This window comes from Mercenaria mercenaria, chromosome 1, assembly GCF_021730395.1.
Source record: "Mercenaria mercenaria strain notata chromosome 1, MADL_Memer_1, whole genome shotgun sequence".
Classification (NCBI taxonomy): Eukaryota; Metazoa; Mollusca; class Bivalvia; order Venerida; family Veneridae; genus Mercenaria; species Mercenaria mercenaria.
Window position 1 is genome coordinate 120821501 of NC_069361.1, and position 144179 is coordinate 120965679.

Here is a 144179-nt window from a genome sequence, read left to right on the forward strand (position 1 = left end):
CCAGTTTTGTGTCATCCTGAAATGCGTTGTTCGGCTGAAACTTATAGTTCCCGGAAAAGTTCTAAAATGGTTTATTTTGGGGATTTTTGTTTTATTTATGTATTCAACACAATGTGCAATATTTCCAGTTTTTGAAAATGATAGAAATTGAACTTTATTTTAGAAAAGGTTTCGATCTTTCAATAATATTTTGCCAGCGGATGCTTACACATTTTAAGTGAAACGCCTTTCTTGTCCAAAGGTGGTGTGTAAAGCGAAAAACTATCATTACACATTGCGTTTATTCTTTAAATGTAAAGGATCGGTAACAGATTAAGGAGATCGGGCAGTGCTAAACTATACTAAATGGATATCTCTAACCATGAATAAGGAGGCATATATATTTCAGTAAGGAAATCTGAGGTAAAAGAACAATTATATATTTAATTCCTTGAAATAAACATGGCGGCGAAATATTTTAGAAAAACTGTGCACGTGTTTTGCGCATTAGAATGTTTAACGACATTTTCTTGAAAAAGTAACGCTCATGTGCACTATTTTGGCATTTCTTTGATTTGAAAATAAATATTTTATAGCAATTTAGGTTGCATACGATACCGAAATTTTGCACCAAAAATGTTCACCCTTTTTCTTCCAAAGCAATGTGGAGATAGGGTTCAGCGTAGCGTTCATGCTTGCAAGTTAACCTACAGATATATCTTTTCAACTTTTATCATATATTTTTTGTGTCCTTGCATTTCGAAAGCTGTTTCGAGGATTCTGATTTTTCACATGAATTTCTAATTTCAATTTGCGGAAGTACCTTAAACATTCGAAGATGCATGTGTGATAAGGACTGTATATAATAACATTTATGATAATGTGTAGTGATCAGTATTAATGGATCGCGATAATTTTATTTTAACGATACTTGGTAAAATCCAAAAACAGGTAAAGCAGGTATATTATCCGATAAATGGTGTTAATTTGTATAATGTAGTATTCTTAACTCTAAATACGATGTGGTATATCATAATAGACTTGTAGTCTAGTGGATAGTGTTTCGGTCTTCTGTTCTTTTTATGTTTGTATGGTGTATGTTCGAGCCCTTCTTTGTGATTTTTACTTATTCATTTTTTGCAGATATTTTTATATCGTCTTTTGTATTTATTTTTCTTTCATTTTTCATTTTTTATTTATTTGTTTAAGTTTATTTTTCATGTCATGACAAATATGTATACAGAAGTTCATTAAAAAGCACTGTCGGTATCTGAGTAGTCATCCTGCTCGCTAGCAGTGTCTGTAGCCACTGGCCTCAATATGAGATCCTCTGCAAAATGTCAGTAAGTACTCAGTATATGTTACCTGTATTCCTTCTCCAGGTAGAAACATGATAGATAAAAAAAATGTACCTCGTCATGTATTCGAACCAGCACCGTAAGCTTACAAATCATACGTGTTAACCACTAGACCACGACGCTTCTTACATTGGTTTTGCGAAATAAGATATTTGTCATATAATATGTCTACCTGATTCCCGATTTCATCGTTATGGGTTAATCCGGTATTGGTAAATAAAGGCCACAGTTATCGCGTTTTGTTAATAGTTAAACATTCGCAGATGCATTTGTGATTAGAACTGTATATAATGACATTGGGCGGGTGTTAATGGAATTTGAACAGTTTAGTTAAACACTTGAACTTTACCTTACAAATGGATTTCATTTCCATAAGTTGAACTTGTGAGTATTACTAAGTAAGCAGTTGTAGCTTATTTATAATCTGTCTTTGTTTATTGAATCATTTGATCAAATATATTTTGAATTGTGACACATCTTAAGATCATTAAATTTATTAATATCTTTGGTATTGTTGTTTCTTAGTAGTAGTTTTAAGCCAGGAGTTAATTACGTGCATTCTTATCTATTTATTATAAGAATACTTAAAATTATTTCACACAAACATTTATTTAACTAAGAATAATAAAGAAAACACATTTAGATGAGCGATTCTACCTAAATATGATCAGCAGACAATGAATAATAAATACCATCACTCTGTCAAAATTTCGGGAACCAAAATCGACAGCTGTCCTAGTGGCACAGATCAGAACTTGGTCGAATGCCTGCTTACTTTTAATAGAAATACAATGGCAGATGCCGGTAAACGCATTGCATGAATGGATAGTTACAGCTCCAGAACAACTAAACCAGGAGAAAAAGGGCTTTTATATAAGTTGGCACCAACAAACTAATGGGTTTGAAAAAAGGCTCATATGTTTGCTTCAATGACACGGTTCGTCGCGTGCAAGAACCAGATTGGTAACTTAAAGGTCAAGGTGTTACTTTGAGGTCAAAGGTCAAAACTCGGTGCTGTTTTGCAGTCCGGGCTGTAACTCAGCCATGCATTGAGAGATTCTTAAATACTTTGGCATAAATGTTTGCCTCGATAAGATGATGTGTCATGTGCAACAACCAGATTGGTAGCTTAAAGGTCAATGTCATACTTAGAGGTCAAAGGTCAAACCTTGGTGCAGTTTTCCTTGTCCGGGCTGTAACTCAGCGATGGATTGAGGGTTTCTTAAATACCTTGGTACAATTGTTGCCTCAATGAGACAGTCTGTCAGGCGTAAGTACTTGAAAGGTCAAGGTCACACTTAGGGGTCAAAGGTCAAAAGTTAATGCAGTTTCTCTTGTCTGGGCTGTAACTTAGCCATGGGTGGAGATGCTCTTAAATAACTTGGCAGAAATGTTTGCCGCAATCAGTTTTTAAATAGTATCATAAATGTTAGTCCTTTTGACAGCTGGCTGGCTCGACATGTTGCCCATGGGCATCTAGTCTATATATGTTATTGCCAGTGTAAAATATTTTATGTACTGAAAGCAGGAAAGTAACACTTCTAACGGATGTTTAAGCAGTTTTCTTTATACGTTATTGCCAGTGTAAAATATTTCTTACAGCAATTGTATAAGTTGCCTGTATAATTATGTTACTAACAGCAGTAGAATGATAACAATTTTGTCAGTGTACTATATATATTATCACCAGCATTAAAATGTTGCTTCTAATCGCAGTTTTTAAGTGTCCTATATATTATGTTACTGTCAGCAGACTAACTTTCAGAGTTTTCCAGGGATAGCTACCATGCTGCCCCCTCTTACACCGTCAACCTCTACGACGGCTTACTAGTCCCTCCCTTAAGACAATGCCCCGTGGAGCCTTCCAATGTGGTGTTGTAAGGCTTAATGGCCACCCGAGGTATTTCAGTCTTTCAGACATAATTGCTAACACAATGGTGATTAGCGGAAAGAAAAAATATCTCTGAATAGCAAATTTATTTTTCTGCTTGATTTTGTGTAGATATTTTAAACACAATATGTCGTGTCATTATCATGTCCCAGTACCTGAAGAAAGTAACCCTTTTGGCCCGTACTATCGCAAACTCCGACACAGTGTTACTTCCCCTTTAAGGTACAGTAGACACTGCCATCACGTATAAATTGGGGCTGAAATTCAGCCGAGTTACATAATTTCTTATTATTTATTGTACAAAGTTTGTATCCCAATAGTTGATAATTAGATATTATATATTTTGCTTGTCGAACGAGCAAAAAGGAGCAGTTATACTGAAAATACTTCTTTTTCTGGTGTTGAGACGCGCACCCGGTAAAATGTAAATAATGAAATTATTTGACAGTATTTTGAGTACAGTCACAGACAGTCGGAGGTCAAGCTCACCTCCCCTCTCCGCTCTTACGGAATACCAGCCTATATTTTTAGTCTTTTTAAACATACTGTGCACATATCTCAAACCTAGAATATGTTTTTGTTACAAATTCAGCATGTTTTAAAAATTACCATTTACTATCAATGCAAAAAAGTACTACTTCAATGTTTGGGATAAGGGCTCGACTAAAAAAATTGCTGATATTTGACACGTGCGGAAAGGGGAGGGGCTTGACCGCCGGGTGTCTGTGAGTACAGTCAGAGCATTGACGAATCGCATACTGCAATATATAGATACATTGAAACTTTCACTATATGCATGAATGTCAGATTTGACTATAGATTATGGCAATCATTTGATTTACCAGGCGTTGCCAAGCTTGTCGCCATTTTAGGATCACATAGTTTTAACACATCGCGTGATTTTTTGAAATGCTTTGTCAGGGATGTATCTGGTATCTGCGTCTTGTTTCTTTTATAATAACCTCTTCTTGTAGCATAAAAGATGCAATCTAATCCATAGTATGTTTTGCTGTATCAGTTACCAACCCCAAACGCACTGCCCCCTAAAATGTACGTACTCTCTCCTCCCCTTGTTTACTCCTCTTTTCAAAGTCAGTGTCGATTCAATTTTTGTCCATAACCGTGAATGTATAAGAATCGCATGTAACTTACAAGTGCGATTGTTTGTTTTTAGGAATCATATTAATGATTTTGGTAAGTATCAGTCGGTATGTTTTTATCTAATTTCTTGAAGAATTTATATAAACATTTTGAAAGCTTGTCACTATGTTCGTACTCATCCGTACCCGAAATGTGTTCGTACTCGTAACAACTCGAATGTAATGATATTATTCTTGAAATTGTGTTCCTGTTTACCAAATGTTTAAAAAAATTAAAAAAAGTTGGTAATGTCATTTATTTAATTACGAGAGATAAACAAAAATCGTTAAAAAAAAAACTTCCAGTACATGCTTTTGGTAGTGTTGTTTATTTCTGAGCCCTGGTTATGGATATTTAAAACATGTTTACCGTTTCCAAGAACAACAGAATGGTAATTAGAAAATGTACCGGAATCGTAAAGTCATCACATGTGAAAACATTTAGTCATCGTGTAATGATTTTTATGCAAGAATAGTGACAATATACACGTTTGTTTTGTGTATCAACGTCTGCAGAAGCCCTTGGGATATGTTTGTGACCAGTCTCGGTCACAAACACTCCCGCGCGCTTCTGCAGACGTTAATACACAAAAACGTGTATTATCCCTGCATTGGTACCACAACATCTCAGGCTAGTTGTAAGTGTTTTACATATTTTGTGCAAAATAAACTTATTTACAAGAATATAAAATTAACCGACAAGATTTGGAAAAAAAATTAGTTGGGAGCTATATATGCAGATATTGTTTTAGGCGTTTGTTCTTTCTTGAACACCCGGGAGAAATCGAGCATGACTTTACCTTGTGCTAAATGACGTATGTTCATGAATTTATTTGATAGCTATTTGCAGCAGTAGGGTATGTTTTTCGCAGAACATGCTAAATAACGATTTTGTACAAGAAATAAATAAATTACCTACAGCAAATTAACATATATGTTTCATTTCTTCTACTCTACAAGTTAAAATTTATGTTAGAATGTGAATCACTAACGATTATGTTATGTATCGATTATGTTTTCAGAAGTGACTGAGTTGGACATAATATCAGACTGAAAAGAAATGAAAGTGATAATTACGTTTCGAGTTGGACAAGTTAAGTGTGTCTGAAAACATAATTTATTTTCTAGTGAAAATGTAATGCATGTTACATTCCACTTTTTAAAATCGGCAATATACGAGTGTCTGAGAAGTTGTGTCTATTTGTAGTAAAAATGTTTCACCCAATTTCTTAAAATCGACCATAATACAGCATCAGTTATGTAATAGAGATCTATTAAAGTTACAAGGATGTTACATTTGATGTTACAAGGACGTTAATTATATTACGAATGTCTGAAAATATAGGTTTAGTTCTAATGAAAATGTTACGCCTGTTACCGGTACCTCCAATTTCTTAAAATTAGCCAAAAAAAAACACCGTCATCAGCAGTGTTATATAAATGTTACATGGATGTTACTTGGGTTACGAGTGTCTCAAATGAAGTGTCTAGTTACGCATGCAGGTCCAGGTCCAGAAAAAATTGTTTGGGGCACCAGTTTAGAACGCGAGGCACATAGCGCCAAGTGGGTGTAGGTAAGGGAGGGGGCGTCCCTTTGTGTTGGGGGTCTCCCCCTGGAAAATATTTTAAATATAGGCCTCAGGTGCACTTTTAGGTCCACAGTTTGAGGTACAGGAGGGGAAACTTCCCGCTGGGCCCGGCCCTGCATCCGGCCTGCGCATGTTACACTCAGATATCTGAAAATCGGCCATATCACGGCTTAAGTACTGTAGTAAACAATAGAATATACGATATATATTTATGTTACGTGATGTAACATTGTGTGACTTAATGTTATACTTGTAACAAATACTATTAGTAAGTATGTCACCAGATTAGGCAAAGTTTGTGTTCTACATTAAGGCCACATAGAGCCCCACAATCTATGCTGTAAGGCTTAATGGCCATCCCCACCAAACCCCTCGTCCCGGGCTCCTTCCTAACAAGAGTTTTCATGCATTGGCGGTCACCCGTGCCTAAAGGAGGACGGCACAACGGCAACCCGGTCTGACCCCAAAATCGAGGGCTGAGGTAGAGCTGTGCGTTGAATCTGCATGGATTGATTTGCGTTCCCGTATTGACTGACTTTCGACACCTCATGTTAAGTTTAGTCCCTGTTGTCTCCAAGGAGCTAGGAAATTTGATTAATAGTATTCTCTTTTACACAACAATTACTTGTTCCTGGAATTCCTTCACACAACTTTTTTTGAGTCCGAATTTGCCGTTAGGTACCTTGCAATGGTGACTGTTGGATATACACCAATTACCGTATGTCAGTAACAATATGAAACTGATATAACAGTATGTATTAACTGTTTGCAGCAGTAGCAGTTTACTGCAATTACCTGACATAACGGCTGTATTAATTCCTGGCAGTAATAGCAGTTAACTGCAAATAATTGATGTAACTGCTAGCAGTAGTAGCAGTCAACTGCTGTAACTGAATATTGAATGTAGATCGGAGTTTAAATGTTCAATGTAGTTCTAAAATACTTTCTTATGTCCAATGTCGTTCTGTGTCCAAATGTCCAGTGCCGTTCTTATTTAGAATGTCCAGTGCCGTTCTTATTTAGAATGTCCAATGTCGTTCTGAAATCGAATGTCCAATGTCGTTCTTCTTTCGAATCTCCAATGTCGTTCTTCTTTCGAATGTCCAATGTCGTTCTAGGTTCGAATGTCAAATGTCGTTCTGGGTCCGAATGTCCAATGTTGTTCTGGATTCGAATGTCCAATGTTGTTCTTGATTCGAATGTCCAATGTTGTTCTTGTTTCAAATGTCCAATGTCGTTCTTGTTTCGAATGTCCAATGTCGTTCTGGGTTTGAATGTCCAATGTTGTTCTTGTTTCAAATGTCCAATGTCGTTCTGGGTTGCAATGTCCAATGTTGTTCTTGTTTCGAATGTCCAATGTCGTTCTGGGTTTGAATGTCCAATGTCGTTCTTTATCAATAAGATGTACAGCGGAATCGATAATGTCACGCGTGGTTGCTTCTGAGCTTCTTATACGTTTTATACATTTCTTGGGTTCAATGAGCTCCTCCTCACTGCATCCTCCTATCTTCCTCTCGCCCTCCTCTTGCCCGAGTGGGTACTTATGGTGGCGCCATCAGTTCCCTGAAACGACATAACACGTACAAAGAGTCGGTGGTTTCATCTTCAGTCCCTTTAACCGGATGTGACACGATCAGAAGGACCCGCAGACTTTCAAGAACCGGTACCAAGTATCGAATTTCCAATGTCGTTTTGGATTCGAATATCCAATGTCATTCTAGATTCGAATGCCCAATTTCGTTCTGGGTTTGAATGTTCAATGTCGTTCTGGTTTCCAATGTCCACTGTCATTCTAGGTTCGAATGTCCAATGTCGTTCTGAAATCGAATGTCCAATGTTGTTCTGGTTTTGAATGTCCAATGTTGTCTGAAATCGAATGTCCAATGTCGTTTTGGGTTCGAATGTCCAATGTCGTTCTGAAATCGAATGTCCAATGTCGAATGTTTAACTTCTCGCCAACTTCATGCTTTAAATGTCCAATGTCGTTCTCTTATTCAATGTTCAATGTCGAATGTCGAACTTCTCGCCAACTTCACACATTGGTTTATTACTGGACCGAGATGATTTTGTGCAAAATGTGAATATGGACTCTTAACCCACTTCTACATCAAGAATTTCAGTGACTGAGTCTGATAAGTAGGGATTATAGGAATGGTCTGCGTCCGTCCGTCCTTCCGTCCTTCCGTCCGTAACACTTTCGTGTCCGCTCCATATCTCCTAAACAGCTTGAAGGATTTTCATCAAACTTGGATCAAATGATCACCTCATCAAGACGATGTGCAGAACCCATGAGTCAGCCTTGTCGGTTCAAGGTCAAGGTCAGAACTCAAGGTCAAATGTTTGAGCCTGCCATTTTGTGTCCGCTCTATATCTCCTAAACCCCTTGAAGGAATTTTATAAAACTTGGGTCAAATGATCACCTCATCAAGTCGATGTGCAGAACCCATGAATCAGCCATGCCAGCTCAAGGTCAAAGTCAAAACTCAGGGTCAAAGGTTTGAACCTTCCATTTTATGTCCGCTCTATATCTCTTAAACCCCTTGAAGGAATTTTATAAAACTTGGGTCAAATGATCACCTCGTCAAGACGATGTGCAGAACCCAGAGTCAGTCATGCTGGCTCAAGGTCAAGGTCACAACTTAGGGTCAAAGGATTGAGCCTGCCATTTTGTGTCCGCTCTATATCTCCTAAACCCCTTGAAGGATTTTCATCAAACTTGGGTCAAACGATCACCTCATCAAGGCAATGTGCAGAACTTAAGAGTCAGCCATGTCGGCTCAAGGTCAAGGTCACAACTGAAGGTCAAAGGTTTGAGCCTTCCATTTCGTGTCCGCTCTATATCTCCTAAACCCCTTGAAGGAATTTTATAAAACTTGGGTCAAATGATTACCTTGTCAGAACGATGTGCAGAAATTATGAGTCAACCATGCCAGCTCAAGGTCAAGGTCACAACTAAGGGTCGAAGGTTTGAGCCTTCCATTTGGTGTCCACTCTGTATCTCCTAAACCCCTTGAAGGAATTTCATCAAACTTGGGTCAAATGATCACCTCATCAAGAACGCATGAGTCAGCCATGTCAACTCAAAGTCAAGGTCACAACTGAAGGTCAAAGGTTTCAGCTCTGTATCTCCTAAACCCCTTGAAGGATTTTCATGAAACTTGGGTCAAATGATCACCTCATCAAGACGTTGTGCAGAATTCATGAGTCAGCCATGTCAGTTCAAGGTCAAGGTCACAGCTAAAATCAAAGGTTTACCCTTTCACTATCCATAGCAGTGGCGGGGGATTTAGCTGTCTTTCAGACTGCCTTGTTAATAATTCTTTTGTCACAGAGTCTTTGAAAATGTCAATAAATCATAAATAAACACTTTCCGATGTTCACAGAAATATTAATTCAATGACTGTAGGATTTTGATAAAAAATCAGTACTTTGCTTCCCCTGAAAAGTAAATCCGTTAGTGCAACAAGGTGACGAAATATTGATTCTACGGAAGCGTGAAAGGGCCAACAGACGCTTATGCAGTTTATTACGTTACGGCCGCGAAAAATATATATTAAGGCATCGGCTAAAGGTCATCTGGAAGTAACTAACGAGGCTTCTGACTGGTTGAAAATATATATGGTATTCCGCGGAGTATATTTACAATGTAAAATTATCTCCTATTGGTGTAAAATATGTTGGATGTGTTTCAAAAATATCTTATTTTATAGATTTAAACCCTAATACATGAATACTGGCTAAAAGTATATGGAATGGCGCAATTTGTGTGAGAAATGCATGTTTTATCAGTAGAGTATTTTCATGAAAAATGAAAAACAAACACTGCAAGACTATGTGTAACCGAGTACAAAGAGAAAAAAGTGCCCAAAAGTGACGGTTCACATGTACATTTCTTGCAGTGTTTCGATAGGTCTTGGATAGTTCTTTCATCCTGAGTGGGTGGCATCAAAAGTTAAGATGTTAGGAAAGGCCTATGACTGGAAACATTACAATGTGGACCTATGGAAATTGGGATAGTTTCATATGACCTAAACTAGTCATATGTCTCACAGTAAAATGGTCTATAGCCAGGCGTCACGCGGAGGCCACCTCGTCTAAATTTATGTGCGTGGACTTCAGTTATTTCTTTTTTGCCTATGGGGAGTCAATTTTCAACGCTTTGCAACGATTTGAAAATGCATGGGCTTTAGCAATACATATAAGATTTTCATCTACCAATAACTTTGAATAAATACGAACCTAACAGGGGCCCGTAATGGAGCAAGGGTAAATGGAGATTTTTGGAACTTCGTCAAATCGTTCAAAAGTTCCTATTTGATGTTGTCTTAAAGTGTTACTATATGCCTCGGATGTTAGATGTTTCCGTATAGAACAGCTACAGACTTAGACATTTCAGAAGTACTGTCAAAATGAATTTCTTGTAATAAATGTTGATTCTACAGAGGCATGAAAGGGCCATCATACACTAATACGTTTTTGTAGCATGGAAAGGATATGACAACAATACAGGTTTTACAAGGAAGGGGACTCAATAATGATTGAAATAAACATGGGACTTTCTTCACAATCGAGCTAAAATAATTAAGTACAATTTAACATCTTAGAAAATGATGAAAAGACACACACAAGCAACTCCATTCGATGTGTAACACATCATATTCCAGGTACGGCAAAGTTGTAATTTTGGACAAAAGTTAGACTAACAGACGGACGCACTGACGGACGTACGCATATTCCGCTGCATGTATATGTCATGGCCTAACTATTGGACTGAAGGTTAACGAGGTGGGCGGTTGACAGCTGGCAATTTCCTCAAAAGATAATAGGTAAGGGTAGATTTCTCGAAATCACAGAGCACCACAAACACAGCCTCATAGCCACACATTTGCTATGTAGGCCCAAAACGAAAAGAAGCTGTAATGGTAAAATATTACAGACGTGTTTCTCCAAAAATCCAACAAGTACATTTAAATTTTATGCAAAATATATATAGAGGGGGAGGAAGGGGTAGGGGGTAGAAAGGGGTGGGGAGGGGTTGAATCGGAAAGAAGAACAATGATGAATATACAAAGGAATGCTACGTTCCTTAATCACAGTTAAACTACAACGTAAACCACAGCAGCGCAGACATTCATGTACCAAAGATAAACTAACATCCTCCCACACACAACTAAATAACATAGATAAACAGACAAGTAAGATATAACAACACAGGGCACCGCCCAACGCGCGCACATGTAACTAAGAAAAAACGACAATCGGGTACTGCCTTAGGATTTCGACAGCCAAAATTAAGGTGGGCACGAAAACTTATTAATAGTAAAGGGGCGGGGGGATGTGGGGGGTGGGGGAGATGCAAAAACAAAGGAACGCAATCGCAAGGGGAAAGGATTTGGGCGATAGTGGGTATAGTTGAAAATAGGGGCACCCCCTTGGAATGGTCAGTAGCCTATAAAAAAGGAAATTGTGGGTTTTAAACGCGTTTAGGGTATGCAAACATCCAACTTACCCAATTTTAACAAGTTAGACAACACATTGTAAATAAAATCCCCGCTGAGAAAGGTTATAACATTAGCGAAAAAAAACAGATTATTTTAAGTAAAACATAAAATTAAGGTAAATCTAAGGTATAATTACACCAATGTACTCGACAACTTATCTGAAGTCAGAGCACCAAGAGCCTAACTTTAAGGGCATGACCAAGAAAGCTGCAAGACAAATTCCACTCCCTCTGTCCGTTTTATGTAGGATTTACGAGAAAACCATCATTGAGTTTTACACTTTATTAGTTATTGCACCATCCAAGTAACACTTTATAGCGGACTGACAAATATATCATAACTTGTCATAATTATTATCTCATTTTATGTCGAATCAAGTCATCAATTTAAACTTGTCAATCCGGAAGGCGAAAAGACGACGTTTGACGGGGCTACGTTATTCATTCATTTTTTTTTGTAAATGATTAGGTCGTTTAAACTTGTAAATTTACACGTTTGTAGAAGAGACAGGAATGATGAACCACTTAAACAAATTAGGTAGCCCAGCTTTAATTGGTGTCTTGATAATGTTGACGATACTATACATTCACTTATGAAATAGAAAACGTGGAAACTCCGCCATGAAATGAAAATGTTGAAAGATCTGTTCGATTGAACTTGTTCGTGGACGGTGGTGTAAATGCATATTGCCGTATACGCCTAAACCCACAGAACTCCACATTTGCACATATTACAAGCAAAATATATGATATTAAACTACTGTAAAAACAACAAAATTTAATAATACCTAATGTAAATATATATATGTGCATTCTGATATTGCGCTTTACGTTTTTAATTCATTTGACGTTACGTTGTCAGTTTTACGTTTATATTTAACAAATCAAATAATCAAGGCCTCGACAAACCACAGAAAGGCCTTGAATGTTTTTATTCTTACATGTCCATCAAAATGTTTTGATAAGAATTATGTTGGGCCTCATTTATCTGAGTAATAAAAAATCTGTCATCATACGGCAATTTGACGTCATATTTGACGTCATAATGCTCTCTTAAAAGCCGCATAAAACACAGAGCTTGAATATCTTCTTTTCTTGTATCATAGCTCGGTGTTTTTTCTTAACAAATTTGGTGCAGATAATTCGTATACTCTTGAGTACAGGGTGCGGTAACTAAAAGTGTGCAGATATTTAATACCCGCACGCTAGTTACCGCACTGTTAGATAGGAAAGTATGCCAGAGTGTCTGGAACAGTAGACAGCAAGGTGTATTTTATTGATTTTCTGCTCTAGCATTGGTTTATTTTACCTGGGCTTTACACATTTGTAAAGCAAGGATTTTAAGTACTCACTGAACTACTGTATATGGCAATGTGGACCGCCTAAAACTTCCATATATGGATGGCTATGATACAAAACAGAAAGAACATTAAAACTCACGGGTAAACGATTTATACTCGGGGGCTACGCCCCCTCGTACAAATCGTTTACCCTTTAGTTTCAATGCTCTTTCTATTACTTATTCGGCAATCGAATCGAGTCATGTTAGAATTGTATGTACATGATCCTGATTAATGCGTTAGTTGAAATGTTGATGCGATAAATTACTTCAGACATGATTTTTATACGTGATTTTGTTGAAATATCTATCACAAACACCAGTATATCCGCAGATCTTTCTATAGGTCTACGGGGGTGTACATTTTTTGTTTAAGTTGGGTTTACTGTCATATCGACACTTAGTTGAAACACCGAGCTAGATGGCTTTCTCATATGAAGAATACTACGCCCCAAGCGAAGCTTGAACCGAAATCGACGAGGGTAAGTCATTTGAAGTCAGCAACCTTAATTACTCAGCCCGCGAAGCACTCGGTGGTTACGTTCAATCTACAATGATACACAGTGCAGTTCGGTGAAAAGCGGCGGCTTATTGCCCCAAGCTAAATAAAGGGATTGCACTAAACAAAAATAGAAAATAACATAGGCAGAAAAAAAATAAACAAACTTGAAAAAAGGGGATCTTAGGTTATGGAGCGTGCATACCACAGAAACTGCCATATAGCCAAGGGGTGTATAATTAATACCCAGAACCACGAAATCGGGTGTATTGGAATCTAAGCGGAGATGTTCAACTTCCAAGTACCCATTGTTTTGCTGCGGAAAGACCTTGTTTTGTATCACAACCTGAATAACTGCGAAACTTCAGACCCATTTAAATTGTTGGAGGCCAATGGATACAAATGTGTTCTAGCACCACCTCTCGGAATTCTTCCGGAGATCAAGAAAGGAACACAATAAGCTTTGTGAGTTATGTCTATAACATTTCTATCACACGGATTGCGCCCTCGTAATATAATTCCTTCACATCTTAACTCCAGACAATGATTTTAGGCAACGACAAGTCACAAAATGTTAAATATTATTTCTTAATTAACACTGCCACGTTAAAAGTTACGCCAAAGTAATAACTAGGTACTAACATCTGTCAAACATAACTGAAAATTCTTCTTTCGATGTAGTAGCATACTAGTTTTCCCATTCCTCTGTTTTAAAGTTTAAAAGAAACAGACATTCACCAAGTATAATTTGTTTGATACGGGCACTGCACTAATTAGACCTCATACGAACTTACAGTATAATATTATGAGTAATTGACTCTACCGCGTAAAGTATGAGTGGAGTCGTTGTGTGGAGTGGTGGAGCGGAGTCTGAAGTCATTATTGGAATGGAGTCATTAGAATAGTGTCTGTAGTGGAGTCTATTTTGGAGTCAATTTTGGAGTGGAGTCAAGTTTGGAGTGGAGTCAATTTTAGAGTGGAGTCACTATTGTGGAGTCTCAGTACTGGAGTCACATAACAGTAGTCTCTTAATGAAACGGTCTCTTTTTTCATACTTCGATCGATAAAATGGGTCATAAGACAAATGGTCTCTAAATACAAGTGCCATGCATGAAGGGATTACGTAAAAACTTGGCATAGCTGTCCGCCATAATTAGACCACAAGACCCAGGTCCCTACCTCCAAGGTTAAGGTCACACTTAATGGTCAAGGGTGAAAAAATGTATGTTTTTTTTTTGCTTCTGGGCCATAACTTCTTCGTGCATAAAGGGTTCTAAAATAACATGACACAAATCATGAGACGATCACAACACCTAAGTCCCTAGCTCCACAACGGTACCCCAACTGCACCCATCCCCCATTTTTTAAACAAAATGTTTGAAAAAACATTGACTCCAAAATTGACTCCACTCAAGAGACTACACTCCAAAATTTACTTCAGACTCTACTCCAACACTCCACTCCATGACTCCACTCCATATTTTACACTCTAAATATCAATGAATAGGATGAACATAATTTACTAAATGATATCCTATAATCGATTTCGTGATATCACAAAATAGATTTATTTTTATTTCCTAAATTCTAGTTAATGATATCTTACATTAATTTTGTATTATCCAAAATCATTTATGAATATTATGAAATAGAACAAAAGATATCATTTAATTGACTGAGGAAATAAAAACAATAACACTAATTTTAAGATAATAGCCAATAATCGAATTATACATATTGATAAATTAATGCTTTTGAAAATCGGGTTGTGTTGCCAGCATGTTATCTGAGTACTGATTTTATTCGGTTTTGTCGGTGGGTGGATTCCCAAGGTGACCTTCCTGGCATCATATCAATCACTAGCAGGAACCTGGATTGAACAACGAACCTTTCCTAAGCAAGCTGGGTGGCTACCTTCCATGAAGGAATTTTGCACTCGAGCGAGGTTTTGAACCAACTGCGGTTCGGGGCAAGTGATTAGGAACCTTACCAACTCGGCCAAAGAAGCCCCCACATGGGGGACGGGCAAAAGACATTTTAGTTAAACTTTTTACTTTAGTTATTGTTTACAGCTTATTTAAGAAACGTTCCCTTTTAATTTCTTGAAAAGATGTTCAATCCAATTGTATACTAAAGTATAGTTTTGTTAAGAAAAAGAAATGTTGATTACTTATCAGCAGTAAATTGGTCTAATTGATATATCTTAATCTTAGCAGGTGGGTTTGTCTCATATTTCAGCAAAGTTTATCAGTGTCTATAAAACATTAAACAGCATTCAGAATACGGCACGGATTGTGTTTTCGCATACCAATGTTTGGATGCATATTTCTCCATCAATACAACGCGATCATTGGATATATCATGTGGACACAATTTTTTGTGTCTTTGAAAAGTATTATATAGATAGAAGTGTGTGTAACGACGGTCTTAGTATTGCTATTCGGAGAAATTTACATTTTATTAACTATCGAAGTTGATAGGATTGACGAAGAAATGTACCCTAGCTGGTTAAGAGTCGTATAAACAATTCAGGTAAGTGGTTTATCATTGTCTCTATACTGTTTTATTTTTAACATCCCTCCCCAGTGGCCCCACCACCGAAGAAGGAGGGGTTTATTGTTTTGCTGATGTTGGTCGGCCGGTCTGTCAGTCGGTCGGTCCGTAGACCAACCGGTTTCCGGATTATAACTCTGGAACGCTTAGGCTTAGGATCATGAAAGTTGATGAGAAGGTTGGCCATGAGCAGAAAATGACCCCATTTGATTTTTAGATCAGTAGGTCAAAGGTCAAGGTCACAGTGAAGCGGAACAGTTAAACAGTTTCCGTACGATGACTTGAGAACGCCTGGACCTAAGGTCACAAAACTTTATAGGGAGGTCGATCATGACCAGCAGATGATCCCTATAGATTTTGAGGATCAAAATCCCATTAACACAGAACAGCAGAATGTTTTTGCCAAATAACCAGAGAACGCATGGTCTAAGATCTCATTTGATACGAAGGTCACTAATGACTGGCAAATGACCCAAATTTCAGTATGTCAATCGTCCAGGGCACAGTGTGGAAATAGTTTCTATTCCCTGTGCAGTTACTGAATGCATAAATGGGGTATTTCGTGTTCTATAAGCTCTTGTTATAATCAAAACTCTGGTTTGTAATATGTTATGTCATTGATTTAGGAAGAAGAAAAAAGTGACTATTTCAGTATGGGGTTTCGTTTAAGGATTACACATTGATTCCGTAAGGCTGTCGGCACTTTTGTCATTGACAATTAAAAATGTGAATACACGCTAAGGGCAAAGTAGTGGCGATTTAAAAAGTAAGTATACATATCTAAAATAACTTAGTATTGACAACAATATATGGACTGCTGCCTAACTGTAACCCTACTTACATGATTGCATAAAGCAACGCTTAATTAAAGTCAAATATTAATTGTGGTATAATTTTATAAAGCTTTCAAATTGTGGTATTTTCTGTCCCTAGTACATTCATATGGTCGAAGTTGATGGTTCACCGTCCGATAGTGCAGCTCACTAAACATCTTCCACGTTTGGAAGTTTCAAAAAGTTCCGTGTTGTTAACTATTTACCTGAAAGCTATTTATGCATTTCTTTTCACACAAATTTGACCTTTGACCTCTGATATTAGCTTTACCCTTTGCGGTTTTGGGGTTACAATTTCACTGCTGACTTTGCTAGACATACAAACATTAAAATGAATTAACTTCAGCGACTAATAATGTGAAGACATATTGAACAGGTTACAAAAAAGTAAAGGTAACAGTTTTGACATTTTCGCACGGAAATGAACTTTTACCTTAAATTATCAGGGCTAACCTTGACTTTTTGCAATAATATTTGTATTTTTTATTTTTGCTAATATATAGACATTATATAGATAAAGATGAGTGTCTTAAGATAACAAACTATTTTCTAAGAATAAAAATAAATTTCAAATATGCCAAATTTTGTGATTTTCAAATGAATTAGACCTTTGACCTTGAATATCAAGTTTGCCTTTTTTTCCATTTTGATGAATTCCTTATTGCTGTAATTTTTTGACATATTTACTGACAATCCAATTGTTACTGTAATTAAACAGTGAAAAAACTGGCAGACGTAAACTTTACCCTACCCCCTAATATTTTACAAGTGAATTTTACCTCCCCTATCACAAATATAAGCGAACGAAATATAGATAGGCACGGCTTTGACACTTAAGAAATGGGTTTTCATGGAGGATATGAAATATTGTTTCCAAAAATGTATAAACTTCTTTTGGTCTCAATTGTTGCAATAAAAGTTCGTGAGCTCTCTGACCATATCTTTTACAATGATACCCTATGTGTATATTTTCATTGAACGGGCTCTAATTGGTGGTTGAGATAAAAATGTCATTAAAATATAAACGGTCTGATCGATATGAATATATTTAAGCATAGTTGCATTGTGGGAAGAAAACACGAATGTAGAAACTAATAATTGTCTTAGGGAATGATTTGTGATAAACAAAAAAAAAAAAAGAAAAACAAAAGAAGAAAAAAACGAAAAGGAAAACAACTACAAAAAACAAAACATGGGGGCCTACAGATATATGAAGGAGATATACAATTCACAGTCATTGAATCCATTGTTAATAAACACACACTAATGATAACCGTGTGGTATTCTGTCGCCATACAGATTAAATTTTATAAAACTACACCTGCAGGTAGTTTTAATGTTACATTATTTTTTATGTATCCACTTTACCTTCAAATACTACACATTCTAATACACATTGTGTGGGCACAAACTGGATTAAAAATACAACTCTAAACACATTTAAAACCCAAGTCTGAATAAAGTAATAGTGTATTTGTTAAATTATTGCAAACATGTGTATTGTTTTCATTGATAAAGCATTAATGCACTGATTAATGTGATATTTTATGCATGCTGCGCCATTGTATACACAGTTGTACGGTATTAGTACGGCATACAGTTGTTTAGCTTTATGTTGCAAGGGTTGTCGCCCTTTTGCTTCTCTCCTCCATTTGTAATCTTAAAGAGTTGATTTACGTTTCTCTGCCAATAAACGTTGATTTGCATCGTTACCGTTGTTCCTTGTTAACTGGCGTGGTGGCAGCGCTTAAACAAACCCACGTTCTTCCCCTACACACCGAGGACGAGCGAGTTCATGGACATTTGAACAATAAACCAGTGCACAAAACAACTTGCTACAACAAAGGCAGTGACGAGGCAGTTTTTCTTTGACTGTTCAACGCAGATTGACTGCTATGGCTGGTGTAAGGGCGCCGAAACTCATTTTCCTTCTGCACATTATGCTTGATTTTGATCTTATATGGTAAATCTCATTATTTCATTTAGTACATTTGTTTGTATGTGTGGAGATTATTGGTTGATTTCAAATTTTCATTGTGAAATCTTGGTAGGATCACAGCATTTTTTTTTTTTTTGGAAAATGTGTTTTTCTGTTATTATGTTGGAGATCTGGGTTGTAGAGAACAGGGTGGGGGTCCATTATTCATAAGGGGTCAAAGTCACACGCCGATTGCCTGTGGGTAGGATAGTAGATTGTTTCTTAACAGGGATCACAGCTAGGTCAGTGTGTATTTCAACATGTAACTCAATAAACCTCTAGGGTCTAGGCTACCTATCTGGCAAAGCTAATGCCGATTCTTTGTATAAAAGGGTTCTGACTGATTGGAGATTTTTGAGGTGGAGAAGTCGCAAATATGTCAGAGGAACAGGGTTCTCGGGAACGCTTAATTCTGCGTATTTGTACGCATATTTTTTGGAAAAGGACGCCAATATATTCCAAGCGCGATTCCATGGGACGCGTAAAAAATTTGCCGAGTGCGTAGCTTCCCCGATACACTAACTTGTCAAATTTTCTCGCCTGTCGATCAAAGGTGGAGTTTGCAGTGGCTGCTTTGCGCTCTCAACCAATCAGCGATCGCTGTTTTCCAATAACTGCCAGTCGATTAAGGTAGTATTGCTTACGCAATAAAACTAATCAACACGCGACAAACATGCTTTTGATTATGTGCTAAGTGTGTAAACCAATTTATTTTCATAACACGCGGCTGACTTAGGCTTCTTTGTATTTGCCGCAAATTTAGATAATTAGATTAAATGAGGATTAAATTATGACTTAAAATATCGGTGTTTGCAGGACATTAACTGGACTGAATTGTGATGTTATTCGCAGCTATCCTTGAATTAATGTGACAATAATTGTTTCGCTTTGTTTCCACAATGGATGCGAGACAACATATATTTCAAATGCCGACATCGTTCGGTCATTTAAAGTATTATTGTGGAATAAGAACGATTCAAATAAATGCAAAATTTGGATATTCAATTTCTGGTGTAATTATGTCACAGTTAACATTGGAAAAACTCGGCATTAAACGCAAATGTGTAGAATCGTGTTCAAATATTGAAAATGAAAGTGAAACTGTATGTGACTCAAACCAAAAGAAATCAAAAAGGATTAGGACTGTATGGAATGATTCATGGTTCAGGTCATTTCCGTGGATTGAAAAAGTGAATGAAAATGACAATGTTAAAGCTATGTGTTCTTGGTGTAAACTGTCAAAAAGGACAAATTCAATGGCAACAAACGGTTCACCTAATTTGCAAAGTTCAACATTCAGTAGGCATGAAAATACCAAAGATCATCTTCTCGCTGCTGAGGCTCACCAGGCAAAGAAAAAGAACACCACGGTAAAGCAGGTTGTTGAGACAATTGCCATACGTGAAAATGAACTTGAGTGTGATGCTTCCAAAGAAGCCCAGGTGAATACAATGTACTACATAGCCAAAGAAGGCCAGCCACTGAACCAGTACAACAAAGTTCTGAAGCTTCAGGTATGTTACTTTAACTGTTTTCTTTTCTCGTTGTTAGACCATCACGATATTAAAACAAATAGTAACGTGTTTGACTGAATGGCAATCAGTGCAGATCTTGATCAGACTGCAATGTTTTTACGACATACACATTATCAAATGAATTGCGATTTTGTTACCTTGAAGATGTGACAGTCAAAATAAAATGTGTTGTTCATGAGACGCTTTATACTGAAATGTAATTTGTCTACTTTTGGCAAAAATTATTTAGTTGTTTCTTGCTATCTTGCAATAGGACCTCTAAGACCGATGTGATAAGGCCTAAAAAAAGGTTTGTTTCTGGTAACATGCTGTATTTTATAGCTGTCAAACAATTTATTAACATTGGCCATAACTGTATTTTAAAATGCCATCCTTTATTTTCAGGTAAAAAACAAGTGTCGTGATCTTCAAGACCCAACCAAACTGTACACTGGTGAAGATTCAAAGACAGAATTGTTAGATGCAATCAATGCCACACTGGAAGAGAAGATTGATCAAAATATTGCGCAGTCAGAATTCATTGGTTTGATTATTGATGAAAGCACAGACATTACAGTGTTTAAGAAGTTAAATGTCTATGTTAAATGTGTAGATAGTGCTAACAAATCAGTGATCTTCTTCCTTGATTGTATAAATGTGCCAGATGGCAAGGCCGATACCATTGTTTGTGAAATAGTAAAGTTGTTTGAGAAAAAGAAAATTCCCATGTCCAAACTGATAACTTTAGCCAGTGACGGTGCTTCAGTTATGACAGGTCGTAAAAATGGTGTAGGTGTCAAACTGAAAGAGTATTCTCCACAATTGATACAGATTCACTGTGTTGCGCACAAATTAGCCCTTGCAGCTGGTCAGGCCTGTAGAGATATTCCTTTACTTAATGACTACCAACATACACTTAAACTGATTTACAGATATTTCAGCAACTCCGCAGTAAGGTACAATGAACTACGCGCCATGTCTGACATTATGGAAGATGAAAACATTGAGTTTCTGACACTTAAAGAACCAGCCAGTTTTCGTTGGTTGTCACTTGAGGGGGCAGTTCGCGCCATATTAGATTGTTACCCTGCCTTGTACAATACTCTTGAACATGATGCTGCAAAAGGGAATCCTGACGCAAAAGGCCTGTTAACAAAATTGAAAAATGTGACCTTTGTCCTTGTGTCTGGCTTTCTAAAAGATGTTCTTTATGTGGTATGCAAGCTGTCCAGAGTTTTTCAGAGAGACTTAATTGATGTGGAGACAGTCACCTTGATGATTGAGTCAACAATAATGAAACTTAAACAGTTAAAGAATGTGAATGGTTCTGAGTTAGAGAAGGTATACAGCAGTATTCAGGATGATGTGTATCGTGGTGCCAAATTGACCGACAGAGAGCAGCTGAGGATGCAATTTCAGAACTCCTCTTCTCAGTACTTGGAACAGTTAATCGAAAACATAGAAACCAGGTTTGATAAACAATCAATGAAAAGTCTGCAGCTTCTGAATGTTGTGTTTCGCCCAGCTGGCATACCAAAGAATGTTACTGACCTAGAAAGTCATGGTGAGTCAGAATTAAGGGAACTTTGTGAACTGTATGGTGGTGAATCTGGTGTTATTGATTCTGACAGAGCAGTAGCTGACTACTTCCAGTTGAAAATTATTTTGAAATCGCTGAACATGTCCCTGTCTGATGCTTGTACCCACCTTCTAGGAAACTACAGAGATGTATTTCCAGACTTTGTCCGACTTGCCACTGTGTTACTGGTTTCTCCAATTACTTCTGTTGCCTGTGAACGGGGTTTCAGTGTTCACAACAAAGTAAAAACCAAGGGACGTGCCAGGCTGAAGCATGACACTGTTACTAAATTAATGAGAGTTATTGAAGAGGGTCCAGCGATCGAGGTGTTTGACCCTAAGCCCGCTGTAGTCAAGTTTTGTGAAATGAAAAATAGGAGAAAATAAGTTTGAAATGGAATTGTCAGTGCAAAGTGTATATATGTCTAAAATGTGAAAATCAACAAGAACTGGGCCTTTAAAAACATGTTGCGATCATGTAGTTATGTCATTTTACCATAAATGCTGTTACTTAAATGAAATCGTCATGTTATTGATTGTGATAATGAGTGTTTTCTTTCACTTGCATAAGATACTTTGTTTAGAACTGTTCTTTTACATTTACCATGAAAACAGTCATATAAATGGAATTGTCATGTCATTGATTATGATAAAAGTGTTTTTTTTTTTCACTTGCATAAGATACTTTGTTTAGAACTGTTCGTTTACATTTACCATGAAAGCGGTCATATAAATGGAATAATGTCATGTCATTGATTATGATAAAAAGTGTTTTTTTTTTCACTTGCATAAGATACTTTGTTTAGAACTGTTCTTTTACATTTACCATGAAAACAGTCATATAAATGGAATAATGTCATGTCATTGATTATGATAATGTTTTCTTTCACTTGCATAAGATATATAAATGGCATTGTCATGTCATTGATTATGATAATAAGTGTTTTCTTTCACTTGCATAAGATACTTTGTTTAGAACTGTTCTTTTACATTTACCATGAAAACAGTCATATAAATGGAACTGTCATGTCACTGATTATGATAATAAGTGTTTTCTTTCACTTGAATAAAATACTTTGTTTTGAACTGTTCTTTTACTTTTACTTTAAATACAGTCACATAAATGAGCATACTCAGCATAGTGATGGGCAAGGAATCTGGCTTTAATCTACCATATCTATTTAATACCATGCCCAATAGTAAGTTTTATAAACTACAGCCTTGACAAACGGTAGGGTTTTATAAGGCTATGCCTTTATCTAGCGACAGGCAAAAATATGGGACTCCATTTTTTCATACTTGGACTCCAACTTTTTCCAGGAAGGGAGTCCTCGAATCCTACTTTGAAAATCCTACCAAGAACCCTGGAGGAAGAAGATCTTATCATTTCGAAACAGCTGCCGTACATGAATTAACTGTAGATAAAAATGTAATTGGAGTGTTTGTTTGTACATAGATCTACAAATTTGTTATTAAAAGAAATGCCAAAGAATTGTACTTACAACTGACATCAATTTCTTTCAGTTTTTTTTTAAACTGGTACAGTGGTTGTAGATGGCCAGGACCATTTGAAGGCTTTAAGTATTTACTTTTTATTAAATGTAGGCAACATGATCCAGTTATCATTTTTGTACTACATTATCAGTAGTTTGGATGAATTAGCTTTTATTAAACAATGATAACCGATAAACATTTTTTTCTACTGTAATGTATAAGAAACTTATATTTTACCATTTAAATGGACTCTATATTGGATGACGGTGTGAAGAAATCTTAATTATGTTTTTTTGTCCAGATGATTGCCTCCATCGTTCTTTCTTATTTTAATATGTGTATATACAAATTGCCAAACAGATCAATGACATTGCTTTGCAGGCTATAAAACTGACTGTAAGAAAACTGATATGTTAATACCTTCATGAGTTATTCTTCCGTTACTATGTTTTATTACAACATTTTTTATTTCAAGTTGGATAATTTTGAAAATATATTTCCATTTGAGTTTAGAAATAAAGAAATTGAACGTTTTTGTACATCAGTCTATTGTTTTATCAGTACTGTACTGTATGGGCAATATACATACACTACAGTCCATCACTGATCTCAACATAGCCTTTAGAATAATTTATTTTAATTAAACAGGTAAAGACAAGTGTATGACAAAGCAAAAGCAATATCAATACGCTCTCCTCATCTGACAAAAATGCATAGACATTTTTTTCTTTTGTTTTCGATCGCAACCTTACTAGAACGTCACCGGGCATTCAGTTATAAGTGATTTATTTCAATTGACAAAACATGAATTTTCACTTTAACAAATTTTGACCCTAACGCTTGAACTATAGACCGGTCAAAATCTACGGCCAAGTGTATCTTATTTATCAACTCGAAATTTCGAATTTACGGCTTAATGCGCTGTGAAAAGCTATAGTACTATTACAATTTTTCAATACAATCATTTGACATCTCTTATACTTCTATAATTCCTTATATACAAAGCTTGTTTACTAGATTTATATTTATGTTAAAATAAATCTGTCTTGAATGGGCAAATTTATAAAGTGCATCAAGTGAAAATTTGACATGTATTAAGCACGTCTTTTGATATATGTGTATCTGTTTCAAGTGTATTAATATTGCATTTATAATCAGATAAGATAAGGCAGGTTTTCGTTTAATCAATGAGATATATATTTTTTTAGTGTTTGTTAGTTATGCATTATTTCAGGATAATATCTGTTACTCAATCAGTAGGAAGCGCTCAAATATTGTATAAAATCAGGGCCGTGAATTTGTAATGTCGGTATATTGAATAGCCGTTTGAATCATAATCACATCTTTGGACAAATGCTAATAAGAAATATTTACATTTATTTACATATTCATAATACATTCTAAAAAAGAGTTACAAGAGATTGTATTGAGCCATATAAAACTGTATTATTCTCATAATATCCGTGGGCCCGGTCTTAAGGAACCAGACCAAATAAATTACAAGGCAGCAAGACAGCTATTAGGTTTACTGTAAGTCTTATGAATATATATGAATGAACATTTCTTGAAAACCGTGGGATATTATTTGGTAATTTTGGTATATAAGGTATTATAATAGTGGCTTAGATATTAGACTTTATTAACTATTCACGAAGTTCTAAAAATCTCCATATATGCTTGCTCCGTTACGGACTCCAGGCAGTGACTCCAATGTGATTTGTGTTTATTCCGAGTTCAATCTTTCTCGTAGATGAAAAGCTGACATGTCATGCTAAAGCCAATGTATTTTTCAGTATATCATTCGAAATTTCTGAAAATTGACTTCCAATTAATATAAAAAGTAGAAGAAGTTTAAACGGACTGACCCCAGCGCGTGTCACCTTACTATTGATCAATGCAAATGCGACTTTCATTTTCAAGTTAAGCGTGTTTACTTTCATTTTCTAAAAACTTTCGGGAAAAGCTAGTGGATGTATGACGTCATTTTCTTTGTTGTCAGAAACAAACGTATGCCTGGCAAGATTGCATAAAAATGCGCTGGCTGTTTTAAAGACATGCTCTTATTTCGCGAATTTGTTTTAATAATTCTAGAATAAACGCAGTACTCTAAAAATAGCAATGCCAATGCTTTCTATTCTAAACATGAATTATTTTTCTGGTTTGCTTTGCTTATTTGACTTATAAAACGTACTAAATTATTATATTATCTTTAGCAGATTTTTCTCAAAATTAATTTGTTTCAATTTGTTTTCACGCTAAGCAAATACATGTTTCATTTACGTTTGAACACAATAGCCAAATTGATGTACCGTATATTTCATTTGAATTTATGACTGTAATTCAATTCCTTTTTTTTATTTTGATAGAACGTGTTGTTTACAAGCGACAAGTTACCATATTTTTGTGGATTGATTCGGCATTAACTTCAGCTAAAGTGTTTTACCATCTTTACGGCTTTAATATAAATATTACGTTTACTACTATTTTCTCTCATGATGTACAAAAATGTATAATCAAAATAAGTGCAATAATAGTCTTAATGTCTCAAATAGTCGCAGTTTTATTTACTGCCTATTCTTCTATTTGTTATTTGCGATAGTTAATTTTGTACTAGACTGGCTCCGGTCCCTATATTTGTTCTGTCATATTTCTCATATATAAGTTTTCTTCATTTACCCTGGAAGTAACTCCAGCATTGACATTTTTAATTGCCCCTTGCTCCGAACAGTATGATTTAGCCATCAGATAAAATGTGCTATTTTAGAGGCTTAAATTAACTTTAAAAGTGTTTATAAAAATAACTATTCAGCCAGAAAGCCAGCTTAATTCTGTACATGTGTGTTATCTGAGTTCCCTCTGTGTATAAAACTCTGTAGCCATAATATCAATCTTCACTGGTCGTTTGTTTCCCATCACACTAGTTTAATCAATGAGTTGACAGCTATATGATAAAGAAAGATTATAGCTCAAGAAAAGCAGTTTCATTTCCTGTCAGATTTTGTTACAGACTTTTTTGTGAACATTTAAACATACGGAAACTCTGTAGAGTACTTTCCTTTATATGATATACAGTAAAATCTGCTTAAGCAGTCACCTCTAAATTATAACAGCCAACCTGTCTTAAGCAGCCTGTGTCTCATTTCCCAAAACGGTCATTCATTCTATAAATTGCATGCATTAAGCAGCCACCTGCTGTAAACAACCACTTTTTTTCACTCCCTTGGCTAGCTGCTTAAGACAGGTTTTCCTATATTACCCTTTGTTGCATATACTTGTGTTACTAATTTATTTTATTATCAATTTTAAAGTAATCCCGTAACAACTGCGACATAAATAACATTTGAGCCGCGCCATGAGAAAAGCAACATAATGCATTTGCGGCCAGCATGGATCCAGACATCCGCGCAGTGCTGTTCGCTAACGGTTTCTCTAAACGCAATAGGCTTTGAAGGTGATCAGCATGTATACTTGACCAGATTGCGCGGATACGCACGCTCGTCTGGATTTATGTTGGTTTTCTCATGGTGCTGCTCATTTGAATTTGATTTGAAGAAGAAATGTTATTGTTTTGTTAAGTGCAATTCCTTTTCTGTTATAAAATACCTACCGGTAAAGTTGTCTATTTAAAATATTGAAACATTCGTTTCATTACTTTGATGTCAAAATGATACAAACATAAATACTTCTCTGATTTTCAATCTCTGTGAAATGCATTTAAAATTGAAGAAAAAATGCTTTTGATGTATGTTTATCAAGTATGTTTATCAACTACCAGTGGTAATTCCTTGGCAGACATTAATTTGTTTGCTGTATGTGTGTTTTTCACATCAGACATGTTGTTTTAATTGTCCAACTATTACTTGTGTATATTGTAACAGGAAGCTTTTGTGTAACATGTGATGCCAGCAAATAGATAATATTTATGTCAGCTTCCGCGACAGGAAACCATTGAACCATCCGTTTTATTGTAACAAATCCAATATCAGTTAGAAATATGTACTAATGTACTTCTATCTACTACTTTGCTTGAATTTATGGTTTACCGGTATTGTTTGTTCTCACTTATGATTTATTGTTAAAATATCTTCTTTGCTCTAAGCAAAACCTAGTATTCTTCCAACATATAATGCTCGCTCTACTTCTTTGTCACAATAACAGGGTACTTACCTCGCATATTCATTTGAGACAGGGAGTTTTTATGTTGTTGACAGTCTGTTGTGTGTATTATTTATATCAGTTCTGGGGTGAAACTATAGAAATTTTACCGAGTAGAATCTTGGTCTAGGGATATTGGCAAGAATTTTCTGTCTTGTTATGTGTCTTTAAAACATTTAGATGAATTTCGAGAAAGTACTGTTAGGAGTCTTACATTGATAGTTTTGGGATTTTCCGACATTCGGGGACAGAATTAGTTGAGAAAGCATGTATATTCAGAAGACAAAAGAAGACAGAAGAAGGCTACACGACGACAATTACTGATGATATTTATTGTTGAAAATTTTGTGTTGCTTCTTTAATAAATCTCTGACAAGTTTATGCGTGTTTTTATTATTATATAAAAAATTTGTTTATCATTCAGTTTGATATTTTCTTAGTATTTTCTCGACTTGTACTCTATCAGTACTTATGCCCCATGTGCAAAACTGGAAAAAGTGCATTGAAGGATGATGATACATTTACATTTTAGGTATAAATAGCCCTTCTCCCTCAACCTAAAAAGAATTCACATCACCGATGTCTTTCCACGTACATGTTGATCGAGGCAACTGAAAAGTTTGGGCACGAATAATGTAGCACTTATAGTTCATATTTTTGCTACTTGAACATTTTGGCACTTTCTCTTCACAGTTTCTTGTTATGTAAATGCCAAATAAGAAGTGCTATGGCTGAGAAATAAACCAACAATGCCTAGTTTATCTTTGGCCTACGATGTGTCTGCAGAACCCGTAGACTGCCCGTATCCTCCTTTCTGTGTGACTGCGGAGGCAGTGGGGGCGGGGGAGGGGGTTGGGGGTATGGATGTGCGATTTTCATACGGGCTACGCAGCCTCAACGACTTTGTTTAGCAAAAAGTTATACATATTTGAACAAATTGAAAGCACGTAGACCGTAGACATGTCGTAGGTGGCATTGCACAATCTCCGCACAGGCATCGTTAGGAAGTCATGCGCTGATCGTGCAGCCAACGCACGATATTCCGTGGACAAAGTGCCTGAAAGAAATCGTACAGAGATTGTAGACACCTGAGACCTTCGCACGGCACTCGCAGAGCTGCCACAAGGTTCCTGCTTGCTGCAGTACTGTACCGAATGAAATCGCATGGATATTGAGCAATCATCGCGCGGCCTACAGCGGCCGCATCATTTCCGTGCGGCAGCCTTTATATGGCATAACATTTTTCAGATTATACATATTGGTCATCTCCAGCACGTAAGAGTTCCGTTGGAAGCCTGCGGTGACTGCAAGAAAACTGCACTGAAATTGCAAAAAAAAAAAAAAATGAAAAAAATGAAAAAAATATGGCACGATGCCCGTATTTAATGTGAACACATACACCTTAGCTCGTAGCCACCTACGATGCCTAATTTATCGCATGACGCCAGGGTCAAATGTGAATTAAGTGAAAGCTAGATATATTAATACCATTGTATATACAAATATTTGGTAGTTTCCGTCGATTTTATCCACTTTCAATTGTCTGTGAGGACGTCCACAAGTCTTAATCCAGCGAAGATACTTCTCAAAACTTTACTTAGGTTTTGGAAAAGGAATAATCTAGGCATTCTGGGAAGCGACTATCGGACTTGCAAAGTCCCCACTGACACCTTTTTACCATTTCTAATAAGTTTTACTTGTATATATAATCATTTTCAAAACGAATTTATCAGTTATTTTTATCAATGTCGAGATCGCAATGTCGGAGGTTAATATTTACATTAACACCGTCTGGAGATGTGCGTCGAATCAAGCACATTGATTGGTTGATCCCTTATCGATTTATTGGTTTGATTGACAGCCGGCGTCTGGTCAATTGTGCAATATCTTCATCCACCACTGGAGTTATTAAGCACTCCAGTGACAGCTCCAGTTTCCTCAGATGTGCCCAGTTTCACTCTCCAGCACCGAAATAGTCGGGCACACTGTCTCCTGTGACAGCTCTAGTTCCATATTGGCAGTATCCCCACTTGTGTCAAATACACAAAAGACCAAATAGTGGAAACAATTTCCAATGAAATTTCTATCACTTCCGACAAGTTTGAATGTGGATTATATCATGAATTGGCCATAAATTCAAATAAAGCTTACATGTATCAAAAGGAGATTAATTTCCTCATTGTTATATGTAAAAATTATTAAATAATATCCAAAATTACTATTTTTTAGCTCACCTGTCACAAAGTGACAAGGTGAGCTTTTGTGATCGCGTGGCGTCCGTCGTCCGTCCGTCCGTGCGTTCGTGCGTGCGTAAACTTTTGCTTGTGACCACTCTAGAGGTCACATTTTTCATGGGATCTTTATGAAAGTTGGTCAGAATGTTCATCTTGATGATATCTAGGTTAAGTTCGAAACTGGGTCACGTGCGGTCAAAAACTAGGTCAGTAGGTCTAAAAATAGAAAAACATTGTGACCTCTCTAGAGGCCATATTTTTCATGAGATCTTCATGAAAATTGGTCAGAATGTTCACCTTGATGATATCTAGGACAAGTTCGAAACTGGGTCACGTGGGGTCAAAAACTAGGTCAGTAGGTCTAAAAATAGAAAAACATTGTGACCTCTCTAGAGGCCATATTTCTCAATGGATCTTCATGAAAAATGGTGAGAATGTTCACCAAGATGATATCTAGGTCAGGTTTGAAACTGGGTTACGTGTGGTCAAAAACTAGGTCAGTAGGTCAAAAAATAGAAAAACCTTGTGACGTCTCTAGAGGCCATGTTTCTCAATGGATCTTCATGAAAAATGATCAGAATGTTCCTCTTGATGATATCTAGGTCAAGTTCGGTTAGGGTTAGGGTTAGGGTTAGGGTTAGGGTTAGGGTTTAGGGTTAGGGTTAGGGTTAGGGTTAGGGTTAGGGTTAGGGTTAGGGTTTAGGGTTAGGGTTAGGGTTAGGGTTAGGGTTAGGGTTAGGGTTAGGGTTAGGGTTAGGGTTAGGGTTTAGGGTTTAGGGACAGGATAATACCATACATAGGCCGCTATACGAAGGCCTTTTCCTTATATGTAGGCCTTGTAATTAAATTCTTATACATAGGCCATATACTCCGCTACAAAAGGCTACAACGCGGGCCCGAACAAAGGCCGAAGGCCTCTGTCGTGTCGGCGCCCTCCAGTACATGTAAAGGCCTTCAAATACCTAGAGAATTTGTTGGGTTAGGGTTAGAACTTGGACAAAGGCTTTAAGGCTAGGGCAAAAATGCTGCTATATGAAGGCTCTTTAGTTAAAGCTGGGACAAAGGCCTTTTGTCTAGGACGGCTAGAACTGCTAGAACTGCGAATTGCTTATATACAAAGGCCTTTTAACTTAGGCTGAGCATAACTTAAAAAGTGTCGAATTGTTTCTATACAAAGGCCTTTTAATTTAGGCTTAGCTTTCAGTGAAACTTTTCTAAGTGTCGAATTGCTTATTATAAAGGCCTTTTAACTTTGGGTTGCTTTTCAGTGAAATTTTTCAAAGTGTCGAATAGTTTATATACAAAGGCCTTTAAACTTAGGCTTAGCATAGGGTTAGGGTTAGGGTTAGGGTTAGGGTTAGGGTTAGGGTTTAGGGTTAGGGTTAGGGTTAGGGTTAGGGTTAGGGTTAGGGTTAGGGTTAGGGTTAGGGTTAGGGTTAGGGTTAGGGTTAGGGTTAGGGTTAGGGTTAGGGTTAGGGTTAGGGTTAGGGTTAGGGTTAGGGTTAGGGTTAGGGTTAGGGTTAGGGTTAGGGTTAGGGTTAGGGTTAGGGGTAGGGTTAGGGTTAGGGTTAGGGTTAGGGTTAGGTTAGGTTAGGGTTAGGGTTAGGGTTAGGGTTAGGGTTAGGGTTAGGGTTAGGGGTTTGGGTTAGGGTTAGGGTTAGGGTTAGGGTTAGGGTTAGGGTTAGGGTTAGGGTTAGGTTAGGGTTAGGGTTAGGGGTTTGGGTTAGGGTTAGGGTTTAGGGTTAGGGTTAGGGTTAGGGGTTTGGGGTTTGGGTTAGGGTTTAGGGTTAGGGGTTTGGGTTAGGTTAGGGTTAGGGTTAGGTTGGGGTTTGGGGGTTTGGGTTAGGGTTAGGGTTAGGGTTTAGGGTTAGGGTTAGGTTAGGGTTAGGGTTAGGGTTAGGGTTTGGGGTTTGGGTTTTGGGTTAGGGTTTAGGGTTAGGGTTAGGGTTTGGTTTAGGTAGGGTTAGGGTTAGGGTTAGGGTTAGGGTTGGGGTTGGGGTTAGGGTTAGGGTTAGGGTTAGGGTTAGGGTTAGGGTTAGGGTTAGGGTTAGGGTTAGGGTTTAGGGTTAGGGGTTTGGGGTTTGGGTTTTGGGTTAGGGTTAGGTTTGGTTAGGGTTAGGTAGGGTTAGGATAATACTATATATAGGCCGCTATACGAAGGCCTTTTCCTTATACGAAGGCCTTGTAGTTAAATTCTTATACATAGGCTATATACTCCCCCTACCAAGGCTACAACGGTGGGTCGACAAAGGCCCCTAAGGCCTCTGTCGTCTCGTCGCCCACCAGTCACATGTAAAGGCCTTCAAAAACCCCAGAGAATTTCTTGGGTTAGGGGTTAGAACTTGGACAAAGGCTTTTAAGGCAGGGGAAAAATCTGCTATAAAGAAGGCTTTTAGTTTAAAATTGGACAAAGGCCCCTTTTTTTTAGGGCGGGTAAAGCTGAGCCAATGGTCAAACAAGAGCTGTCACTAATGGTGACAAATGCCCCCGCAGCACCCTGACCTTTGACCTGGTGACCCCAAAGTCAATAGGGGTTGTGTACTCAATAAGTACTATCAGCATGTGAAGTCTGAAGGTCCTTGGTGCATTGGTTTGTGAGTAAAGTGCCTTCATGCAAAAAGTTAACATTGGCCCCTGTGACCTTGACCTTTGACCTGGTGACCCAAAAGTCAATAGGGGTGGTGTACTCAATAGGTACTATCAGCATGTGAAGTTTGAAGGTCCTGGGTGCAGTGGTTCGCGACTAAAGTGCCTTCATGCAAAAAGTTAACATTGGCCCCTGTGACCTTGACCTTTGACCTGGTGATCCCAAAATCAGTAGGGGTCATGTACTCAATAAGTACTATCAGCATGTGAAGTTTGAAGGTCCTGGGTGCTTGGGTTCGCGAGTAAAGTGCCTTCATGCAAAAAGTTAACATTTGGCCCCTGTGACCTTGACCTTTGACCAGGTGACCCCAAAGTCAGTAGGGGTTGTGTATTCAATAAGTACTATCAGCATGTAAAGTTTGAAGGTCCTGGGTGCAGTGGTTAATGAGTAAAGCGCCTTCATGCAAAAAGTTAACGTTGTGACGAACGAACTAACTAACGAACGAACGGATGGACATCTGAAAACTAATATGCCTCCCTTCGGGGGCATAAAAAAAAAAAATGCTCAGAAACAGTCAATTCTTGGGTAACAAGAGCACCGCCTTGCGGGTGCTGACGCTCATCTGATTTTTTTTGTGTAATAGAAATATTGTCCTACCCATGATTTTCTAAGTCTAAAAAGGGCCATCATTCTTGCAAAAAGCAGGATAGAGTTATGTTTCTTGATGTACAGTGTCCACTTATGATGGTGAAAAACTGTTGCAAGTTTTAAAGCAATAGTTTGATAGTTTATGAGAAAAGTTGACTTAAACATAATACTCAACCAAGAAAATGATTTTCTAAGTCCAAAAGGGGCAATAATTATTGCAAAAAGCAGGATGGAGTTATGATGCTTGCTGTACAGGGTCAGCTTAGGATGGTGAACAAGTGTTGCAAGTTTCAAAGCAATAGCTTTGATAGTTTAAGAGAAAAAGTTGACCTAAACATAAAACTTAACCAAGAAATCTGATATTTTCTAAGTCCAAAAGTGGCCATAAAACTTGCAAAAAGCAGGACGGAGTTATGTTTCTTGCTATACAGGGTCAACTTATGATGGTGAACAAGTGTTGCAAGTTTTAAAGCAATAGCTATGATAGTTTAGGATAAAAGCTGACCTAAACATAAAACTTAACCAAGAAAACTGATTTTCTAAGTCCAAAAGGGGCAATAAATCTTGCAAAAAGCAAGATGGAGTTATGTTTCTTGATGTACAGGGTCTGCTTATGATGGTGAACAAGTATTCCAAGTTTCAAAGCAATAGCTTTGATAGTTTAGGAGAAAAGTTGACCTAAACATAAAACTTAACCAAGAAATCTGATATTTTCTAAGTACAAAAGGGGCCATAAATCTTGCAAAAAGCAAGATGGAGTTATGTTTCTTGATGTACAGGGTCAGCTTATGATGGTGAACAAGTATTCCAAGTTTCAAAGCAATAGCTTTGATAGTTTAGGAGAAAAGCTGACCTAAACATAAAACTTAACCAGGCAACGCCGACGCAGACGCCGACGCCGACAACCGCTCAAGTGATGACAATAACTCATCATTTTTTTTCAAAAAATCAGATGAGCTAAAAATGAAAACCCCTTTGAACAATAAGTGGTACTGCCAAATTTGGATGATGGACCAGTCTGTTACAGAAATTTAGCATGATGGTAAAGATTGTATGTTTAAAATTCACTTCTGCTGAAGACCTTTGTGATGATGTAAAACATATACATGTGGAAACAGCAGAGACTGTCATTGACAGGGATGAAACTGCTTTTTAAAGTGAAGAGGAAGAGAATGTTAATTATGTATCGGAGATCACAACATAAAAACCTCACAACTTATGACCAGTCAAAGAGCAAATATGACCATCGAATAATGCATGCATGGGTCTTCTTTTGTTGATACATTGAAACTTTATTTCTTAACTAACAAATAGTAGAACGTGCTTTCAAAGGCCAAATCAAACATAAAATACTCATAACATGAAGAAACAAACAAGTTAATCTGTACCTGCCTGAGGCTAAGTCAATATAAATCTTTATCAAATATTTTCATACAAAATTATTAAGCTCAGGATTATTTATAAACACTTCAGAAGATACAAAATGCATGCGCTGTATTAAATATTTCATGTTTTATATATATATATATATATATATATATATATATATATATATATATATATATATATATATAACCCTGCTTTCCTCATTAGGCAGACAGTAGGTTTAAAAGCAGCATTCGGCAGACTTTATATATATATTGCATTTATTGACATTTTGACGTCTGTTGTGCACAATTATAATGAAAAACCTTTAAAGATTGCATAGTAAAAGCCGCGTTTTTATATACTGAGAAATGAAAAATATATAAAATTCTTTGTCTGCCTAATTTTTTGTACGTACAAAATACGAATCAGGCAGACATTACATGAATAATCAGCATAAGGCAGACATTACATATATATATTTATATACATGTACATATCCATCATAAGGCAGACCTTATATGTGTTCATATATCTATCATAAGACAGACATAGCATATGTATATACAGCAGTAGTCAGTCATTTATCATATATTTTTCAGTTGGTAGATAGTGTTCACCGGACAATTTAAATTACGAGTCAAACACATTATTGACGATTGTAACACGGGATGTTTTGTTCGATAAATGATTAATAGGAGAAAGTACCGCTACCGCTGCAGCTTACCGGTACTTAAAACTATAATTCAGCATTCTTTTGATTTTTCTTCAAACTTTTGTTAACTTCTATTGGTACTTCACATTTTTACATAAAATCTGCAAAGAGGTGCTTTGGAAGCAAAAAACACAACCAACCAAACATGCAAGGCGACTTGATCGAGAATGTCCATGACAGGTATTGAAAATGTTGTAACACGAAATGAACACGCGCAAACGATTTTGTAGCATTAAACGCGAAAAAAAAATAATAAATGAAAATATCATACATCAACGTCGTTAAATTTGCATGTTTTGAATTATCCGTTTTGGGGCCGTTATACATAATACGTTTAGGCTTTGTCACGAAAAGCGCATATATAAAAGTTTTTTTTAACAGCACATGAATGCGAGAATCTCTGTTAACACCCGTTTTCCATACTGTGCCAAGAACAACACATTTATGCTAGAATAAAATGTGTTTATGAATATCTTCGTTTCATTCGATTATCTCAAGATTTTGATACAAGGTAAATCGCCCCTCTCTGAAGATTTAGAAACGTTGTTGCGGTATGTCTGTCCTCTTCCTATGAGTATAGATAAATAACTTAACGACTTCTTCATCTTCTTAAAATAACCTCTTGTGTTTAATGGATCCATGCTATACTGAAAACTTTGGCCATATACAACATTCAGGTTTAGGCCACGAACGGATACCTTGGTTCACTACATGCCTAACTAACAATTTCATTTAAATCCAATAACAAATGACATATAATGGCAAAAACAGTTTTTCTCTGATATAAGGTGAATCTTCCGAATCTTTATACATGTGATCGTCATAGATGAACGAGGAACAAACGTGGACATTGTCTGTGGTCCAAGATATGGCAGGTAAGTTAGGCCTTCTGAGTTAATTAACGATGTATGTATGATCATATAGCAAAGAAAAGCTTTCGTCCTACATATATTTCCGTAGAATCACAAGCGATCAGAGACCTTGAAAGGTGCGCAGTTATAATTAATGACCGGATGAATAGAAACAATCTGAAAATGAACACTTCCAAAACTAAATTAATTATGTTAGATAGCAGACTTTGACTGAACAAATGTGTCACAATATCCATTAAAATTTGAATGCTGGTGCTGGTGATGATGTTAAACGTGAAAGCACAATTAGATATCTTGGTGCATTTCTTGGTGAAACCTTGAACTTCAAAGATAATGTAAATCGCAAATATTGAATTAACCTACGAATTAAGAACATCAACATTCATATTCCAATGTTTGTTTTATTATACTTGTTGGTACAGGCTCTATGGTTAGGGTGGTGTCTAGTATTTCTTTTTTGAATAGTATATGATGGAACCATTAACCGTGGGGCGGAGGGGTGATATAACCTATATATGCATCCAGTCTTAACGTACGTTGTGATGCTTTAAGAGACAAAGACCAACGTACACTACCGGAGATGGGCCAACATACACTGCCAGATAATAAGTCGTTCCCACGACATAGCTGACTCGTTCCCACGAGGTACTAAGTCGTTCTCTCGACATAGCTACTAAGCATGCACTATTCACTTTATTGTACTATTCTTTTTCAATTAAAAAACGAGTAGCGTGTTACTATTACGTAATGATTGTCACATCAGAAAAAAAATAATTCTTGAATAATAAGACACAGTTTCCAGCCTTCTTTATTCAACGGGAAAATAAATCAGGTCGTGTTAGAGTTAAGTATTTTTATCGCCGCTTTACATAAAACAAAGAATTTTCACTAATTGTAATTTTGAACTAAAATGATTTTGACTTAACAAATTACAATAGCGATTTAACTTTATATTCTTGAATAAATTCCATTGATTTAGATGCTTTTAAAGCTTTACAAGTTCACCGCCCACTATCTATAAGTCATGTCAAGTTGGCTTTCAATCATCATGAAGAAAACATCTTTATCAAAATGTAAGGTTATGTTTTCTGATCCATTCGGATCGTGGAGGTCATTCAATACCTGTGTGATAGAGATTCATACAGCCTATATTGGAGAATGTTGCACTTTTCATTACCTTCCATGAACAGACTCAGTCAGTCCGAGTCTGCTATTATCTTGCTTGTTTAGATTTTATGTTTCCAAAGGATCTTTATACAGAATTTATTAACTATCACAAAAACAATCTTTAAGTGTGTCGGCCGTAAAATTTTCCCCCATACTTGGATTCAGTGTTATTATATTTTTCTCGTCCTTCGAGATCATGAATTCTATTCAATGTACATAGAGTTCCGCTTAAGCCAATGTTTGGGGCGTGACTGATGTTGCACTGTCTATTACCTCTGGGTATTTTCTGAACTTTGGGATCATGAATTCATTTAATATATATATATAATAGAGTTCCGCTTATCCGAGGGGTGTTTTATGTTAAGCATTTGGAGAATCAGTCCGCCGCAGAAGGAAAAGTATTTCATGATATTTACTTGACTCTTAAATACAGCACTTCCTCCAAGGTTCCCTGTCAGTATATCATATGATGTTTCATTTGATTATATTGAATTATTCTTTGAATGCCTTTAGTTTTCATTATCGTCTATTACCATACGAGGCTTCTTTGGTTACATCCTTAATTCAAGGAGTCCCGCTCCAGAAAAGAAGGGCGTGGCAGACAGAAATAGGAGAACGTGGGAAAATGGATAAATAAGAGTTTAAGAAATAAACAAAAAAAAAAAACAAATTTCACATTTGTCTTAAAATTTTACTCATAGATATCTCCTTTTTTACAGAAATTCGAAATTATGATGCTTTAAAAATTTAAAAATACAAAGTCTGGCTTAACATCATATAGAAAATGATTAAATGTGCATGGTGATATTTTCGATATAATATGAGTGTACGGGTGTTGAGTACCTGACCGAGTGAGTGTATGGGTGTACGGGTGTTGAGTATGTGACCGAGTGAGTCTATGAGGAACGGATGTTAAGTGAGTGACAGAGTGATAACATGACCGAGTGAGTTTATGAATGTACGGATGTCGAGTACGTGACAGAGTGAGTGCATAGATGTACAAAGTTGAGTAACTGAACGAATAAGTGCATTAATGTACGAATGTTTCGTAACTGATCGAGTAAGTACATGTATGTTCAAATGATGAGTAACTGACCGAGTAAGTGCATCAATACATGTATGTATGTTGTGAGAGTACATAAATGTAATAGTGTTGAATAACTGACCAAATGAGTACATGAATGTAAGATTGTTGAGTAACTGACTGAATGAGTACAAGCATGTACGGAAGTTAAGTGACCGAGTGGGTATATGAGTGTACAGATGGCAAGTAAGTGACCGGGTGAGTACATGAGTGTACGGATGTTGAGTAAGTGACTAAGTGAGTACATTATGCGGATGTTGAGAAAGGGACCAAATGATTACATGAATGCATACATTTATTTGTTTAACTATAAACTTAATACTTTCCAGGTTAAGACCATTCCCATATATTATAAAACATATACTACGGTGCCAATGAAATGAATGATAGACTGACCAACTACACTTGCATACAACAAGTTAGATGATACATCCATATACTTTTATATTCGAGTCTATAAACATGTATCCAAATTTTAAATCATACACATTATGGAAATGATATTACCATTTAGACAAAAACCAGTGAACAGCGATCTGATTGCAATTAACTCTACTGAAATTCAAATATATGATTTAAACTTTGGAGAACTCTGTTACTCATGAAAACAACAATACATGGAGTTATCTATCAAAAAGTAAGTAAAAGTAAGTTGTAAAATACTAAGAATCACCTCTGATTACATCAGTAATGAACAAAGTAACAATATAAGTCCGAAAGCGAAATAATAAAATAATTAAATTTATTACGTTGATTTAGACATTTCACCCCTCTTTTAGAGAAAAATGATATACATAAAAGTTTCATATGCGTAGTAAAGCCGATTTATGTTAGTAATATATAACTTTTTTTAAAATTGAAATGTAAATCTACCTATTCAGAAGAAGTTAAAGTTTATACGCACAAAAGTACACATCACATAACACCGCTCATTAAACAACTTACATGCTTATTAATGCTTTTTAGCTTCATATATCGAACTAAGATTGAGCAGTATTTCAAGCCATAATACAGAAAAAAATATGACAAAACATATACCCGAGATGTACCCGAAAAAGTATTGATAAATCTCTTGAGATAAGTATTTGATATAAAATTAATTTAGATAAAGATCGATTCACTGTTTCTTCATACTATCTCTCTGAAACAAAATTAACAATATTTGGTTCATATAATAACATAATAATATTTAAATTTCAGCTTTTGTTCTATCACTATACTTCAGAAAAAATAAATTCCCAAACGTGGTTTATCGTAGAATGACCCGTATTTAAGTTCTAATGCGTAAGAATATAATTATCACGAAGGCCTGAGCGTTATATTGTTTCGCATAAGAACTCAAAACTTGGGTTATTCTTCGATAAATCACACTTAGGAACTTGTTATTTCGATTTTAACACGACATACAAGTATCAACAGTGTTAGAAAATATGGTAACTACTTTTTACGACCTTGCTACGCACCTGGACCAGATGATGTCATTGCACGCGAGTGGTTCCCGAGATAGAAATTCAGTTCTACATATATGTAGGTTATTTGCTGGTCGTGTTAGAATGAAAAATGAACGGAATTTCTACCAATAAATCATTAAACTCATACAAAGATGAATGTCATAGACACATTTGGGAGGCACATCCTTCATACAGTTCGCACAAAATATGTATTATGCATTTTCAACAACAGTACTATACCTGTATTATGCATTTACAACAACAGATCTCAATGTCCTATTATAACAAGAACTCTATCATTCTTACGTTAGTTTTACATTTCATTTATTCATTTCAATGCATGTACTACATTGCCTTTAAATATCAACATAAGTACAAACACATTATGACAAAGATACAATTTAAGAATGCACAGTTTCAATCTGAATGTTTCAACATAAGTATACATTTAGTAATAGCATACCAAACACTAAACATTTGCAAGTTTAAATCATATATTCAAGATGCAGGAATATGTTCCAATATTTCTTTTTTTTCAGTCTTAAAACAAGAGTGGCAGACTGTCACAAAATACGACCGTCATCGATTTTGGCCTAATTCAAGGGCCATAATCCAAGTGTGCCTAAGGCGATTTGGCTGAATATCGATATTTTGTCCACAAGTTTTGTGAAGATCGGAAGAAAACCGTTCGATTTAGAGAGCGGGCATGCTTTTGGACGCCGACCGCCCAATCTGACTAAAGCCTTGTTCTGACAACCCTTTCGCTAGCCAATTAGAGCTTACCTAAAACATTAGGCTAGTCTGTATTTAATCTTGGTTCTTGATATTTATAATTCTTAGTACGGATATGGTCAGATGGCCAGTTAGCTCAGTCGGTAAGTCGGTAAGGCACCTACTTTGTAAGCGAGGGGTCCCTAGTTCGAATCTCGGTTTGATTGCACATTTTTCTTACACTGAGACGTTCGAACAAGTCGTCTGATAAAAATAATATACAAACTAGATTTGCGAAAATAAAAATAGAAAATAGAAATATTACAAATCGAAAATATACAGAAGACTAATTTGAGATTAGAAGATCAAGTACTTTAGTCAGATTGCCGACCGACCGACCGCCAAGGTTTTTCACATAATACGCCCCGTATTGTCAGAGGCGGGCGTATAAAATCATTTAAGAAACAAGCAAAAAAAAAAAAAAAAGAAAAGAAAAGAAAAAAAAGAAAAAAGAAAGAAACTGACTTGTCGGCCATAATATTAACAAAAACATTCTTGCAAATAATTGCTTGGCGAAACAGATATTCTAATATTCTGATATTATACACAAATATTTAGTCTAATAACACATGAACCTACCCATCTACGAAACAATTTCTAACTCATGCAACAAACTTTGAATTAAATACTTCTTATCTTTGTGTGTTTACAGAAATTGCGTTCAGAAATGTTAGATGCGAATCCCAACAAACATTTAATGAAATGAGGCACGACTATTGCTATTTCTCTGTATGATATAAAATCCATATTTTTCATAATGTCTGCATATAAATTCTAGGCTCTTTCTTTCATAAATACAGAAAAGGGAACTAGTTCATGTTCCCTATGACCGCTGAATTGGGCATCTGGATGCGGAGCCCGAAATATTTTGACAAAGTCGAAGATGTTTTTAATAAATTAACAGTAACAAATTCCTTATAGTTCAGCAACATATAATGACAAAGTCAATACAATAGCGTCAAAATAAAGACAGTTTGGTTTTGATAGTACGACTGATCCTATTCAAAAAAGAGTTACTATAAAAGTAGCTCGATCTGGGGTCTTGTATTCGGCTTCAGTGGATTTTTATCAGACCGGATTTAACGAGGAGCGCATGCAAAATTTACGAGAGCCAAATCCAAAATCCAAACTCTAGCTGCTGTTATAATAGCCCTTTTATTATATGCCTCCACCTTCTTGTTCGTTGTTTTGTTATTGAACGAATTTTATGTGTGTTATTTATAGAATTGCGCAGGAAATGCATATTAATAAAGTAAGTAGTCCTGCAACGTATAATACGAAAGGCACAATACGGAATATTTTCTGTCTATTCATATTTGCTTGTGAAATACAAAATGCTTTTACAGAATTTATACAGGTATTTAATAGATACATGTTCTTAAGAAATAAGTTTGTTACATTATTCGTATACTTTAATCAACAACCAAAATAGCAAATGCTGACAACCATCTCTATGCTCGTCATTTACATTTCTTTCAGATTTTTTTACTGAAACCTTATTCTTGTCAAATATACAAATTTCGCTTTTTGTACGTTGATCAAGACTTAAATTTAGTCATATTGAAAATGACTCTGCATCGTCATCAGTTGCTTTTTCTATGTACGCCATATGGTATATAATGAAACGAAAAGGGAAGAGTTTATTCCTTTGTTTTACTGCAGTGGAAGACATAAGGAAAGAAACTCACTATGCAAATACATTTTTACGTTAGATTAAACTGTTTCATAAATATAATACATTTATATAGAACTTTATAAGTCATTGTTTAATAAACATTTTTCAATAATGACATTATAGAATAATACGGTTCATTGTTACCAAGAACTCTACCACGTCTGCCGAATAAATTCTAACAAGAGCACCACAAAGCGGAGCAATATACGCCCAAAGGTATGTTCTTTGAACCCTAAGTATGACATTAAAGCAATCGTAACATTCGCTCTGCACGTCGTCTCGATGTGGTGAACATTTGTCCTTTAAAATCCTTCAAACAGTTCAAGAGTAACTGAGCTGATATGAAACAACGTTTTATGACCTTTAACCTCTAAGTGTTGCCTTGACCTTGAAGTGAGCCATCAAACATGCACTCTGCACGTCGTCTCAATATGGTGAACATTCGTGTCAGGTTTCTTCGAAATCCTTTAAGGGGTTCAAGAGTAACAGAGCGGACACAAAATTGCTGACGGACGGACAGACATCGGCGTCATAACATAATACGTTCCTTCTGGCGTCTAAATACTGTATATTATGAACACTATGTGACAGTTTTCAGAACAGAACAGAACTCATGTAAACAAGAACGTACCATATGCAGTTCGTGCACTGTAAAAATGTAGATGAAACACTACCACGAGATTATCAGAATAAGAGCATAACTTGTTTTCAAGCAGTATGTCACAAAATCCACACAGTCATAAAGAGTCAGAAATCATATCTGTCTTTCGCAATTTATAAATTCAATCAGTTATTTCCTTTAATCTTTTTTCCCGGAGGTTCTGACGCTTATTTTGCTCGTTCATTATCTTGGTACGCATCTGTACGTATGAGCATCCCCAGTCTTTTTCCTTTAAATATTCCTCAACTTGATGTTTACCTGAAAATGAATTCAGTTAAGTATGGAAGTAAGGACATATATTCAGATTTTTTCTACGACGTGATCTTCTGTGCTTATTACGGACCTATCAAGAAATTAAATTTCTTTCAGAATATGAGCATATTTTTTTCTACTATTAAGTTTTGTTTCAAGCAATATGTCACACAATAAAGAGTCAGAGTTTCCGCCACATTTCTGTGCAAAATATCACCAATGTTTTCTTACAAAAATCATCATAAAATGAACGAATATTCCTATGAACTTACTGGGTAACTTGTTTCCTTTCTTAATGTTTATCCATTGTGCAAACTGGGCACAAACGTCCTTCGTTTGAGGCATACTCCATTCAAACCTTGCTGAAAAATTGGAAAATAAAATTGGTTGTATTTCCAGAAATGTATAGGATACTGTATATGATATGCATCACGCAGTAACCGGGAATGAAAGAAGAAGCACAGGGTACCCACTCGTGCACTGTTCGAGTACATTGGGAGCTTAAAATTCATAAGCTAAATTCTGCATTCTATTTGGTACAATACTGATGTGTGACTGTTTTATTATTTGACTTTGTTTTTTCCACATGCATATCATATGCCATGGATTTAAATAAATCTGAAATCTGAAATCTGGTGACTTCAGCAACCTTATTTACTGCATTCGTATGGTTGATTTTATTGGTATCAAAGTAAACTCAAGTAATAATGATGATGTGAAGAAAAAACATACTTACTTGACGAAGTTTTGTTAAAGTGTGCTGACAATTTGCCTTTTATTGAATTGTCAAAGTTACAGAACATTTCACATGTAAACTTTTTAATAATCATGATATAGGCAAATACTGTTGGTCAACAAAATCATCTCAGTCTGTTAATTTTTGTTATTCGTCTTACCTTTCTTTTCCTTACTTGGCGCTTCACTAATCTCGATGTCATCTTGCAAACATCTTTTCTGCACTTTGGTAACTATAACGGAAACATAAACACATAATGAGATGTTTAGTTAAAAGTCATTTCATACTAAAACATTATAGCTTAATCAATTACAGTTATCAGTGAACTTTATTTTCATTTAATTACTAATAAGTACGTGTGTGTCCATCCAATTGCTAATTAGTGTGATAGTATTTGTGTGCGCGTGTGCGTGTGCGTGCGCGTGCACTTGCTCGTATGCGTGTGCGTGTATCTGTGAGTTAGCCTGGGAAGCCGTTGATAATATTTGTGCTTTGTCAGAAAAAATAATACATAATTTCTATGATCCGACTTAATTTGCGCTAATTAGTGTTAATTGGCATTCATCTAGTTTCTGATATTATCAACGCCTGTGGAAATCTGAAGGAGTTTCCATGTCAGTGCTGATTATCGATTTTCTATAATTAGCCCTATTAACATATAATCATATTTGCGCTTGTTTGAAACGAAAACGAGGCAATTCTGCTGAAAACTCGGCAATTTTCGTAGATCACTAGGTCTGTATTTATATAACATTTTGATGGCTATGACGCAAACTTAAGTAACTTTATTGACATATTTAAAAGTTATTACACTTAACTTGCTGCAAAAGCTATGGGAGGTAAAAACTGGTATTTGTCTATGGCCCGGAAATGTTCGGAACCCTTCGGAAGTATACGATTCCGATCTGTCTTTTCCGTGAGAATTCCGTTTCTATTTTTAGCCTCGGTTTATTGCTTTCAGAAGTTGTCGTTCTTTATCAGACACCCACATATTTCGGGTGTAATATAGGTGGCGCTGCGGTCGGAAAACAGGTTTCCCCAGACTGTCAATTTGCAGGTAGAAAAAAAGTTAGAAATTGTCAGACTGGATTCCCAGGCTATCTGTGAGTGTGTATGTGTGTGTTCGGTTTAAACATTTTTATTAATACTACTTCTCAGTCATGTAAAGCCATCTTATTACATACTCGTTTCTATTCCCCGTTAAGTTACACTGGTACCGGAAACGTCAATATTTTCCCATACACTGACGCCTAAATTTCATATCGGGTGCGTGACGTAATTCAGTGTGTGTTGTGCACTATTTTTTCTATTTAGTTCAGTATAGTCAATCCTATTCAGCGGTTGAACATATTTATGATATTTACATAATATTTATACGTGTAGATGCGTATGTAATAAAAAGGTTATATGCACTCGTTCTAAAGTCGCGCAATATTTCCGCTGAAGAACTCGTGCATATTTTCCGATACAAAGCTAATAACCTATAAATATCGACGTCAAAATTTATATTGCTGCCATTGATTCTTGATATGAGTCACACAGAGAAAGAGGTGGAGGTGAGCGCGTGGGCGTTAATTTCAAATCTGAGCGCCAAGCCAGGAAGATTATAGTACCAGTTATCACATCTTGTGTATGGCGCGGACTGGGAACGAACCCAAGATCCAATGCACTCGCAGCAGACTACCACTTGAGGCGTTTAATTACAAAATGAAAATTTATGGTGCCGGATTTCAGCCAACGTCGCTGTTTCTTTCTATGGTTTTATAGCCAGTGGAAAAGACAACGTTTTTCGTCGTTATTTATTTATTTTTTTTTTCATTTTTGTTCAGCCGTTGTTTTGCCCGCAAAAGCACGAAAGGACGACCGTTTAACTCATCCCCACCGTCACGAAGAACGCTTAAGTACAAAATGATAACAGTTGCAACGCACCTTTTACGGCGGATTAAGTCTATCGCCTTTTCGTTTTTTTTTTTGTTTTTTGTTTTGTTTTTTTTTATGTTTGTTTTTTTTCACTCTCGATACAACGGAATAACAAATAAACAATATCTTCGTTGTTTCGCCTTCCGGTAAACATGCGCAATATGAAAGTGTACATGTTAATATAGGATGTTGAACTACAGTTAACTGGTAGCAGATTTATGGAGCGGATACGAGACATTGGTATCAAAACTTGATATCAGCCTTTGAGTGGATATAACACGCAAATACGTGTAAAACAATTCATGATAAAGTTATTTATAAGACAAAACCAAAAAAAAAAAAAAAATTCCATTACTAATGAATGTGACCTTCGCCTTTGAGGTACGAGTCTTGGTTTTGCGTATGTGAATACTAGTACTCGTACGAAGTTGGTAGAAATCAGTTGCCATATAAATTGGTAAATGTGTTGAAGGTTACAGAATAAATACGACAAAAGCAAAATATGCACAACTAAGCATAAGAAGCATTTGAAAATTTTCGATGCAAATCAATTTTGATTAACTTTCAACGTCTCTGCCGCAAAGCAATCCTGATATTCTAAAAGTTTATTTTCCTTTCATGCTTTCAATGCTTGTTCTGGTACGACAAAATGTAACTATATCGACCATAAAAATGGAACGTCAATAAATATATCTAGTTAAGTACCATCCGGCGGAAATATGAGAATCTATTCTGACCAGTCCAGTTAAGTTTCAGTTTTGAATGTTTTGTCCTTCAGATTGTTGTAATTATTAACTTGGGCCTAAGATAAAATTGCCATATTAATCCCAACCGTAATTATGGTAATATATTTACCTGTTTATAACAGTCAAGTACGAAAGCCCGGTGGTGACTTCCGAGTTCCGAATTCCGACTTCTGACTTCGCACTTCAGACTTTTCATACTATAAGCATTTGGAAGTCAGAAGTCGGAAGTCGGAACAAGGAAGTTGGAAGTCAGAAGTCAGAAGTCGAAAATAGGAAGTTGGAAGTCAGAAGTCACCACCGGTCTTTCGTAGTCAAGTATGATTTATTTATTTCTGAAATATATATATGAAAAGGCTCAGACCTAGTTTACAACTTGGGAGAATATTACACATCTATTGTAACTCAGCCGGTAGTGCATTCGCCAAGTAAACCATGGATCGATGCCAATTTGTTAAGAACAGCATTTATAGTTAGCATCGTTTTAAGTAAAATGTACTTTTCGTTTACCTGTTTTTTTCTCACCGCTCTCTCCTTGTGCATCTGTCTGTAAATACAATTTTCTGTCAACAGCTCGTTCCGATTCTAAAGAAGTTGTATCTCTACAATGCTTTCTTCCAAGGTCGTGCCTAAATACTTGATATGCCACGTTCGTTTCAGTGATGTCTACAATAGTTTTGTAATGTTATAATGGCAATTGATATTTCGCTTTCGCTTAAAATACCGATTTTTATTTCATTTTGTTGTTCAGATGCTTAGCGTTCGTGATAAATTTCTATCTGAACTTTAAAACATATATATTTAATACGGTGAAAATAAAATCGTCTACAGCTGTAGAAACATAAGAAATAATAACATATGTTAAATATAATAGCCCGTGAAAGTAAAGTATATGCGTAAATTGTATGCTGTGGCATGACCTTATTTCATCCTCTAGCTACAGAAAACTATCCTAACAAGATGATTTAATTACCGTTATGTCGTTCTTGGAAATCATCAACACGTCTTATTCATGTGCTACTGATATATGCTCTTTATTTTTGAAAGATTCTTTGCCAGGGATGATTTATTGTTTTGTTTTGTTGGGTTTAACATTGCATCGACACATTAATTTAGGTCATATGGCGACTTTACAGCTTTTATGGTGGAGGAAGATCCCAGATGATCCTCTGTGCATTATTTCATCACGAGCGGGCACCTGGGTAGAACCAGCCAGCTTGATGGCTTCCTCACATGAAGAATTCAACCCCACGAGTTAGACTTGAATCCACATCGGTAATACCACAGTCACACATACGGCGCGGATAGCTACGTTTAGCTACGGATAGAAACGTAGTAATCCGTATCGATCCGTACCTGAGTCGTACGGACTGGTACGGATTGATACGGGTTACTACTTTAAGGTACGGCTCAGGTACGGATCGATACGGATCAATACGGATTACTACGTTTCTATCCGTGGCTAGACGTAGCTATCCGCGCCGTATGTGTGACTGGGGTATAAGGCGCAAGTTATTCAAACTCAGCAGCCATAACCACTGAACCACGGAGGCACTTCTGGTACCTACGTCTTCTTTATTCCATAATAATCTTGTAGCATTAAAGATGCAATCTCATCAAAATATGTTTTGTTGTATCAGTTATTGTGCATTTTATTCGGACTGGCAGGGCTGTATTAATCTCTCACTTATGCAAAATGCAAATGATGGTTAACTAAAAACACGAGCATAATATGTAAAGCAATATAATTTTTTTGTTCCGTAACGAACGACTGAAGTTAAACGTTATATTGGTTAATTACTATATAAGGCATATGGCCATTGAATGCAGAATATACTACATATCCGTCCCGCCTCCTCCCCCACTAAAAGAAAATGTGCTCGTGCTCGCTTTTTCTCTCTTGTTTCTTCAGTCAGAATAAATCTTATTTTTGTCCATATGTATAAGAATCGCGAGTAACTAGAGCGATTGTTTGTTTTTACGAATCATATTAATGATTTGGAAAAGTATCAATCGGTATGTTTTTATTTTGAGTTTAGAAGAATTTTATATAACAGGTTTGAAAGCTTGTCGCTACGTTCGTACTCATCCATACCCGAAATATGCTTGTACTCAAAACAACTTGATTCTTGCAATTGTGTTCCTGTTTACCAAATTGTGAAGAAAAGTCATGAAAAATTATTTGTAATGCCATGTTTGTAACGACGAAGTATGAACGATTGTTTAAGTCGCTGGTTTCTTGGCCCTGGTAATGGATATCCAAAACATGTTACTGTTTCCAAGAACCACATAATGGTAATTAGATAACATAAAGTTAATCATACCGTAATCATAAAGTCATCACCTATGAAAACAATACATTTAGTCTCCGTGCAGAGTGTGTATGCAAGAATAGCGACAATGCACGTTTGTGTCGTGTATTTACGTGTGCCCTTAGTATATGTTTGTGACCTCGACCTTCGGTCTCTGTCAAGAACATTCCTGTGGGCTTCCGCATACGTTAATATACAAAAAAACGTGTATTATCCCTACAAAATAACATTACCTTTCTTGTCTCCAACAGGCTCTACTTGTATATCAACCTCTGCAGTAGATTTTTGTTTCATAGCTGGTGTTGACCCTGTAACGATTTACAGAAAAAATATAACTACAGTATTATAAGTCATAATATATGATAGTTAATTTAACATTGTATGGAGTAAATAGTAATAGAAATCATGCTTTTTTACAGGAATGTAAAAAGGAACGCTGAAGTAACAATCATGATAAATTGTATTATAACATAATGTCCAGATTAACTACTTATCAATGTGCAAGAATTGTGGTATTGTTGTCAGCATACTGGACAGGAAATCGTCAATGTCTTTTTAAAGATAAAATGTTAAATATCCGCTTGAAATGCGCGCCTGAAGTTTAGCTTTTAAACTAATTTAACATCGTAGATTTTTCATAACCCGATCATGCAGAACTATCTTGAAATTTGAAAATAAAATCAGGGTTTACTTATATTCTACATTGAAGTAAGTTTTTATTTGAACATACAAAACTACCTTAATTATAAAATTTGTCACACAATGCAATATCTGCCTCCGGAAATTCGATTGTTTAAGGTTCTTTTACATGAGACTTTGCAGCCTGTACCCGTAATCTGTTAAGTGCGTGCATTTATTTATGTGCTAATGTAACAATTACAACAATATAATGTCTTACCATCGATTGACTTCAAGAATTGTCCCATTACGGTCACCTCCCTTATACCTGGGGGACATTGGTAATTGTCTTTGTTGATCTTTTCCTCGTGACCAAGATGCTGTAAGAAAATTTTCTGGTCTGAAGGTGACATGTCCAGACTTGAATAGATCGTTGAAGCACGGTGTCTGTTTTTCGTTGCATTTATTTTAACGCCAGCTTCATCTGAAACAAACTTCACGGCATGCCATCCGGAGCAGTGAGCATTAGAGGACTTTGTGGCAAACAGGAAAGGATTTTCATCACTAATTCCAAATTCTTCCCTGTGTCTCACAAGCATATTTATAGGTCCTACCATGTCTTTTGGAATTAGTACGGGAACATACTTTTTTCCTTTCCCATGCAAATAAGCCAGTTTATACGTGCCAACGAGGTATTTCAAAGCTCTGTCAGGTACTTCCTCTACTTGGTCTTTTGGCAGCCAGCGTCCTGACATCGCATCATTCCATTCCTCCAGAAGCATTCTTGAAGGCTCTTCTCCGCGTCTTGCGTTGAAAAGTGTAAGTCTTGAGACGATAAGAGATCTCAGCCAAGAATATTTCTTGATATCCGAAGCAAGTGTAATTTTGGTAACTTCAGACGAAGTATATTCTTTCAGAACCCTCAGGTCTTCTTCCTTTGGTAAATTCTGTGGCAGTCTGGCCTTTTGAAGTGACCGTTTGTCGGACTGGTACCTTGCATTTGCTAGGAGTTCTCCAGATCTATATATGTATGCTTTCTTAAATTTCGAAAGCTCTTTATATGCGGCGTCTTTCATGGATTCTGAATACATCCCTTTTAAGTATTTTATGCTTTTTTTAAGGTATGCGTCTAGGTTTTGCTTAAGTCCAATTTTCTCAGTATTGTCCTCATTTTCACACATCTTTTCAATCGCTTCTCTTAAAGTTTTTAATTTTAGCCTGGTAAACATATCCGTGAATGCTACAGGTGTATCCGATAATTCTTTGAATGTTATAAATAACCGAGCTAGTTCTCTCATTTCACCCATGATTTCTTTCCTCACTTCATTTTGTTTGCTGATTTCAACTCTTCTAGAGCAATAGTGACGATAGCCGATTGCCTGGATGGTTTCGTCGCTTCTAATAAATGTACCAACTTCGGTATCTCTAAACCTGTTCAATATATTGTTCACAAAGTCCGAGTCTGGGTGTATGACTCCTATAGTTTCTGTTTTTATAGCTTCGGGAAAATTTTCATTACATGCTAATTTATGTCTGTAGAATGTTCTATTTGAAAAGAATCTATGGCATCCAGAGCACATCCTGACAGAATCTTCGTTTTTAGGTTTTCTTTCCCTTAACAAAGTATGTTCATCTTCCTGTTTGGCTAGTTGTTCTGTGTTGTATTTGAAGATACCTTCGATCCGTTTCTTCTCGAAAAATCTATTCTGAACAGACTTTGGTTCTAATAAGATGGATTTCACTTCGTCTTCAGTGTTTTTGTGGGTCATGATGTGTCTTTTTAGTTTACCTCCTTTTACTGTTTTGTCGCAATATATGCAAAATCGGATGGGTCTCTGTAACGTAAGAACCATATTGTTACGATATTGTAATGGTGCATTTCATTTATATGCCTCTGTTTTTTAAAGAGACTAAATTATAACATTAGTATGGTTGCTGATTCAAGACATTTAGTTATGTAGTATTGGCATGCGCGGTTTAGGGTTTTTCCATCTTAGCGTGCGCGCCACCGCGACGAATAGCTTTATGTGTCGTTTGGTACGCACACAAACATTACTAAACAAAAAAACTAGCGCTACACAACAAAACATGGAACGCGATAGAACAAAACATTTTATATCGTTTTGACATGCTAAGACAAAAGATTGTTGTTTTTCGATGACATGTACGGCATAAAAAATATTAAATGTGGTTTGCTTAGGCGCGGGCGCCAAGACAAAATTACATATTTCATTGTGTTGCCTTTTTTTTTAATTATGGCGCTGGTACCAGGACGACAAAACAAAATTTGCTGCAAAAGCCGCGCACACACCAAGGCGACACAACGAAGTACCCGCAAGCAGCTGAGCTTATATACTGTCATACGTTTTTAACCTGACACCAACGCTAATCGTTTCCCGTTTTATGCTTAGAATAAACCATTTATACATGCTGCTATAACATTTTTACGAATGCGGCAATAGGCAAGTTAGGTTGCTTAAAGATTTGCTTCGGGTCGAGGTTATGTAACGAAAACTTTAAAGTTATAGTTTTTCTAATGTGGCGAAATGATGGACTGAAGTTGTCGGCCTTAAGTCAGTAGTGGCCAAGCTGATTCCTGGTAAAATATATCATAGAAATAAAGAAACTATTAATACAGACGTGGAAACTCAAAAGTCTTAGAGCACAAAGAAGAATGCGACTTAACTGTCTCAGTTGAAGTAGAGTAAATTTACTATTTACGAAGAAATAAAAAAAAATCAAGAGGGCCAAGATGGCCTTAGGTCGCTCACCTGAGAAACACACCATAATACACCATAACTGTGTAAACATGTTTGACCTAGTGATTTCATTAAAAAATGGAAAAAATATTCTGACTAATTATCATTAAAATTGGAGCAAAAACAAGTATTTTCTTTGATTTGACTTAGTGACCTAGTTTTTAACCCAACCGAACTTGACCTAGATTTTATCAAGGCAATCATTCTTTCCAAATTTCATGAAGATCAATTGAAAAATATAACCTCTATCGCATACACAAGGTATTTCTTTGATTTGTTCTAGTGACCTAATTTTTGATTCAAGATAATCCATATTCAAACCTGATCTAGATTTAATCAAGGCAATTATTCTAACCAAATTTCATGAAGATCAATTGAAAAATATAGCCTCTATCATATACACAAAGTTTTTCTTTGATTTGACCTAATGATCTACTTTTTGATCCCAGATAACCCATATTAAAACTTGACCTAGATTTTATCAAGGCAATCATTCTAACCAAAATTCATGAAGATTAATTAAAAAAATACAGCCTCTTTCGCATACACAATGTTTTTCTTTGATTTGACCTAGTGACCTAGTTTTTGTCCCCAGATAATTCATTTTCAAACTCGGCCTAGATATGATCAAGGTAATCATTCTGACCAAACTTCATAAAGATCAGTTGAAAAACACACCCTCTATCGCATACACAAGCTAAATGTTGACGGACAGACAGACAGACGACGGACGCCGGACATCAAGTGATCAGAAAAACTCACCTGGGCATTGCTCAACTATCATGCTTGTGGTTTAATAATGTTTACTTGAAGTACATAAGCTGCCAGTCTACGAAGCCCATTAGAGCACTTGAAATTTTATTTTATAATTTCTCATAAATTCAGGCATTTCTAATCTGTTATCATTTTAGGGCACTATACCGCTAGACTTTTAGGGCGCGGCCTAGAAAAATCTTGTTTTTAATCATGTTAACAATTATGAACATTGCAATTAAAGGTAATTCTGCACCTTCTGATCGAATTTTTTCTACAACATAGAATTAATGATATATGAATTCTGATTTTTCAAAATTGTTTTAGCTGCTTGGCGGCCTTGACTAATCATTTTCAAGTCATTTTAATGATCTTTAACTTTTATAGATTCACTTTTTACTTGTATCAAATAAATTGCTAGGCTTCCAGGAACAGATAATTTGGCTTTCAAAAACATTTTGTATCTACATTTGCTAAAATTTTCTAGCGGCCTATCATAGTAAGATAATTTTAGAAAAAAATCATTTTGATGAACTTTACCTTTTGACTTTTATCCAGTAAGTTTATGCTAAGAACATGTAACTCATGCTTTCAAATATTTTTAATCAGACTTCAATTTAGACAGAAATTTATAGGGCTTTGGAGCCCTAAAATATTTACCGGTATTTTCAAAAACCATTATATTGACTTTTTAAGGTTTAGATATTTAGTTTTATTATATACCTATATAAATTCTGTAAAAATTCGGCTTGTATTTCACAAATAAATATGAGAAAAATTCCGTATTGTACCTTTTAAATTCCGTATTGTACCTTCCGTATTTTATGCTGCCGGACTATTTTCACTAATATGCATGACCCGACACATTTCTATAAATAGCGCACATAAAAACTTCACTAAGTTCCATTTAATATCGATAAACATTGAAGATTTCGTTCAAGAACAAAGCAAGAATCAAAATGGTAAAGGTATATAATATAAGGATCATTATTACAGTAGCTAGATCTGGGACTTTGTTAGATCCGATCTGGCAAAATCCACTCGAGCCGAATACTGCATCCTAGATCGAGCTACTCTTTACCAACTTTTAGTAACATCTCTAAACCGATAAAGCGGGACAGATCTACCTATCATAAAAATAAATAAAATAATAAATAAAACCAATAATCCAATATCATCGCTACCGGACGGATTCGTTGATTTCCGTTGTAACACGGGAGGAAAATCGATAATTAACAGCTTTGGTTATTATCTGATGAATTTACAGGCGGGCGGTTTGCTGAACAATATACTTGAATGAAGTTTAATAATTATTAAAATGAAAATCGGAACAAGTCGAAAATTTCTATAATACTTTATTAATTGTCAAATAAAAGTAATATTTAAGAATATGAATATGTTATCTAAAATATTTAGAAATCGTTACATTTTATACATCGAACACATAGATTTACTTTCTTTTCAATACATGAAACATCAATGCTAACATATATCTATGTACAGAAAAGAAATATTTACGCACAAGAAACTGTCTGTAAATAAAATAAATATTCAAGAATATGAATATGTTATCTAAAATATTTAGAAAGCGTATATTCTTCCTCTATACGCGCTTTCTTTCACATATTATGAACATTAGAGTATGAGCTTTTGTTTCTAAAATATTTTCAAAATTCTAAATCACTAACGCTTTTCGATTTTCACCGTAAAAGGTAATAAAAACAGCAAATTCTCATGTATTTCCGTAACATAAAGTTTGTCAGTAATTAAGTTTTGAAGCCTTCATAAGAAATATAGCTTTGTTTCAAGATATCTAAAAGGTATTTTTGTTGTCGAACGATCTGGAGGTCAGTCGCTTTAAAGAAAAAGAAGTGTAGAAATAAGACTTATACTTTTAAAAGGAAATACTTAACCCTTACCATGCTGGACACGATTGGTTCTTCCTTTGCGATCAGTGCAGACTGATCATGATCTGCGCTGTCTGCCATTCAGCCAGTAACTTTTTGTTTTGGTATACACCCCTTTTCATAATTAATAGTACTGTCCAAATTGAAAGATAGACAAGTTCATTATTGTAATTTAGCATGGTAAGGATTAAGTTTCTTATATCGTGCCTAAATAGAAATATCATATTTGCGTGATTTGAATAAGTACTGCTGACAAATACTACTACCATAGTATACTTTAACTATAAATATATTGTTACAGGAAAAAATCAACATTAAATAACAATAACTTCATCAATATCTCAATTTTAGAATAGCAGACTTAACTAAGTAATAACTTAAGTTTTTCCGTGAAATTTGGGCCAGGATCGTTACTCAGTAAATATTTACCTATTAACGATATGAATTCTATTTGTACTGATTCTTCCTACTGTCATACGATTCAGGAAATAAGGGTAAAAATCGTGAAAACAAAATTCCTGAAAGAAAGGGAAAAGGCTATACAAAGACAGAAGAAGGTGAAATATATATATTACAACGGAAAAAACATAAAACCATAAAATATACCTATCACTTGTAGTAAGTGGGGTAACATCTTTTATGACCCGGCTTGAAACAACACTGACCGAATATTATTTACCCCTAGGCAATATTGTAATACACAATAGAAGGCAAAGGGTAATTTTAAGATATTTGTTTCCATTAAATTATTTTATTGATTGTGTGCAATCTTGGGACTAAAATAAATAATAGATATCGCAATTTTTTAAACGAATGATTAAAGAATGTACCAAAAACATGCATTAATTTAAGAATACAGAATAATAGGTTCGGAGAGAAGCAGAATCATCAGTTCATCATTCAAATTAAAGTTTTATGAATAATAGAAAATGATTTTTTTTGTTTTAAAATTATTAAAAAATTCCCATATGAAGAAAAAAAAAATGACCGCGTCGGAGATCGGACCCGGACCGCCGCGGCAATAAAAAAGTCTCCAGATCGTTCGGCAAAAAATAATATAGGTATCTGGAATTTAATCATGGCTATATTTAAGAATGCTTTGAAACTCAATTACTGACAGACTATATTTTACGGAAACACATGAGAATTAGTTGCTTTAAGTATTTTTTTTTGCGATGAAATTTAAATCATTTGTATATTTAATGCGAATTGAACACTAAATCCTCCATAGCGTTATTTTAAACGACAGCGGATATAGGTTTCGGCGTTTCTGAGTTCAACAATTAACTTGTTTTAATTTGTCTAATTACAATCTCAGATTTTTTTTGTTAATGTGAAGTTGCCTACAATTCATAGGCTTTGAGCTATAACAATTTGTACCGACAAAGTCAGGCTAGCAGACGACAATATTTTCCGTAACAGCTTCCGAGTACTTACGGATTACGGCGGAAAAAGCCGGAATTTTAAGAAATGTTCACTATAATAAACCTATTGTATTTTCTATTTGATAAGTCGCTCGGATGCATCGAACATATTTAAGTTCAGACATTTTAATCTGACATTATTTTAGGCGGCCAAGCAGTTAGAAATTATCCATTGGCCTGGCGACCTAAAATAATCATTTTAAAAACATCTTTGTAATGAAGTTTTTGGGTTGGAGTTACGGCTCCAAGTCTTTATGTTGTTTTCGGTTATTTTGCCTCTCCAAATGTAGCCATGACTACTACAAGAAGCCGGGCAGCAGAATATTTCCAAGCAGCAGGATGTAAGGAGTCAATTGATTTGTCACATCTACATGCTTCGGTCTAACTGGCATTTTATTACAGTCTATCATTAATTCGATGGTGTTTCATGAACAATTATATAACGATATGTAAATCAACTATATATATTAAGATTTAACTAAACATGAAGATCGTTTCATTTCTGAATTTACATATTTCAGTTATTTTGGTAACTACTTAAAATTTAAGACTTTATGGACATTTATGCGCCGCCCCGGAAAAATTGTGAATGAGGAAAATATCGCCAATTTTTGCGCGTACATTGTAGCGGAATCTAAAGTACAAACTGTATACAACTTGGGAAGAGTAGTGTTTTTCGATTACTGCATTTACTGCATTTAGTTTGGCTTGCGATTTCGACTTGGAAATCTCATTCCGGTTTTAGACTGTTCACCACTTAGTCATGTTTCCTGAAAAAGACCTCATGCTTTGTAGGATTTAATTAGAAGCAAAGGAAACACCTCGTTTGGACGTAGACGACACCCCGACCGAGAGCTACGTCGTCTGCGGATGCATTTACACATTTGGTTTTATGCAAACTTTTTGCATATAATTTTTGTACTACATACACTTGCAGTCTTTGATAAAGTTCCTAGCTGACAAAACCAGGCACGCCATTCATTCTTAAAGAAATCGTGATATAATCAGCTGTAAATTGTATAGATCTGTATCTGTATCTGTATCACAATTAAAGGTGTGGCAGAGTGAATAAGTAGAAGTCATAACTTTTATTGCGGTTTCTTTCCTTTGTTTCTATATGTCTTGTGAATATTATGTAATTACATATCCTGTGAAATATGAGAACTAGTAAAATAAATTATAAAAAAATGTATATATCTACAAATTGGTTAAATTTCTTTTAAGATAATAATGATTTCGATTTACATAACCGCCTCGATAGCCTAGATTCAGAGCATCCTCCTCGAGTGTGGGAGGTCATGGGTTCGGATCGATCCCCGGCTCGTCATACCAAAGACATGATAAATGGTACAAGTACGCTTAGTATTAAAAATGGGAATATGTCCTCTTCTCCCATGCCAGAGTGCATGGTGGTGGGTTCCACCAGAATAAAGTGTCGAGAGTGATTCATTGATTCATATCAGTTGTAGAACTTGTTTCACAATCGACCTAAATGAATTAATATAAATTATCACATATAATCTGAGCTCGGTTTTATAATGGAAATTCTCCTTGTATCATCTCTAAAAGAATTTTTACAAACAAGAGATAGTGACCTTTTACGGAAAGCATAAGTATAGAAATAATCAAAGCTGACTACACTATCCAGAAACAAACAGTACTCTTAGTACCTTCAGTACTGCGGTGCGCATTTTAAAATAAAGTGGCAGTTTCTATTGTATTTTTAGATAAAATAAAGGTATTCTGAATACATTTATATTCAGCTGGTCATTTATGAATTTTATAGAAACTTTAAAGATTCCTGCGTGTGTAATATAAATATATGCCTAAATCGATCTTCCTAGCTCCATGTATACGGCCGTGTCTAAAATCCTACTTGAGGTAACGGAAGTCAGACCAAATGGAAACAATCAGCCATCAATCTAGATTAGGCTCAAATTTTCAGAAAACAATGTAAAAGGTTATGAAACACTAACATCGTTCAGAAATGTACATATGCCATAGGCCAGACATTTGCAGATAATACGGTACATGTCGCTCGTTTTATCATAGAAACAATGGAATCTACAGGTTGAAAATTTCACATGATGACGGGCTAAATACATGCAATGCATCCGTTCAAAATTTCCCTGAAATTTTGCGAAATTGATTTTTTCCCTTTTTTTTTTTTTTTTTGGTATTTCCAGGCCACTATGCTGCTTCCCGCTTGTCCTATGGATTTGAAATTTTCAGATAAATCAAAAAAATGTTCACATATTTCATTCAGCATAAATTAACCATGAACAGGGCTGTTTCTTAATTATTTTATGTTTTAAACGTTTGTTTCCTTTATATCACACGTATTTCATAAATTCATGAGTCATGCCGCTAAACCACTGGGCCGCTTGATTAGAAATTTTCAGAGTAATAAGAAATTTCGTTTCATGTATTACATTCAATTTAAATTGATCATAGACATGACTTTATTTTAATTTCTTGGTTGCAAACTTTCATAGTAAAGCAACATTCTTTTTGTCCGTGTTCACATTTTCCTTTTCAAAATCGTCGCTATGGATTAGAAACAATTATCAGTTTTCGACATATCTTATTTGTATAAACAAAATTCTGGAGAACAAGTATTTCTTATTGTTAGTAAAAAAAAACAACTGAACTGCTTTAAATGAGTGTAATTTTCAGACAGATAAACAGGCAGACTGACTAGCTTAACCGGAAACACCCGAAAATATCTGAACCAAATGAAAGTATCTCGTCTGCTTAAACTATGGGCGCTGTTATCACCGAGTCTTTATTAATTTATTTTAAAGGCAAATGAAATTTAACATATTTTAACAAATAAATCTTATGTGTGTTTTCATGGCAACATTTCAAAGCAGCCTTATACAATGAGAAACTGTTTAGTAAGTGATATGTAGCATAAATTAAATGATTTTTTTTTTCATGAACATTATGAATTATAAATATCTATATTTTCAAGTCAAAAATCACTACTTCCGCTATCGACGACGGGAACATGTCGTATTTTGCTGCGGCGGTCCGGGGTTCGATTCCCGATGTGGTCATCTTTTTTCTTGATTTAGAATTTTTCAAATAATTTAGAAACAAAAACTCATATTCTAATGTTCAAAATATGTCTAAACTTCTATTTGAAAGAAAGATCATTCTAAGCCAAATCTGGAGGTCACTGACTTTAAACGATCCTCATAAGCTCGACCTCTTATCCCGAACGTACGACTTCGTATTCACTGCATATTTCGATATCATCACATGTTACTTCGACATCACCACCTTCACTGCCTATAAAATCCCCTCACTCCTCCACCCAAAAGCCAAACATAAACCCTCCCCCATCCCCCAGCCCCTCGAAAAAAATAATGATTTTTTTGTAATATTTATTGGTATTGTATCATAATTTCCTTATCGTCATTCGCTATAACCAACCCGTATTTATGAAGTTGAATCTTCCTGTCTGTTTCAAAATGTTTTCACAAATACTTTTCTTGTGTGACCCTCTGTCAAAAATGTTCAAACAATCTTTCATATTATTTTGCTATTGAGCGTTCAAGTTTGTTACATATATATAAAAAGACACACACAATGAATTGTTAACAGTATGTCTTAGTTTATGCAACTACTTGCGAGATATAGAGTTGAAGTTGCGACACATAAATTTTCTTGATTTTTTATCTGTTTTTTTTTTTGTTGTTTTTGTGTGTGTGTGTGTGTGTTTTTGTTGTTGTTGTTGTTGTTGTTGTTGTTTTCAGGAATATTCAATACACTTTATAGGGAATGAAGATCTTGACGTAAATGATTGGACAGTAATAACTGTCACAAATGTAACACATTTTATTTCTGTTTTACGTAAATAAGTATTGTGAAAAGCCGTTTATTTTTTGTTTATTAGGATAAAGAACACTACAGATAAAAGTCACTGGAAGAAATTTAACATACTGAAACACTTACAACTTTTGACACTGGACTTTCTTTACCCAAAGCATCATTCATAAGGCTTTCTCTTCCCTGCAAAACATTAAGAAATTTTAAGGAATTGTCAAGGATAAAACAAGATTTATTCACTAGGCCCGTCAAAAAGCACACAATCTACTGCATCACAAATATAAAACAGAGTACTCAACTGCAACAACTGGACAATCTTGCTGAAAGATAAATAGCAGAAACCAGTCTGGATATAAACACAATGGATCTAAATTGCGCGATATACCTTAATCCTACTTCTTCAAATTTAACCTTACTCAGATAGAAAACATTTCTAGAATATTGATTACTATCTTACTATGTTTATGTCATAAGGCATGATTTTTTTTTCTTTATCTCAGATAAGACAGTTTCGTTTGTTTGACCTAGGTAGAAATATCCGTCTCGTTGGCACCTGCGCATTGAGCGGTAATGACGCTTGCCCTTATGGTCCTGTTTTAAGCTCCTAAAATTTTAACGTGAACCAGATTTCATTTCGAAATGGCTAAAATTGTGACCTATTAAGTGTTTCTAGTAGAAATTATTAAAGATGCACGAAGCAAACGACGGTCACATTGGTATCACAATAGCTCACTTTGAGCAAATAATGCTAAAGGTAAGATAAAACTGTTTAACCAATACAATGTTCAACATTGCTGCTGAATGCTAAACCAAGGTTGTAACTTTCCAACTACCTTATTTGGCATATTTTCGTCAAATGTGGTCCCCGGCATCTCCCCTGCCTCTAACTCTACTCCTTTCAATACCTAAAATAAGAAACATCTCTGACACATTCGGGTAAACATATAACCTCTGCGATAGTCTATAAACAAGTACATATTGCCAAATACTGTTGCATGTATAGGTCTGCTTAAGTCTGAAACGAATACTGCCAAATATTTGAACACATATACGGTCTGCTTAAGTCTGAAAAAAGGAGTACATATTACTCTATACTGGTACACGTGTAAAGTCTGTCTTAATCTGAGACCAGGTACATATTGCTCAATACTGATACATGTATAAGGTTTGCCAAAGTCTGAAAACATCGTACATAGTACTAAATACTGGTTAACGTATAAGACCAGCCCATGTCAGAAAGCATAAACAAATTACTTAACACTGGCACAAGTTTTAGGTCTATACAAGTCTGAAATATATTAAGATTGTTTAACAGTGTTGACTACAATACTGTACTGTGCGAGTCAAACATGGATTATCACTGCTGAGTAAAAGTCTAATTGAGTTCTGAATTCAGTAATTATTTCAACACTGTTGACTCCTTATTTAATAAAATGAAATGAAACTACAATACAAATGCTTATATTTACATTTTTTTAATAATTCAGATAAAGCTTTATCTAGTTGTAGAGTAGAAAAAATCAAAGTTCTCTACGACTGACTGACTACCTGTTCCATTACTTAACAGGTGCTGTCAGGCTTATATTGCGTGCGCCGTCATATGATAAGTCTTTTCGGGCATACAAAATAGTTAACGTAGTCAATAAATACCCTTGTTAGCAGTAGATGTAAATACAGAATATAATAAATGCTACAACCACGTTGTACGACACAAACAGGTCTTATTCATTAATCAAATATAAAAGTCTGTATGCTGTCTATCTATTCATCAGCATGTACTTGTGTTACCGGTCCAAATGTTCACCACTGCTACTTAATGGTATACCAAGCATTCTCAAGTTAATGAGTTATTGGTTACAGATTGGCAGACAACCTGTACCATCACATTTGTACTTCCTTTCTAGTGTACAATGGGCCAGAACTGGCTAAAATTGTGTCCTATTACAATGTTTCTAGTAGAAATATTAAAGATACATAAAGTCAACGCAATTTAATGTTCAACATTGCTGCTGAATGCTAAACCAAGGTTGTAAGTTACCAACTACCTTATTTGGCATATCTTCGTCTAATGTGGTCTCTGGCACATCCTCTGCTTCTAACTCTACTCCTTTCAATACCTGAAATTATAAGCATGCCTGACAAATTCGTGGAAACATATGACATCTGCTTCGGTCTATAAACATGTACATATTGTCAAATACTGTTGCATGTATAGGTCTGCTTAAGTCTGAAACGAGTACTGCCAAATATTTGAACACATATACGGTCTGCTTAAGTCTGAAAAATAGAGTACATATTGCTCAATACTGGTACACGTGTGAAGTCTATCTTAATCTGAAACCAGGTACATATTGCTCAATACTGATACATATATAAGGTTTGCCAAAGTCTGAAAACAGGTACATAGTACTAAATACTGGTTAACGTATAAGATCAGCCCATGTCAGAAAGCATAAACAAATTACTTAACACTGGCATACGTTTTAGGTCTATACACGTCTGAAATCTGAAATATATTAATATTGTTTAACAGTGATGACTACAATACTGAATTGTGCGAGGCAAACATGGATTATCACTGCTGAGTAAAAGTCTAATTGAGTTCTGAATTCGTCATATGATACGTCTTTCGGGCATACAAAATAGTTAACATAAGCAATAAATACACTTGGTAGCAGTAGTTTTAAATATAAAATATAATAACTGCTACAACCATGTTGTACGACACAAACATGTCTTATTCATTAATCAAGTATATGAGTCTGTATGCTGTCTATCTATTCATCAGCATGTACTTGTGTTACCGGTCCAAATGTTCACCACTACTACTTAATGCTATACCAAGCATTCTCAAGTTAATGAGTTACTGGTTACTGATTGGCAGACAACCTGTACCATCACATTTATACTTCCTTTCTTGTGTATAATGGGCCAGAACTGGCTAAAATTGTGACCTATTACAGTGTGACTGGTAGAAATATTAAAGATACAAAAAGCCAACGACCGTCACATTGGTATCACAATAGCTCACTTTGAGCACATAATGCTAAAGGTAAGATAAAACTAACTGTTTAACCAATTCAGTGTTAAAAATTTCTGCTGAATGCTAAACGAATGTTGTAAGTTTCCAACTACCTTATTTGACATATCTTCGTCTAATGTGGTCACATCCTCTGACTCTAACTCTACTCCTTTCAATACCTGAAATAATTCGGGGAAACATATAACATCTGCTTCGATCTATAAACATGTACATATTGTCAAATACTGTTGCATGTATAGGTCTGCTTAAGTCTGAAACGAGTACTGCCAAATATTTAAACACATATACGGTCTGCTTAAGTCTGAAAAATAGAGTACATACTGCACAATACTGATATATATATAAGGTTTGCCAAAGTCTGAAAACAGGTACATAGTACTAAATACTGGTTAACGTATAAGACCAGCCCATGTCAGAAAGCATAAACAAATTACTTAACACTGGTCTATACAAGTCTGAAATATATTAAGATTGTTTAACAGTGTTGACTACAATACTGTACTGTGCGAGTCAAACATGGATTATCACTGCTGAGTAAAAGTCTAACTGAGTTCTGAATTCAGTAATGATTTCAACACTGTTGACTCCTTATTTAATAAAATGAAATGAAACTACAATACAAAAGCTTATATTTACATTTTTTTAATAATTCAGATAAAGCTTTATTTGTAGAGTAGAAATCAAAGTTACATAACAGGTGCTTTCAGGCTTATATTGCGTGCGCCGTCATATGATACGTCTTTTCGGGCATACAAAATAGTTAACATAGTCAATAAATACACTTGTTAGCAGTAGATGTAAATATAGAATATAATAAATGCTACAACCATGTTGTACGACACAATCAGGTCTTATTCATTAATCAAATATATAAGTCTGTATGCTGTCTATCTATTCATTAGCATGTACTTGTGTTACCGGTCCAAATGTTCACCACTGCTACTTAATGGTGTACCAAGCATTCTCAAGTTAATGAGTTATTGGTTACAGATTGGCAGACAACCTGTACCATCACATTTATACTTCCTTTCTAGTGTACAATGGGCCAGAACTGGCTAAAATTGTGTCCTATTACAATGTTTCTAGTAGAAATATTAAAGATACACAAAGTCAACGCAATTTAATGTTCAACATTGCTGCTGAATGCTAAACCAAGGTTGTAAGTTACCAACTACCTTATTTGGCATATCTTCGTCTAATGTGGTCTCCGGCACATCCTCTGCTTCTAACTCTACTCCTTTCAATACCTGAAATTATAAGCATGCCTGACAAATTCGTGGAAACATATGACATCTGCTTCGGTCTATAAACATGTAGATATTGTCAAATACTGTTGCATGTATAGGTCTGCTTAAGTCTGAAACGAGTACTGCCAAATATTTGAACAGATATACGGTCTGCTTAAGTCTGAAAAATAGAGTACATATTGCTCAATACTGGTACACGTGTGAAGTCTATCTTAATCTGAAACCAGGTACATATTGCTCAATACTGATACATATATAAGGTTTGCCAAAGTCTGAAAACAGGTACATAGTACTAAATACTGGTTAACGTATAAGATCAGCCCATGTCAGAAAGCATAAACAAATTACTTAACACTGGCATACGTTTTAGGTCTATACACGTCTGAAATCTGAAATATATTAATATTGTTTAACAGTGATGACTACAATACTGAATTGTGCGAGGCAAACATGGATTATCACTGCTGAGTAGAAGTCTAATTGAGTTCTGAATTCGTCATATGATACGTCTTTCGGGCATACAAAATAGTTAACATAAGCAATAAATACACTTGGTAGCAGTAGTTTTAAATATAAAATATAATAACTGCTACAACCATGTTGTACGACACAAACATGTCTTATTCATTAATCAAGTATATAAGTCTGTATGCTGTCTATCTATTCATCAGCATGTACTTGTGTTACCGGTCCAAATGTTCACCACTACTACTTAATGCTATACCAAGCATTCTCAAGTTAATGAGTTATTGGTTACTGATTGGCAGACAACCTGTACCATCACATTTATACTTCCTTTCTTGTGTATAATGGGCCAGAACTGGCTAAAATTGTGACCTATTACAGTGTGACTGGTAGAAATATTAAAGATACAAAAAGCCAACGACCGTCACATTGGTATCACAATAGCTCACTTTGAGCACATAATGCTAAAGGTAAGATAAAACTAACTGTTTAACCAATTCAGTGTTAAAAATTTCTGCTGAATGCTAAACGAATGTTGTAAGTTTCCAACTACCTTATTTGACATATCTTCGTCTAATGTGGTCACATCCTCTGACTCTAACTCTACTCCTTTCAAGACCTGAAATAATTCGGGGAAACATATAACATCTGCTTCGATCTATAAACATGTACATATTGTCAAATACTGTTGCATGTATAGGTCTGCTTAAGTCTGAAACGAGTACTGCCAAATATTTAAACACATATACGGTCTGCTTAAGTCTGAAAAATAGAGTACATACTGCTCAATACTGATATATATATAAGGTTTGCCAAAGTCTGAAAACAGGTACATAGTACTAAATACTGGTTAACGTATAAGACCAGCCCATGTCAGAAAGCATAAACAAATTACTTAACACTGGTCTATACAAGTCTGAAATATATTAAGATTGTTTAACAGTGTTGATTACAATACTGTACTGTGCGAGTCAAACATGGATTATCACTGCTGAGTAAAAGTCTAACTGAGTTCTGAATTCAGTAATGATTTCAACACTGTTGACTCCTTATTTAATAAATGAAATGAAACTACAATACAAAAGCTTATATTTATATTTTTTTAATATTCAGATAAAGCTTTATTTGTAGAGTAGAAATCAAAGTTACATAACAGGTGCTTTCAGGCTTATATTGCGTGCGCCGTCATATGATACGTCTTTTCGGGCATACAAAATAGTTAACATAGTCAATAAATACACTTGTTAGCAGTAGATGTAAATATAGAATATAATAAATGCTACAACCATGTTGTACGACACAATCAGGTCTTATTCATTAATCAAATATATAAGTCTGTATGCTGTCTATCTATTCATTAGCATGTACTTGTGTTACCGGTCCAATGTTCACCACTGCTACTTAATGGTGTACCAAGCATTCTCAAGTTAATGAGTTATTGGTTACAGATTGGCAGACAACCTGTACCATCACATTTGTACTTCCTTTCTAGTGTACAATGGGCCAGAACTGGCTAAAATTGTGTCTATTACCATGTTTCTAGTAGAAATATTAAAGATACACAAAGTCAACGAATTTAATGTTCAACATTGCTGCTGAATGCTAAACCAAGGTTGTAAGTTACCAACTACCTTATTTGGCATATCTTCGTCTAATGTGGTCTCCGGCACATCCTCTGCTTCTAACTCTACTCCTTTCAATACCTGAAATTATAACATGCTGACAAATTCGTGGAAACATATGACATCTGCTTCGGTCTATAAACATGTAATATTGTCAAATACTGTTGCATGTATAGGTCTGCTTAAGTCTGAACGAGTACTGCCAAATATTTGAACAATATCGGTCTGCTTAAGTCTGAAAAATAGAGTACATATTGCTCAATACTGGTACACGTGTGAAGTCTATCTTAATCTGAAACCAGGTACATATTGCTCAATACTGATACATATATAAGGTTTGCCAAAGTCTGAAAACAGGTACATAGTACTAAATACTGGTTAACGTATAAGATCAGCCCATGTCAGAAAGCATAAACAAATTACTTAACACTGGCATACGTTTTAGGTCTATACACGTCTGAAATCTGAAATATATTAATATTGTTTAACAGTGATGACTACAATACTGAATTGTGCGAGGCAAACATGGATTATCACTGCTGAGTAAAAGTCTAATTGAGTTCTGAATCCGTCATTTGATACGTCTTTCGGGCATACAAAATAGTTAACATAAGCAATAAATACACTTGGTAGCAGTAGTTTTAAATATAAAATATAATAACTGCTACAACCATGTTGTACGACACAAACATGTCTTATTCATTAATCAAATATATAAGTCTGTATGCTGTCTATCTATTCATCAGCATGTACTTGTGTTACCGGTCCAAATGTTCACCACTACTACTTAATGCTATACCAAGCATTCTCAAGTTAATGAATTATTGGTTACAGATTGGCAGACGACCAGTACCATCACATTTATCCTTCCTTTCTTGTGTATAATGGGCCAGAACTGGCTAAAATTGTGACCTATTACAGTGTGACTGGTAGAAATATTAAAGATACAAAAAGCCAACGACCGTCACATTGGTATCACAATAGCTCACTTTGAGCACATAATGCTAAAGGTAAGATAAAACTAACTGTTTAACCAATTCAGTGTTAAAAATTTCTGCTGAATGCTAAACGAATGTTGTAAGTTTCCAACTACCTTATTTGACATATCTTCGTCTAATGTGGTCACATCCTCTGACTCTAACTCTACTCCTTTCAATACCTGAAATAATTCGGGGAAACATATAACATCTGCTTCGATCTATAAACATGTACATATTGTCAAATACTGTTGCATGTATAGGTCTGCTTAAGTCTGAAACGAGTACTGCCAAATATTTAAACACATATACGGTCTGCTTAAGTCTGAAAAATAGAGTACATACTGCTCAATACTGATATATATATAAGGTTTGCCTAAGTCTGAAAACAGGTACATAGTACTAAATACTGGTTAACGTATAAGACCAGCCCATGTCAGAAAGCATAAACAAATTACTTAACACTGGTCTATACAAGTCTGAAATATATTAAGATTGTTTAACAGTGTTGATTACAATACTGTACTGTGCGAGTCAAACATGGATTATCACTGCTGAGTAAAAGTCTAACTGAGTTCTGAATTCAGTAATGATTTCAACACTGTTGACTCCTTATTTAATAAAATGAAATGAAACTACAATACAAAAGCTTATATTTACATTTTTTAATAATTCAGATAAAGCTTTATTTGTAGAGTAGAAATCAAAGTTACATAACAGGTGCTTTCAGGCTTATATTGCGTGCGCCGTCATATGATACGTCTTTTCGGGCATACAAAATAGTTAACATAGTCAATAAATACACTTGTTAGCAGTAGATGTAAATATAGAATATAATAAATGCTACAACCATGTTGTACGACACAATCAGGTCTTATTCATTAATCAAATATATAAGTCTGTATGCTGTCTATCTATTCATTAGCATGTACTTGTGTTACCGGTCCAAATGTTCACCACTGCTACTTAATGGTGTACCAAGCATTCTCAAGTTAATGAGTTATTGGTTACAGATTGGCAGACAACCTGTACCATCACATTTATACTTCCTTTCTAGTGTACAATGGGCCAGAACTGGCTAAAATTGTGTCCTATTACAATGTTTCTAGTAGAAATATTAAAGATACACAAAGTCAACGCAATTTAATGTTCAACATTGCTGCTGAATGCTAAACCAAGGTTGTATGTTCCCAACTACCTTATTTGACATATCTTCGTCTAATGTGGTCTCCGGCACATCCTCTGCTTCTAACTCTACTCCTTTCAATACCTGAAATTATAAGCATGCCTGACAAATTCGTGGAAACATATGACATCTGCTTCGGTCTATAAACATGTACATATTGTCAAATACTGTTGCATGTATATGTCTGCTTAAGTCTGAAACGAGTACTGCCAAATATTTGAACAGATATACGGTCTGCTTAAGTCTGAAAACTAGAGTACATATTGCTCAATACTGGTAGACGAGTAAAGTCTGTTTTAATCTGAAACCAGGTACATATTGCTCAATACTAATAAGGTTTGCCAAAATCTGAAAACAAGAACATAGTGCTAAATACTAATTAACGTATAAGACCAGCCCATGTCAGAAAGCATAAACAAATAACATAACACTGGCACACGTTTTAGGTCTATGCAAGTCTGAAATATATTAAGATTGTTTAACTTCAATACTTAACTGAACACGGCAAATATGGATTATTATTGCTGAGTAAAAGTCTAACTGAATTCTGAATGAGTGTTGTTAATAATTACTTGCAAAAGTAATGCATTAAATTAGCATTACTTAGAAAAAATCGGCATTAAATTAGCATTTAATTAGCATTACTCATTTTTGTCAAAATAATGCATTAAATTAGCATTACATAGGGTGCATTAGCATTGGCATTAGCATTACTTTTTGTGAATCATTGCATGTTATAATCGAATCACTATTTGTTTGTTGTTTGTTTTTCATTTAATCGTTTTAGTTAAAGATAAAAGTAAAGGTAAGCTTTATTTAAAGTTGCATATAATTCCAACATATAACGTGAGCTACAAAGCTCTTGTGCGACAAACTAGGTATCCAGTAACAGATACTTACCTGTGCTTATTTAGTTGTTTATTTCATAGCAGCAATTTACACATGACAATCATTTGTAATGAAACAAATCTACCAACTAGGGATTATATATAATTTGTATAAAATACTTGAAATGATCCAACAGCACCATAAAAAAACGCAGCATTTAAATTCTTTGAACAGTATTTTTGTATTTGTGTAGCATGAAGAGCCTTTAGTCTGCTTTACAGTATTTACCTAGGTAATCTATAGTTAAATACATGTATGACTTTCTTATATTATATCTGAATTTTTCTTTTACCATTACCATTACTTTATAAAAACATTTATGTTGAAAGTCCAGTACCTGTTTAATGACTCCCTAACAGACTATTTGACATGACATGTAAAAGCTAGCTGCCTTAAGGTCTTTAACATCACTATCAGTGGCATACTGTTAATTGATAAAAAGGTGTTAAAAGATAACAATAGATTCTGTTTGATATTTTGGTTGACAAAACTAATTATGTCACACTTTAATTGTTATTATGAATTTGGGCTTTGGAGCTGTCCCAGATATAAATGTATAGTTCAATGCATTAATTTGAATTAGATACACTGTGAATGTTATTGAAAATTTAATTGGTTACAAACAAATAGTGCTAGTGTTTTAAGTAAAATTGTATGTTCAAAAATGTTTCATAACTAGATAGCCCATAATTATATGATTTAAATTTTATCAGTATTTAGGCAGAATATTGTGCATACCTGAACATTTATATTGTGATTATGTCCTTCAGATTGAGGTTTGTGGTATATCTCTGGATCTGATCTGGTTCACACCAAGTTAACTTGAACCTGGGATTTCCAGTGATACAGAAAATAACGCCTAAGTAATGCTAAGCATTAGCATTAGCATTACTAACTTTGGCATTAAATTAGCATTATTTTTAATGCTAAAATTGTGGCATTTATCATTACTTGGCATTATTTGAAAAAAATAATGCATTATTAATGCATTAGCATTAGCATTAGCATTACTACAACCCTGTTCTGAATTCAGTAATGTTTTCAACACTGTTGACTCCTAATTTAATACCATGAAGTCAAACTATAATACAGAAACTAATATTCACAATTTTTCATATCGCACGAAGTTTTATTCAGTTGAAAATTACAAACCAAACTACTCAACGACAGAGTTATGACCTGTTCCATTACATAACAGGTGCCTTCAGTAGTAGTTTTGATTATAAAATATATAACTTGCTACAACTATTGTATGACACGAACAGGTCTTATTCATTTATCAAATTTATAAGACGGTATATTCATCAGCATGTACTTGTGTTACCGGTCCAATGTTCACCACTACTACTTACTGCTAAACCAAAGTTTCAAGTTTAAGTCTACAGACCAAGTACTTTTATAAGGTCTGCCTAAGTCTTAAAAAGTACATGTAGCTAGAAGAATTCTCAAGTTACTGAGTTATTGGTTAAAGATTGGCAGACGACCTGTACCATCACATTTAAACTTCTTTTTTAGTGTATAAATATATGTTATATATGCTAAAGCTGATGTGAGCAGGTCTTAGTCAAACAACAATTATATAAAACTGATGGTTGTCTATTCATAAGCCAACTTTTACTTGTGTGACTGGTCAAATGCTCAAAATTGCTTCTTACTACTAAACCTGCACGTTTGAATCTATATACCTTATCTGAAAATTCTTCTGGTGATTTTCTCTCCTCAAGCTCTCCCTCTAACAAAGCACTTCCCAATCCCTGAAAAGTAACCATGATTGCTAAACAATAGTACTGGCATACGTTTTGCTCATGTTTGTAAGATAGTGGATATTACATGAGTATTTTTTTCATATTGAAATTATTAAACGAGTTCTGCCTAGCACTTTATAAATTTTATTCAATGAGTTTGGTAAATTCAATGTGGAAAGTCCAAAATGTAACATTCTGATCACTTTATATGATTTTGAATTGTATGGTTTTATATACTTAATCAGGTTTCATGCATATATTTCTGTACTTAATGAAAAGGTTTTTACGAAATTTCTTTTGTTGAAAATCTCGTTTCCATTAATGCTTTTAAATAGAGAGAATCGCTATATAAGGAAGTGGTGAGAACTTATTTACTGATTTCAAAATGCATCGGAGTAGTGGCCAGCAAATAAAACAAGTGCTGTCGGAGGACAGCAACGTTCGACTATTCAACAGCCTTGTGAATTGAATGAATAAAAAAGTCGTAAAAGGGACATAATTTTGAATCAAAGTAGAATTATGGGACCTGCATATTGCTTGTCAGATCATGACAGTTAACAAGTGTTTGAAGTTTCAATCTACTCCCATTGGTGGATACTGAGATACCAGCTTATATACAAAAACTTTACCATAAACTGCTAAGTCGAAAAAAGGGGCATTATTTTGTAATAAAAGCAAAACAGAGTTATGAAATCTGTGCAGTGTAAGTCGGTCTATCACAGTTGATAAATATGTGAAGTTTTAATCCATTCCCGTTAGTCGTCACTGTGATACCAGCTAACATACAAAACCTTAACCGCATTGAGACGCGAAAGCAGACGCCGGCGCACGGGTGAGTGCAATAGCTGTACTATTCATAGAATAGTCGAGCTAAAAACTTAAAAGAAAAAGAAATAATCTTTGTTTTTTGACGAAAATAATGAACTTTTTAATTCTGAAGTAAATGTTTACCGTGGGCAGCAAAGGAGTTGCAGTATATATTTCGCTGTACTCATCTGAGTCTGGTATCTGTCGGTAAAAGAAGAAATATTTGTAATAAAAGCATCATTCCGTGGTTTCAGTATAGCATAATGCTTCTTGAAGAAAAGTAAAATACCAGAAGAATAACGAGTTTCTCTGTGGTATGATCTATGTTGCTAAATCGTTTGCCGTTAAATGTCGCACTTTTAACGTTGAATGCCAACTTACCAGCATAACATGAGATAACAAGAGCAACGCAATGTGGAGCAATAAACGTTCGAAGGTAAGGTCTTTTACCCTTAACTGTGACATTGACCTTGCAGCGAGCCATCCACAACATTCACTCTGCACGTCGTCTCGATGAGGTGAACATTTGAGCCAAATTTCTTTAAAATCTACCAAGTAGTTCAAAAGTTACAGAGCGGACACGAGACAAGTCGTACGAACTCTGACCTCTAAGTGTGGTCTTTACCTTGAAGCGAGCCATCCAAAACATGCACGTTGTGTCGAAGTGGTGTATATTTGTGTCAAGTTTCTTCGAAATATTTCAGGGGGTGCAGAAGCTACAGAGCGGACACAAATTAACTAATGGACGGACGGACATACATACGGACGGGGTCAAAACATATTACTTCCCTTCGGGCCTATGCGAGTGGCTTCTATCAAATATACAATGTATAGGCTAATCTGTTTGATTTCAGTAAAAGCTGGTTCAAAATATTTTGTGTAATGAGAAAATCTAAGGTTTATGCCACCAAAGGACCGATCCCCGATGACATTCAATCGTTATTTGATGCACTTGTGAGTAATGTGAACTGCACCGATCTTGTTAAGTCAGTTCATATAAAAGGATGCACATAAACCGTATCACTTATTATATACCCGCAGCAAGTTAACCTAAACAGTGTTACTGAGTTTTGTACTGTAAAAAACAAAAACTTTATATTAATCATTCATGGGTTTTGTTTCCTTGTTGAGATTTACATTTCAGTCATGATGACTATCCAGCGGAGGAAAATGCAATGTATACCTCTGTACGACGGGTATTTTGAATTTTGTTACTTTTAATTGTTACTTAAAATTGCCTGGATTGGTCTCATTCTCTCCCTTTTATCACATAAACCCCCTTTCCCTCCCCTCCTTCTTCAAATGATGTAAATGTATAATTTCTATTAAATGTCTTAGTAGTTTTTCATAGATTTCTGTGTCATTCACACCGTTCCCCATCTATAATTCTATGCCCAACTCTACAAATGAAAAAAGGCCATTACCAAAGCGTATTTAGATAGTAGAAACTTCATAATATTTCTGTTCTAAAACACTGGCCCTATAACAAAATAATTTCACAGATATTTTTCTTGTGCGACTATTCAAGCAAGATCACGAACTCAGGTGAACGATCTAGGGCTACCAATGCCCTTTTGTTTCTATACGTAACAACACTTATTATGTATAACATAAACCTGTTAATTTTTCTACCCAAGAATATAATTTTTATGAGTATGACTTCCATCGGGCTTAAAGCTAAAATCATATTAATTAATTATTGAAGATCTATGTTAATTACGTAAAATAAAATTTAGAAATATACAAATGGAATTGTTTATATATGTCATAGTGTCAAATAGGAAGTGCGACATTTAGCGTTGTTGTTGCGACATATAACGGTGGGCAAATTTTGCAACATCTAACGCTGAAGGTGCGACATTTACCGGCAAATAATTTTGCGACATTTAACGGTGGTTGTGACATTTACCGGCAACCTTGCGACATTTAACGGTGGTTGCGACATTTAGGGGTGTTGCGAAATCTAACATAACATGAAGTGACTTATATCATTTGTTAAGATAGCCAAAGACTTTCAAAAAGCATTAGGTGGTTGTTGAATTGATCCCCTGTCGCATGAAGTTAAAGATGTTTCTGGAAGCTTCTCTCGGGTATCTATTGCTCTAGCTTGTGTTATTTGTTGCCAATATTCGACAATCAAAGAAAAAAATAAAGACATTGCCTTTTAAAATGCAAATTATTGTCTGATCATTTTGATAAATAGCATATAATAATCAGTTATGTTTCAGTGTGTTTAAAACTTTATGACCTTATTAAAGCATAATTGAATGATTAAAAGCACAAACCTTTTCGACGTCTAAATCCAGGTCACTGTCTTTGCCGGTACGTAGTTCTTGCTAAAAAGCCATAAAATCATTTTATATTGATTTGTTCTTAGCAAATCTAATAGAATAAAAACAACCGGTTCTGATTCTAGTCCCATTCCTTTAAATTTACATTTTATCTTTTGCCATTTTAATATATTGAAAACAAACTCTCAGTCTTTCAGAGAAGATTGGTCAAATATTCCAAACTTTACAGACCAAAATCCATGTCAAAAGAAAAAAGGAAAAAGGTCTGATTACATAAGGTCGAATTTTCAAAAAGCGATAAAGTAAAACATACCAGTTCCATTGTCAGATGGGTCTTTTCATCTTGGATGAAATCAGAATCAGAAGTTTCTGAAAATAGAATTTGTTATGTTTTTTTGAAATTTAACAAAAAGAAATAACATTCAAATCAAACACACTTTTTGATGGAAACAAGTTAAAGATATATAACTTTCGGATTTCAGTTCTCAATATGTAGTTCCAGTTTAGTTTATACTTTTTCATTTTAATTTGGTTGTGATGAAAGCTTCAAGTTATTTTAATCAATCTATCGAGGCCGCTTCCTAGTACAAATGTTATATGCGTTGTCATGTTAGTGACCTTAGTGAGACTCGAACTAATGCTCCCCTAGCAGGCTTAGTTTCATCACCTATTGATATAATATAGAAAGAAATATACACTGGTCTCTAGTGCAGGAGGTGAAGAAGTAGTTAAACAAATATTGGGGCCTTTCTGTTTCACATTTTCTTTTAAATACTATTGACAATGGAACAGATGACATCACTATCAAGAACAAGAACCTTCGTGGTCAATGGTTCAAGGTATATCTTATAAAGATTTTATAAAGACTTTATATAAGCTAAACTTTTTAGTGAAAGATGTGCACTAGACAAAGCAAAACAACTTTCGTCTTTTCAGTGTTTCTCGTATGTTATTGCTTATACACGATGACATTTAACTCTTACCTGAACAAGAATCGGAATCGTTAACTTCAAACGGATCGCTGTCACTGTCGTCGTCCTGAACTTTAAATATTCATAAAGAATTTTATTGAAAACTTTTTTATCAATACTTAGAATAATGCAAAATAATCAATTGCCGTTACAGTAATTTTATTGATCTGGATATCATTCGCAGCAGAAATCGAACTCTGTCTCCAACAAAGAAAATCAACGTCTCCAGAAGGCCGATCGTAAACAATTTAAGTCAAGCACAGATCTGCGGCTAGCGTAGTCGTCTGTTCGATCTTCTAAATCATGGGCAAGCAAATTGACATATACATTTTATCTGACATTACATAATATGTTATTTATCAGCTGTGAAAAGTTTCGTCAAATGCTACTTGACAGAAAATAGGACCTACTCAAATCGTAAGTGATTTTGATATACATTCCGATTTTTAAATAAGGTACGCATTGAATTTTCCTTTCATGTGTTGATAATCAGAAGTCAGCAAACAATGATAAAAAATATAATAAAACAACTGATCTTACCAAAACTGAAACGGTCGATGAGACTTTTCCTCTGAAACAGAATTTAGTGTAAAATTTTACTCATTAAAAGAGTATTCTAATATGATTTAGCATTATTTAAATCTCCACAACCATATCATGAATACACTTTTGTCTGAAATTAGATATCGATATATTTAAGGTCGCTTTCCTAAAAAACAACCTACGTTCATTTGAAATTATTGAGAACTTTGCGATAACTAGAACTTAACAGGAGTGACGAATACCCCCACAATACGGTCTAAGAAGAATGGCAACCATAAGAGAGACATGGTCACAAGAAGGTGCAATTCAAATTGAACTTGACTTATTTTTCATGATGTTACATGTGTATACCAAAATTTATCTAAATCTATTAAGCTTTCTGTGAGTTATTGTGAGTTATTGTCCGGCAACCACGAGTTAGACAAATTTTAAGTTTGAAAGGGGCCATAACTACATATAAAATTGGTGGTCTGTAGCCAGTGTCGAACATTACCTGTATTTTATAATGTTTCACCTGTGTACCAAAAGCATTAAATCTGTCAAGAACTGTCACTGGAGTGTTTAATGACTCCAATGGTGGATGAATATTGCTTATTAGCTTCAGTCTGTGTAGAAAAAGATCAAATACTAAGAGAGGTACAAATAAAGTGTATCAAAACACTATATAAGTATAATTCTAAGCAAAAAGGTGGGGGGGGGGTGGCATAATTAAGGAAATGTTGGTTTCAAGTTTAAAATAAATGCATTTCGTTATAACTGAGATAAAATGAAAATACATCAAGTTTAACCTAAAATTCCGAGAAAAAGGTCATAATTAAAATGTGGGTCAGAACTATGCACCTTGTGTCATGTGATGTGGACGCTCTTTAAAGTTTGAATAAAATCCAATCAGTAACAAATCAAAAGATTTCCTGCGGACAGAAGTTAAACAGGCCAGAAATTGTTATGGATGTATTTGTGACCACTCGGTCTAAAAAGTAACTTATGGTTGAATAACGTGCTTGTTTTTATTATTATCGTTATTATTATTACTATACCATTACGCGTTATATAGGTATGTTACTCCATTCTGCATGATTCACGGGAAGATCTATCATCTTAATTCTGAGCAAAAACAACCTTATTTCCCTTTCGCGTAGAACATAACTTTTAGCTCAGCTGACATTTCTTGACTATTGAAATACTTTACTAGAGCTTTCACAAATGCGATTCGTGCCTTCACCTGGACTTCGTTGACAACACAGGACCATAATCCAGGAAACTGGAGATCAATTAACACAAAAACATATGCACAAATAGGTATCAATATTGATCATTGCTGAAAGTTTGAATGAATTATATGAAATAATGAATGAGGAATTCAGGACAAACATTTCTCTATATATCATATAGAGTGCCAGCTATATTGCACAAACGGCGTTCCATAGAAGCAATAAGCCAATCGCATATCGGTAAAAAGTCACGTGAAATCACCCAGTCCCCATGTGCTACACTACTTGTTGCATTCCAATATATCTCCGGCCTCCAGCCCGCAGGTAATAACTGAGTTAGAGTGATGAAAATGCATCAAAATTAATCTTGAATTCTAAATAGGGGGAATATTCATGGAAATAATTATGCACCTTGTGTCACACGATGTGGGTGATAGAGTGAAATATCTATTTTAAGTTTGAATCAAGTCAATTCAGTAATAATTGGGATATAGATTTCGGACAGGACGAGGCGCGACGGGACAAAACTGACTCCTATATCCACTTCCCCAACCCCATCTCTCTGTGTTTGGTGGGGATATAATTAATATGAACATTTGCAAAACATATTGTAATACTAAGCATGTTTTATTGTTTTTGCTTTTTAATTCTTTTAATAACAGAAATAATGATATCAGAACTTGGTTACATTCTACCAATTCAATTCCTTATTTACTTCACATTAACAACAAATAATTCAGACCTCATTTTCAACACTTTAGAGCATTTCAATGATATGAAAACCATATCTATCTCTTTCTTATTAAAATAGTTGTATATAAGAAAAATAATCTGTTCTGAGAAACATCACCCTCTAAAAATGCCCCCATGAAAACAGCCATTTAGCAGTCACGCGTAGGCACATATTTTTCGCAAAGAATAAAGCTTATTCCAGGCAATTCACACACAATGAATAAGGTCTAGATCTTTTCTCAATACAATAAGCAATAAAACTAAGCCAAAAATGTAACTGTCACCTCCTCATGTCACACATTATATCAGGTTTCATCCATAGTATGGAACTACATTTTATACTACTTCACATGTAACACTGAGCAGTCACATCCGGTTCGGTGCAATCCGTCCTATTTCGGAATCCATATGTGCGCTTATCTCACCTTTAATTTCCATGGCAGATTCTTATCGCCATAATCATATAGCACCTCATCACCCGCAGTGATATCCGTGGTGGCAAATAAACATAAGTGGGGTGTACTGTTGTGGACCACGATTTGCATCTTGCTGTTTCTTGATGCATTTCCAGCATCATTGGCAAACCTTGCCATCGAATCGTGTGTCTCCGTTGCATCATAGCTGAAAGATATTTTGAGTAAGATTATGCGGATGTTGCTTATCAGCTAGTCAAGCTTATTTAAGGTATTAGATGCCTAACAGCAATGTTTACAAAACTAAAGGTGACCGTGCTTCGCACTGTTTTGCAATTTTTAAACAACTTTTACCGTGTCGTTTTTTTGTTTATTAAATTTTGTATAACTTATGGTATCTCCTCAAAGTCAAGCAGAGACAAATTTCAAATTGATGGCCACAATCCAAAACATTTGCAGATAATACATTTTACCATTAATTTTAAAGAAAGAAACATCAAACTATTGGTAAACAATTATAAAACTAATAATAATGATAATATAAACAAAATAAAAATGTCAATATATTTTTTTTCTAGGGTGCCTCAAGTAACTGATTTAATGAGACAGAATTGTAACTTCAACATTGAAAAAATAAGGTCGAAACCTGTTTCTGTTTTGAATATTGCTTACTCCATTCAAAAATAACCTTGGGGCAGACGTAAAACCTAACTAAATTTCTTCCACGATATGCAATCTAAAGAGTGAAAGCAAAATAGAGGACTTTTACCGCAAATTTTTAAAGGTGTGTAGCTCTACCCCTTCCGTTTAAGTAGTAAATTCACTTTGAACAGCATCGCTAATCAATTTTCTTTTTTACATTTTTGTACAATAAATCAATTGTAAGATTTGAAAGAAGTAAAAATTTACTAAAATAAAAGAAAATAAGGAAAGAAATTGGTCCCAGTATGACTTGAATCTGAGAATTGCAGTTAAAGCAGGTTAATGGTAGGAATACTTTTCAAAAAGGAGGTATATTACGCTTCTAATACCTTAACTTGTTATCTGTTTTTTTTTTTACAGTTTTTTTACAGTTTTGTTAATCAAGTCAAGGCCCATAAGGGCATCTGACAACAATTATAACAATAACGTACATATGGTGGCTGATTTCTGCCATTTCGTGTTTTTGGCAGGGCGAAAACACGAAAACACGACAAAAACCAAATTTGTCGAGTTTTCGTGACAGTGGGGCGAGAAGACGATAAATTTTACGCAAAAACTCGACGTTAAAAGTGCGCCGAAATGACAGATTTAAATGTCGAGTAACTTGTTGGCGGGTATAAATATGTCGTGTCGGCGCCCTTTATTTGTCGAGTTTTCGTGTTGTCGTGTTTTTGTGGTGTTAGGTATGGAAGGGGGTAACCCCTCATGTTTGGTCAGGGCGTGTCTGCTTTTAAATGTTTGAAAAAAAAAATATATATATATATATATAATGGTGGCCTGACCCAACTAACATGAGGGGTTACCCCCTTCCGTACCTAACCCCACTCGGCTCGCAGATGCCACCTTGATTCTTTAACTGCTGCCTCTCCCCGCACCTCATTGAAATATTTCTGGAATCGGGTCAGTTATACATACACTTCGTATTACTCTACATTTGACAAGAGATGTCTGAAAAGAAGTTGTTGTGTTTTCGTATCGGCGGGTCGTGTTTTTGCTCCGCTGACACAAAAACACGACACTGGCGCCGACACGACATATTTATACCCGCCAACACAAAACTCGACAGTTAAAACAGTCGTGTCGGCGCCCTTTAAACGTCGAGTCTTCGCGCAAAATTTGTCATGTATTTGTGTTTTCGCCCGCCTACACGACATATTTATACCCGCCGTAGCTAGTCTTCAAAATTTACTTATAATATTGTCTCAATTAATACAAAAGGGCATGGCAAGTTAGAAAAGATTGCACATGATACGATCAGTACCTTAGAGGGAGGTAATAATAGATTCAGTAATACATCCTGTAAAATTAGCTAAATATTCAAACCTGTTGGAAGCAAGATCTAACAAAACGTTTATGTATTTTTGTTCGTAACAATAATGCGGCAGCCAAATCGGAAACAAAGCCGTTAATGAAAATTTTACTATGAAGTTTAAATTTAAAGAAAGTATTTACATGTACATATCTTACTATTTCATGTGTTAATAAGTATTTACTGCTAATAGCAGATTTTACAATGAATATTGTAAACGATTAATCCATGACTCCAGTTACCTCCCCTAACGGTCCGTTCGAGCCGTAATATCAAACTGAAATGAAATGAAAGTGATAATTACGCAACGGGTTTAGACTAGTGTTACTTACCACATCTGTTTTCCATTAAAGGAGAAGAAAAACATGAAACATCCCTCCCCCGCCCTTGCATGCTTTAGTTCTAACACCTCTGCATCTTCTTTTGCTATAAGAGACCCTCGGTATTCAAGAATGAAGTCTCCTCGTCTGAAGTTTTTTGTAGCAAACACTCCAAATCCTGACAAAGCATATAGTAAGTTAAATTCTTTTTCGCAGTAATATTGTTGTTGTTGTTGATGATGATGATGTATTTGTTTAATATTTGATTGTTTTTACATGCAGTTAGTGCAAGTGAAAATAAAAAGATTTATCACCTTTGTTCAGAAAAAAAAGATAAATAAACAAATTTACAATGATAGAGCATTATACAATAGGTAAATATGCAAAGAAAAATGATATTATGAATAACGATTAAGAAACGTACAATAAGTAAGCTGAAGAAGATTATGACAAAGAAGTACCTAATCAAGAAGCAATTTTAACAAGAAGAATAAAACACTTTTCCTATTAGACCTTTTCGCTGTAAGTGGAAATCTCCCAATTACGAGGGTTTTTCTCAAGACACTTGAAAATACGTACTTCGAATATAGCAATAATTCTAAAGATTTTCTTTGTCGATTTCTTTTTTATTCTTCTTTTTTTTTTGAGTGGGGTGGGGGCTTAACGACATCGTTGGCTTTGATGATGGAAAAAGAACCCAGGTGCCCCTCCTTGCATTATATCATCAGTGACGGGCACCCGGATAGAACCAACGATCTTCCGTAATACAAAAGGGCATGGCAGGTTAGAAAAGATTGCACATGATACGATCAGTACCTTACTTCCGTGGATGACTTGGTCATAGGAAGAATTTAATGCCACAATTGAGGCTCGAACCCACATCGGTGAGAGACAAATGTTAAAAGTCAGCAACCTTTACCACTCGACCACGGAGCCCCCTCTAATTCTAAGGAATAATTCAGTCACTAAACATGCAAAGTCAAGATGTCTGGAACATACGAACAATACGATTAACAAGGACTTCTTATAAATAAGAAAGGAGGTATTCCCACATGATGTTGATAATGTAAAAGAAGCTGGACTGTGAAGTTAGCCGGCTTTTTCGCATGGAAAATTCCACGCCCTGAGTGAGGCTCGAAACAAAATCGGTAATGCCAGATTAGAAACATGCGGGTAACATAAATATTGCACGAGAAGGAATAAGGTTGTAAGATATTCTGACTGAATTGAGCCGATTAGGCACACAAGAAGAAATAAGGTGCCAGATTAGAAACATGTGGGCAATATGATTATTGCACGAGAAAGATGACGGTTGTAAGATATTTTGCTTTAACTAAAGCCAATGACAACAGGACTGTCTGTCTGTCTGTCTTTAAAAATGAATATGTAGGATGTGGAACAGCCTGGGTACTTGAAGTTATTAAGAGCGAAGTGAACGTATTCTTTTTGATTATAGGATATTCTTTAAGCCATATTATAACATCATTTGTATTTCAAACTGATCTTGGCTTGGGGTGGGCAGCAGCAGAACATGTCAGATACTATATAGTATTTATTGAGAGCGGTGATAGTCCTATGAGCATGACGAGACTTTTCATGCATTTTTTTTCGGCGTGTCGTATTAAGCACGATTTTATGACGCCGCCTAAATAATGTACCAATCGGATTGCTTGGTAAGGTATTCTCGGTAATTTCAGCCATAATGAGAGATTTTGTATGAGTGGCGCTGACCGGAGGAAAGGCTAAAACTGCTTCACTCTGAGTCATGTGTGACACTGAGTGAAATGACAACGCGTTCGTCATCTATAACCTCTATAAGTATAGCACCATCGGGTTGTATGCGTACCACTTGAACAAATATTCATCTGCTCATCCGGACATATTTCTGTTTTGTTAAGTTTTCTTATTAAGTTGTTTCTGTTTTGCTAAGTTTCCTTTCCTTAAGTTTTGTTTTTACAAAAAAGGTTATTTGCTTTATACAGTCATTAAATCTTCCCCTGCAATACAGAAACAATTTCTAACCAGTGCAACCTGCAACAAAATGTCCGATGCTGTTAAATTTTAGACTTTAAATATTTCAAATTATTTTTTCCGGTGAAAACAGTACTGTTCATCTATTCTGAATAATAGACAAATTGGATAATAAGCTGAAGTAGGGTAAGGGTTCATGTTGCTTCCAACAATTCCAGAAATAAAGTATAGAACGTATTTCAATATTGTTTGGTTACTGTTACCATCTTTTAAGTACCAAATGCTCATAGTGAGCTTTTGTGATTGTTTGGTGTCAGTTGTGTGTCTCTCCACAATTTCTAAATACAGTCTTCTTCAGAACAACTGTCCTCATTTATACAAAACTCCACAGAGGCCCCTTTCAACATTGCCAAAAGATTTAAAATACAGGTTTCTGCCCATATATAACTTATGCTTCAGTTACATCACGCCGACCATGTTTTCTTAAAGATATTTCTTGTTATAACTCAGACGGCACATTTTGTATATATTAAGCTGGAGCCGGAATACATATTCATTTACTTTTTTGAGATGTTTGTCGTTGATTTTCTAATGGCCATCGCTTTTTTGATAAAAGCATAAATAGTTCGATGGCTCAGTCACCTTTGAAATATTGTTGTGACTATAAATTTTAATAATCATCTACACTAGATGACAAATTACGAAGCGACAAGCAGATGAAGGAGAGGCCAATGTTATTCAATTATTGTCTTGAGATAATCCCTCAGTTCTGTCCGAATTACATAATATATGAACTTAAAAAGCTGATATACATTTACGCCGAAAAAGGTCTATTGTGATTGCTGACCTTTGTAGTCTGAAATATACTTGAGGCTAAATCTCTCTGGCGGGTCCATCCCTCTCTCCACCCACGACAGGGCCTCTTCCTTTGGTGTTTTCCTCTATAAAGTAAATAATTACAACAGAATTATTTGATACAATATCCATGAAAATTTTTTAATGAAATACAACTCAGTGAAGAACAACGCCATTGGTTCTGATTGATAAGAAATCAATTCGTATTTCAGATGCTAGTATCAATGTAAACAGAAATATGAATATGTAAAGCGCTCGAGATCAGATGTTTGCTCTGAATATGTGTTGAGCGCTCGAGATAACATGCCTGTATCAAGCACTCGAATTCAGAAATCGAGCGCTTTAGTGCATGATATATTATTCCGATTGCACCGCATATATGGTCAGAGACCAAAAATTAAAAAGTACAGGGAACTTACTGGGAATGAAGTAAGAGTATAACTAGAAATAATGTAATGTTTGTCCGTTCTGATTGGTTTGTCATACATACAAACCCAAGCAGAGATTTCGTTAGAAAAAAGAAAACAACATATTTTACTGTATCTACAATATTTCAATATACATTTTACCAAATTTGGTATATTTATATTGAAATAAAGTTTCATTAACTTAATTTCTTCCGCCATAACCACGATGTAAACATGGAGTCGTCTAATTCATACAAAAATTACTTTTTAAGAAGTGTTTTTATTCACATGTTTCAACATTCGTCCGATATATTGGTCGGACTAAGATAATTCTTTAAAAAGTGTGATTGGATATACGTGCTGCAGAAGGCCGCACACGCTATAATGTTATTAGGGAAGTCTATGTGAAAACAATTGGTGTTCTCCAACCATCTATTTGCGCGAGCGAGCGACATTTTATTCGATGTAGGTCATTGCAGACTTGGAGCGGTCTTCTGCGCATGCCCGAAAGTGATTATCAATTGTAGCGCACGGCAAAAATGTGCATATTTTTGCATGTCCGCACGCATTTAGTGTATAATATGCATAATATACTGACTAAAGGTTAGGGTTAGCATCACCATGGTTACAAAATATATACATTTAAGATATTTTTCGTTCAATTTAGTTAATCCGGTATATACCGGAGTCTGTAATTTATACCGGCGCTCCAAGTCTGCATTGAGTCACAGTCCATTTTATTTCGCTTGCTCTCGAGCGCTCAACATTTTATCTCCATCGCACGAGATCTTATTCCGATTGCATAACATGTGATCCCTACTCCTAAGGCCCTGCATTTATGAAATATGTCTTCTTCCAAATTTTACTTACTTACTTATATATTTGTGTATTTTCCTATCCCGTTAAAACAGCTGTTTTTATGTTATTTTACTTCATATCAAATTATTTTGCAGTTCTGTATATCACTAAGGTTTAGTGTAATTGACTTTTTAGTTCAGAAACTGCTATCAGTGCATTTATTCTGTTAAAATGTTAAATGTAAGATATAATTTTGTACTTGACGCACAAATATAAAAAATATATATAAGGACTGAAACGAACGGATAATTGCATTTACGTACCTTTGGTAGTGACTTTAAACTTTCCTTGAGCTGAAAACAAATTAAAATCGTAAACAGATTAAAAATCTCTTTACATTTTATAGGGATATGATGTGTATATTCTATATTTCTACCCAAACATTTGTGTAAACGTCAGTTGTATCAAATAGTAAAGAAATAAATGTGTGAAGTTGGATGTGAGTTATGCGTTCAATTTAACAGATTTTGGATATTTAGAAAGAAGTTCGGCATTTGCCAGAATGGAGTTGGACATTTCATAAGGAGTTATCTGTCGGCAGAAGGGAGTCGGGTATTTGGAAAGGAGTTAGATTTTTGTCAAAAATAAATTAAATATTCAGAATTAGCTGGACATTTGTCAGAAATGAAATTCGTCAAAATGGAGTTGGGCATTCAGAAAAGAATTGGAAATTCGTCAGAAATAAGATGTTATAATGTTTATTAACGCTTTCTATCGGTAAATACATTTCTTCCGGGAAAAATCAGGTTTTTTTCCCACTGACACTTAATTAGGTCAAAATTGTCCGAGTTTATTTTGTTTCCAACTAAGATCGGCTTGAAGTTGGCAGTACATCGGTAGTAGCATTTATATGGACAGTTAACTGCTCTTACCGTCAGCAGTTACAGCAGTTAATCAAGCTGTATTTATTACGTTAGATGATGAGAATGACATAAGCTATTTCTTTTGTAAATGTCCTATAAAGTACTGCCAGCAGTCAAACTGTGTTACTAAAATCAGTTTAGATGTGTAATAGGCCGTCAAACCTATCCTTCTCTCCTAAACATTCGTCCGTATCGTTTATAGACCACTCAAGCGTTCTTAATTTATTTCTATATCAAGTATCGTGTGCGTTCAGTTGTTTTTATTACATTTATTGGTGTTGGATTGCGCACGTGCAAAGTTCAAGGATAATCTTTTTTGTTACAAAATTACTCAAGGGTCGTTTCTTTTTCCACAAGTTTTCTCGGATTGGCGGCCACTCAGTCCGATCCAAAAGTCAAGGTGTGGGGCGGAGTTGGGGCTGCCCAAACTGAAAAATGTTTAAATTTTCAAAAACGGCCTCGGACCATGTTCGAGACCCGCTCATGAGTAAACAAGAGTTTTTCCAGGTTAGCCGCTATGCTATTTGGAGCGGCGAAATAAAAGTTAGATTGCACAATTATCTCGTTTCATGTCTGTTTTTGTTTAAAACATGAATGATCATACACAAAAACTATAAAAAACAAAAAAAAACAAAAGGAAGTCCAGCGGGACAGAAGGCGCAAAACAATAAATTCGATCGAAAACTATATTTATTGTTGTCCGATTTTCACGAAGCTCTTGTTGCCAAATGTTCCCCTTCTGCGAACTTCTACACGCTTTACCGGCTTCTAATCCACCGGCTTTCGTCTTGTCAGTGTGCCACACCAGTTAGTTAAATGTTGTCATACGATTCCTTTACACTTCTTAAATGTGAAATAACCCTTACTTTACAAATTCTGGGACATTTTAGCTGTACAGGGCAGATTCAGAAATTTGGTATGTGGAATGGGTATTTAAAAGTTTATTTAGCGACTACATTGCTCTGTTTCCTGCGTAGGCATAAGAAAGAAGCGATCTGAAATATTATAATTATACTAGATCTACAGGAGCTAAGGTAGTTTTAATGTCATATTATTTGTATGTGATGTGAATTTTGAACCTCATTAATATATGTAATAATTAGAACTTCGTTATTTTGATGTCTGTAAAGTGATATAATAATTGTTAATTCTTTAGAAAATTTAAACAGCTGATACAAGTAAAATTTTGTCAGTTGTAAAACAAACTTCTGCTAGCTTTGTATGAATCGATGAGTCACCTTGGCGCTGGAAATTCAAATTATAGAAGGGTTCCATGCTTGTTGATTGATACTCAGGAATATTACTGCCATTTTGTGAAAACACGAGATGGATGGATCCCCATTACATTACTATTTTGTAGTTCGGTAGGGACTTTTAAATTGAGAAATGCAATAAAAGTGGACACTCTTCCTGCAACGGAATCATTGCTGGCTGTTCAAAAAGTGCAAAATTGATGATTTTGACATGTTATTTATAATGGATTGTGTAAAATTTTCCTTTTGATAACTTTCTGTATTTCTGTATGAGAGTCCTAATCTTGTCATTGATTAAAGGCACCAAATATGCACACAATTTATAAAATGACCACTCTGATTCTGCTCATTAGGGGAGTGCAATATTACGACTCGCTACATGTAATCCTGGCCGTGCCCAAAATTTTCGAATCTAACGGTAAAAAAAAAAAAAAATACAATTTACGCAGCGCAAGCTTTTGTGCTGAATGTTTTTTTTTTTTTTTTTTTTTTTTTTGTTTTGTTTTGTTTTGTTTTTTGTTTTTTTCCCAAATATTATCAAATAAAAACTATTTCCTTTCCCTAAATATGTCTTGTAGCAGTTATTTTCAACTTTGATTATGGGCCGAAATGAGACGATATAGGCTACCGGCCAAACTGACTTGACACGGCGGAAATATGCCTATACCTGGTTCCCTGAATAACATGCTGTTCGTTATTAACAACATACTAACTGGAAACAAATCGTCTTTTCAGTATAATTATCTAAAATTGAAATTATGCTTAGACGGCCCGGAAATCACCCGATTTTTGCACACTATCAATTTCATAGGAATATCGGCGCTGTGTTATTTAGTTACGGACGGTGCCAGAGAAGAAAGAGGAGCATATATTTGCTAGTGAAACGAGCAGAACATTTCCATTACATATTAATATCGCACCCCTTAATTTATTTCAATAATTATTGATGCTATGCAACCCCTCCCCATGTATCCGCAAGTGTAGGTTATGACTTTTTTTTATCTTTGCGCGGTCAATATTAATATCAGCCGTGCCATGAGAAAACCGACATAGTGGGTTTGCGACCAGCATGGATCCAGACCAGCCTGCGCATCCGCGTAGTCTGGTCTGGATCCATGCTGTTCGTTTTCAAAGTCTATTGCAGTTAGAGAAACTGTTAGCGAACAGCATGAATCCTGACCAGACTGCGCGGATGCGCAGGCTGGTCTGGATCCATGCTGGTCACAAACCAACTATGTTAGTTTTCACATGGCACGGCTCAAAACTTTAGATTCGAAGGTGTTTTCAACAGATGGAATGCGCCACAATAATATCTGATTGTATGAACACCCAAAGAATTCAAGGAATCTCGTAGGCCAACACAATTACAATTTACAAGTGGTTGGCTAGTAGGTTGGCAACACCACCGTTATTCCTTATGACCTAATTGAGGCATCTATGTAACGGTCTAAATCCAGAACCTAGTCTGAGTCAGCGGATTTTACACATAGCCGAACCTGGTGACAAATTCCATTGTGTGATGTCAATTATGACGTCACATTTTTCACGCGGTGAATTTAAAAATAAAACTGCAAGAAGACTTTTAAAAATAGAATCTACACAATTCGCATAAATTTGAGTGCGTTAGTTGCTATTGTTTTAAAAAATTCTTATAATGTGGTTCCTTCCAAAGGAAAATTATTAAAATGACCTCTGTCCCAACCCCACCCACTCTCTTAACGAACTCTGAATAGATATAGAATCAAGAAAAAAAGCATAGGCTTAAGGTTAAGATTTAAAAGGCTTCCTCGGAAATTAATGTAGAACCGTAGATTCTATTTCTACAAAATTCATGCGGATCTTTGTTGTGGTATTTTATCATTTTACCATTCTTTTGCCGTACGATAGGGCAGCCATGATGATACTGTACAGATCACAGCGGTTACCGACAGAGGCCGCTTTGTATAATATTGTTGTAATCTTCAAAGGTGGCCACACCCTTTTAGAATTACAGATTGTAGAGGAGAGTGGAAAATTAATGAAATAATGAGTTATTAATCAATGAACACAAATATACATAGGTCGGCTTGTTAAACAGATCTTTTTATAGGCCTACTCCGAAAATGATGAAATAAATGCATAAATAAATAACCTATTTAGTGGGACATAGATCTAGTCTATGGGAACATTTACATGACAGACAGATTATATCCTGAAATATAAAAAACGTGATTGGGTTTTGACTTCTAGTTTGATGTGTTTACATGTAAGGGGTGGGGGGTTCTCTTTTTTTTTCTTCTTTTTTTGTGGGGGGATAAGAGAGAGGGAGAGAGAGAGAAAGAGAAAGAGAAAGAGAGAGAAGTTGACCTGATGGTTTTTAGCGTAGTACTTTATTTACTAGACTATTATTCATTTTAACATTATAATTATAACATGAAATTAAATGTTGGGACAAAAAGATTGTTTAAGCGGTAGATTTGGAAAGTTTTACGTGTTCTGTATAATTTTACTTCCCATGTCGTAGGTGAGAATAAGAATTTTGAACTGACGTAGGGAAAAGGGATTTAAAATTACTAAGACAACACATTCTTTACTAGTTTCGACCTTTATCTCTTCGTCAGAAATAACAACGTACAATATAAACGACGTCGCGTTCGTTTGGACGCGAACGTCAACATGACAAAATGCGCAAATATAGAATATATTTGTATTAATGTACATATAGATACAGATCATAATGATACGGCGGGTATTTATCGAAAACATATTTCTTCAATATGAAGTAGAGAATAGATAAAACCCAACATATCTGCATGACAAAATATGAGGTATACATGTGAAGCATAAGCGGGAAATAACAATATTTAGATCTACTTATAAATATATAAATAGTAAAATAACATTAATTTAAAAGCTAATCACACATATATAATTACAGAAACAATAAAAAAATAAAAACTTAAAAAAAATACGATTTAAGGTGAAGAATGTGTAATTGACGTAGGGGAGACCAGTGCATATCGGAACAGATACAGTTTTATGTATTTGTTTGAAACTGAGTATTTTAAAATATGTATTTGCTTCAAGAAAATCGACTTATTTCAAATATTGCGCGAATGGGTAGCAAGACATGCTGGTTCAAAGTGACAAGGTGTCATGTACAAATGTGCCCCGTTGTTCCAGCAAATTTGAACACGTGCAGGGGTAAAATGGAACAAACTTAAAAAACGGTTTGAGATAGTACGAATCCCTTGTCGAGCGTGATAATAATTTTCACCCTGCTTACAAAAACATTATCTATAAATGGCGTTGAATATGGTCTCCATAAAAGTTACTCATTTCTACACCATTTAGTAATGCCCTTGACCCAAGCTATAATGTCTACATAACAAGAGGGCTATGATGGCCCTTTACATCGCTCACCGGAGTTGATCTGGCCTACTGACCTAGTTTTTGACCCGCACATGACCAAGAGTTGAACTTGACCTAAATATCATCAAGACAAACATTCTGACTGAATTTCATAAAAATTTGGTTACAACTGTGGCCTTTAAAGTGTTCACAAGTTTTTCCTTTCATTTGACAGGAGACCTAGTTTTTGACCCCACATGATCCAGATTCGAACTTGACCTACAGATTATCAAAACAAACATTCTGACTAATTTAAATTCTCATGAGTTTCAAATTGTGGTCTCAGAAGTATTGAAACGATTTTCCTTTGATCTGGCCTAGTGACCTAGTTTTTGACCCAACATGACCCAGATTCAAACTTGACAAAAATCATGAAGCAAAACTTTCTGACTAAGTTTCATAAATATTGGGTCATAACTGTGGCCTGTAGAGTGTTCACAAGCTTTTCCTTTGATGTGACCAGGTGACCTAGTTTTTAATCCAACATGACCCGCTTTCGAACTTGACCTAGAGATAATCAAGACTAACATTCTGACATTTCATAAAGATTGGGTCACAAATGTGGTCTTCAAAGTGTTCAGAAGCTTTTTCACTGATCTGATTTACTGACCTAGTTTTTGACCCTACATGACCCAGTTTCAAACTTGACCTAAAGATCATCAAGACAAATGTTCTGACCAAGATTCATAAAGATTAAGTGAAAAATGTGGTCTCTAGAGTGTTCACAAGCTTTTCCTTTGATCTGATCTACTGACCTAGTTTTGACCCCATATAACCCAGTTCTGAACTTGACCTAGAGATCATCAAGACTTAACATTCTGACCAAGTTTCATAAATAGTTGGTCAAAATGTGGTCTGTAGAGTGTTCACAAGCTTTTCCTTTGATCTGACCTACTGACCTAGTTTTTGACTCCGCATGACCCAGTTTCGAACTTGGCCTAGATATCATCAAGACTAACATTCTGACCAAGTTTCATAAAGATTAGGTCACAAAGTGTTCACAAGCTTTTCCTTTGATCTGACCTACTGAGCTAGTTTTTGACCCCACATGACCTAGTTTTGAACTTGACCTAGAGATCATCAAGACAAACATTCTGACCAAGTTTCATAAAGACTGGGTCAAAATGTGGTCTCTAGTGTTTACAAGCTTTTCTTTGATCTGATCTACTGACCTAGTTTTTGACCCCACATGAACCAGATTTGACCTATAGATCATCAAGACTAACATTCTGAACAAGTTTCATAAAGATTGGGTAACAAATGTGATTTCTAGTGTTCACAAGTCTTTCCTTTGATCTGACCTACTGAACTAGTTTTTGACCCCATATAACCCAGTTTCGAACTTGACCTAGAGATCAAAGACAAACATTCTGACCAAGTTTCATAAAGATTGGGTCACAAATGTGGCCTCTAGAGTGTTCACAAGGCAAATGTTGACGCACGACTGACACCGGACAAGGACCAGTCACAACAGCTCACCTTGAGCACTTTGTGCTCTGGTGAGCTAAAAATGTGGCCCCTAGGGCGATGCAATATGGTGCAATATTTGACTTTAAAGGATAATTTGAACACTCTTGGTAGTGGACAACAAGGTGATGCTACATATCAAATAAAGCCCTAGGACATGAAGACTTTTGAAGTTTTGTCTTTCGGTTGATAGGGCAACCACAGTTCTGTATGAAATTGAAACGAAAGACCATCCAAGGAACATTCTTGTGAAGTTTCATCAAAATTGACCTAGTGGTTTATGAGATGTTGCTTAATAGCAAACTGTTGAAGGACACTCACTGACCACAACAATTCACCCTTGAGCACTAATTAAGAAGTAAGGATTAAATAAAGATATATCATTTTATTGTATTTCTACATTTCGTCTTCAAGATAGATATTTAGGTATTTAAGTTTGTAATGAAAGTGCCTTTCGCTGGTCTGGAATGTGCAACGACTTTTACAAATTTTTACAGATAAAAAAACTTTTTTGTTAAAATTTTGAGCCGTTTTTTTTCTTCTCATGAATATGTACTTTGATTCAAAGTATGTTTGAAAGTGTATGCAAAAATGAAAAATGTTTTAGTCTTAGCATTTTTTCACAAAGGTCAGCAAAGACTTAAAAAACAACACATTTAAATGTTTTAAACTTCTTATATCAAATAAAATATAAAGGAGTGGAACTTTCTCTTCTTTTTAATCCACCTTTGTATGACCGAAACAGTGTTTATACCACTTCACCACCTATTTTGAATTTTTTATATACAAGTAAAAATTATATAGGTTAGTCTAAAAAGAAACAGCATGTTTCTTAAACTCTGTAATTCTCACTCAAGTTATTCATCTGAAATACCTAAGTATAATATTAATACTCTTTTGCTATATTCTAATAAAATGTTCGAAAATATATTTCTTAAAATAGGCTATGGTTTCCGTTTGACAAAACCGACAGGGATTAGGAAAGCGACATGAAAGTAAAGCAATTCAGTATTTCAGCTTTTAGTAATATGTTGTTTCATTTAAGAAATGATTTATAGCAAGAGTGTTTTAACACTGTTAATGCACGATGGGCAGTTATAAGTTGGGCATAATAATTCCACGTGGGCACAGCCCGACTGAAGTTATTTGTTTGACATATTACTGCCCGAATGTAGGTCGCTCACCTGTGTAACATACCATTAAAGGAATGAATGTCATTTTTTTTGTTTTACACACTTGACACTTACACACTTGTACAGATATCTCAATAACAGGCTTCTGGCGGGCCGTTATCGGATATGTGTCCTTTGGTTTCGGATTTTACAAGTGTGTAAAACAAAAAAATAAGACATTTATTACTTTTGTTTCTTTTTATAGTCATTGTTTTCAAATTATTTCAAATCTCTGTACTGGAAGTATAAATAAAAGTGAAAAAGTAGTCCAACATCGGGAGCAGCACAAAAGTAATGATCTGCTATCCTCCAAGTTTCTTGCACATCAAATGAACAAGAGTGTTAACAAGCTTATCCTTTCAATTAACCGGGTAACCTAGTTTTTGGCCCCATGCTACCTAGTTTCAAACTTGGCCTAGGGATCATACAGATAAATTTTCTTACCAGTTTTCATGCAGATAGGATCATAAATGTGGCCTCTAGGTTGTTAACAAGCTTTTTCTTTAATTTGACCTAATCACCTAGTTTTTGACTTGTTATAACTCTGAACCCTTAATGGGATCTGGCAAGTTTTCGAAAAAAAAATATTATCCCAATACCAGTTGTGTGCAAGTTTTATTCAAATTGATAGCAAAATGTGGTCTCTATTGAGTTCACAAAAAAAAGAGAGCAAATTTTAGCCCTTTAAGGAGCCATTTCTCTGGAACCCACAACGGGATCTTTATACAGCTACAAGTGGTGCGCAAGTTTGATTAAAATTAAATACAAAATGAGGTCTCAATCCTGTTAACAAAGAAATTGTGGATGCACGGATGACAGACAAGGGCAATCGCAAAGCCAATCCTGTCATGTGACAGATGAACTAAAATCAGACAGGCTAAATATGTTGATGCCGGCGACTGATCATCCCCCTATACTTAATAGCTCACCTTAAGAAAAGACCAAGTGAGCTTAGAAGTTATTGACACTGCAATAAGACAATGTGCACAGCCAGACCAGGATTCGAACCTGGAACCTCCCCAAACCACAATCTCAATTTTGGGTTGCTCTGCCAATTGAGCTATCCAGCCAGTGGAATTGTCAACATGCAAACAATAACAGCCCTTCCTTATGATTAAATAACTTTTAAATAACTTCTTTTAAGGTTCGTCTTTAGCTAACAAGCTAATGGAATCATTTTTAGTCAAATCATGCTGGTGAGTGCGCCATCAAGTGTACTGATAAAATCTTTTTCATTATTTTTTTTAGCGCAAATACAAGTTCAGGACATAGCAACCAATTTGAAATTATAGTGATGAAACTATATCGAAGATGTTAAAACAATGAAAATTGTGCTATGTTACATGTCTTCCTACTGATGATTTCACATGTAAAAATATATTTTCTTTGTATGAAAGGTCCAGTAGTGCTATGTTTAATGTCTGACTATTGATGATTTTATACATAAAAATATTTTCTCCTCCGTACCAGTGGACTAGTAATGCGATGTTACATGTCTGCCTACTGATGATTTTATATATAAAAATATATTATCTCTGTACCAGTGGTCCAGTAATGCGATGTTACATGTCTGCCTACTGATGATTTTATACATAAAAATATATTATCTCTGTACCAGTGGTCCAGTAATGCGATGTTACATGTCTGCCTACTGATGATTTTATACATAAAAACATATTATCTCTGTACCAGTGGTCCAGTAATGCGATGTTACATGTCTGCCTACTGATGATTTTATACATAAAAATATATTCTCTCTGAATCAGTGGTCCAGTAATGTTATGTTACATGTCTGCCTACTGATGATTTTATGTAGTAACAACAAAGGGAAGTAAATCCTTACAAGTAGTTTGTTTGTTTGTTTTGGGTTTAATGCCGTTTTTCAACAGTATTTCAGTCATGTAACGGCGGGCAGTTAACCTAATCAGTATTCCTGGATTCTGTACCAGTACAAACCTGTTCTCCGCAAGTAACTGCCAACTTCCCCACATTAATCAGAGGTGGAGGACTAATAATTTCAGACACAATGTCGTTTATCAAATAGTCACGGAGAACATACGCCCCGCCCGAGGATCGAACTCGCTACCCCGAGATCTGTAGACCAACGCTCTTACCTACTGAGCTAAGCGGGCGGGTCCTTACAAGTAGAGATAGGTCAAAATACACCTCAAAATTGGATGTAACATGCATGTTGTACTTCAGAAAAGTGGTCTTAATTTTTCCCTATGACCAGTAATGGAAAAGTTACAATATAACCTATTAATAGTAACAGCAAAGGGAAGTAATTCTAGATTTCTGTGAATGACACTCCATCTCAAGATGGTGAACAATTGTGCCAAGTTACATCAAAATCTCTATGCATGAAAAAGAAATGCTCTGGACAATGTCATCCTTGTATCTGACCTTTGACCTCTAAGTGTGACCTTGACCTTAGACCTAAGGACCTAGTTCATGTGCATGACACTCCGTCTCATGGTAGTGAACATTTGTGCCAAGTTACATCAAAATCCCTCCATGCATGAAAAAGAAATTCTCCTGACAAAGTTGTCATTCTTGTATCCTTTGACCTCTAAGTGTGACCTTGACCTTAGACCTAGAGACCGGATTCTTGCGGATGACAGTCCGTCACCATTTTGCCAAGTTACATCAAAATCCTCCAAGCATGAAGAAGAAATGTTCCAGACAATGTCATTATTGAATATGAACTTTGATCTCTAAGTGTGACCTTGACCTTTGAGATAAAACCTGGGGTTTGTGCATGACACTACGCCTTACTGAGGTTTAAATTCATGCCAAATATAAACAAGATTGCTTCATGCATGTCAAAGTTATGGTCCGGACAAACAAATCCAGACGCATGGATGCACTCACATACAGCGAACAACCATTTGGACAACTATGTCTTCGCTTCCGCAAGGGGGCTCGACAAAAAGCAATTCATATATGACCTACGACCTTGAACTCGACCTTCATCCGGAACATGTGCACGTCGTCTTGGTGTGGTGAACATTTTTGCCAAGTTTCTTTGAAATCCTTCCAGCAGTTCAAAAGTTAGAGCAGACATGAAACACACTTATATGACCTTTGACCCCTAAGTGTGACCTTGACCTTGAAGCCAGTCATCCGGAACATGCGCTCTGCATGTCGTCTCGGTGTGGTGAACATTTGTATCAAGTTTCTTTGAAATCCTTCAAGGGGTTCAAGAGCTACAGAGCGGACACGAAATTGTTAATGGACGAACGGTTAGACGGACTCGAGGGATATAACATAATACGTCCCTTCAAGCGTATAGAAGTCAAATATTTCAGATGAATCAAGAATGTTCATTTCCAACTTGAACAGACTTCAATATAGATCTGGTGGGCAAACAAGTTTGATGAGAAAGCTACAATCTTCAAAGGCATAAAACAAGAAAACTTGAATGAATGTTCTAAATTTGAATTTTTGTTCAATATCTTCAACATTATCTTGGCATTCTCTTAAACCTTTGTGTTATTATTAGTTGATTCCTATACTGAAATGAAATGCAAATGTTGTGCCTTTTAACCATCTTTCAAAAAATACTTTTTTTGTAAATATAACCCATAAATTACACAAATTGACAAGTGAATGAAATATTACTATGCAATACAAAGTCTCCTAAATGTCTAATTTTGGACCTCCAATAAAATGACATCATTAATACCAGACGGTTAATATCTCTAGGCACCTTTTCCAGTTTTTTGAAAAAGTGTAAACTGAAGTTAAAAATCAAGATTTTATGTTTTTCCCCATAGACTTAATTACACTGTAAAATGACGCGACGTCCATTTCAAGATGGCGGCGTCCATACAAGCGCCATTTAGGGGTTTGCTCACAGTTAGCGACGTCAGGTATATTTATTGTTGAATAACAGACATGGAAAATTAAAACAAATTCTGTCCAAAACTTGTAGTATTTTCTTGTATGGAAGACCCCGAATTAACATTTTACTTCAAGTTAAAGTTATTTCCGTTTCAGGTTTTCAGCTTTTTTTTCTGAAAATGTGTACTAAAAGTGTAAGAAATCCAACAGAGTAAGTAAATATACAATTCAGGACCTCAGATATGATGATTTATGCTCAATATAGCATTAAGGAAACCAATATGCAAGTCTAGTGTGTGAAAATCTGCCTGTTTTCCTTCAAAATCAATTAAAATATGCCAATTTCAGGCCTAATCTGTCCAATTTTCAAGCCCTTGAACTGATTTTTCTTGCACAGATTATGGTTACACATATTTCACTATTCAGACTGTGTGTACTGTGTAAATTCAAGTAACCAAAAGAGCAATTTTATGTAAACAAGAATAGAAAAAAATACATATCTGACTTTAGGTCAAATTTCCTCAATCGCAGCTCAAATTTCTAAAAAATAAAAAAATATCACATCGCGGCATTTGTAATACCCCATTTTGTTTTCCGCATACCGGTTTCAAACAAAGAACTTATAAAAATGCATTTCATGCATGAAAACCTGCAAAATTAGAAAAAATCCAGAAATATGTAAACTGAAAGTAGGATTTTTCACAAGTTTCAAGTGCATGTATACTTTTTACCCAAACTGAAGCAACTTCAGCAAATGTAATGATTAATCTAAATATTTACCAGATTTCTATGCCTACCAGCCATTCACTGTCAAAATTTCAGCCATGTAGATTGAAAAATAATAAAAATATTGACAATTTACTTTCTGACATTTTCCACTATATCAGGCCTAAGACCACAGTTGTTTTCACTATATGTTCTATATAGGCACCGGACACTATAGCAATTTTGCATGCATTCCAACCCCTATAAAAATACCTGAACTCAACAGAACTATTCAAGAGAAAAAATTCCAGCCACAGTAAACATTGGGCTGACCGGCTCTTTTTTTCTACCATTTTGAACCAAATCACATGCGTATGAAGAATACTCTCTAGATGGCCGCAAACAGGCAAAACAGGCCCTATCAAAAAGTCATGTTATGCATATTCTGACATTTTCATTCTGTCAAATTGTACATGTACCTACTATTTCATATCTCCTCTATTAAATCATGCCATTTATTGCAGGTCTTTCACTCAAAAATTCACCAATATTCACCATCAAACAGAGGTAACCACTTCCGTATTGTGGTCAACCAAGAGCAAATAACTGTGGTCTTGTGCCAAAGGCTGTTAATAACACTGTGGGGAATCACATGATCAAAATAATCTCTAAACCAAAGTTATATTTTGAAGAACATGAATAAATTTCCGGTCATGATAAGATATGAAATTTAAACATAGCCTATCATATGACTAATGAAAATTGTTAAATTATCATGGAGTTGACAATAATGATAGATATCCTGTAATTACAAACACTAAGGAAAATAAGAAGTATCAGTTTCTTGAAGTGTTCCAGACAACCAGAAGGTGATTGTGATTGTGACTGAAATCTATGTATGTTGGTGTATGATAGGATTTACAGCAAAAGATTCTTCAATATTATTCATAAAATTTATTTTGGTTTAGAGATTACTTTGATCATGTGATTCCCTGCAGAGAATAAAAACAAGAGGGTCAATGACCCTAAAGGGCTCTGGTGTGTACAAGGCTTAAAATGTGTTTGTGTTAGTACAGAGTTAGGTTTATTCCATGTTAGCCTATATCATATAAATGTCATACACACTTCTGAACCCAGGGAAATAATTTGAACAACAAGAAATGCGGCAATGCCACGAAACCAGGTTTTCAACACTTTTCATAAGAATAAAAAAGTATACTGAATCACAGTGCACCACTTTAAAGCACAACCCTAACCCTAACCCTATTTTTAGTAACAATGACCTTGAACACTTTTCATAAGAATAAAAAGGTATACTGAATCACAGTGCACCACTTTAAAGCACAACCCTAACCCTAGCCTAACCCTAACCCTATTTTTAGTAACAATGACCTTGACCTTGATCCCAGAAACCCCAAAATCAATGCCAAGCTACAACTTTATGTAAGTTTTCTATACACCAAGTTTCATCATGATAGCTCATTCCTAAGTTAAGTTATTGACTGGAAACCCTTTTTCTATTTTAAGTAACAGTGACCTTGACCTTGACCCCAGAAACCCCAAAATCCATCCCAGCCTTTGTCTTGATATAAGCTACATACATACCAAGTTTTATTCAAATATCTTTACCGAAACAAAAGTTATTGACCGGAAACACCAGTTTGACGCCGCCATCCGCCCGCCCAACGACATACCCCAATCTAATAACTCAGGTTTTCGTTGAAAACCTGGTTAATTATGGAACACAAATCTGATATAATGCCCCAAATATCAAGGTTCTAACTATTATTGATTCAGAGAAGAAAAGTGACCACAGACTCTGGCAGCCATGTTCTTTGACGAATCAGAAAAATTTGAACAATCATGGTAGAGGGTCCCACAAGAACAATTTGTTTAAAATTATTTTAAAACCAGGCCAGCAATTTCACACAAAAAAAGATTTTTAAAGTTTCCACTATGTACATACAGGAAAAAATGACCACGTCCTCTGGTGGACATATTTGTAAGATTATCCTAAAATCAGGGCAGCAGTTTCACACAAGATTTTTAAAGTTTCAACCATATATACATACAGTGAAAAGTGACCTTGCTGCCATGTTTTTTGACAAAAAAAATAATTTCAACAACCATGGTAGAGGGTCAAACAAGGACCATTTGTGTAAAATTATTCTAAAATCTGAGAAGCAGTTTCATACAATATTTTTTAAAGTTTCCACTATATACATTTAGGGAAAATTGATCACCCCTTCTGGTGGTCATGTTTTTTGATGAATCAGTATAATTTGAACACTCTTGGTAGAGGGTCTCATAAGGATCATTTGTTCAAAATTATTTTAAAATCAGACAAGCAATTTCATATAAGAAGAATTTTTAAGTTTCCTCTAAATACAAATAGAGGAAAGTGACCAAGCCCTCTGGCGACAATGATTTTTGACAAATCGGTATAATTTGAACAATCTTGGTAGACGGTAGCATAAGGACCATTTGTGTGAAATTATTTCAAAATCGGACCATCGGTTTAGGAGATGTTTGAATTTTTTTCTTTTTTTAGCTCTGGCAGCCCCTATGTGCAACCAAGTGGAACCATTTGAACAACTTTGGTAGAGGACCACCCAAGGAACGTCATGGCCAAGTTTCATCAAAATACATTCAGTGGTTTTGGAGAAGATGTCGTTTAAACAGAAATGTTGATGGACTACGGACACATTGTGATCACAATACCTCACTATGAGCACTTTCTGCACAGGCGAGCTAAACAAAAATTGCATGCATGCCACGTGTATGCTGACAGAATATGCTTTCCCTACAGAAATTCAGCAAGACATGCCCATTGTGTGCAGCACAATGACTTTAGTACTTTTTTCTGTCTTTTTGGAAAAAATCCACTATTTAAAAACAGCACTTTTCACTGTTCTTTTCATATTAGCATTCATTCATTGCACTCTAGGTTGGCCTTAACTGTTCTTCACAGTTAAAAGTTACAGTAAGTCTATCCTCTCTTTTAAGATGGAATGTGGTGTAAAGATGAGAAAGGGTCTGTTACGCACTGGCAATATTTTCCTCTGTTGTTGTTTTGCACACATCCTGGGCTACAATAATGCAGACTTGTGTTTCTCCTTGTTGAAGACTACCGTATTATGAACAGCTATTGAAGGGAAACTGTAACCGAAGGTAATATAAGTGGGTAGTTGGTAAATATTGGTCAATGTAGTAGCCAGCACTGGAAGATCAAACCTTCAGCAAGAAGACATTATGAAATTTCTGTAACCGAGTAAAGAAATTCCACAGCGCTCCTTTGACCGTTAGCAGGACAGAGGGTTTCCATTTACTGACATGCTTGTTTTACCAGTTTTAACAATCCCTGTCACTTGTTGAGCAATTTCAGTTATAGGCATTTTAGGAAAAATGCAGCTCTGCAGCAGCAATCTGGACTGTATGTGGAACAAGGCCACCACAATTTGTCCACAAACTGAAACAGAACAATTCAGTATTTATACACTATGTGTACTGTTAGGTCCTAGTAATAAAGACACATTTATGACTGTCTGGAAATTCATATTTTTACTGAATACAAACATATTAACTAAATAAAAAGATTAGGCAAGGGTAAAAGAACTGACTTAGCTGAAACATTGGATAGCTTCAATTTCAAGAAGCTGATGTTAATAGATAATGGAGTGTAGTGTTGTACATAATCATATCTAAAACACTGTCAGGTCATTACATGTACTTTTTAAGCTTTGTTTTAGATACAACTGATTTTTTTTTTTACTGAAATGGAATGCTGATATTACATTAATGACAGTACAAGTAACTGTTACAACTTACTTACCAAGTCAAACACTACAACCCTTGGGTCTCCCAATTACTGGCCTATTGGTTTAGAACTTCCTCTTAGTATGACCTCTGTCAGCATCGCCCAATTTATGGCCAACTCCTATAGTACAATGAAATCCATTGAAATAAAAACATACAATTTTAAAACTGGCAGCAACAAATTATAGTCAGGCCAGCATTTTTTAATATTCTGGATTACAGAAGCGCCAACCCTATTTTTATAGAAAAAAATAATAATTAAAAATAGAAGTAATTTTTAGTACTTTTATTTTATTTTACCCACTGACCGTCCATAATTGTTGCTGCCAAAAATAAAAGTTTAACTGTATGGTAGAGGTTTCTGATCAGGATCAGAAGAAGCTTGGGTCAACATTTTTTCTACAATGTAGACTTTGATTAAACTCAAAATGATAGAATATCCTTACAAAATTTAGCAAATAAACAAGTCGGCGCCCACCATTGAGCCATTTTTTAATGTTTCAAATTTCAAGACTAGCTCAAGGTCAAAATCAAGGTCAAAGTTTATTTTGGTACACAATACTGTGCATGTGGTCTAAATTTGAAAGCTGTAGCTTGAACTATGCATGTGCTTCAAATTTGAAGGCTGCAGCTTGATAAATGTGAAAGTAGGTACTAGGTAAAAATCAAAGTCAAATTTCAATTCAGAACACGAAACTATAGATGCAAGTGATCCAAATTTGAAGCATGTAGCTTCTGAAATGTGAAAGTACGTCACTAGGGCAAAATCAAGGTCAAATTTCATTTTAGAACACAAAACTATGTATGTGGTCCAAATTTGAAGCCTGCATCTTCAAAAATCTGAAAGTAGGTCACTGGGTCAATGTCAGGGTCAAAGTTTGTTTTGGTACACAAACCTATGCATGTGGCGCAAATTTGAAGGCTGTAGCTACAAAAATGTGAAAGTAGGTCACAAGATCAAGGTCAACTCATGTCAAGTTTTATCTTGCCATTCATACTGTACATGTGGTCCAAATTTGAATGTTGAAGGTTACGGACCAGAAGATTTTTAAAGATTTTCCCTATATAACTCTACATGAAACATTGTGAACCCCGGGGCGGGCCATATTTGACCCTAAGGGGATAATTTGAACAAACTTTGTAGAGAACCACTAGATGATGCTACATTACAAATATCAAAGCCCTCGGCTTTCTGGTTTGGACAAAAAGATTTTCGAAGTTTTTCCCTGTATAAGTCTATCTAAACCATGTGACCACCTGGGCGTGGTCATATTTGACCCCAGGGGAAAAGTTTGAACAATCTTAATAAAGGACAACTAGATGATGTCACACACAAAATATCAAAGCCCTAGGCCCTGTGGATTTGGACAAGAAGTGTTTCCAAGTTTTTCCCTATATAAATCTATGTAAATTATAAAAATAAACAAAGGGCCATAACTCACTCGAAAATTGTTGAACCAGTCCGATTTTCAGGGGGACACAACTACGATACCAATACATCATTCTGAAAAAAGTTTGGTCAAAATCCCCCCAGCAGTTTCTGAGGAGATGCGATAACAAGAAATTGTTAATGGACGGACAGATGGAAGGACGACCACGGATGCAGAGTGATTTGAATAGCCCAGTCCCCACCATCTGATGATGATGATGGTGGGCTAAAAAAGCACAACATATAAATTTTACTGCACATAATATCAAATTCATACTTTTATGTGTATGCATAAACATACATGTACACTGGTATTAATGCCTGGTTGTTACTTAACACCTTTTAGGCATAAAAGGTGTTGTTTTTTTTGCCAGAAATACCTCAGCATCTGCACTGGACTCATTTTGATTTACCACAAATTTAACATACAGACGAAACCACATCTGTAAGTCTAGTAATACTATTCACGTGTTTACTTCTGCCAGAAACAGCATTGTAAGAATGTGACTTAAATTCATCGTCTGCAATAGGGCTGTGCATTGAATGGAAAAAATCGATACCATATGTATTGTAATAAAGAAGGATCAATACACGATATGTATTAACGATTCAATATAACATCTAGCAGGACATATAACTTCAAAGCTACAACATAACAGGTCCAAAATAATTGTTTGTTTCGGGTAACACGACCGTGAGAAACTGAAAATGTCAAGTTGTGTGGGCTCCTATACAATTTGAACTCATTTAAATTGATATTTAGAAATGTAAGGCCACACCAAATTGATGTCTTGTTCTTTGGATTTTTTTTCAAAAATATTTGGGGCGAGTGAGCTAAAACAAAATATAATTGTTTTTTTCAAATCATTTATTGAAGCGAGCAAAGAGCGAAGAAATAAAAAAAAAACAAGTGGGCTATGAAGGCCCTGTATCGCTCACCTGACCTATTGACCTAAAGATCATCAACATTCTGACCAAGTTTCATTAAGATATGGTCAATGTGGTCTCTAAAGTGTTAACAAGCTTTTCCTAAAATGATCTGACCTGGTGACCTAGTTTTTGAAACCACATGACCCAGATTCAAACTTGACCTAAAGATCATCAAGATTAACATTCTCAATAAGATTCGTAAAGATACAGTCACAAATGTGGCCTCTAGAGTGTTAGCAAGCTTTCCCTTGATTTGACCTAGTGGCCTAGTTTTTGACCCCACCTGACCCAGATTTGAAACTGACCTATAGATCATCAAGATTACCATTCTGACAAAGTTTCATTAAGATATGGTCATAAATGTGGCTTCTACAGTGTTAACTAGCTTTTCCTTTGATTTAACCTGGTGACCTAGTTTTTGATTCTACATGACCCAGATTCACATCAGACCTGGAGATCATCATGATTAACATTCTGACTAAGATTCATGAAGATACAGTCATAAATGTGGCCTCTACAGTGTTAACAAACATTTCCTTTGATTTGACCTGGTGACCTAGTTTTTGACCCCAAACGACCCAATATCGAACTCATCCAAGATTTTATTGAGGGGTAACATTCTGACCAAGTTTCATTAAGATTGAGCACTTCACGCTCAGGTGAGCTAAAAAGAGTAAATAATCGCTTGTATCATGTTTAACACCAAATCAGGTGTATTTCTGTTCATAAGCCAGAAAAACAAATGTGTGTGAAGTAATATTCAGACAGCATTGTCTTTGGAGTATTGAATGTTTAATGTGTGATGCATACAGTCAATAAAAAGTAAGATATTTATACAGGGTTTTCCTTCACGCACACTTTTGTGCGTATTAGCACATTGATTTTCAAAATGACCCTCAAAATAATTCAGAACGCGTCATTGTTTACTGGCCGAAATTATGCCGACACAAATTTTCGTACCCAATATTTTAAGTCAGTAACGATTCGCGCTAAGTACGAAGTAGTAAAGGTAGACTGCGTTCTAGGTTTAATTATTGGCTTGATATCGACGTCTCTTTATATGGTAAACTATTCAACAAAATGGTCATGATGGTGCATCAACAAAAGATTATGTCATCTGCACGGAGGAAATCCCTGACTGAAAATGTAAACGTTCATATATATCATATGTCATCACTTCGCAATGAAATGCTGGCCATGTATCAAAGATTGAATTCAAAACAATCCTTTGGTATCGGGCTGCGAAAAATTCTGCAACACTACACTTAACATGCTAAAGTTAGGCAAAAATTCTTCACTAAACTTGTAGAAAGATCTCTCCATCTTGCAGATGCACTCAAAAGGTTGCAAGAACGGTCTGATTTCAAAAAAGTGTAAAAAAATTTATTTGTTGATGTACTAGTATTTTTTTTTTGTTCTTTAGTAATCTTTACAGTACATTGCAAGTTAATTTATGTAAATTATAATAAACACACTGTTTTCTTTTGGATTTTTTATATAGATTTCAATACCATTTTATTCGTTTTTTTTTTTTTACTTAAAAAAATGACCCCTAACTTGCCCTTGAAATTGAAAATGACCCCCAAAGTCAAACATGAAGGGGTGATCCCCTATCAAAATTTCCGAGAAAAACCCTGGAAATATATCAGCGCTTTTATTATTCTGAAATGTCTTATTTATTCCATACCACTTAAGGTTCAAGTAAAGAGTTTGAAACCACCCCCTCGGGCCCAGGGTTCGATCTTAACGCAGTCCCGCGATCCCGAGGACACCTATTTTAGCAGAGGGCCTCCTGAACTTGGAAGCTGGCTGTCCCGTCGGGACAGTAAGTTTTCAGTTCAATATAGCTAAAAAACTTATCAAAAATACCAAAATGACAGAAAAACCTTGCTTTGAAACGATTTTCGAAGGCGACATCTGTTCTAACCACAGTCCAGATGTTTACTCTCGAATACATACATGTACGTAGACTGGTTCTGCGTCCTATAAAATATATAGTGTGAAATCACAGAAGAGACAGCGGGTACCAGTCTAACATGTACGGTACGGTCCGGGTACGGGGTTTTACCATGCAGCCTCGCTTTCGGTTGTCCTATATTTTCGCGATTATTTGTTTACCTGTCAAAAAGTCATGTGGAAATTTATCGATGGCGTTACGGTACCAGCCATTAAAAAGCCAAAAACAAAAGATCAGCGTTTGGAAACACAACGTGATTACGAAAAAAACCAACGTAAGCGTGATTTTCAAAGTTCATGGCTGAAGGACTACAAATGGCTCTCACACGACGCAGATAAACAGGAAATGTATTGTGAAGTTTGTAGGCAGTACGAAACCGTCGGTTCATTTGTCACTGGCTGTTCAAACTTTAAAGTCCAAACAATAAAAACGCATGATGCCAGTGAAGGCCACAAAAAGAACTTTATCAGACATAAAGCCTCTGACCCCACCACACATTCTGATGGGGCAAGATCTTTGTCATTGCTTAACACTGCAGCACGTGATAAATTACAACTGTTATTTTCAAATGCACATTATGTAGCGAAAATGGGGAGGCCTTACACAGATTATGTGCAGCTCTGTACACTTGACCCGACCAATAAGAATCTTTTTAAATAGTGTTAACAATCGATAAAATCACTGAAAATGGGAGGGATTCCTGAAATCAGGGAGGGACAGCTGAATTTGTAAGGAGGAATCCCGCCAGGATTGTTAGAAAAAAAGTAAGCATCTAACCCTGCGAATCGGTAAATTTTCATTTTGGAAATTATACCCGACAGACCCATAATATTCATAGCATATATGTATGGAGTTGTTCAGAAGAAGTAGAAAACACTTTATTTAAAGGTCACCTGGTTTGGTAATATGTATTTTGTCTTACAAAACGTACTTCAACTGTCCACATTATATTTTGTACAAAATATCAAACTTCTTTTTCAAACATATTTTTTCTCTAAATTTGTTTCTGTTGTGTGCCTTACATACTTATCTCGGTACTCCGGGAAATGAAAAAATAGTTTTTATATTTGTTGAAATACTGCAGTTTTTTTGTCAGTTTGACAGCTCTACTTTCACTTTCATTTTGCAATGTTTGCATTTTTTTTGAAATGTACATGGTTTGTAACACTTTCAATCCCTGGAGTACCTGGACAAACATGTTAGACACACAATGATAAGAAAAGTAATGACAAAATACTTTTGAAACATAAGTTTGATATCTTCTATAAAACAGAACATGAACAGTCATAGCACATGAGATTATTAAGACAAAATGTGTTGTCCAAAAGAGAATAACCTGTCTTAATAGTTTTTTCTACTTATTATGAACAATTTGGTGTATTCTTTATGATAGACCAAGGCCTATGCGGCGTAAAAACTAAAACAAAGGGGTGGTTTCAAAAGACTTTACTTGAACCTCAACTATTTTCTGTGCTTGTGACATTAGACTTTTTAACCTTTGAAGTGCTGGACAACATGTATCTATTACAAATGCAGATCATTCATATGGGTTACAAAATTAACGTATTTTTAAACTCCCTTTATTGTTTCTGTTTATTCAGTATCTGTTATCGTATGCAGTAGTTGGCACTATCGTGATTTTTTCCACTTCGAACAAGAGATTCTTTTCGTGAAAAGTTTTTAAATTTTCTGTCTAAGTGAATGCAGAAATATGCCACCATACCATTCTATTAAAAATGTATCTTACATCATTCATGGCGATGCTTTGATAGTAGATTTCATTGCAGATACATACTTTTCCAAAAGAATCTAGTTTGTCGAAAGAAAACGACGTTGAACTGCACCAACACTTCTGTTTTCTGGTCAAAAACACCAAAACATCAGCAGAATTGGAAATATTTCATGAGCAATGATGACAACAAAACTGAGTTATGTTCAGACATCTAAATGTTGGGACGTCAACATGTGTGCTCCGACAACGTTTTGGAGACGGAGAGTCATTTATATTTGCAGTATAATGCTCGCCCAAAATATCGAAACATCAACAAGGTTAGATACGAAATGTTTGTCAAGAATAATGGCAACCAGGACGGCGTCCATATCTGCGTAGCTATTGTAAAGATAATAGGAAAAATTTATTTTAATAGACTCAAATTTAATACAAGCTCTTAATATTTTTCTACATTAAATTAATACTTTTGTAGTTTTACTCTTATTTATATCAAAATTAAACAACCTTGATCTTTTCTTAAAGGTGTATAGTTGACTACATACCCATGAGAATAGCCTTTATCTTCCTGGTGTTGTTAAAAATTGCTGGGACTTTGATGACGAACAACAGTAAGTGTACAACATGAGTGAAAAAAAGATCGTTCCTGATGAACTTGTTGACATATTGTGAAACAGTGACATAAACGAAACCAGTGAAACTGATGAAGATTATGCACTTACCAATAATGACGATATCTTATAAGATTCAGACAGTGATGAAGAGTCATAACTAAGAATGTTCTAGTATGTTGAATACATAGAAAATGTGGTTTATTGAAAACAAAGAATAACCTTGACATGATATAGAAAGATAACGACTGAAAATAATAACGGCAGCATATTACCGATTAAGGTAACATATTGTAACGTAAATTACACTTTTACATTCAATTAATTAACATGACATTTGAACCGAAGAATGATTTTATTGAATAGTTAGAATATTTCTTTTCTAAACATAATACTAAATAATAACGACTTTAACATGTTTATATGAAATATTATGAAAATCTTGATTTTATGGTAACGTATTTTACTGTATAAAAGTACCATTTGGTATTATTCAGCATAAAAATGTTTACTGTTTAAGCATAAGAACATTGATACAGAAGTAGGCATGAGTATGCACCTTTTAGACAGATCAGATAGTAAAACATCATGTTTGAACAACATATTTTGTGTTTTTCGTCTACACGTGTTTTGTCACGTAAATTACAATAACAACAAGGTGACTTTGATATTAAAAACTATTGGCCTGCGAATAACTGTCTAATTGTTAATTAAACATATCAAAATTAGTTCAGAAATTGCTTTGATTTAACGATATTCATACGAAGTATTAATTAATTTCAAACAAATAGGTAACGCACATTAATATGCCGTAAATTACAAGCGCTCCAACAGCCAATGGCACACAACTTGGTTTTGTGATATATAGAATTCTACTACCTTATACTCTATGTACTTAAACATGTCATATTGGTTCAAGAATGAGCAAAATACTTTTCTAACTGCATATTATGAAACAATATTTGTGTTCTTTAATTATGTCTGAGCACTGGTCTATGTTTGTCTGTAATTGCAATCACTAAACGCTAAAGAGGCCATATTTCAAAAACAGTTCTATCAAATACATAAAATAAATAAGTTGAGCTGTTTGTCTATCAATTTCCAAGTAAATATTTTCCAAAATAAGAGAGAACCATTAGTTTGAAATAGAAAGTCTGCTTATGTATAACGGAAGTTTGATGAACGTCTATTTTGGGGTGGTGTTACTACATGGCTAATAACGCACAAAAAGCTACCAACACTGCAGTGCTATCACATAGTTTCTGAATTGTCAGATGTTTACCTATTAAAAAAAAAACATTGAGCTTTAGTCCCCTTGGATGGTACCGCTAGCCAAACTTTCTGGGTCTGGCTCATGGACTATACATTCAGGATTCCTATCCTGTAACACGCTATATGATTTTTATTTAGTCTTACCACAACATACGATTTCCCCGTAGGGTTTCTCCATGTAAACAAAGAACATAATTATCAATATATGTTGGCCTCTTCTGTCGCAATAAAGTAACGGCTCTGATGCATTTACTAATTTATTTATGTTACACTAGCGCCTACACAGGAATGTAGGCAAAATTCTATAAAAACGGTCAAATTTAAATTTAGTTCTTTGTAAAATTTCAAACAGCGCGGTCTTAATTACTTATTTCTTTCTGTTGTGGTTTTTGGTGGTGTGCAACCTAAGTAAGACGGGAACCACCGTTATTTGATATACTACGCGCAACGTCGAAAACCAGGATCCCTGCACAATGTTCCATATCCGGTTGGTTACAAGTTGTACAACGCTTGTAGTGAAAGACAAATCGTTATACATCGACTTCCCCGAGAAACAGGCAGTTTGGACCGGTTGAGGTATGTTATCAATAAAGTATTTTCACTATATAAATTTAGTTCTTTGTAAAATTTCAAACAGTGCGATCTTAATTACTTATTTGTTTCTAAGAGTAAATAAATGATACATTTAATGGGCATAAAGTTCAGACTTTTGACCAGAAAGTACAAAAAACAGAATAAAACAAGAGCTGTCCGTAAGACAGCGCGCTCCACTATTCGGGGATTTGACAGTAAAATGAATATATGTCTGAATAAGAGACCTCTACTTTAAAGGGAAGATACACCAAGGGGCATAATTCTATCAAATACACAAATCTGAGTTATTAAGATTGTTACAACACATGCAGATGATGATGATAAAGATATATTTTGAGTTTCAAGTCATTATCTTATTTAGTACCAAAGTTATGTTCCGAAAACGAAGTTTGTAAAAAATTTAAGTATAAAAGGGGGCGTATTTCGGTCAAAAATAGAAATCAGAGTTATGGGGATTGTTACCACACATGCAGATGATGATGATATAGATACATTTTAAGTTTCAAGATTTTATCTTGTATTGCATTAAAGTAGTATCCAAAAAGCAAAGATTGCAAAAACGTTTGAGTACAAAAGGGGCATAATTCTGTCAAAAACACAATTAGAGTTATGGGTTATGTAGCCACACATGCAGATGATTATAAATAAATACTTTTAATTTCAAGTCATTATCTTTTAAAGTACTAAAGATATGTCGAAGCTTTCAAAACATTTAACATGAAAATAGTTCAAAGTATATCTCCTTGGTGACCTTGACCTTGGGTATAATGGGCCTAGCTCCTACACATACAAATACTTTGTTTGTATGCTGGACAATGTTTATGTGAACTTACAGTATGATATGAGCAAAAATAACAAAGATATGACAGTAAAACAAAGGTTGCCGAAAAACTTTAACCTTAACAATAACCTGAGTACTACTGTTTGCAGATCAAATTGCCCTTTCGCCTTTTCTTAAATTGATAGACTTGTACCTTTACGTCACAAAATCAGCGATGCTGAAGCTATTTTTGGATCTTGTCTATACAGGTACCTCCGCCTTTCCGATACGAGTAAAACATACTGAATGAACATGTTTACATTGCTTGCATGACCGAGAAATGACAATTTAAAAACTCATAAATACTGTCGGAACGGGTGTTTAACCGGATTGTAACAGATGTACCAGATCTAATCTTCATTTAGAATTTAAATGAATCTTGCCACAATGCACACTATATCTAAGTAGTGTGTATGTGAAAAAAAGATACCCTCTTATACATTGCCTAAATTTCAGTACCTTTTGCTGCAGAATTTCTTTTAAATAATGGTTCTCGTGTTTAGTTTTCACTATAATTATAAAATGTGCCTGACTCGAGTTGTTGGATTCGCTCATCACTGATTGAAGGGCATAAGTTCGAATCCGAGAACCGACCATGCCTCTTGTTGAAAAAAAGTCGGCAATTTCTTATGGAATATGTGAGTCTTAGTCTAACTAATTTGACGAGATCCTAGGAAACAGTTACCAATTGTTTTCTCCACTAGAAAAAAAAAATGTCATCGCTAAATTTGGGTTGAAATGCTGAATTTGTTGCGAATATGAGATAAATTCAAATAAAACTTACATGTATCAAAAGGGAGTCCAAATAATTGTACCCAAGAGTTGAATATCGTTTGTTTTTTGACTGGTCGATATCCCTTTTAGGTAGACAACGTAAAATATCAAAAATGTAAAATCGGTCTTTCCGAGGTCTCATTATTTAGACTAATCAAAAGGCGGATTCAATTACTCATTAATCTATGTAAAAGTGCAAGCGAAAAAAACAATAACTTTACATGACGGTGTGCTGTTATTTATCCTCAATTATTTTAGTCCTTTTAGAGTGACTGTCACAAATATAAAACAAACTTAACACCGTATTATTTTGACTTATGTGAGTCTATAACTGGTTCTATCCATGAACGAAGACCATGCTTATCAACTGCCTGTATGTAAATTACTGAAATAGTGTTTTAACGACTTCAAATAAACAGTAGATACGTTTACATACACGTAAACCCCACCAATAAAACAAAAAAAAACCCAAAAAACTAGATCTATAATGGAGTAAAATATGCGATAGTTACGCTACGGAAGACTCTGCTAAAGTTCTAATATCAACTAAATCTGTCTTTATGGATATGACAATTAGATCTACAAGCGTTACGTAGCTTGAAGGTTCAATGATACCTTTCTATAGAACCTTATATATCTTGCGTGGTTGGAAATTTCGTCGATAATAATTGTCATAACAAACAAAAAAAAGCTGTTTTCATTTGAACGTAGTTGAAATATTCTATATTCTACTTTTAAAACATAACCATTATCACCTTACTGCACTTTACAATGTATGCAAGTACGGAAATACTTCGAAAACGTGCAACTCTATCGATTTGAAAAAAGTTGAAGGGGCAATTTGATCTGCAAACAGTAGTATATTTATTTATTTATTTGGGTTTTACGGCGCACCAACACAGTATAGGTTATATGGCGCCAAACAGGACTACAAATTTTGGTTCCACATCTCATTTACATCGAAAACCTAAGTATAAGACCAAAGTTTAAGACCTTGGTGACCTTGGCCTTGGGTATAATGAGCCCAGTCCCTATACATACTTTGCTTGTATGCTGGACAATGTTTATGTACAGTTACAGTAAGATATAAGCAGTATTAACAAAGATATGACAGAAAAACAAAGGTTGCCGAAAAACTTTAACCTTAAAAATAAACTAAGTATAACATCTTGGTGACCTTGACCTTGGGTATAATGGGCTCAGCCCCAACACATACTTTTTTGTATACTGGACAATGTTTATGTGAAGTTACAGTAAGATATAAGCAATAGTAACAAAGGTATGACAGAAAAATAAAGGTTGCCGAAAACTTTTAACCTTAAAAATTAAGTATAACACCTTGGTGACCTAGACCTTGGGTATAATGAGCTCAGCCCTTACACATACTTTGTTTGTATACCGAACATGTTTATGTGAAGTTAAAGTAAGCTATAAGCAGTATTAACAAAGATATGACAGAAAAACAAAGGTTGCCGAAAAACTTTAACCTTAAATATAACCTAAGTATAACAGTTTGGTGACCTTGACCTTGGGTATAATGGGCTCAGCCCATACACATACATTATTTGTATACTAGACAATTTTTATGTGAAGTAACAGTAAGATATAAGCAATAGTAACAAAGATATGACAGAAAAACAAAGGTTGCCGAAAAACTTTAAACAAGAAGGGTCACGCCAACGCCGACGCCGACGCCGGGGCGAGTAGTGTAGCCTCCCTTTTCTCCGAATAGTGGAGCTAACAAAATCTTATATAATGAAAAAGCGACAGCAATTTAAGTACATGGCGTAAAACGATTTTTGGCAAACAGATTTATGTTAGTGCGGCAAAATAGCTCACAGAGGTAGGATATCCACAATTATCGTTTGACACATTTACCAGTCAGTTTATATAGGATATTGAATTCGCTTAACAAATTAAAGAAGAAACTTTTTTTATTTATTAAGTTAAAGAACCGAGCCGGTACCATCAAACAGTGATGTGTCACATGGCGCGAAGACATGACGTAATTCCATGACAATCTCGGGCAACTATATCGCTTTGATCTCCATTTCAGATGCCATGATACCGACACTCTTCTTTTAGCACTTTGAGGGGGTGTTAATTGATGATGAAAACAAGGACAATGACTAAGTTAATCAACAGAATAATTACCAATTATCGTTTACACTTTTTATGTCGCTTTCAACACTGGGTGGATTATAATTATTGTGTCCATATTTTAGGGACACTTTACAAAATAATCGTTTTTTCCGGGAAATAAGTCTTGAGAAAGTGAAAATAACTAGTCCTGACACTTTTGGAAAATACGGTAGGGGCTAGACTGTGATTATTAATACTATCGATGCAGTTATTATGGAGAGCAACTAGGTGGTAGAGATTAAGAAAATACACTGAAAGAAAAATGTGTGCTGTGAAAAGGAAATTTAAGAAGAACAAATATGATTGATTACAAAGGAAACGTAGTGTATATGAGAATATTATTTGTCTACTATGTGTTCTATTTGAAATTTGCTTGTACATGATACTGCTTTCATAACAGTGATAGTATTACGGCAATTGACAGGCGACTTGTGTGAAAATTTTGTTTTACACCCCTGATATGTACGGCGGGTTTTTCTGACGAAAACATAGATTGCAGGCTATAATTACCGCTAATTTAATTATCTGTGAAAATATATTATAAACTGACTTAATTGTTGATTTCAAAATGTCTTTAATCAGAGATCGTTTTGAAATGCATTTGTTCGAAGTATGGAAATCTCAGTTTTCTAATTTCAAGAATTTGACAAGAACGGAAATGTGTTGAAATATTACAGGCTGGATAGTTTTAATATTTTATTTTTGTTATGTCAGGACAAAGAGCTAAAGAAATCTTATACTGATTTTTCCAGAACAATGGCATAATAAATGTCTGATGTCGGGAAACCCAATCTTGTTTCTGTTTTTAGTAACATGACCAATACATGCAAGTAGCTTGAAGCTAAAAAATCATTACTTTTGCTTGCATACTGCCATAACCGTTGTAAAAATCTTCTAAAACTCATAAAAAAGTTATTATCTATTGAATTAAGCATCAAATACTTGTTGAAAATAAGCTGTAATTCAACAGTGTGTTTAGATGCCAAATATCGCGTATTTTCGCGACTATATTGTTCTGTCCTTTTAAGCGCAGATATAGTGAAAACAACCATGAAAACACTTTTGATATATATAAAGAAAAAGTATAGACATGAAAGATACTCAAAGACTTGGTGAACTTTGCCTAATGTGCAAATTAAGTCTGTGCCCATGTCACGGTATAGAACTTGAATATTAAAACGGGGAGAAAGAGTGTAGGCGGCCGGGTAGCTCAGTCGGTAGAGCATCGAAACGGTATTCCGAGGCCCCGGGTTCGAGTCCCGGTCTGGCTGCACATTTTTCTCACCCTGTGACACCCATATTGAGTGTGCATGAATAGGGCTAGATATGTCCTAAAAACAACCTAAATTCCAAAGCGTATGTGTTTGTAACCTGGGCTACAGGTTACAGTTTTTCTCACTATTAAGGACATTTTTTCTTAATGTACCATACCATATGATAACGTTTAAGGACATGTGGTTACAAGGGTTACACCAGGCAACAGGAGGTTATAGAACGTCACAATGCTTATAGCAGAATGCTTACTTGATACAGGGTTACAAGGGTTACACCAGGCAACAGAAGGTTACAGCTGGTCACAAATAAATATGAAAACTCTATTTCAGCTGAATGTTTTTGGATACAGGGTTACAAGGGTTACACCAGGCAACAGAAGGTAACAACAGGTCACAAATTAATATGAAAACTCAATTTCAGCTGAATGTTTTTTATACAGGGTTACAAGGATTACACCAGGCAACAGAAGGTTACAGAAAGTTACAAACAAATATGAAAACTCAGTTTCAGCTGAATGTTTCTGGATACAGGGTTACAAGGGTTACACCAGGCAACAGAAGGTTACAGCAGGTCACATAAAATATGAACACTCAATTTCAGATGAATGTTTTTGGATACAGGGCTACAAGGCTTACACCAGGCAACAGATGGTTACGGCAGGTCACATAAAATATGAAAACTCAATTTCAGATGAATGTATTTGGATACAGGATTACAAGGGCAACACCAGGCAACAGGAGGTTTCAGCAAGTCACATAACTTCAAATTAATTAAAAAAAAAAAGAAAATTTCATCTGAACATTTTTAGTTACGGGGTTACAAGGGTTACACCAGGCAACAGAAGGTTACAGAATGTCACAATACTTGACATTATCAAAATTCTAATTTCAGCTGAACATTTTTAGATACAGACTACAGAGATTACAGCAGGTCACCTTAATAATCAGGCACGTAGGAAGCATTTTCAGATTGGGAGGGAGGGCACACATTTTGAAAATCAGCCTACCTATAACAAACCCAGTCCCATGAAACGTTAAACATTTTTTTTAGTTGTGCATGGTTTACTCATCAAAAAATCTACAAAACTGCAGTTCACAGCTAAAATTGAGTCGCTGTCAAATGATTGCTATTAATTTTAAAATTATTAAAGAGACACCACAAAATAACTGTATTATTTTGTATTTCTATGATGGTAATTATACATGATTTGCATAAAAAATATGTGATATACAAGAATTAAGTTTCAAGTTGACAGTAACATAATAGGCCAAGACAATTTGTTTTATGTCTTAAGATTTTATTGAATTAATGTAGCAATATGTACATAAATCAGTGCATTTAGTTGCAATTTAATCACATTTTGTTTCGGATACAGTCTAAGACAGTTATTCATTTATATTTTTAAAACTATACTGAAAAGAGATTTAGGCTGAATAAGTCTGTAGGTAAAGATGTGAAAACACATTAATTCAGAAAGATTACAGTAGGCCATGTCTGTTTGGTCTATTTTGAGCATCCCAATGAAAAGTATGTTTATTGGCATGTACTAATCTCTGGCCTGGCCTGGCCTGGCCTAGCCTGGCTTGGCCCAGTGAGCCAAATATTCAACTGGGCCGTGCCAGACCAGGCCAGGCCAAGCCAGATTTTATTGTACATACAGAAATTAATGGCATAAAATCTAAATGTGCAATTACAGCAGCAGACAGTATTAATTAACCTGTATTGTTTATACTTGCTGCAGGTCAAACAGAATGACAAACCTGTCCTCTAGAGAATCATTAATTAGCCATCATTCATCTTATTGGAAATACAGATTTGCACTGAAGAAAATGGTGCTACTATAAAATAACTACCCGATTTTTGTGTAATCAAAATATTAAAAGTCAACTATAACACTTAGTTTTAAAACTAATGGCTAATTTCATTAATACGTTTACCTGCTGCAATATAACTGAATATTTGCATGCAGTGAATGCATCTCTTTGGGAATTGTAATTACAGGTTGTGTCCCTACTATCCTTAGATGACCTCGTAACTGTTTAGTTGAACTTGTAGTGAGTGTTTAGTTTAATCAAGCTGATGTTCAATTTATGGATGAGTAATAAAAATAATATTCATTGTGGGGCCTCTTGTAAATGTCCAGGGTGTTGGCATTTTAGATTATTTGATATATTTATCTAACATAAAAATTAATGGCTCATCTATGTTTTCTTTTCACTTTCCTGTGATAAAGTCACAAGAGCTATTACAGAGTTGAAACCTTCCCCCACCCTACCACAGGCGCCGGCATTTGTCTCTTCATCTGTCTGTGTTTGTCTGGAAGGAATTAATGGTTTTCACTTAGTCTCTAACTGTCCCTTCACAACTCCCTCCAATCTTTGTTTCAGTTATTAAAGTTTTGTTTTTGTCTTTACTTTGACAGTTTTTAATTTTACTTGACTGTGTTTCTCAGTATTGTTTCTAACTCATCAAGCCCTCATCCAGAATATATCCTCCATCAAAACTATGACTACAAAATGATGATGTGCCTGTCCACTCAACCTACTGCGCCATCAAGTCAACTATTGGTCTTACCTCAAATATCTTTTGTTTTTAAAATGATTGCCAAGTACTGATTTCTAACGTTGCTAAAAATAAAAATGCCATAATACTGTGTGCTACTTATAACATGCAATATTAAGGCACTTTTCTTTTTAGAATTGTGTTAATAGACATGTTTGTAATGAAAGATACATCATGTAAAAATCTATAGTTGGCGTGATTATTAGCGCAAAAGGTTGAGTGGATGGATACATATTCATTTTGCAACATTTTTCTTTACATTACATAATTTGTTTTAAAGTTTGCTATTCTCTGGTTTCAAATTCATTGTTTTGCTCATATTTTCGTATAAAATAAGTAGTATCTACAACTCAGTAGATACTAAAATTACAACAGGCCAATGCTTTTATTAAAGTGAAATTTAAGATTGTTATAAAATTTGTAATAACACATGGTCTATCACAAATTAGATCCTAGTAGATAAAACCCACTACTGTACACTGTCATGTGATGTTTGCGATATGCTCGCTGAAGGTCGCTGAACAGAATTCCATTTTTTAATAATATGAGAACCCCTTATTAGCAGAAATAGTAGACAATATTGTTTTTACTTTTAATTTATTAGAAAAAAATCCTAAAATGCCTAATAAACTAGATGATAATGGCATCTTTATAGTTAATTATACAGGGGATTTTGTAGATAGGTAGGGTCCATCAGCTGTTTTAATGGAGCATACTGTATATTATTAGAAAGATAGGGTTAGGGTTATGGTTAGGGTTAGGGTAAAATACGAGATGAGATGAGATTGAATGAGATGACGGCTTGTCATGTGACTTATTAGGTTTTTATTGTATGAAAATATCACGTGATGCGTGCGCAACTCTTGTTTCTTAAATAGCACTTACGTTTCATTTCTGATTTGGATGCTTTTGATAAAGCAGCTTGAAAAGACTAGTGCATAAAGAAAATATAAACGTATAAGTGTTTTATTTCTTTAAAAAATATTGGATTTAGGACATTGAATTTTATCTATAATTTATTTTAATGCATTAATATTTTTGTGTAAGGTTATATTGAAGAAAAAATAATATCAAAATAATTTTGCAGATGTTAGGTTTTATATGAACGGTGTTATATCTACCGATGTATTAGATGATAGCTAATGGTGTTTATTATGAGAGAATGATTACGATTTAAAATGATGTTGAATATATATCATCATTTGATAGATCCTCATTTGCGCCATACATAATATTTATCAACGAGGATAACCATTTCGTAGTAAATAGTGAGTAAAGGTTTAGCAAACTTGAGATGTTCATTTGAGTCATTTGTCAAACCTCTAAATAGGCCTCGATAGAAACGACACATATATAAACGTAAAATCATGGGAAATTAAGTAGGAAAAAGTTCTGGAGTATACCTGTAGTTAACTCTAGTAAACCCCAATAGGTGACCACGGTAAACCACATTGGAAATTATGTCATAAGATACTGTTGTGTTAATTAACAACTGGAGTAGTTAACTATAGTTTAACTGGAGTAGTTAACTATAGTTAACTGGCGTAAAGTGAAATGTGGCGGAAAACGTTAAGAGGGATGTGTTATAGTTATTCCATGTTTTATCGATAGTAATATATATTTATAAATCATCATTTGATAATTCTTCGTTTGCGCCAGACATGGTATTAATATTTGTCGATCAGGATAACCATTCCTTAGTAAAGAATGAGTAAAAGCTTAAAACCGAAAAGAAATTGAACTTCCGCTACATCCGGTTGAAATATGGCCATTTACTATTTCTTTGGAGGGTTTTGGGGGGTTTGTAGGTGTCCGGACGCGTTATAAATGATCGGTTGTGGGTTTCCTACTATACAGGTTGGGAAGAACTGGAAACCCGAAAAGAAATTGAACTTCCCCTACTTCCGGTTCAAATAAGGCCATTTACCCCTTTTTGGGAGGGTTTTTGAGGGTTTCTAGGTATCCGGACGTTTCAAATGAGAGTGCTTTTGGGTTTCCTACCATGCAGGATTTGATGAATAGGAAACTCGAAAAAAAATGACTTTACGCTACATCCGGTTGAAATATGGCCATTTACCCATTTTTTGGGAGGTTTTTTGGGGGGGTTGTAGGTATCCAGAAGTGTTACAAGTGATCGAGTGTGGGTTTCCTATCATAGAGGTTAGGAAGAATAGGAAACCCAAAAAAATTGATCTTCCTCTACTTCCGGTTGAAATATAGCCATTTACCCCTTCCTGTGAGGGTTTTGTGGGTTTTCTAGGTATCCGGACGCGATAAATGAGATTGGTTGTTAGGGTTAGGGTTAGGGTATAGGTAAAATATGAGATGAGATGAGATTGAATGAGATGACGGATTCTCATTGGTTGATTTTTTCATGTGACTTAGTTGGTTTTTATTTGTTCAAAATGACACGTGATGCGTGCGCACATCTTGTTTCCTTAAAAACACTATCGTGATTTGGATGCGTTTAATAAAACAGCTTAGAAAGTCTTTAGTGCTTTAGTTTTTTTGTTGTTGTTTTTTTAAATACTGGATTTAGGACATTGAAGTAAGTTATTTTATCTATAATTTATTTTTAATGCATTGATATTTTCTTGTAATTTTACATTGAAAAAAAAATTGGATGAAAATAATTTTGAAGTCATTGTGCTTAATTTTAAATTGATTTTGATGATGATAATGATGCTTATTAAGATGATGATAAAGTATAGTTATGGGTTAGGGTTAGGTTACATCTAGTCCCAAAGTCGGCCGGGCAACTGCGGAGGTTGGCAGCGGGGAGACCGTGTGTAGGGGCCCCTTGCAGTAAGGGAGCTCAGCCGTCGACCGGCGGCTGGAGCCGGCCAGTGTGCAGCGGAGATCGGCCGAGAGCTGGCGTATAGTCGGGTCCCGGCTGTAGGCTGAACAGCAGGGAGAGAGCTGGCATATAGCGGCGTCCCGGCTGTAGGCTGAACAGCAGGGAGAGAGCTGGCATATAGCGGGGTCCCGGCTGTAGCATGAACAGCACGGGGAGATCTGGCATGTAGCGGCTGGGTCCCGGCTCTAAGCTGAACAGCAGGGAGAGAGCTGGCATATAGCGGGGTCCCGGCTGTAGGCTGAACAGCAGGGAGAGAGCTGGCATGTAGCAGCGGGGTCCCGGCTCTAGGCTCAATGGCCGGCAAAGAACGGTGCTCTCTTCCAGCGCGGCCGATACACGGTATCTTTGCTAGGCGGACAGGGGACGCACTGTGCCATTAGAAAAAGGCCATCGGCCCCATTGAATGGGGATCATTAGGCGATGGCGAGAGAACGACCCCCGCTCCTCTCGAAAGCTGGCGAGAGTCTTGAAAAAAAAGAGGGGACAGGTATGGTAAAATTTCAGTCGTCTTGTCTCGCACAGACGCAGGGAAGTTTCGGCGAACGCCGCTTCCGAAAACAGACGGGGACCGCCGTCACTGCAAGGAGGGGCACCCCATGCCGGGAGCTCGCCGCGCGGTGGTCAGTCGGTCAGTTATGGTTCCTTAGATCGTACAATCCTACTTGGATAACTGTGGCAATTCTAGAGCTAATACATGCAACACAGCTCCGACCTTACGGGAAGAGCGCTTTTGTTAGCCCAAAACCAATCCGGTCCTCGTGGCCGGTCCTTGAATGGTGACTCTGAACAACTTTGTGCCGATCGTATGCCCTAGCGGCGACGACGTATCTTTCAAATGTCTGCCCTATCAACTGTCGATGGTACGTGCTATGCCTACCATGGTGATAACGGGTAACGGGGAATCAGGGTTCGATTCCGGAGAGGGAGCATGAGATACGGCTACCACATCCAAGGAAGGCAGCAGGCGCGCAAATTACCCACTCCCGACACGGGGAGGTAGTGACGAAAAATAACAATACGGGACTCTTTCGAGGCCCCGTAATTGGAATGAGTACACTTTAAATCCTTTTACGAGGATCCATTGGAGGGCAAGTCTGGTGCCAGCAGCAGAGGTAATTCACGCTCCAATAGCAATAGCGTATACTAAAGTTGCTGCAGTTAAAAACTGGTAGTTATATCTCGGGTGCAGGCTTGCGGCCGTCTCTCGGCGATCAATGCTCGTCATGGCCTCCTCGCCGGTGTACCGTCCCCTGGCGCTCTTGACCGAGTGTCTCGGGCGGTCGGAACGTTTACTTTGAATACATTAGAGTGCTCAAAGCAGGCCGTGACCGCCTGCCTAGTCGTGCATGGAATAATGAAATAGGACCTCGGTTCTATTTTGTTGGTTTTCAGAGCTCGAGGTAATGATCAATAGGGACTGACGGGGGCATTCGTATTGCGGCGCTAGAGGTAAAATTCTTAGACCGTCGCAGGACGAACCTCAGCGAAAGCATTTGCCAAGCATGTTTTCATTAATCAAGAACGAAAGTCAGACGATCGAAGACGATCAGATACCGTCGTAGTTCTGACCATAAACGATGCCAACTGTCGATCCGCCGCATAGTGTTACAACCATGACTCGGTGGGATGCCTCCGGGTAACCAAAGTGTCTGGATTCCGGGGGGAGTATGGTTGCAAAGCTTAAACCTAAAGGAATTGACGGAAGGGCGCCACCAGGAGTATAGCAGGTGTCGATATTTGACTCAACACGGGAAACCTCTCCCGGCCCGGACATTGCAATGATTGACTGATTGAGAGCTCTTTCTCGATTCGGTGGGAGGTGGTGCATGGCCGTTCTTAGTTCGTGGAGCGATTTGACTGGTTAATTCCGGTAACGAACGAGACTCTAGCCTACTAAATAGTTAGGGGATCTTTCATAGAGTCCCCACAAACTTCTTAGAGGGACAGGTGGCCCGTAGCTACACTAGATTGAGGAAAAACAGATCTGTGATGCACTTAGATGTTCGGGGCCGCACATGCGCTACACTGAATGGATCAGCGTGTATCTCGCCTGACCCGAGCGGGTTTGGGAAACCCGTTGAACCCCATTCGTGCCTGGGACTGGTGCTTGCAATTCTTCCAAATGAACGAGGAATTCCTAGTAAGCGTGAGTCATCAGCTCGCGTTGATTACGTCCCTGCCCTTTGTACACCCCGCCCGTCGCTACTTCCGGTCGCTGCAGTTAATGAGCTCTTCGGATTGGTCCCGTGGGCCACCTTTCGGGATAGCTTTCTAGGTGTGCCAAGAAGAGTAGCAAGTTGACCGTGACAGAGGAAGTATAAGTCGTAACAAGGTATCCGTAGGTGAACTGCGGATGGATCAGTTCATCGCTCAGACGGCGTAGATCGTATATAAACAAACGAGACATTGGCAAATTATAACAAAGTCGGGTAGTTCCAAGGGCGATTCACGCTGAGGACGTCCCCGCAAGAGAGTGCCCTTGTCCAGCCTCTCGCCCGGCCACCAGGCTTCGGTTCCGTTGCGGATCAAAAACGGGACCGGCCGACCAAGGCCGCGGCACATTCATGGATCTCCCCGCTGCTGATCCGAGCCTAGTCCACGAAAAAGCCGTGATCGGCTTTTGGAGAGGACCAGCGTGCGGGTTTGCTTGCAGTAGTCAATGTCGGACTGGTATTAGCGCTTCGGCGTCTGCCAGGCCTGTTGTTGAAGACCACGACGGTGGTTAGCACGGTCACAAGTGGTACCGTCCTGAACAGCATTGTAGGGAGTTCCCAGACCCAAACGGGCGGCGATCGCGCGGCGCGGTCGCGGGTCTTCCCAGCCCGGGTCAATACGAGCAGTAGGGTACCGGTTCCCCTCTAGGAGCCACCCGACCGGGGTTTCCGAGCCTACGGCCTTGTGGGCAAATTATAACAAAGTCGGGTAGTTCCAAGGGCGATTCACGCTGAGGACGTCCCCGCAAGAGAGTGCCCTTGTCCAGTCCCTCGCTCGGCCGCCAGGCTTTGGTTCCGTTCCTGATCAAAAACGGGACTGGCCGACCCAGGCCGCGGCACAGTCAGGGATCTCCCCGCTGCTGATCCGAGCGTGGTTCACGAAAAAGCCGTGATCGGCTTTTGGAAAGGACCAGCGTGCGGGTTTCCTTGCGGTAGTCAATGTCGGACTGGTATTAGCGCTTCGGCGTCTGCCAGGCCTGTTGTTGAAGACCACGACGGTGGTTAGCACGGTCACAAGTGGTACCGTCCTGAACAGCATTGTAGGGAGTTCCCCGATCCACACTGGCGGCGATCGCACGGTGCGGTCGCGGATCTTCCCAGTCTGAGACAGTACAAGCAGTAGGGTACCGGTTCCCTTCCAGGAGCCACTCGACCGGGCTTCCCGAGCCAACGGCCTTGTGGGACGGACGACGGGGCCGCGATTCCGGTTTAAAGTGATCAACCTGTTATACTTGAGAGTCAAGAGAGGGGACAGGTAATGTAACTCTAGAGTTCTCCGCTCGTCCTCTCTGTAGCACGAGAGAAAAATTGGAAGAAGAACGTCCACGGCTTGTTCTACATTGTCTGCACACGCGTGCAGCCGCAGAGAAAAGGGGGGACAGGTAAGGTAAACTCGAGAAGGTCCCCGCTCAGGATTAAGATGGAACAGGTAAGGTAAATTCGAGAACGTCCCCCGCTCGCTCTCTTTTACTAGAGTGTCAAAAGAAGGGACAGGTAAGGTAAACTCGAGAACGTTTTCCGCTCGTTCTCTCTGTAGCACTGGAAAGAAAAAAGGGAAGAAGAACGTTCCCGGCTTTTTCTGCACACACGTGCAGCCGCAGAGGAAAGGGGATACAGGTAAGGTAAATTCGAGAAGGTCTCCGCTCAAGATTAAGATGGGACAGGTAAGGTAAACTCGAGAACGTCCCCCGTTCGCTCTCTCTTTACTAGAGAGTAAAAAGAGGGGAAAGACAGACAGGAAGGCAAAAATACCCTGGTGAGTGATGTAAAGTCCCTCGAGAGTAAATAACAAATGAGGGCAAATGGCTCGGTAGGTGATACCACAATAGTGCCATTACGTTGCTTTTAAGGAGATCGACTCCCGCTCCACGCCAGAACTGGCGAGAAAAAAGAGGGGTCACCACAACAAAGCCTAATCACGCCTTAGCTTCGGGTGGTGGTCAACAAAGTTGCGGGACCCTTTTTTCAGAGGGGACCAACACTGATCAGACCACCAGTTAGGACTGCTCTAATCCAGCGGGACTGACAACCCAGAACCTGGTAGAAACAAGCTGCTTTGTTCATCATTGCATGATAGCATGGTGCTTGTTTCCCGCCACCTCGATAGACCTGTTCAGCATATTATTTTAGCTTATGGTAGGTCCTCGGGTCTATGGTCGACAACGTTCCGGGACCTTGCTGCCCACAAGGGTCCTAAAACTGAATCGACTACATGCAAGGACCGCTCCGATCAAGCGGAAATTGTATAATTGCTCCTGGACCCGAGGATTCTGGCGCTCATCACAGCCAATCCGAGCGTGGTCTTCAAAAGAACTGTGATCGAGTCTTCAAGGAGACGAGCGTGAGGGTTGGTGAGCACTATCCGATGTTGTTAAAACCATGGCAGTGGTTGAACAATGGCTACCGTTTTATCAGCTGGCTTGAATGTCGTCGGATTTGTGGTCAAGTATGTTAAGGGGTCCCTCCCTGGTCCGGAGGGACCCCAAGACCGAAAAAGCGCCAGTGTTAAAACTGCTATGATCAAGCAGGGCTAACACTGTAAGACCAGATACAACTGGGTTTTGGTGTTCATCTTTGGCAATCAAAGCGTGGTCTCTGAAGAGACCTTCATCAAGACTTGGAGGAGACGATGGTGAGGGTTGTTCATCGATGTTCATTAGTGGGCAAAGACGAGTCACGTGGGCACAGACCCAATCGTCCGTCGTGACCTTAGCCTCTCTCACGGCGGCCGGATGAAGCGGCGCGGAGACAGGGCTCGAATGGGCATTTTTTGTGGCGCACGTCTGCAACGGAAACGAAGCGGACGACATTCGCTCCAGACGCCCTCGTCCCTAGACGGAGGAGGAGAGCGCCAAGCCAACGTCGAGCTGGGCTGACCGGGAAACATCCCGATATTACTGCCCGGTCTCTGCCGTAGGGCACAAAAACACTCGTCCCTACACGGACTAGGAGAGTACTCTGCAAGCAAAAGTCAGCGTAGAGTTGGGTTGACCGGGAAAGAGTCCAGAGATTACGTCCCAATCTCTGTGTGGCGCATACCATGCGGAATCAGCGGTGTGAAATCGTCCGTGGATGATCAGGGGTGACGTGCTTGGTAGAGTAGCCACCACACTGAGACCTATTGGGACTAAGCCTCTCGACCAGGAGATTTGTTTCGCATAAGACGGGCAATTCTCGTAAAAAAGTCGTAACACGAAATAATGGTAGTGCATGGTAGAATTTAACCTGAAATATGGATTAACGATAGGTCTATTATGACCTACAATTGCAGAGTCCCTGACCTGCACAAAGACGGCGAGTGAACCGGAGTGACTTGATGCTTGAAGAGCATGAAGGTCTCTTTATAAAAGCAGACAAAAGCAAATGTAATTTGCTTAAAGCAGACAAAGCAATGCACAGTGCTTAAATCTCCGCGAGCATCGAACCGCCAAAGACACCCGAGTACGTACGTTTAGCATTGTATCCGAACGTTCGAGGGTACGTCAAGGGATCCTATAGACCATCTTGACTGTATGACTATACCTGTTTGTAGGCATAGACTGTTGCACCCTGTCCGCGTGGGGATACCGTTACCGGATGTGAGAAGCATGACTCAATTCTAATGGCGCGCTGGGCATGCTAATTGCAAATGGTAACGGAGTCCGAATGCAAACGTCAGGAAGTCTAAAACAACATGGGTGGTTCAACCAACATGATGCTCACACATGGTCCAAGCTGCATGATTAGACTTCCATGGTCGGCCGAGGAAAAGGTCACCATGCAAATCTGCAGGCTTGACAGGATAAAGATTGGAGAATAGTGTACAGTCCCACACACTATGGCCCGAGATGACTAAGTCTGCGAGACACGCGTATACTAGACATGCACGTCATGCTCAACATGTCAAACCTCATTTGAACACTGAGAACACTCCGGCCCGATGATGCGCCGCTTGCTTTGGACGGGCAGCAGTAAAGTGCTTAAGTTGTTTTTCTCGTCGATACCCACGTTTGAAAACTTTTCTTCATTTCTTTTTACTTCCTTGCACTATGTGTTATAAGGACAGAGGTGGCAAAAGAGGCAAGGTGACGTAGGCCTAGCATTGCTTGGACGACTGATGCTCGATACCTATCAATCAGTCCCCTGTTGCAGTCGTGCAGTGATGGCACGCCGAAACCGATTTGTTTCTTTTTGGCACCTCTTCAAAGATACCTACATTTAAAAAAATTTTCGTTTCCGTACTTAGAATGTTTTTTACTCTTTTAACACTTCTTGAACGATACCCACATTTAAGAAATTGTTCATTTTCATACTTAGAAAATTTTACTTTTTTTTTGGCTTTTATAAAGACCTCTTGAAAGATCCCCACACTTAAGAAATGGTTGCTTTTCATACTTGGAAAATTTAATGTTTTTTTCTTTGCTTTTTTTAACACCTCTTGAACGATACCCACATCTAAGAAATTGCTTATTTTCATAAAATTGCCCCTTCAACTTTTATCAAATCGATAGAGTTGCACGTTTACGTCACAAAAACTGTGAAGCTGAAGCTATTTTAGGAGTAATCCTGACAGGTTAACCCCGCCTATTCATTCGACTTGTCGTGAAAGTTTCTTTTCTTTAATGATCTTGACGTCACACAAAGCGCGCGCTCTGACTCTATCTTTGAAGTATTGCCGTACTTGCATACATTGTAAAGTGCAATGAGGTGATAATGGATATGTTTTAAAATTAGAATATAGAATGTTACAATTACGTTCAAATGAAAACAGCGATTTTTGTTTTTTATAACAATTATTATCGACGTAACACTTGTAGATCTAATTGTCATATCCATAAAAACTGATTTATTTGATATTCGAACTTTTGCAGAGTCTTCCGTAGCTTAACTATCGCAAATCTAACTCCATTATAGATCCAGTTTTTTTTATCATTTTATCTTTTAAGTGGGTTTACATACATGTGAATTTATCTACTATTTATTTGAAGTCGTTTAAACATTATTTCAGATATTCACATACAGGCAGTTGACTAGCCTTGTCTTCGTTCATGAAAAGAACCATTTATATACTCACATAAGTCAAAATAATTCGACGTTTAGTTTGTTTTAATATATTTGTGACGGTCACTCTAAAAGAACCCAAAAAAAAACTGAGGTTAAATAACAGCACACCGTCATGTAAAGTTATTGGTTTTATCACTTGCACTTTAAGTGTAACCGCTCGGTAATCGTGTCAAGGGGAATTATGATAACTTTTACATAAATTAATGTGGAATTGAATCCCACTTTTGATTAGTCTAAATAATGAGACCTCGGGTAGACCGATTTTACATTTTTCATTTTGAAATTTTGCGTTGTCTACCTAAAGGGGATATCGACCATCAAAAATACTAGTATAACGATATTGAACTCTTGAGTACAACTATTTGGACTACTTTTTGATACATGTAAGTTTTATTTGAATTTATCTGTTTCCTAGGATCGCGCCAAATTAGTTAGACTAAGACTCACATATTCCGTAAGAAATTGCCGATTTTATTCAACAAATGAGGCATGGTCGGTTCCGGGAATAAAACTTATGCCCTTCAATCAATGATGAGCGAAGCCAACAACTCGAGTCAGTCACGTTTTATAATTATTGTGAAAACTAAACACGAGATACATTATTTAAAAGAAAAGTCTGCAGCAAAAGGTACTGAAATTTAGGCAGAAAATGGCCTGTAATATAGTGTCTTTTTTCACATCCACGCTACCTAAATGTAATGTGTGCATTGTGGCAAGATTCATTTAAATTTTAAATGAAGATTAGATCTAGTTCATCTGTTACATACCGGTTAAACACCCGTTTGAACAGTATTTAAATCATCATTTCTCAGTCATACAGCCAATGCAAACAAGTTCATTCAGTACTTTTTTAACTCGTAGCGGAGTTACCTGTATAGACAAGATCCAGAAATAGCTTAAGCATCGCTGATTTTGTGACGTAAAGGTACAAGTCTATCGATTTAGGAAAAAGAGAAAGGGCAATTTGATCTGCAAACAGTAGTATCATACTTTGACAATTTTATTTTATTTAAACGTTTCTATTCATACCCACATCTGAAAAGACGTCGCTTTTTGTACTTTAGATATTTTACTTTTTTAATATCTTGTTTTATACCCACATTTAAAAAGTAGTCCCTTTTTGTACTTAGAAAAAATTCATTTAAACATTGGCATTCATCAGCGTTCTGTATTGCCTTAGTTTGTACATGACTGCACTATTCTGTACTGCCTTAGTTTGTACTTGACTTCGCTGTTCTGTACTGCCTTAGTTTATACCTGACTTCACTGTTCTGTATTGCGTTAGTTTGTACTAGACTGCGCTGTTCTGTACTTGACTGCACTGTTCTGAGTTTTAGTCTAACAGATGTTCGACTGAAGTTTTGCCACGGTTATTCGAGCTTTAGTCTAACAGACATTCGACTAAGTTTAGCCAAGGATACTCGAGCTTTAGTCTACAGAAATTCGACTAAAATTTAGCCAACGATAGTCGAGCTTTAGTCTAACATATATCCGACTAAGTTTAGCCAAGTTTATTCGAACTATTCGTACTTTGTCATTTCAAAAGTGCTAGTTTATACACACATTTAGAAAGACTAGAAGTGATGCTGAATGATACCCACATTGAGAAAGTGGTAAATTTTCGTACTTTGTCATTTCTTACACAGCAGAGTTGATTTCATGCAGCCGTTCTCCTGGATAGCCATTTGCTAGGTAGGCCTTCCTAGGTACCAGTGGACGGGTCTTGACGAGACCTTTCCAACGTACCAGGACCAGCCGGCTCCGACGTCGCATTGGCGCCGAGTAGACGATTATGTGCAGCAGAAGCGGTTTAACGCCATTTGAACAGCACATAGTCCGCCCTGGAGTGGCTGTCCGATCACTTAACCCGTCTTGTTAGGTGCCAACGGACGTGACTGTCAGAGACCCGTCCAACGGTACCGATATCACGGCGATGCAAGCCCGGCTGTGGCCAGGGCGACCGATTTTGCGATTTTCATCCGTATCGAACCGATCGAGTGCTCCTAGAGGAGGGGTCTAGTGAATTTTGGCGTCACTGCAGCAATGCCCGTGCCGCGAGTCGGCCTTCTTAGGTACCAGTGGACGGGGCTGGACGAGACGTTTCCAACGGTACCAAAACCATGTCGTTCCGCTCCAGAGCCGTTTTAGTATTTTTCAGGGTCTGATACCCACGTTTAGAAATTAAAATTAAAGTAGTTAAATGGCCATTACTAGCAAACGAGACGTGGGAGCAAGCTAGTTCGGATACCGTTGGAAACGTCTTGTCAAGCCCCGTATTTTGCCATATAGTACGCCCGAGTGCCGGCGCCATCAGCCGCTACAGCAAAAAAAAATGAACATGGTGTATGTGCCTTAGGCAGGCACAGGTCTCGAAAATTTGTCCCTGTGTTAAGGAACAGCACCTTACCGCTCTCTTAGGGGCATCATTTTGTAGAAAGGTCCTTTAAGGAAGCAAATATGCATGATACAGTATGACGTGGCCAGCAGGCGGCCACCAATAAAGCTAAAAGAGTGCTTACAGTGCTTACAGAGTAGGGGTCGGGCACCTTTCGGCGTCGCTGCAGTGGCTGCCCGTTCCGATAGTTGGCTTACCCAGGTATCAGTGGACGGGACTTGACGAGTCCTTTCAAACAATACCAGTACCAACTGGCTCCGACGTCGCATTGGCGCCGAGTGGACGATTATGTGCAGCAAAGCGGTTTATCGCCATTTAAACAGCACATAGTCCGCCCTCTCAGCCCGTCTTGCTAGGTGCCAACGGACGTGACTGGCAGAGTCGCGTCCAACGGTACCAAGATCTTGGCGATGCGATTCCAGCTGTGGCCAGGGCGACAGAATTTTCGCTTTGTCACCCGTATTCGCGACGCCGTAGCACGAAAAGCCGCTCTGCAGCGGGCTCCCGACGGCCTAGCCTGCTTTGCTTGGCACCGTTGAAATGCGCATTGATATATCTCTCCAACGTTATCAACATCATGCCACAGCAACATGCCGTTCGACCGTGCTCCCAGAGGAGGTGTCTAGCGCCTTTTGGCGGCGCTGCAGCGGCCGTCCGTGTCACGAGTCGACCTTCTTAGGTACCAGTGGACGGGGCTTGACGAACCCTTTCCAACGGTACTAAAATCACGGAGATGCGAGCTTGGCTGTGGTCAGGGAGGCCAATTTTGCGCTTTCTCAACGTGGTACCTGTAGTGGGGCTGTCGCAGTGATCCCGCTAAGCTGTTTTCCGCCCCTGCTGTCTAAACGGTTGGTGCCACGAAATCGAGACCTTCCCTTGTTGCGGATCACTTGGCGAGCCGCGTCGAATGAAACCGGTCCCAGCTCCCTACGACCAGCCGTTCTCCCACTGCGTCTGCCTGCTACACTGCCAGCCGTGCCCTTGTAGGCCCCCTACTTTTTAGTTATCTGCCCCTGCTGACTAAACGCTTGGTGTCACGACCTCGAGACCTTCACTTGTTAGGGATCACTTTGCAGAGAATCTGTGTGTTCTCGGGGATACCGACATTTTAATCGCAAGATCTACATATGGTTGCTCAGAGTTGGGAGAGAGGAAGGGAGGTGGTCAAGTAATGCGGCAGCCCTATGGAATCGTTTCTGCGAGAGTGACCGTCCGAAGCGTTGGCACTGGTTAGTGTGTCGGCTGTCGACCCTCGCACGAAGCAAAAATGCGAAACGGCGAGACGTCCAGCGGACGGCAGTGGCCGACGATCGTGGAAAGGCATGCCCTCCTCGCGGAAGGAAGCCCAGTACTGGCCCGCCCTATAACACGGGTCTCGAGTAGCGTGGTGTGGGTATGGGTCATTAGATCGTACAGTCCTACTGGGATAACTGTGGCAATTTTAGAGCTAATACATGCAACACCTGCCAAGTCGTGCATGGAAAAATGGAATAGCACATCGGTTGTATTTTGTTGGTTTTCTGATCTTGAGGTAATGATTAATAGGGACAGACGGGAACAATCGTACTGCGGCGCTAAAAGTGAAAGTCTTAGACCGTCGCAAGAAGAACTACAGCGAAAACATTTGCCAAGCATATTTCCATTAATCAAGACCGAAAGTCAGAGGCTCGAAGACGATCAGATACCGTCATAGTTCTGACCATAAACGATGCCAACTGTCGATCCGCCGCAGAGAGTTACTACCATGACTCGACGGGCAGTCTCCGGGAAACCAAAAAGTCTTGGTTCCGGGGAGAGTATGGTTGCAAAGCTGAAACTTAAAGGAATTGATGGAAGGGCACCACCAGGAGTCGAGCCTGTGGCTTAATTTGACTCAACACGGGGAACCTTACCCATGAACGAGGAATTCCCAGTAAGCGCGAGTCATCAGCTCGCGTTGATTACGTCCCTGTCCTTTGTACGCACCGCCCGTCGCTACTACCGATCGCTGCAGTTGTTGAGCTCTTCGGATTGGTCCCGTAGGCCGCCTTTCTGGGTGGCTTTCTTGGCGTGCCGAAAAGAGGAGTAAGTTGACCGTGGCAGACGAAGTAAAAGTCGTAACAAGGTATCCGTAGGTGAACCTGCGGATGGATCATTACAGAAACCAGACTGCTGCCTTTACTGGGGGCCGTCTATAAACTAGTAAAATCGCATATTGCGAAAAAGGCGAGGCGTCCCTTGGGCGAATCACGCCTAGTACGTCCACGCAAGAGTGTGCACATGCTCAGCCCCTCGCCAGGCCGCTAGGCTTCGGTTTTGTTCCTGATCAAAACGGGACCTGCCGACTCAGGCCGCGGCACGAACAGTGATCTCCCCGCTGTCGATCCAAGCGTGGTTCACAATAAATAAGATCGGAAAAGTAGATCCCTCGGAATCACCGAGAACAAAGCAAACAGTTAAAATTGCAGACTCGGGACGGAAACAGGGCCCTCATACCGCCTAAATTGGCAGGGACTGAGGTCTACTCGACTGCGGACTGGCACGCTGGGCCTTGGCGCCGTCGTGCCGGGAAATCCGCCCCGTTTTTCCTCTCCAGTAGGAGGGGAAATACTGTTTCATAGCAGAACCACACACACTGTGGTGCAACCGTCTCCGGACACCTCGGTGCCCGGCGACACTTGAACGCAATTCTCTGGATCCGTATTCTCGGGAGAAAGGGCGCAAGGCTTTCGCTCTTGTTGCGCGTGCGGCCGACCCTGTTCATAACTGAAACAACTCTATGCGGTTGATCATTCGGCTCGTGCGTCGATGAAGAGCGCAGCCAGCTGCGTGAATTAATGTGAATTGCAGGACACACTGAACATCGACACCTTGAACGCAAATTGCGGCTCTGGCTCACGGGACCTGCCGACCCAGGCCGCGACACGAATAGTGATCTCCTCCTGTCGATCCAAGCGTGGTTCACTATAAAGCCGAGAACGACTTTTGGAGTGGACCAGCGTGCGGGTTTGCTTGCAGTAGTCAGTGTCAGACGGGTAGTAGCGCTTCGGCTTCTTCCTGGCCTGTTGTTGAAGCCCACGACGGTGGTTGACACGGACAGAAATCGCACCGTCCTATACGGCATTGTAGGGAGTTCCCGGACACAAACGGGAGGCGATTGCACAGCGCGTTCGCGGGTCTTTCCAGCCCGCGACAGTCCGAGCAGTGGGATACCGTTCCCCTCCAGTAGCCGCCCGTCCGAGGTTTCCGAGGTGACGAAATTGCAGACGGACGACGGGACAGGTGATTCCGGTTTATAGTGATCGTCCCCAGGGGGGACGGAAACAGGGCCCTCGTACCGCCTAAATATGCAGGGACTGAGGTCTACTCGACTGCGGTCTGGCACGCTGGGCCTTGGCGCCGTCGTGCCGGGACATCCGCCCCGTTTTTCCCCTCCAGTAGGAGGGGAAATTCTGTTTTACAGCAGAACAACACACTGTGGTGCAACCGTCTCCGTACAACTTGGTGCCCGGCGACAATTGAATGCAAGTCTCTGGATCCGTACTCTCGGGAGCCAGGGCGCAGGACTTTCGCTCTTGTTGCGCGGGTGGCTGACACCTGTTCATTACTGAGACAACTCTATGCGGTTGATCACTCGGCTCGTGAGTCGATGAAGAGCGCAGCCAGCTGCGTGAATTAATGTAAATTGCAGGACACACTGAACATCGACACCTTGAACGCACATTGCGGCTCTGGCTCACTGCCAGAGCCACGCCTGTCCAAGTTTCGGCGAACAAGTCATGGCCCGAGACCAATTCACTTCGGTCAGCTGGGCGCGTTTGCGTGTCGCGCGGGCACAGACCCGCCCGTCCGCCGTAGACTTCAGCATTTCTCACGGCGGCCGAGCGTTCGCGGCCCGTCGGGAGCCGGGAATTCTTCAACGGGACCCCGTCCTGGCGGCGCTCGTGGCTGGTCATGTGCACTTTCTCTGCCGTCGAGTACCACGACCGATTCTGAGGCGGTGACCAGCCCGGCGGAAAGGTGGCTCTCCTCTTCGTTGGAGAGTGTTATAGGCCACCGTGGTGGGCACTTCGCGGGATCGAGGAAAAGGACGATTGTCGCGTCAGCCGCTTCGGACCGTTCTGGGGTTCTCGAGCTCGGACGCACTGCTTCGCATGGCGCCGTAGCTGCACCCCGGACACGGGTCCGTACGCCGTCGACGCCTCTAGTCAGTGGCGAATCAGTCGGTCCTCCACCCGACCCTTCTTGACACACGGACCAAGGAGTCTAACATGTGCGCAAGTTGTGGGGTCCATACGAAACCCAAAGGTGCAATTGTTGTTCACCTGACATTGTAACAATTACAGCATAGTTACTTGTTTACGTAGTTTTGTATAGATAGCTCAAAGAGCTTTAAAAATAAATGTATGTATTTTATGCTTCTTTGGATAGCTGGTACCAAACAACAGGGAGTATTCTCTGTAAATCTAATTGTTACAAAGCTATCAATATTTTTGTTAAATGTTAATAATTTGTTTTCCCAATCTTGCCTAGTAAACGGACTATTTTCTGCACTTCCGATTGTATTATAGTATTATACTGTATATAGTATATAGAGCGTCGCGCTATTGTGGTTGATAGTAAATCAAAGGAAAAATACTCAGTAGAATTTAATTTTAAATAAAGATTCGCTTCCCTTACATGTACTCAATACTATCATATATTTGAAAAACGCTTGAAAGTTTGTTTCTTTTGATTAGTGTATGAAAAATGTTTAATTTTGACGCAGTAGTACTATATTTGTAAAACGTAGAGTAAACTTGTGACCGCACATTGGAACTTAAGTTTAATGTACAATTTGCATGCACTTAATCATTTTGTTCTCTAATAGAAATACTTACAACCTCATATACACCTACTGTATAATGAACGTCCCGTTAAAATAAACAAATAGTATACAACCGTCCTGCCATTTAAATTGACTGAAAGACCTAAACTTTACCTTGAAATCATTTTTTTTTTCTTTTTACTCAACATGACAATGCTCGGCACACAGTTCATATTACGAACGGTACATGCGTGGTTACCCGGTATGGTTGTCCCACATACTGTTCACCTAGGGACGGCGGATGGAGACTTTGCAATACCTGACCATCCTCCTTAATGGCTCAGATAGGTTATACAAGCACCTTATGCCGTGTCCTTGCGCTTTAAGCATATACCATACACTGCACCTATATTCTACTCTCCGGTCTCAGGAACCTACCTGTGTCTATTGTAAATACTTGTTTCTGGAGACATCCATCCTAACCCCGGCCCTTCGTGTTCGTCCAGCATCTTTGACACCTTATCTTCTGAATCATCTATCTACCAGAAACTCACAGAATGTGGTCATTCCGTAATGCACTTGAATATTCAGAGTTTACGCCCAAAGCTAGACCTGTTACAAATCGAAGTCCAGCCATACGATATTCTTGTGTTTACTGAAACATGACTCTCTCCAGACATTCCGAGTGAGGACCTCAGAATCTTGAATTTTGATCTGCCTTATCAATGCGACAGACGTGGTAAGGCTGGTCGCGGTGTTTGTATTTATGTCCGCGACGGTCTTCTTGCCAATGTTCGCTCTGACCTGTCTATTATTGGTCTTGAAGGCATTTGGGTAGAATTAACAATAAATTGTAAGAAGCACCTTATTGGTGGCACATATCTCCCTCCAGATGCAAAAAAAAACGATTACTGGCAGCTGTTGGAACAGAGTGTAGACCAGGCGTTCTCTGCAAACTGTGGAAACGTTATCTTAACAGGAGACTTCAACATCAATATGCAATATTCCTCCTCAAACAAACTTGGCAGATTGATGTCTTCCTATAACACCCAGCAGCTTATCAAATCACCTATTCATTATACTGAACACTCCTCCTCGCTGATTGACCTCATACTTACTAAGGCTAATAATCACGTTATTTCCAGTTTTGTATCTGACCCTTTCATTCCAAACTGGTTCGTTTTCACTGTCCTGTCGTTGTAGTCTTAAAACTCAGTAAACCAAAAACATACAGTTTCAAAAGGCGTATCTGGCTATATGGTAGGGGTGATTATGCTGCATACGTAAATAAACTAAATTCGGTTGACTTGGAGTCTATCTTATCTAATCCTAATTTTGATCTAGTTGCTCAATCTTTCACCAACACAATACTTTCTAAAGCGTCCGAGGTGATTCCTAACAAAACTGTTACTATAAGGCCCACTGATGTTCCTTGGATGAACAATAACATACGAAAACTCATACGTTAACGCAACAAGATTCATAAAAAAGCTAAACAACAGAACACGGAAACGAATCTGGGCAAAATTTAGAAAAATCAGAAATGACGTCACTAAAGCCATAGTAGTATTATATATAGCGCTTTTAAAACAGCTTGACCTCATTTGACCCTTGTCCCGATTCTATAAGTGCACTTTGACCTTACCCTAAACTCAAACTGCTAACCCAGTACCCTTGGTACTGTTAAAATCTTTGGCTAAACCAAACGAAAACCTTTGGTTTGACGGACGTAAGTGGGCTGAAGGGGACCAAGGTCCGCTCAAACAATTAAAAATAAAACGGAAGAAAAATTTACACACTGAAAAACAATTTAGTTTTGTCCTTATTGATGAAAATAATCTATAATTGTTTGTTCATTTTCCCTTTGATTATGAATATTTAGTATTTTATACAGTAAATCATACAACGGTACTCTATCTTGTAACATTTTTATGAAAAATAAACAATAGTAACCGCATAATACACTTGTTTTGTCTTGATATTGTATGTTACTGTATTTTACATTTGGGATGTAATTAATTACTTCTTTTGGCGGAGGAAGTCCAAATGGGTCAAAGTACAAAGTATTAAAGTAAAAAACCCAATGTGTTCCAGGTCCAACAGAGTCATCCAAATTTATAATTCCGCATTCTTTATTTAATTTTGTTTTTGGTAGATTATTTCAACTAAATACACCCCTAAAGTTTTTAATACCGAGTTGTTTAACCCATTGTTCAATTTCAAAGTTAGTAATTGGTTTGTTTATAAATTTTATTTTTTTTCCCTATAGTAATTCGTCTATAAGGTCTCCGTTGAGAATCAATCTGTAGTTCATTTTAACTCTTATCGAGTATCGCATGTCGTATTTATCCGTCAAAAGATAACAGGCGTGTATGCCGAGGATCGCATAAATGCGCTATCTGCCTCATAGTACTGTATGCCGCGTGACATGATTTTACGTTTGTAAGAGTACTGACGATTACACTGCTGTCAAAGTCAACCAATGAAAATATTTTACTCTAAAGATTTATAAAACCCGTAAGCGAGCGAAACAATCAAAATATGTACTATTTAAGCATGTATTTTCGATATACTCATCATTCAGAATTAGAAAGTTATTTCTAGGTATTGCCTGTTTTATGCTGCAGAGTCTTTCTTTTTGATTCAGTAATTTGAATTTTATTAAATAAAGTATAATTTTGTTCTTTTATAATGTCATTTGCATTAAAATTTAGCAATAGATGTTATTTGAATAAATATAGTGTTAACAAATAATGGCTGTTTTTCTATGTCCAATCTTTCTTGAATATTGCACTTTTCCATATTCATGTTACTTCAGTTGGCCTGTAAAACAATTTTGCGAATTAAAATAATAGTAAATTTTAAATTATTGAATAAATCATAAATTGTAGTAACAGTTGTGAAAATTTCAGTTTTATTTATCTGTTATAAACAGATGTTTGTCCCTAATATTGATCAAAGGATGCCTAGATCTTATCGATTATTGATTATCAGTGAAAATCCACAGGCACACAAAGCAGATAATTTGATAAGTGTCTCAGGAATGTATCGGAAAATTGATACCAGTAATTAAGCGGCGATATGGCTTCAGGTATTAATGAGTTAATAAAGATGTAATCAAAGGTATTCCCTGACTAGCAGCCAGCATACCTAGGAACCCACCGTCTTGTTTTTGTTTTTGTGCTAATATAATCACACCAGATCCTACTAGTTGCTTTCTTTGATTAGGTGTAAGATAGGGTGATATTATATTTCTTTTATCATTAGCTACCGAAATCATACCATATCCAAGTAACTTACTGACACCAGTACTGGCAAGTCCTGACAAAGCTCCGACGCCTAAAGGTCCTAATATTTTTGGAGCTATTTTTGCAGCTATCGGAAGTACTGTTCGACCTAGCAAACCAGCCAAAGCTCCTAAAAATCCGCCATTTTGACTTTGACTGGACATTTGTTTTTTCGAAATTGTAATTTCTAATTCTTTTATTATTTCTAATAGACTTTTCAATTTGATTAATTTGTGTTTTTGTTAAAAGTAAAGGGAAGTTTCCACGTAATTGTTCATGTTTTATTCTAAAAGTATGTGGAATTTTGTCATTGTAAGCTTTTGCTAAGTTTTTCTTTTGTCCATCTGTTAGGTTTACTTTATATTCAATATCATTTGATACCATTATATATTAAATTTATATTTAATTTACACAATAACAAGTTCATTTCCAATAGTATTTATTTTAACTGTTTCTTCATACAATACAATTGCATAAATACGATATCTTGCAGTGGGAAGTGTATTTAAACGTAAGTGTAATGTAATATGCTTAGGATCTTCTGTTAATCCTTCCGTTTTAAATTCTAAGTTAAAATGAACAAATCCAAACAAATTTTGAAAATTTAATCTATTTAAAAGACTTCCAGTGGTTTTATTATTTTGTTTATAATAATAATTAAGAACATCATCATAAATTCTTGATATACTTGTATATTCAGTTTCAGGATAAAAAAACACCATTACCAACTTCAAGACGGCAAGATTCCAGCCTACAATCATTATCTGCTGCATTAGCTTTAAATGTATCTAATAAATGTGGATCATGTTCTTGTGAATTACTTTTATCAGGTCGTTGTAAGTAAACTTTTTTTCCAGCAGTGCTAATTGAAGATGCAACTCCACTTGAAAACAATTTCGTTAAAGGGTCAAAAATACCTGAGCCAGAGATGGAATCTCCGGAGACCTCAGGTCTGAGCATCAACATAAATAAATATTCCTTTATTTTTGTCATAAACTTTTTTGTACATTATATAAAACTAAATTTTATAATTTCATATAAAACTAAATTTTATAATTTCATAATTAATTAATTTCTTTTAAAATTAGTTTAAAACTTGTTTCAACCCCATTAAAATTAATTATTCTACCAAACACATCTGTAATATATATTCTAATTGAATTTATATTTTTATTAATTTCAGAATATCGACTCTGTTTGGTTCTTTTGTAAATGGATAAGCTCTTGTTAAATCTGGAGTACTTAAGGCAAAGATAATATCACTAAAATTATTATCAACAAGTGAATTATCAATAAGATCAAAATGAATGTAAATTGTATCCACAGAGTTAGTTATATTTGGTGTTGTAGTTCCCCATTCGGTATTTCTCACAGCTTTTTTTCTCAAATCCAAGCAATGTATGAAAATTTGACATTCTTAAATCCAGTATAAAATCATCATATATTGAAACTGATATTTAGAAACTACTTAAATCAAATTCCAAACTTATTGGAGCAATGTCGGATTTATCAAATTCAAAATCACCATTACTTATTAATGTTTCCCTTATATAATTATTAATGTCCGTATAACTGTAAGAACCATTTGTAAATATAATATCTTTCCATTTTTGTACCATTATTATAACGGATTCTTTTATTATCGTATTCATCACTAATATTATTCCAAGAGTAAGTCTTAGTGTTAATACTATCCAAACCAAAGCATAAGTTTTATTTTTATCTAAAATTAAAGAACGACTGAATCTGACTGTAAAATCGCTTGGAGTAGTTTTATAATCGTTTTTAACAGCTTCAGAACTTAACATTATTTTTTGTTCCATTTATATTCAAGAAAAATATTTTTATATAACATTTCATGTTCTTTTGGTAACCATTCATTCATTTTTCATAATTCATCAATAATGATAATATCTTCATTTTTTAGTTCTTCATTATTATTTCCGGCATTAATTGAACCACAAATTAACTCCAAGTTACTAACCAGTTCTTCTGGATTACACGGACAAAGATTTGAATTAAAGCCTTCTCCTCTAATTACTGTTTTAAATTTCATGGATCTTTTATTGATAGGTAATCATGATTTTTCTGTTAATTCTTTAAATATTTTTCTAGAAAGTATTGTATGTTTTTTATTATTGTTATATCTTTTATTAATCAAATCAACTAAATCATCTACTTTAGTGTTAATTACTTCTTTTCCAGTTCTTTGATCCTTAACAATTAATTTGTTTTGACTATAAAGTTTATTAAGATCAATGAATAAATTACCATATCTACCATCTGTAGAAACTTTATATGGATTTAGAACCTTCGGTTTTTTTTTTAGGAAACCTTTGTTTCCGATTATGATGCTTTATTCCTTTTCCCATATATTTTCCTTGATTAAGAATATCATTGAGTATTTCTCTATATTTTTTATAATTATCTGATTTGACTATAATTGCTTTCTTCTGCTTCAGATTGAGATTTGTGGGGTTTTTCATTCTACTTATTGCACCAGATTCACTACCCAATTGTTTAATATCCTCTGTTACAGTTTCTATGATATCCTCTATTTCTTTCCTAGACAGTTTTTTTATCAGGATTATCAGATTTACTGTGAAAAAATTTAAAATCTTCTTGTGGTGTGTTATATTTTTCTCTATCTAAAAGTTTTAAATCAATTTTTTTTTATTTAATATCTTTGGATCGAATGTATCAAATGGCAATTCTTGTTCTGATTCTTCTGATTCATCAGTTGTTTCATAATCCAGAGATTCTTTAATTATATCAGTTGTTGGAACCGGTTTTTCGGATATTTCCATCTTTTCTCTTCCATAATCTTCTAATTTCTTAAATTCATCTTGAGGAACCCATCCAACAGGTTCATCTCCCCAATCTATCGGTGTATAGTTTGGTTTTTACCAATCTATTGGTGCTGGTTTTAGAGTTTGTTCTCTGTTAGATTCTTCCTGCATTCCTTTAGTTAATTCAGTAATACCTTGTATCAGATTATCTGATATACTTTTTGGAAGTAAAGCTAATTGCTCTTTAATTCCAGGTAATGCTTTTAACTGACTTGACAATTCTTCTTTTTGACTTTTTATTCCTTCAGTAATTGGCTTATAAATTTCATTATACATTTCTTGACTAGTAGCTTTTTTTATTTTTTCTCTTCTTATTTCTTCTCTTTTATCTCTTACTTTTTGTTCAACTAGGTTGTTTATTTCTCTCATTTCTTTAAGTTTTGCTAACATTTATATAATAATGTAAGATAATGTATGACAATGTAAGATTATGTAAGATAATGTAATATTATTATATAATGGAAATTCCAAATTATGATACAAAAAGTGATAAATCTAATAACTTTAAATTTTTTTATCCCTTTATGCCAGATTCATATTTTAGAATGTTAATATGTGGATCTTCTGGATCAGGAAAAACAAATACACTAATGCATATGCTACGAAAACTTCTTATATATTATGATAAATTATACCTATATGCTAAAAACTTGGAACAGTCTAAATATCAGGATTTAATTAATCTCTTAAATCTAATTACAGAAAAAATAAAATAGATCCAAAAGAAATACTTGAATATTCGGCTGATCCCAGCCAAATAATTGACATTAATGACCTGAATCAGAAAAACAAAAAGTAGTAATATTTGATGATTTTGTATGTGAAGAAAAAAAGGTTCAAAATGAAATAACAAAATACTTTATTCAAGGACGTCACAAAAACCGTTCTATTATTTATTTAAGTCAGTCTTACTATAAAACACCAAAGGATATTCGAATTAACTGTTCACATTATATTTTATTTGAAAGTCCAGGTAAAAGAGAAAATGATATGATTTGTAATGAACAAAATATAGATTACAACTCTTTTGCTAATGCAACAAAACAAAAATATGATTTCTTATATATTGACAAACCAAGGAAGTTTTTAAGAAAAAACTTTACAGGAATTATATAGATGGGAGTTTTTAATGATGTAAAACAAATAAGTGAGCCCGACAGTATAAGTAAAGTTAAATTTGATATTTATTTAAGTGATTATGTTAAAAAATAATTCAATAAGCCTAAAAAGGAAATGGACTCATATCTTCACAGAAATAAGGAACATGATAACACAATGAACAGAGTATTAGATATGGGACGTAATGAAATAAGCAACCTAGGAAATCCAGAAAAAAAACAATGTTGCAGTTTCAAGACAGTTTGTGTTTAAAAAAAATTCAAAGTGTAGTAGAAGACTATAATCTTGAAGATAACAAAAGCATTAAAAGGACACTAGAAGCAGAAGTAAAGAATATTGAAGAAATAACAAAAGATTTTAAAAACAATTCGTTATTAATAGTTCAATTACAAAGTAAACTTGAAGAAGAAATGAAAGCTATGGTTGATTCTATTAAAGAACTTGAAGAAAAATCTGATTTAACAGACGACAACATAAAAAAAGTATTTAGAACCAATTTTGAAAACTTATACACTCAAGTTCAAGAATTAAAAGATAGTATGATTAAACACGAAGAACTAAAAGACAAGATTATTAAAGTTGAAAAAAGTTACAAAATATGTATCAGTTAGAAATCAGAACAGAAATAAATAAACTAAATACTAAAGCTGAAAAAAAGCATCAAGATTTACTCGATACATTTTCAAATAAATTTGCAGAATATAAATCTGGATTGGAAAACGCAGCTTCACAAAGAGGTGATGACCATGACAGAGCATTAGATAACCTTAAAAAAGAGCTTAATTCTAAAATAGAAAATTTTAAGAAACAACTCCGGATCTTGATTAGTAATGTTGACACACGTTATGATTTAAAAAACGCAGACTTAAATACACTTACAGGTTTAATACAAAAAGATACAGCGCAACTTAATGTTAAAGTTGAAGAAAATAAAAATAAACTGGACTTTGTAGTTGAAAAATCAGTTAAACAAGAAGAGTTAATTACTGCTAATACTCAAGCAAAAACCACTAATGCAGAAGAAATTACAAAAGTAAAAAATGCATTTTTAAAACAAGAAAAACAATTAGCTAGAACAAAGACTGTTGTTGACAATTTGTCTGCTTCTGAAGTTGCTACAACAAAAGAGTTGATGGTTTAGGTGAAGTAATTCTTAAACTAAATGAAAATTATAAAGCAATAAAAAAAAAAGAAATAGAATTTGTAAAGCATGATTTTTTTCTTTTTGAATACTACAATAACAGACAATTACATGTAACAGTTCTTGCTTCAGGAGTATATGATATTGAAGATAAACAAAAGGTATCAGGTACCTCAATATTTTTTGCTATGTTTGGATTAAGAGTTAATAAGATTACAGATTATAAAAGTTTATTAAAACAGACGGATATGGATATGAAATACAACAAGATGGGGAATATATAATTGAAATAAATATTATCATTGAATACTCTGGAAAAGAACTAGGTGATTTTATTTTTGACTGGCGGGATGCCCACACAAACGGAAACCAGTATATATCATTTGAGGTTAAAAATACAACAGTGGTTTTTAAGGAAAGAATTGTTAGTAATTTTCGCAAAAAAAAAAACAGCAATAAAAATTTATCCAGATTTTAAACAAGGTGCTAGATTTACTGTAGAACCAATAAGTTATGTTAGATTCAATTTAATAAATTGACTAATTTCCATTTATTTCATTGTTTTTTATATAATGGGAATATTCAATAATATAAATGAAAAAGTAAGTAAAATAGAAAGACAAATAATAAGAAAACCTCCATTGTTTTTAACATCTGCAACAGAAGATAGTGGATTATTTAAATGAAAAGTTGTAAATGCTACTCCTGGTTTAGTTCAAAATGGTAATAATGTAACAATTAAACAAAATTGTATTTTAATTATTCTTATTGATGCAATTAAATTAGATAAAGGAGAAGGGAGTATCCATTTAAAAAGCAAAGAAAATAAAATTCGTCAAAGTTACAATGTAAAAATTAACAGAAAAAATGAATCAATTTCTATTAATTATGCTGATCAATTTCAATCAAATGATGTAATTTATATTAATTCTTTAAACGTTAAGAATATTCAATTAAAAATTTATGGTTCCTAGACCGTAGGCTAATGTATAGATACCATTATCAAGAATATATCTTTTATCGTCATAACCTGATAAAGATGTTTTATTAATAACATAACTGGAAAGATTGTGTTTATCAGAACGTATAACTTTAAATGTATGGTTAATTTGGGTTGAATTAAACAAAGTATCTTTGTAATTTTCATGAACTATTGTTTTCTTAAGAACATGTATTTTTATTCCTTTACATTTTTTAATGTTAACTTCATTTTGTAATAAATATGAATACATTTTACTTCTTAATCCAATAAATTTAACAATGAGAATTCTTGCAGCTTCATCTTTGAACTTTCCAATTACTTTTTTGTTGTAATCAAAATAAAATTTTGAATTAATATCATAATCACTATTATCAAATAAATCTTTGTCCTTATAAAATTCCTCATATGCATCTTCAGTATTTTTTCATAACATAATGAATCAGTGTCAGTAAA

General features: G+C 36.3%; 2 protein-coding genes, 2 long non-coding RNA genes, 1 other non-coding gene and 1 pseudogene across 5 annotated transcripts; 3 read left to right on the forward strand and 3 right to left on the reverse strand.

The window, feature by feature from the left end:
- The first annotated feature begins 18335 nt into the window (after window positions 1–18335).
- LOC123545254 (zinc finger protein 862-like) lies at window positions 18336–22812 on the forward strand. The gene is made up of 2 exons (XM_045331601.2): window positions 18336–20172; window positions 20578–22812. The coding sequence occupies exons 1-2, from the start codon at window positions 19558–19560 to the stop codon at window positions 22135–22137; spliced, it is 2175 nt and encodes a 724-aa protein (XP_045187536.2). The 5' UTR covers window positions 18336–19557; the 3' UTR covers window positions 22138–22812.
- A 12551-nt stretch (window positions 22813–35363) lies between these two features.
- LOC123526396 (uncharacterized) lies at window positions 35364–43851 on the reverse strand. Its single transcript, XR_006681578.2, has 3 exons — window positions 43778–43851; window positions 43154–43243; window positions 35364–42887 (listed from the first exon to the last, which is right to left on the reverse strand). It is a non-coding gene; the product is annotated as an uncharacterized LOC123526396 (long non-coding RNA).
- A 4957-nt stretch (window positions 43852–48808) lies between these two features.
- On the reverse strand, window positions 48809–88462 carry LOC123565665 (uncharacterized). Its single transcript, XM_053533523.1, has 22 exons — window positions 88433–88462; window positions 84714–84743; window positions 83178–83271; window positions 80372–80537; window positions 78041–78236; window positions 75670–75700; window positions 75142–75201; window positions 74472–74527; window positions 74153–74203; window positions 72012–72068; window positions 71001–71069; window positions 68440–68511; window positions 67358–67423; window positions 66274–66345; window positions 65196–65261; window positions 64106–64177; window positions 63023–63088; window positions 61933–62004; window positions 60721–60792; window positions 60014–60070; window positions 49491–51045; window positions 48809–48900 (listed from the first exon to the last, which is right to left on the reverse strand). The coding sequence occupies exons 1-22, from the start codon at window positions 88460–88462 to the stop codon at window positions 48809–48811; spliced, it is 3102 nt and encodes a 1033-aa protein (XP_053389498.1).
- A 5309-nt stretch (window positions 88463–93771) lies between these two features.
- LOC123526390 (uncharacterized) lies at window positions 93772–102786 on the reverse strand. Its single transcript, XR_008366834.1, has 2 exons — window positions 100976–102786; window positions 93772–100612 (listed from the first exon to the last, which is right to left on the reverse strand). It is a non-coding gene; the product is annotated as an uncharacterized LOC123526390 (long non-coding RNA).
- Window positions 102787–132314: 29528 nt separating this feature from the next.
- On the forward strand, window positions 132315–132478 carry LOC123545849 (5.8S ribosomal RNA; annotated as a pseudogene).
- Window positions 132479–133155: 677 nt separating this feature from the next.
- Window positions 133156–133309, forward strand: LOC123545848 (5.8S ribosomal RNA). The gene has a single exon (XR_006685467.1). It is a non-coding gene; the product is annotated as a 5.8S ribosomal RNA (ribosomal RNA).
- Window positions 133310–144179: the final 10870 nt, after the last annotated feature.

Coding starts and splice junctions, on each gene's coding strand:
- LOC123565665 (XM_053533523.1), bottom strand. CDS start 88,462: ATGGCTGCCCTATCGTACGGCAAAAGAATG. Junction 78,237..80,371: donor TTTAATGGAAAACAGATGTG/GTAAGTAACACT, acceptor AATATCTTTCAG/CTATGATGCAACGGAGACAC. Junction 65,262..66,273: donor ACGAAGATATGCCAAATAAG/GTAGTTGGTAAC, acceptor GAATTATTTCAG/GTCTTGAAAGGAGTAGAGTT.
- LOC123545254 (XM_045331601.2), top strand. CDS start 19,558: ATGGATGCGAGACAACATATATTTCAAATGCCGACATCGTTCGGTCAT. Junction 20,173..20,577: donor ACAAAGTTCTGAAGCTTCAG/GTATGTTACTTT, acceptor CTTTATTTTCAG/GTAAAAAACAAGTGTCGTGA.